The sequence below is a fragment of the Blennius ocellaris genome, assembly GCF_963422515.1.
Source record: "Blennius ocellaris genome assembly, chromosome: 1".
NCBI lineage: Eukaryota > Metazoa > Chordata > Actinopteri > Blenniiformes > Blenniidae > Blennius > Blennius ocellaris.
In genome coordinates, this window is record NC_137650.1 from 29,748,955 (window position 1) to 29,857,183 (window position 108,229).

Genomic DNA, 108,229 nt, shown 5'->3' on the forward strand with positions numbered 1-108,229 from the left:
CTGCTTTTTTGGGTAAAATTCTGAAACTGGTAACACCCTCAATCTGCCACAAAACATGAAAGAATAACATAACAGTATAGAATATGGTTCACTTCTATAAAATGTGTGCATTCTTGAATTCTTGATGGCAACATCACAAGACCATAAAACAATTGACTGCAATTGACTGACTGCAATGAAAACAGTTACGTTTGTGTTTCTACAGTTCAACTTGTTTAGAGTCTTAGTCATTATTGTTTTGCGAATTAATATTCAGGGTATCATCGGGTTTCATAAATATTGATGATAAGAGTTGGTGACATTGTTTTGTTGTCTAAATTGTTCTCACTATCTCTCATTTTCTAAATTAATTCCTCAGGCATAACAGCGCTTAATGACTTCGTTTGAGTGAGTGAGTGAGTGAGTGAGTGAGTGAGTGAGTGAGTGAGTGAGTGAGTGAGTGAGTGAGTGAGTGAGTGAGGGAGTGAGTGAGTGAGTGAGTGATTGAAAAAACAGGAAGTGAAGCACAGGACAATGAGCATAATGTAACAGGATCTATCTATCTATCTATCTATCTATCTATCTATCTATCTATCTATCTATCTATCTATCTATCTATCTATCTATCTATCTATCTATCTATCTATCTATCTATCTATCTATCTATCTATCTATCTATCTATCTATCTATCTATCAGGTACAGGGCCATCGTGAAACCCCTGGACATCCAGACGTCGATGACCACCACCAGCATCCTCCTGCGTGCAGCACTGATTTGGCTCGTGTCGCTGATCCTGGCGATTCCCGAGGCGATCTTCTCAGACCTTCACACCTTCAACATCACCTCCACCAATGAGAGCTTCGTCACCTGTGCTCCTTACCCCCATGCAGGAGAGCTGCACCCTCAGATTCACTCCATGGCTTTTTTCCTCATATTTTACATCATTCCCCTGCTGGTCATATCCATATACTACACGTTCATCGCCCGCAGTCTCCTGCAGAGCGCCTCTGACCTGCCTGTGGAGGGAAACGTGCACGCTCAACGACAGGCGAGTGGTGAACTTGTGTGGAATACTGAGAAAACTAACCCAAACCCCAACGCTAACCTAACCCTAACCCAAGCTAAGTTGCAGACAGGATATCGGGAACTGAAAGTGATTAGATGCTCCGTGAAAACCGACCAGCTCATTCCCATACTTATACTTAAGGATACCTCATGTACACAATTTCCAGAAGAAGATGGGAGGAAAAAAAGTTAACATAGGTGGCATGTTTGATTTTACACATTAACCATGCTTTTTTTTTTTTTTTTTTTTTTTTAACAATCACACAATTGTTGCCAGACATCACACAGACTCTTCTTATTCTTTTCTTATGTTCCCGTCGCTACAGTTTATCATCTGTTTCTATCTCAGCCTATCTCCTACCTCCTCTACCCTTACGCCATCTCCACGTCTCCCTTCACCACATCCATGAATCTTCTCTGAGGTCTTTCCCTTCTCACAGGGGAAATACAATTAATGGAATGATTGCAAAGACAATATATGTCACACATTTCCAACCAGTCTTAAATAGGTGACGTTATGCCACCAACCAACTGGAATATGTTTTCACGACTATGCTTAGAAAACAAAGAGAGAAGAGGAGCAGGAAAAAAAGCAAACAAACCCCCCCCCAAAACACATCCAGGACATTGAATCTGAACCGTCCATTTTCTTAAATTGACAAATTCAATTATTGTCTGATCTGGACATACAGTTGTCAAAACCAATCATCTATAAAGTGAAAGATTTACTTATTGTCCATCTTCATTGGAAAACTCCAGAACAGATATGACTTTTGCAGAGGTGGAAAAAAAAAACTGTTAACTACTAGGGGATGGAGGGGTTACATGACCACCGGCAGGAAACTGGAAACCCGATGGGAAGTAGAAACCAAACCCAGAACAACACGACACACAAGCACGTTCGAAACATGCAAGAATATAAAAGAAAAAAGGACAAACCATGAAACCAAAAATGCCAAGACCAGAAGTCACTTACCGCTAATTGAAAGCCTTGACAGTCACACTGATAAACACAAAGAGCATGTGGGCTACAATTCCCCTCCATCATAAACCTCTTATTCCTAGAATGAAAGGCTTGACGTCAGCCTCATATATATTCACAAAATTGCTCTGTTGTTTGTAACTTCCTTTTCTGTCACCAACAGGTCGAGTCCAGAAAGCGACTGGCCAAGACTGTACTGGTGTTTGTTGCTCTCTTTGCAATGTGTTGGCTGCCCAATCACGTCATCTACTTATACCGCTCCTATCACTACTCCCAGGTACTTGCTCATCTTTCTAAGTCTTCATTTATTTATATCTCTGTTGTTTTTGTGTGGCTTACCAGGGGGGGGATGTGATACAGGAATGGATGTGTTCAATTTGATAAGAAAATATCTTCAAAAACACACAACCAGTGATCTTTGAATGGTTTCAGTCTTGATATTTGGGAAGTCATTGTTTTTTTTGTCTTTTAATTGTGTTGTACAATGACAATAAAGTATTCTATTCTATTCTATTCTATTCTATTCTATTCTATTCGAGATTATACTAACTCACACTCAATCTGACTTCTGTATTACGTTAACTCTGTTAATCTAGTTTTATTGTCAAGTGTTCTAATATCTGATCATATTAATAACGATAATATTAATGATGATAAATAAACAACCTGAAAAACAAAATCCCAAACCTCACACATGCTTTAAATGAAGTCGCTTCACAGTGGTATAACTTGCAGAGGACATCGTGGAATTCATAGTTTCAGAGAAGAAGCAGTTTTTAGCATGACAATTAATACTTAATTGGTTGATTTCTCTTTAGAACATGGGGCACTGGGACACAATGAAGCCCCTAATGACTGAATTAAAAGCTTATGAAGCAAAGTGTCTGGATGGGAAATACCACAGTAATTATTTTTCCCCGCATCACCAGGCATGAATGTATTTTTGTTTCTCTATTGAAACAGTTTCCCTTCCCCTGTCTCATCCTGCAGGTGGACACCTCACTTCCTCACTTGGTGTGCAGCATCGCGGCTCGTATCCTGGCCTTCACCAACTCCTGCCTCAACCCCTTTGCCCTTTACCTCCTCAGCAACAGCTTCAAGAAGCAGTTCAACCAGCAGCTGTGTTGCTGCAGGTATATGATCGCCGAGCGCTCCCTGTCAAGTCCGATTCATTACAACACGCGGGTGACGTCTGTGCGCAGCACTCATCAGTCAGTGGCAAGTCTTACCATGATCAATGGCAGACAGATCTAGCAAGAGGAGAGCAGCACTCTGTACATGTTATTTTCCCGGCGAATTACGGTTTTTGCACAAGAAAACAGCTCAGTGTCTGGAGAAACCTGAGCCTTTCATTGCACTTACCGTGATGGCAGAATTGATTTTGCTGTTTTGAAACTGTGTAAAGTCTCTCAAGTGAAAAATGACTTTTTGTCAAGGCATTTTGAATTGGTGTATTTGCTAATCAATTTGACCACAAAATTCTTGCACAAGGTCTCATATTGTACGATTGGCACGCAGGATATTTGTTGTTTAAATGCCTCAGGGGTTAGTTTTAAAGTGTGAGAGGCTGATTTTTCCCTCAATAAACCACATTGCATCCCCAACCTGCCCCACCTCTGACCCCGAACGCATTTCTGGTGCCCAGCACTATTCAATTCAATTCAACTTTCATTTATGTAGCACCAAATACAATATTTCTAGGCACTTTTAACAGAGAGAAGCCCAACAAATGTAATCCTAAAGACCACAACTGTTCCACTGGTTTTGTTGCTTGTAATTTGAAATATATGGTCCTTATAAATAATTTTAAATGTCTGTAAGTTTCATACTTGTTTACTGAAATGTATTTTATTGTTGAATTTATTTCCGTAACACTTACAAAACATTTTGATGGTAACCCCCCCCCCACACACACACACACACACACACTTTGCTGATGTTTTGCCGAATGTGCTTTAAATTGTGGTGTTTCTATATTGTTGGATATCAAGCGGTAAACTGTTGTATTTGTTGTTGGATTGTATTTTTCTGCACTTTGTCACTATATGTGAACAATATATCTAAATAGCTGCTGTGAGAAGTGTGAAACTGGAAGTGTACCTTCAAAGATGTCTTATTTCTCTCAGTTGGGAACAATGATTGTATTTTAAATCTTTTTTTGCGTGTAAATTAAGTACTTTATTATATCATGTACGTTTGTACTTTTTTCATTGTTTGTGGTAATGTATGTGCATTGCTTAAATAAATTAAATAGACACCCATGTCACACTGTTTCAAACCCACTCAGTTTTGTGTCTCTGTTCAGTGAGATGCATAAAAATGGTGGTTAAATTAATGAGCACACCTTCAGATTACAAGTTAATTCACAAGTCTCACTGACTGTGTTTCTGCTTCACTGTGTCTGGTCATTATTATCCTGCACTTCAAACACCTGATTTACGGGCACCACATTACATAGCATGAAGCGATGTCCTAATTTGGAGTGGTGCACATGTTGAGAATGTTCCAGGAGGTTGTTTTGAGTGGGCGTAATAAGTCAGTCTCGGTCGAGTTCGTTTGATTATTGTATGGAGCGCCTGGCCCAAATTTGTGTCTTGCATAGTCTCATCTGCTCACTTAAAATGTCACAGTCCATTTGTGGGAAAAGACTGCAGCATAAACGAGGATTACTTATTGTGTCTCGGGGGGGATAAAACAAACACAAGTCACAACTGAAAATTACACATTTAGATGAGAAATCCTGGTGGTTGTTTACAGGAAAAGAAAATTTTTTTTTTTTAAGGTCTTCAAAAAAAAAAAAAAAAAGGAACTGAAATCCTGCAGTAGTGTGAACAATGTGAAGGTGACACGGATAAGGAAGGTTATAAATAGACGGCTCAAACGTGTCTACTTGCCTTTTAGTGCAAGAGGCTTGGAAGGTTTCAGGCACGGAGTGGGAAATCACATGGTGCAGTGATGTGTTAGTTATTGTTGATTAAAGTGCATGTTATTATTGTTATTATGTTATACCGTAATGTCGTGATCCATTTGGAAATCGATTCACAAATACACACATACACGGCTTCCCAGAAATAAAATATTCAACCAACCCATTTCATATAGTTTCTATCTTTTACAAGCTTTAACACATTCAGGAGGTATTGATATCTAGACATGAACACATATTCACTTTACTGCAGTTGTTGTAGGTTACCTCTATTTTTAGTCTTCAATTTGATGTTTAACAAGTGGAAAAAAACACAAATCTGATGTTGACAACGCCAAACCACTTGAACATTCAGACATATAATACACCTTTTCCCTTAAAAGCTCATTCATTCTTTCTCTAATGCATGTGAACACATTATTTACGAGTCCCAAAGTAGATTTTTGTTGTGAGGAAAAGGGTTCTCTCTCTCTCTGAATTAATGTTTTGCTTATTTATAAGTGTCTAAATAGTGAGCACATGGATTCATGTATGTATAAGCGAAAGGTTTTCATTTTAGTTGTACTTTTTTTGTTCACATTGAGAAGTTTATGTTAATAATCATTGAAGACTTATGCTACATGTGCAGCCGTTTGCAAATGATTTAAGACTGTTGTCACAAAAAATATGCAATAATACTTTTCATTACAAAAAAGGACAACAGCATGAAGGCTCTACAGAGTGTTAAGTTAAATTTAAGTTTCAAACTCGCTGATTTCTGAACAAGACCAATGTGTACAGGCAGATTATTGCTTCAAAACAATGTTTTAATACTAACACTGGATAGAGGTCTGGAAATGTTTCCTCATCTCAAATGTGGGGTTTATCATTCAGCTGCCTCAGAAGCAAGAAACACACGCCGAATTTAATCCACAGGCTCAGAATTGAGCTGCACTCAAAGATGCAGGAGATGGACGATGGTGATCATAGCATTGAGATTACAAGTGAACTATCGGTGCTGGATGTTGTTGTCAATTCAAAGGGTTTAAAATTATTTAACATATGCTTGAATTGGTAACGAGGTTGACTCATTATACGGAAGGAGCAGGTGAAACCAACCAACGATTTCGAGGATTTTCTATTTTCTTTCTTCTTTTGTTTTTTCTTTTGACCCTCAATTTCACGTGTCCTGAATCCAAACTACCTGAATAGATTTTAGACTGTCTGCCATCTATGATGGTTTAGATCAGGACAAACAACTAATACACAATAGATTCTTGTATTTTTATGCTCCAGTCAAGTTATGTCAGGTTTTAGTGTTCAACTTTAAACTATCCATCTTTCTACTGTAATATTTTAAAGAGGTTTTCATGCCAAACAATCTATTTCATATCTGAGTATGTTGCCAGTCATCCAGGTCACAGTACATTAGATTATACCGTGGAGAAATTGACTTGCTCAGATTTTTAGGGCATTTTATCTTTTCATTTGAAAGGTTTCATCAACTTTAGCTTCCTGGCAGGTCAGAAGTGTTAAAACTTTATGGGTTGACGTGGAAATAACTTTACAGCCTGAACCAAATTACCTTTGTTTCGTGTCTTTCAGACCAGGGCTTTAAAACATTCCAAGCAAAAGGAAGCAGATTGAAGTAAAAAACCCTCCAGTCGTCCTGAACTCCTCACACTCTCAAGGTCAGGGTTTGTGAAGGTGTCTTGACACTTCAATAAGAAAGTATTGATCGCTGCGTGGTTGGAACCACACATGAAACCCGCTCGATGACATCAATGGTCTCCAAATGTCATGATGGTTTTTCCTTTTGCTTCATAGGAAATGTGTCATTTCAGATAGACATTGTTAATGGTGATGATGGGGTGTTTTGCAGGTGTTGTTGGAATAGAGGTGATCCACTCTGGGCATTTTCTGCAACCCTGCTTGTATCTTGTGTTTCATCCATCTTCAGTATTCTGGGGGTTTTTTTTGGGGGGGGGGGGTTTCTAGGGCATTAGGGTTTTTGCAGAGTATATGCAAAAAATTGTCAATTTTCATTTCATGAAAATGTCCATTGAATCAGCTGTGGACTGTGGATTAGGAACATCTGAAAGAAAATGTTTTCTTCTTTAAGTTTGTGGGCCGGTGGGTTCCTGTTGAAAAGTTTTGAATGTACAAGCTCTTGTTTTTCAGGTCAGGTTGAAAAAAAATTATCAATCAGTCCCCCTTCAAACTTTGTGCTGCATTGGAGTAAAATGGCACAAGCTTTTCATCCAATGTGACGTTACCACAAATACAAAAGCATGTCTTTGTTTTTTGTTGTTTTTTTCAGTAACCTTGGAGACATACAGAGTGCCTGACCACAGTCGCAGTTTGTGACAGAGGTTGATGCATTTAGTGTCTGCTCCGTATTATCCACATGCTTTTCTCTGCACTGATGACATCATCGGCTGATGTTGTTGCCCTTGAGGGTGGCCGGTGTGCGCCAGCTCAGATCGCACCTGATGAGACTTTTAAAACGTAAATCCTGGTCGTAATTTGAGGCATGTAAAAATGACCTTTCTGGTCGTTTTCCAGAGGACAGTCTCAATAATACATAAATAGGACTGCATTTCTTGGAAATAAAACCTTTTTATCGAGGGCACATACAACGCCGCATATTCATTATGGTTTAAAAAATGTTTTTGGCAAGTTAGTAGGTTATTTCTTTTTTTTTATATATATACTCTTTATTTATTCTTTTTGCTTATAAGTGTCACAATAACATATAAAGCAGATCAAACAAGACCACACTAAAAAAGAAACAAAAAACTAAGCCAAACAAACAACAAAAAGCACTCCAAATAACGAAAAAGAAAAAAGGGGGGCAAATAATAATTAATCCCTTCTCTGCTGAATTCAGTCCATCCTTTGTCATGTATGCAGCCCATTTAGACCAGAGATTTTTTGGGGGGATCCCAGCTTCAGTCCTTAAAGAATGAATCAGTTTTTCCGTGAAGTGGATCTCTTGTAAGATGGCCGGCCATCGTACAATTCATCTGGATTAGAAGGAGCACTTTTCAACCAGTTCCTGGTAATTGCCTTTTTGCAGGCAAGCGTTATAATATTGGAGTGAAAAATGTCTTTTGTTTGAATACTGTTGCTAGGTGTCAAGCCCAGAAGCACAATCTTGAGGTCCTTGGTCATCTTTTATCCGAATACTTCCATTTTCAGAATTCTGCCCCAAAATAGTTGCAGCTTTGAACATGACCAGAATATATTAGATTGATTGGCTTTAATGATTGCACATTGTCTCCAGCACTGCTGGTGTGTTCCTGAGTGTTTGTTCTTATTGTGAGGTGTGATTAAAAAAAAAAAAAAAAAAAAAAATTAAGTTCTTCCAGCCAAATCCCCTCCATTTTTTAGAGCAAGTGGAAGAGTGTTGTGTTTTGCACATGGAGTACCAATCACTCTCTGTCAACTGGATATTAAACTCCTGTTCCCACTTTGATTTAACATACAGTGAGGTTGCTCTGTTTTGCTTTTGCAGGAGTATGTTCATATGCTGCTGTCAACACCTCAAGCAACTTATTACCTTCTGCTGAAATTCCCTTTTTGAATTTCTATATCTTAAAAATGTCTTAATTGTAGATAACAAAATAGATCCCCATTCTCTAAATTAACTCCTCCCTTGAGCCGGTCAAATGTTTTGAAGGTTTTCCTCTCTACGAGTGTACAAATAGCCGCCATTCCTATATCTCTCCATCTTGAATGTACTATCTGACTGACCAGGTTTAAACCTGAGTGTTTGAGTGATGCCACATCGAAAGTTTGCCGTCTCCCTCCAACCTACATTTATTTTACAATCTCATTCCAGATTTTCAAGGTGTCCTCAACTATGCTATATGTCCCTCCCTGAAGTTAGTACGTTATTTCATGTAGAATGGTCAAATTATTCCATTACCTTATTATGCTATTGCCTAATTATTATGAACAGGCTCAGTGAGTGATACTTTAAAAGTTTAGTGTGATATTTAGAAAAACACATGAATTTAACCTTTTTCCAACGATTGTTGGCAAAACACATTTTTTTCATGACACCTCGGCTCCAAAGCCGAATGCCAATGCAATGAGACTCTGCCCCCCTCACCAGATTAACTATATATCTAAGTAGGTATAAAGCGTCGATCGGTGCAGAAGACGGATGATCTCTCCTCCCTCTATAAGTGAAGTGTGAAGAACTAGCTACACAAACTCTGCAGCAAGAGGGAGACAAAACGCTTCAGAACTTCAGCACTGTCAGCTGCATCATTTTGAGCTTTTAATGCTTTTAACAAAACCAATGGTTTTATTTTTTAATGACTTGGTGACAATAGCGGCTTTTCACAGCCAATGTTTCACTTGAAGGAAACAAGCCTCCCACAGCAGAGCCCAGTCACGATACCCTTCATTTATTCACCCAACAACTCTAACTCAGATGTTACAAGTTCCAAATCAATTCTCGAGCTAACAAAAGGAGTAAGGTCATATATAATATGCTGTTTTGTTTGCTCTTGACATTAATTCAAGTACATAGTAACAACACACATCCTTTTCTCATATGTTGTGTTTGGTGGAGGTGTTTCAGCATTAGTGTCTTTAAACTTTCACTTCTTCTTTACTTGTGTTTACCCTGTGATGGACTGGTGGCCTGTTCCTTTATGCTCTGGCTTCAGCAGCTCACCGCAAGTGGGTTGAAGCAGACGAGAAGATGGATGAAACAACGGAGTTGATCTTTGATGACAACACACCTGCTTCATGGGTGCCAAGGGACAGAAAATGTTCAAGCCAACATCAGATGAATGGCAGGCTCGCACGCACGCACACGCACACACACAGCCAATGAAGCCTTTTTCACGCCTGAGGAAGCTGCTTTACATTTTCCTCAGCTGCATTTTTGAATAAATGACTGTACTCTGACACTGAAAACACAGCGGTGCAGCTCATGTATTACAAATGGAAAAAGCTCCCTATAGGAAGCATATTTTACTCGTCTAATAACACCGGCTCATCCAAGAATTCAAATCACTTATGACTTTTAACTTCTGCTTCCATGCTCCCTGCTTCATGTCCTCGTTTTTTTTTCTTCATCTTCTCTTCTGAGGTATTCTCGGTCTAATGGTACCGGTAAGATCCCTACTGGGAAAGTGAGTTACAGCCAAGCTTTAGAGTGGTGGTTATATAGTGACTGTACATGCTAACAGCAAAAAGCAAAGTGAAGACTGTGAGATACATCGTTATGAACTCCACGTGGAAATAAATTGTACCTCCTGAGCTTCATGGGTTGACAGATGTAAGGACAAGCTTTGTGAAAGCAGCTCTTGTGAAGGCGGCCAAATTGCTTGTTTGTTGCTGTCATGGGCACGCCGTAAACTGTAAAACGAGATCCTACCAACTATTCCATTTCCCACTTACAAGAAGACAGCTCTTTGTCGAGCTGGTCTTTATTATGGCCACAGCTTTGAAATCATGACTCTGTGCAGCAGTGACTTCTCGCTGAGGCTCATTGTCTTGTTGTAAAATTCCTCTTTTGTCCAGGTTAAGGGGTTTTTGAAGATTGCGTCATGATTTTTATATTTTCTTGCACTACATAGTATGTAGCAGAGAAGGATTACTATTGCAAGAACACATCATCAGTGGGGTAAAGCTAACCTGTCTCACGACGGTCTTATCCCAGTTCACGTTCCCTATTAGTGGGTGTTGGCTACAGTTTGAGACGTAAATATGTTTTCTTTAAGTTGCTTGAAAAAACTAAGTTGCTGTTGTTAAAGCTCAGGAATGTATTTCCTTTTGGGAATAACATGCCTTCAGTTCATAAACTGATTAAAATTGCAGAGTTAAGTATCCATTGTTGAGAGCATCTGCTTTATTCCAGTAGTTGCATTTAGACTCAATTACCTGCACAAAGGTATAACTATGGATTACTGACAAAATGTTCACATAAAAATTGAGCAAAACCAAAAATAATCCCAAAATTTTGCAGATATTTCAATTATAAAAATAATCTTTTATTATAAACTACATGTTCAGTGCACAAAGAACAGAAATGTACAAATTATACACTTTAAACATTGATTGAAAAAAACAAAACAATTAACATGGTCATGTGAGTTAATACCATCATAGTCGTACCATTAGTTAAAGTGATCAGCATAAATAGAACTGTAAATAAATTATGAGCCTTTCTTTTTCTGCCTCCAAACATCCTTGGCGTGCAGGTTGTCGTAGTTCATTTGCCCAGCGTCTTCTACTTGGACTATCTGCATCTGTGAATTAAAGTGGGATTATTGATAAACAAACAAAAAAACAAGCTACGTGTGAATTCAGATATACTTCTGCAGACAATCATGTCCTCATCCAGCCTTCACACTGGATGAACCTGAACTCCACAGGAGTCTGAGAACAAGATCACTCTATTTAGGTTATCCAAAGAAGAGTTTCACAGAGTATAAATTCTCCATAAAATACTCCCCTTGACATTTTTTTTTTTTTCTTTTTCTTTTCGGAGTTTGAAGGCAGATGTAGTGAAGATCGATAATCACTGTGATTGGCTGGAAGGTTTCCAGTGTATAAACCATTCACTTATAGAGGAAAATAAAAGAAAGAAAGGGGTAGTATGAGAAAAGGACAAAGCAAAGCATTAAAATCAAGTATAATTTAACAAACGGAATGAAGAAAAGAAAAAAAATTAATACATGCAGAAAGAAAAGAGAATCATCAAAACACTTCCAGATAAAGAACATTAAATGACCTCGGCCCTACAACACAATTATTTAAAGCAGCTGAGTGGCCCGCTGTGCTCCATTCAGAGGCCTAATACAACAGGGTCTCAGTGCTTTTTGGGCTTTTGTGAAAAGGAAGGAAATTTAAAAAGGTTGTTTGAGAGTGAGGTGGGTGAGAAGAGTCATTCAAGGCGACTGAACTTTTAAATCTCCGGGTCCAGGTTTCGAGGCGGGAGAAGCTTTCACAAGTCAAACATTGATCTTTGGCTCACACCTAAACAGAAATGTTCCCTTGTGGTCTACCTGCATGAGGTTTGGTCGAAATGTTGATGTCGGTGGCCACAGATGGAGGAGTTGAGGTGACAGCGATGGGTCGCTCTTTGCTGGAGAGTGGGCTCAGGTCTTGGAAGACAGTCACAGCGCTCTGCATCAATCTCACAGTCCGGCATCCATGTACTGAGGGGAAGCTCTGAGAGGACAAGTTGATGTCGGATTTTGACATTAAAGAGACAGACTTCAGCAATCACCTCACAGTATGAACAATTTAAACATTTTAAGGCGTCAACACACGTTTATATAGTTCCCAGAAGTCAACCCAAAAGGATGCAAATGAACTTTGCATTTATTTTACCTGAAATGTGTCAATAGAGTATAAAACTGTGGAAACGCCTATGAGAAAACATTATGGAGTTGTAAAGCTTAAAGTTTGAATAAGATAGAAACCTGCATTATAAAAAAAAAAAAATTTAAATATGTGAAAACCAAGCACTTTAAATTGTTGATTTGTGTATTAGGTATTCACTTTGAAATGTAAGCCAGGAAATGTTGTAACTGTTATTCACATATTATCAAAACATTTATAATACATTAATTTCTGATATTTACAAAATATAGATATTAAATATAGATTTATAAAATTTTAGTTTCAACCTCCACTTAGTCCTTTGTTGTTGTGATCCACACATGATACACTCAGTATGTTTGTCCCATATTGCACCCTGCTTATAACCCTCTTCTGCATCTGATAAGTCTGTCACAGTGTTGCTTGCACACGTATACACACACACACACACCTGGTGAACTGGAGGGGTAAGGTATGCATCTGTCTGTTGAACAATCCCAAATCAACCCTCTTGCACAAAGTCTCCTGGAGTCCTCCGCCTCAGACAGCATATCCATCAGAGAGCAGCTGCCATGAAAGCAATAGGAATAAAACAGTGACCAAAATTAAATATATACACATTTTAGTGAAACAAGAATTTTGAATTTGAACTCACCCGCTGCTCCTGTGAGGCTGAGCGTTACGCCGGATTATTGCCGGCTCCATGCACTTGCACTCTGTGTGGTTTGCTACTTTTATCAGCACAGGTTCTGGCACAAACTTGAATGGGATCACACTGAGGACCTACAACACACACACACACACACACACACACACACACACACACACACACACACACACACACACACACACACACACACACACACACACACACACACACACACACACACACACACACACACACACACACACTTTAGTGTTCGATAGGAAAGACAGATAGAAAGTTTGTTATCTGAGATGTGTTCACTCACAGTCTTATTAACAAATACAGTAGTTGTGTTTCGGCAGGTGACGCTTTCTTGGTTGCAGCAGCCGCTGCACCTGTCGGGAGGAAAACATCGTCACGTCAGCACAAAGTGTTGACCGAAAAGATGCTGTTGAAATTATATTATTAAGAATGTATTCGTAAAGCTAATGCATTTTAATTTGAGAAAGTGTTTTATGTCAGATTATGATGTCAGAGTGGTCACCCTGTAAAAGTTATTATGCATATATGTGTGTGTGTGTGTGTGTGTGTGTGTGTGTGTGTGTGTGTGTGTGTGTGTGTGTGTGTGTGTGTGTGTGTGTGTGTGTGTGTGTGTGTGTGTGTGTGTGTGTGTGTGTGTGTGTGTGTGTGTGTGTGTGTGTGTGTGTGTACAAAAACAACTACGTCCCAAAGTATGAGGCACATGTGAAAGATTCGGCAGAAGAGAATAGGTGTTTACTATCATAGTGGATGTTTTCATTGCCATAATGAATGTCAGCAAGTGCAGCAAGGAAGTCTTTTTTTTTAATCCATTTGAAGGGTCAGATTGAACAGTTTATCACAGAGCTGATACATTGTGGACCCGTGGTCACTGTTGAATCTGAGGCTTGATTATCAGATCTATCAAATTCATTTTTCTTTCCTGTTGTATTGGTCTTGGAGTCATACTTTAGGTCTTCAGTGCTGACGCAAGAGAAGCACAGCCGAATTCTTTATCAGGAATGAGATGTTGTAACTTCTACATTTTCTGACATTTCTTTCAAACAATAGTAAATTTATGACATTTACAGAATGTAGGACTAAATAGCTGTGCTATGCATTGAGTTAATGTTGCTTACATGTGGTTCGTGGGTATGATAATTCATGACAATACACACCGCTTCTTATCACATAAACGCTGTTTTACACTTTTCACTCTTTTTACTTTAGCTAAGATTGTCTTACTCTCACTGAATGGTACCGGTGTGCTTCTTATTGCATTAAACTATATGAATATACATTTGATCAAATGCACAAAAGTAGTGAAAATTACAACTTAATGCACTCCTAATGTGAGTTCCACATCTTGCAACATTGTCGGCGCAACAAGTGATCATCATTAACGGATGGAGGGGGTTTGCTGTGTTCACCCTAACCCTCCATGGTTATATAAGTAATATATGAGATGTTGGGGACCTGGAGATAGAAGGTGGTCCGATAGACAAAAGTAATCAAAATTATGTAATCCGTCGGCATCAGCGATGTGAACAGTCAGAGCTTTGAGGTCAGTCAATGAGACAAGTGCCTCAAGCATGTGAACATCCATTCGACATGCATGGGAACCGTAAACTGAGGCCCAGGGCGACACCGAACAGACAAACCCATCCAGGAAGAGAACAATTCCCATCACAAAATGTGTCAAGGGGCAGACGCCATTGAAGCACGATCAGGAAGGACAGACTCCGTAACATCCACTCACACTACAATTTTCTGAGATCGTTATGTAGTAGTGTTTGTTTTCTGCCTATAAAAGTACCAAATCTGAAAACAACATGAAGTAATAAAGAGGAAGCAGTTCTGAAAGAGGGTTTTTTTTTTTTTTTTTGTCCCCCTTTATCAAGAACAAACCTGTGCACAGACACGCAGGGCGGTTTAAAGAACATGGAGGGGTCGGTTCCCAGCTCTTTGGCCACATCCACACACGTTTCCCTGGGCATGCACTGAGTCCGCTGCCACTCTTCATCTATGGCTGCAGAGAGAGAGAGAGAGAGACAGAGAGAGAGAAAAACAGTATTCAAAGGCAATTCCCCCCAAAAATTACACGTTCACAAAAAGCATCCAGAGTGAATGTGAGTCATTCAACCTTTGAGTATCTCCAGGCTGTAGGATTCAGCAGCGTAGCGTGTAGAGCGGTGAGACCCCATCAGCGGTGCTGATGAAAAGGTCTCCGGCTGCTGAAACCTCAAGCGACACTTCCACAGCTTCCAGTCGGGAAAGTCTGCCAGCCTCAGCAGCTCGTCAAGGCTGGACGAGGACCGCACCCTCCTCTCCCATTGCTTCATCACCTGCTGGGACAACAGTCGCTCAAATCACACGGCCTCTCTCAAGACGTCTCGGCATTTGTGGGTTCCAAATCCTGCATCAATTTCAAATGACATGTTTATCTAATATACTAGACCCATTTATTGAAAGCATACTGGATAAGAAAGAACTGTGGGGGGGAAAAAAGCAGGACAATGGGCCCCATGAGCCAGAGAGACACCGCAGAAAGTTACATCATAAAAATGTGGTTCAAAGCTCAATTTTTTTCATCCTAAGCCTTTAGGGAATTGCTTCTCGTAACATTTCAGATATCTGCCCACTCAAACATGCTTCCTTGAAATGAATGATTCATTATCTAAAAGTTTCAGAAAGCTGATAACGTGATATTTATTTTAATCTGAAGTTTCTGAGCAGGTACACGTCAAAAACAAACATGCAACACAGGAGTTCTTCTGGAGTACGATGAGTCGTCACTGCTCCTAAACAATGACATTGACAGGAAGTAGAGGGTTGCGGTAACTTAAGTGCCAACTCATCAACACATGTTGCTTGTACACATGCTGATTCCCATTAATGCACAGAGTGAGGTATAATATCCGATTGTCCTTGGCTTCTCTCACTGAAGAGATGTGAGTCAAGGGTCGGATTAAGCCATAAAACTAAATATCACGCTAACGAAGAAGGGCGTAGTTCTCAGAGTGACATGAAACAACAGCAAAATGCTCGCAGGATAAATTACAGCTGTGTGAATTGGATCTGACTTTGTGAGAGAAACGCAGCCACCATTCTTCTTCACTGAAGAAAATTGGCATTAGTTGACTGAGGATACGAGTTATATGACCTCATGGACTGCACAGGGTCTGCTTCATTTCCACCAGACTACTGAAATCCTCGTGTGTGTTCAGTGTTTTACAAAAGGGTGGGTGGTGACTGACTGCTTCCACTTAAATCTGATTACAAAAAACAGAAAATAGGTAGGCGTCAACTAGATAGATCCCTCTAATGAGAAACAGAGTGTACAAATGCCCAAGAAAAGGTTGCCAGGAGCTCAAAAGGAAGGTTCGATCAATAAAAAAAAAAAAAAAAAATCTGGAGCTGAAATAGAAGGTGAGAGGACTCAGAGTAAAAAAAATAGCAGTGGTTGGAAAATATAACCAATATAATTTAAGTAATGGGACAGGAAGGCGTGAAATTGTTTGATTGCCACTTTCGTGAAGATATCCGGCTGACGTAACACCCCCCCTCTGCTCACATGTTTGGAGAGCAGGATCCAGCCAACATGTGTGTGTTGTGAGAGAAGCATGTGGTCAAGTGTGAGTTTTATGGGGTGATGAAGAAAAGAAGAAGCTCCATAAAATTGTTAAATACCCTACAGCTTTCGTATAAAAATACATAAAATGTGCAGTATAGACGTCGTAAATGTATTGTATATTGCACAGTGTATATTTCAATGCATTAAACAGGAGCTACATTTGCACGTGAGGCTGTACGCCACACTTACCTTACTTCCTTCTTGCCTGTGCATGCCGTGGCCCACATTTATCCAGCTGAGCTCCACCACCAGAGTCATCAAGTAAGAAAGTCTGCACAGAGTCCCTTTCATCTTCATCCTCTCGCTCTGCTCACTCGCTCTGGGAAGCTGGATAAACTTGTCTTTCTTCCTCTTCTCTCTTCACTGCAGCTCGAGAGCAGTCAGAACAGCTGAGCCCTCCAGACCACACACACTCAGTTCAGACCTCTCAGAGCAGGTATGTGCGACACAAACTCTTGACCTTCCGGCTGCACAGAAAAGTGTGTGTCTCTGTGTGTGTCTGAGCCAGACGTAACCTGTCACGGCAACCCAAGACACCCGCGAGCCAAATGGAGAGGCGTCTTTAAAACACACACACACACACACTTCTTCCTCTTCAAGCTTTGATGCAGAACCAGTGGAGGTGTCCAGTTGAATAATGAGGCAACTAAAGGTCAGAAGCTTGAAATTACCACAGAAAATTAAAAAAAAAAAGAAATTTCTGAAGACATGTGTGTGGTTTCTTTTGTCCAGATGGATTAAAGGCCCATGAGATGGTTATTGGACTGGAAGCTGGATGATCTGAAGAAACTCCTTCTGCTTTCAGTTGGTACAATATTTGTAAGGCCAATTTCCCAAATCCGGTCTTCGCTTGTCCTGTTTCAGTTTAACAGAGCCTCGAGCTTATGTTGCCGTTTTTTTCCTTTTAAATGTTGATCTGTCAAGTGGTCAAGTCCTGTTCAATCCCCTACCGGTGTCCTTCCTCCTGGAGCACACAGCCAAAGAGCTGCAACATGTGTTTTAAATGTGATCCAGACCTCTCTAACGTGCGAGGCGAACCGAGATGCCAGCACCACCCCTGTCCCGGGGAAAACCCGCCCACTTTCTCCTTCGAACGCATCTCATGTCAAAGTAGCGGAGGAAATGTGAACATCATTCATCATTCGAAAGAGACTTTATTCTGTTCACTGCATAGGAAGCATTATAAAAACACTTCCAGCAAACATTCCATGTGGTCTCGGTGGTATTCTTCATCATTGACTTCATTTATTATTACATAACATGACACTTTGAAAACCTTCATATTAAGTAAAAAAGAAAACTCATAAATCGTCCCCCACAGCAGCTCGGGTGTTATTTCTGGAAAAAAAACATCATGGAGAAACTTTTTTTGTGAATTACTTTTCCAGCTGATTATTTGTATGCAACAGAGGATCAACAGGGATGTTGTGCTTAACACAAGTAGGAAACAAGAGATTTATAGGACGTTCTTTGTTTGCACTGAAAATGAGAGACAAGTTTGGATTTGTCATTTTACTTTATCAGCTCGGTTGGGATTGAATTGGTTTGGGTTTGGCCCCTGAACTGAAATGAGTATGAGGATTTCAGCAAGGGCAATACATAATAACAAATGAGCAAAGCAGGAAGCTCATGTGATTCCTTAAACCACGTAAATGCAACACCAGAGCAAAATAAAAAAAACACCTTTATGTTGTAGTGCAAATTGCACTCAAATGTTTCCTGCACAATTTCAACCAAAGCATTGATAGCAAAGGTTGTCTACAAGTAGGAGAAGTGGATTCTGTATCGGACGTTTAAGATGACTAGTTAGTTAAGGTTAATAATAAATAGGATGGATTGAATCGAAGAAGTAAATTATCCAAGGGATGGATAAAATAAAAATTTTCTGTTTTCTATGTGGTGGAGTGATGGTAAAACTACTTTACTTGGTTGTTGTTAAAGTGGGGGGTGAACTATAAATATTTAATAGGATTTTCATAGCTAATTTTATTAAAACACGCTTTTGTGTTTGGATTTGTTTTCATTTGTAATTAACATTAATGAATGAAGATGACTGGAAAATCATCAAATAAGCATAAAAAAACCCACGAGTGTAACAGGAGCAGACTATATATTATGAAATACTAGACATTTCAAAAACCTTGAACAAGCAACCCTGAGAATCCCTGACTTTAATTGTGCAATTTACCACTTGAAGAGTCTTAACTCAATTTACATAATCCTTCATACACAGACACACACGACTGGAAACCGCGACCATGTATAAGGCCTGCACACACCTCAGCGAGCAACAACCACGGGTTAAGCATCAAGCTCAAGCACACTTCAAAACACGGACTGAGATGTGAAGACCCATACCAACAACAGATCCACAGAAAACTGCCCCAAAAAAAAAACAGGGGCTGGTGAAGGACGGATGGTAGAAAATGATTGTGCTACAACATGAGATACTGCTTTTCTTTTTCCTGTTACAAACCAGAATTGTTTCTGATCATTTTCTTAGTTGTCAGATCACAGGAGAAAAAAAGCTTGAGGTCAAAAAGAGGGAAACATTTTCAGCTGTGCCATCAAGCAGTCACGTCCCCCACTAACACATTAAACGGTCACCTGACAAGTTAAAAACCCCCAAAAAAGAGGAGGAATCATAAATAACCAACATACTGCACATACCCCGACCAATAAATGCCCATGTTTTCAAGCAATATAGACAAAAACAATCTCTGTCATTGTCATTTTGTTGTAATAAAACCTTGTACCCCGTCGTGTTCAAAGAGAATCTCTGATTGTTGACCTCCAGGTTTTCGCCCTTTCAAAGCCATTTCTGCCATTGTGGTAGTCCAGGATGGCCTCATTGATCTCTTCCTGTGTGTTCATTACAAACGGACCTGAAAAACAAACACAGCATTAAAGGTATCGATTAAGAGCTGGTTAAACACATCAGGCATTCACTCTGCTTACTGACACGTTGTCCACACGGGAGGGAAAAAAAAAAAAAGAAAAAATCATAAATGGTTTACCGTGTTGTACCACGGGCTCTCTGATCGGCTGCCCAGCAATCAGTACGAAATGGGAAACCTCGGGGCCCTGAGGAGGAAAACCACAAGCAGTACTGTCGTCTTTAATCTATGATTTATATCAGTGCGTGCAACACTGGTCAGTAAATATAAATCAAAAGACTCTCACATCTATATAACATACACTTGTATAAATTGTTAACATGTTGCCACAGTTTAGATTTTTTTTGGGAGAAATTACTGGATACTCTAATCTTTATACAACGTAAGCTGAGTAAAAATGTAGTAAGTCACTATGCTTGGGAGATGATTTAAAAAAAAAAATAATTCATCAGATTGGAGGAAGATAGAACTTTCAATATCCTGATTAAATTTCAACCTAATTATATCAATTACGATCCTAATATGAAAGTAAAACAGGTAAAACTGAGAGAGGATCAGGTGATGTTTTAGCAAAATTAAGCTTAAATAATATAACTTCATTTATTGTAAAAAAAAACACAAAAAAAAAGAAAGAAAAAAAAACTGTCAAAGCAGTGAATCAAGCTCTTACTGTTTATTTTGTTGTATAGCTTCTTTTTTTCTGCTATACTGATATCTAGTATATTCTTTTCTTCATTTCTAAATTAAATTAACTCTCACAGTATACAACGAGGACCAAATCAGGAAGCACATAATGTAATGTAATTTTAATTACATTTATTGGGATACCCAATTCAAATATATGATACATTTTGTCGACCGAATCAATGCACGTTACACACAAAGTGCACAATATAAGACTCTCACCTTGTTTTCTACCTTGACACAGTCGCCATCTCCAAACACCACAGTGTGATGTGGCTCTATGTGCCGCTTCTCCTCATCTGGGCCTTAAAAACAACATATAAACTGTTATTTAGCCTCACTTGAAGTCTGCAATAACTTCATTATGATTTTACTTGCCCTGGGTGACCTTCTATTTCTCAATGGAGACAATACCCCTCTTCTCGTTTATAGTTTATAAATGAATAAAAATTTGACTTGGGGGGGATAAAATAATGAAATCTAACCATGTATAACCAGCTAGTGCGCCTCGTCCCCATTGTTTGTGGCCTACAATTCAAATCTCAAATAACAAAAACTCGGTGTGAGAGTTAAGGGGAGAAATGTCATTTTAACCCCGTTCTGATGATTTTTAAAGGTCAGACTTTGTAGCCATTGTATGACTCCTGAAAAGAGAAGCATATCCAATGCACTCATGTGGATTCAATAATACTAAAAAGAAGACATACAATTTGTTCTTTTCGTTATTTCAGTGGCAGTAATTCCTCATGGGAGAAGTGCTCTTCATAATTTGGATCTTTCGTAGTGAGTACTCTATTATATTTCTACTTCCCTCACTACAACCCTTCAAAATTCTACATTGTAACACATCATTGTAAAACTATGTATTTATTTTATAAACAATGTTCCTCTTTATCAATATGACACAGACATGCAACAGAACTTTAACTGAATGTTTCTTTATTATTTTTCCCCTTTTAACCAAATCTCCATTTTGAGTTCAATAACAGTTTAAAAATAAGTCGTTCACCTTAAGTTCTAATAAAAACATTAAAATCAAACCCAGTAAAGGTGTCATTTAAAGGGACTCGTGAAAGCTGCAGAACTTTTGGACATATTCCTAACAGACACACAGAGGGAAAATTAGATTACATTCCTGTTGTTGCTCAATCTCAGCAGGAAGAAATCTTGTTATCAGTTCTTTTCAAAACAAATTTTCCTTGATTGTATCAGCATTCACTACTCGGAACTTAAAAACATACAAACTTGTGGATATAATAAATCAATGTGAATGGGATAAAACCCCAACCTTTTAGCAGTTGGCATGAAGTTTATCAAAATTCCTTCCAATCTTTCAGCTTTTAACTTAATTCAGGCAGACGGGACTTCAACATGCATGCATCTAACAAGAGAAAAAAAAATTCTTGTTGTTCATTAGCAAAGCAACAGATCAGACAAGCAATCTGGATAGGTAGTATTATTTTTTTTTAAACTATATATTTATTTTTTCTCTTATTTTGCTGAAGCAAACAACACAACAACCCCTTCCATCTACTGGACTACTTTCTATCACAAGGACTATTGAAATCCAAGGACCAGTTTCATTTATGATCTGTGTGTATTGTACTTCTCCTTTATTGATAGCAAACAAACATCTCTACACAATTATTCTTATGACGTTCTCTTGTGTATGAATAGGTACTACTGTTCATGGACCCTGTACTATTTCTTCTGTCCTGTCCAGATTGGATTTGTCTCTTTCAGACAACATGGTGGAAAACATGTGTGAGGGAAATGACAGCGGTGTGTGTGTGTGTGTGTGTGTGTGTGTGTGTGTGTGTGTGTGTGTGTGTGTGTGTGTGTGTGTGTGTGTGTGTGTGTGTGTGTGTGTGTGTGTGTGTGTGTGTGTGTGTGTGTGTGTGTGTGTGTGTGTGTGTGTGTAGCGCAGCAAACCCTTAACCTCCTCTCAATGATCTCCATGAGCTTGTCACTTGAAATGATATTCACTTCCCAGCCGAGCCATGTCAGGGTTCATATGTTGGATTTCTTGCCTTCTTAATGGGCTTGGGATCATCAGGTTCATACACAGCCTTAGTAGTACACACTATATAATTCCATATGTGTGTACTCATTGTTTTGATGCCTTCAGTTCAGAGAGAAAATAAAGAAGAAAAAAAAAACAACATGGCCACCATTGATCAAATCCAGCTGGTCCTTATTAGGCCAGACAACATGCTAATTCACATCCCGACTTTAATCTCAGCAGCCAATTTGATCCTCTTGTGTCGTCAAAACATCTGCTGGCAAACCCAAACCGTCCGAGAGATCGTGCAGCGTTACAATGGGAAATAATCCAATCTGAAGGAGTATTAAAAAGGGGGAATTTTTACTGAAAACAAGAGGTCTGACCAGAACAGAGCCTCTGAAAATGAGTTTCCTCTCTAAAACAGTTTGCTCTCATGAAAAGGGAATTCCCTGATCACAGTCCATTAAGCCTGAAACGGTGTTTTCATGGAAAATACACCAACATTGGCACAACAGGGGAGTGAATGCTGCAAGGACTCACAATGAGACGATCATGCCGAATACAATCTTTCTGTATAAATTCCAGTGATTTTGTGTCAATTTCAGGAGAAGAAGCTGAATATATGATAGATGAGTGGAAATACATGAAGATTCAAAGCACATGGGCCAGTTGGACCGAGAACACACACATTGTTGTAATGCAGATAAGGGAGAAATGTGGGCAGGGCAATGAGGCAGGGAGTGCACGCACATCTAGTCCAGTTTTACTGGTTGTACTCTCCTTAACTAGAAGCATTGAGGAAAAAAACAAAACAAAAAACACAAAAAAATACACCAGGTCTCGTACTAATGAGAAAACTCACCAACGTGAACTGATCCAGAGAGTGTATAGATGAACGCAGTCCAACCTGTTGAACACAGAAATGTCATGTAGATGTTTAAACCTATAAAGGGGCTTCATCGACTAACATTTCCCTGAGCAAGTTGGAGTGCGCTCGACTTTCTTTTTGTCCGCCATTTTGACTGACAGATTCACAGCAGAGCAGCCGCCGTCTGTAATCTAACCTGTCAAAATGACGGACAGCCTTCCAATTTGTCTGCCTGTGTGGGAAAGAAAAAAAAAATGTTCACTGACAGATAATAATCTGCTAATGCACATGGATGGATGCTGCTGCCAAGAGGGTGGTGAGTGCCGGGGTTATCTGAGTCACATTCAGCTAAATCACATATAAGAGACTACTTCCCTTCAAGCTCAGGTCTTTTTTTTAATTTATTAATTTATTTTTTATCTCATCTGCCATGTATCATGTTCTTTAAAAATGTGCGTGGCATTAAATGTTCACAAATTGTTCAGTGTGTTACTTTCTAATTGAATCAGGTTCAAATGATGGGACTTTTTAATCAGCATTTATTGCTTTGTTTTATGACGATGTCCTCTCAATAATAGTAAAGATGGAGACGGTCAGCTCCAACGTGGCTTGTTGGCATGTGGATAAAACGTCAGTATAAATTTTGTAGTTATTTTCAGAAAGGCTATACAGTATGAGGCTGCAGTGACCAATCATGACTCAATTTTATGTCATCTTAACTGAAAGGTCATTGTTCTTCATCAAGTCTTAATATAAAACAGCATCTTTTTCTATCTAAAATACAGGACAACAACCTCTTCATTGTCATGCTATGCTCCCCCAGTATTGCTGTGCGTTTCATTTGGAGCAACAAACAGGACAAGCATCAAGTAAACAAGGTTACTTCATGGCAAAAACACTTTAGAAGAGAATGATGACAGTAATGGATGGTTGAAAAGAAAAAGGGAGGAAGACTACCAGTAACTATTAATGTTATGCTTGTGTGTGCTTGTTTTCATTGAACATACAGCCCCAAATTGTTGCTCGTCAATAGTGTATTTCTCATCATAATTGTCCTACCTGAAGGGACGGGCTGCGTATGAACGGCTCCTTCCTGCAGTTTGAAATCCAGGTATAAGGTCGGTGTCCTAGTGAAAACCTTAGACTAGACGACAACAACATCAAAAGAAATACATGGTCAGAAAACACACGCATGCACGCACTGTTTAGTGATATCTGCATTATTTGGTGCAACTTTAGATACACTGCAGTAGGTGAGGTTGTGACTGTCGATGTGATATAATCCTCTTATAAGGCTGAAGAGTGGAATCAATAACGGAAAATCACTTGTGTGTAATTACAGTTGTTCGGTGCAGTTATTGACAGAGGTGGGATCATTACTAAAATATATATTGGATGTGGGGAGTTACTTAGAAAGTCAGTTAATTATTAAATATGACTTACTGAAAAAGTAATGACACCTTCATCCTCACGGAGCCATTTCATTTAACAACTTTAGTGGTTTTTAACAAGGCAATAAATACAAACTCTGCTGTGAAAACTTTGAGGGCTGTGTGGAAATATGCTGCTCTCAGCAAACTTCTTTTCAATAAGAAAATGCAAAGTGAATGAATGGAAATAAAACTAATCAAAACAGCTAGTGTCACATCAGAGCAATTTTTGGGGGGTTTATTTGCACTTTTTGAGGATTTTCATGTGAATTTATTTCAGGATAAACAATTGACTCTTCAGGACAGACTGATACAAAGAGTGAAAAGTGATAAATATTGGACATTGGGCCTGAAACAGAACAAAAGATTTGGAGTGAGTTTAGAGTTAACTGTACTGAGTTTCACTCTCAATGAGTGAAAGTGACAGCTCTGTTTGACTCTCATTTTAAATAAACCATTTTTTTTTGGTTCCTGCTGAAGTATATAATTATTTCTTATACAGAGGAAATTGGTTTTGTCCTTCAACGTAGTTAAATAACTCGTCAGAATATGAGAAGCATAGACTAAAAGGGAAAGTATGCCCCATTACTAAAGGAAATTGACACCTGTAAAACATTGACTTTATATTTTCAACACTGTAACTGTCATTTTCTCCCCTTTCTTCCATTTAGTTCATCTTTTCATGTTGCAAAATGTTCTTGTCTCAAATCCATTTCCTGAGTATACTATGAAAAAATGTGTTATCCTACCACAGAAACCCAAAACATTTCAAATGAAAAAGAGCATATAATTCGGATTAAATCGAATTCTAACAACTTGCTTTCATGGAGAAAACAGTTTTCCCATCTACAAAAACAAGTGCCGTGTCTCGTGTGTAATAACACAATCAATAAAGGGAAACAGATGTTTCAATCCAAAGTTGGCTCGTGTCTTGCCCTGCGGTAACCTCGTTCACGGCACATATCGGCACATGTTTGCACTTTTAACTTTATAAAAGCTCTTGGTCACATAATGCTCCCTACCTGAACCTCACTCTTCAGAAATAAATGTCAAATTCGAATTTCGCATTAATCCAAATCCAAACCAGAGTCTGACAAGATCCCTTTGAAGCGTTCAAACCAAAAATGAAGCCAAGTCATTCTTCGAAATGATTTTGTATGACGCCACTATTTTTGGGAAAAGCCTATGACAAATTGAATCCCTTCTTATCTGCAGACATTCAGACGAGAAAGGGGTGAAATCGTGTCTCAGACAGATTCTGCAAACACTCGGGTCTCACTGAGGTAAACACTGCGCCTGCCAGACGGCATCATTGCATGGACAACAGGAACAATGCCACGCTGAGGCCTCCAGTTAACAAGCACAAACTCTCAGGGCCAAAGCACCAGCAAACTATACGTGACCGAGTGCTTATGTGGCAGTTTGTAAGAAGTAATTTCTAATTTTGGTAGAAATACAGTGTAGTTTCACATTGTATCTTTTAATATTCTTTAAGAAAATGTGTTGAAACTGCACATTTAAGGCTAAACTGGGCTTTTAAGTTTCAAAACCAAAGACTTTATTAGTAAAATCCAGAAATGATGAGCTCTCGACGGAGAACTACCATCAAAAAAAAGAGAAAAAAATATTCAAGCTTAAGGCTTTATTACTTGGCTACAAATTAATTTAGTGTCGCGGCGTTCAAGTTTCAATCTTTTATCGTTATCATTTTCATTTCACACTGCCTGTATTATTCTCTGTTTATCACAGTTCCAGTCTGTTGACATGAAGCATTCTGAATTGACTCGTTGCTGGAATGCTGAAAGTCAAACTAACCGAACATGATTTAAACTTCTTCCCAGCTGTGACCTAAAATCCATATATTGTCCTCTATAATATACATCAACTCTGCTTTTTAATCTGTCCTCAATGTTTAATATGTTCCGCAGTAAGTCCTGCTAATGTTCAGTCTCACCAGGAAAAAAAACTCCAAAAAACACTTTGTAGACAAAACAAAAAAAAAGAAAAATCTGCTCCTGATTTTCACTGCTTCCTCTTTTCAGACAGACACTGCTCAGATGGTGCGGTTAACAGGCGATCACTTTCTCTTAAACACACACACACACGCACACACAACTCTCTCTCGCTCTCTCTCACAGCACTTTTATGCACATTTGCGTCATTGTTGCTGTTTTTTTTCTTTCCAGTTTGCCTGAAGCAGCCCGCAGTCATCATGAGATCAGCAGCGAGCCGGAGAGTTAACATAATGATTAGTTTCAGCTCTCCTCAGATTGAAGTTTTGATGCAAACCCGTCCATAATCCCCTAAACACACACAAACACACACGAACACACACACACACACACCTTTGCACCTAAAGCTTCCCCAGATATGACAGCGACGGTCACGCCTCCCTGGCTGGGTTTGGGGATCTCTGAACCTCTCAGCTCCTGGTACACCGGCTCCACCATCTTGTCTCGGCTCGGCAGGTTCACCCACAGCTGTAAGCCGGCCACCGGCTCCTCGGAAACGGGCATCTCAGCATGCACCACTCCCCGACCGGCTGTCATCCACTGGTGAGCGAGGAGACGGGCTTGTCAAGCAGACGCCACAGATAAAACAATGAATTCCATGTATGCATTGTAAGAGATGCCGATGCTTTGCCACTGATGTTTCTGTTGATATTAGTGTAGCACAAAGCATGCAGGATGTTGAGGATGTTGTACAGTGGCTGATGCGCCGTCATTCACAGAATATAACGGTGGTAATGATTTTACGAAGCACACCACTTTGACAGTTGTGGAACAAACTTTAGGCTAATAAAATGCATTGCGCCCTGCAAAAAAAGACAAAGGAAAGGATGATGTCATGTTGCACACAGTTTCTAAGCTGCACACTCATGTGGAATACATTTTTAAATGCATAAATCCATTACTTTATCATAAAAGCACTACCTTGTTAGGTGATCAAATTGCACACATACATAGACATTTATGAAAACGCCCGGAGTCAATTCCAGCCTCGGGCCTTTTTTATATAGGTACATCTTAAATGTACCCTATACCTATAAATGTACCTCTGTGCGATATGGCTGTAAAACATCTGCATGTGTCTGCATGCATCTCTCTTTATGTTAAAACTGCAACTTATTCAAGATGTAACTATTCTGTACAACCTTCATCTCTTCCACTTTGCTGAGCTGCTTCACGAAGAGTTGCTTTAATGGCTGCGCATCTTTACTTACTGAGATATTTCATAAAACCTTCACTTTTTTTAAGCTCAGTATCAGTAAAAGACGCATCACAAGCGATACACTGCGACAAAAAAGAAAACTCACCTCAAGCATTTGTTCAAAATTCCTTTAAAATGGTTTTCAAAGTGTGGAAGGATGAATATATTCAATGGCTGGACACAAAGTAAGTAGAAACATGCATATTTCTAAAATATGAAACTTTAAATATGTTTAAATGGGATAAATTATCTGATTGCCAATAACTCAACATAGGTTTTGAAGATACAGAAACCAATACTGTTTCATGACACACATCTGTGGTCATCCCCATAATGATGAAGGGTTAATAGTCAAATGGCTGTTAATACACACAAACAACAACTAGGACGGTGCATAAAATAAGTCACTATAAATTGTGCAAAGCACACACACACACACACACACACATACATACCTACACAAAAACACATGCACATTACACACAATCATTCACATTTAAGCTGTAGCAGGGATTTACGGACATATACGATTTGCAAATCTACTACCGAGCCAAAACATTATTCTACACAGCATATCTCCACCCACTGTGTTTCCAGACTCTGGAGCAGCATGTGGAGCTGCTTTCAGGTGGGGTTTCAAACGAATCGCTGGTGATTCAGCGGAGTGAACTTTAGGGCCAGCTGGGAATTTCCACGGATAACTGGGACTGTTCATCACGCTACACTGTTTGGTTTTCTTTTTTTTTTTTTTTTATGGCCTTGAGTTAGTTGTTTCCTCTCAGGCTTCTCGTGGATAATAAAACACGCGTAACGCAGCAGAAAATAAGTAGAAACCCAGAGAACACGAGCCGCCCCGATCTGGGTTTGAAATTACACGACGATTAAGGAACACAGTGTCCTGATAAAGACGCAATTTGTGTACGAAAGCATGAAAACTTTTTTTTTTTTAATTCAGAACTTTCACAAAGGTTCTTGTATGATGTAATACAATTCTATATATAGCTATACAGTATATTATGTAACCAGGAAGGCGTCTGAGGAGAACGGCCCGCAAACGTACAGCCACGGTTTATCAAGCACTACTTTCAAGTGTAAAGAAGAACAAGAGGTCTCGGATGTGATGACGTGGGCCTCGCGGAGCGCTGACCTCCACATCATGCGGTCTGTCTTTTCACGTGGAAACAGGAGTTTCTTTCAAAAGTGTGCTGGGACGAACTGATGGGGCGAAGCGTGGGACAAAAACACCTGTGGATTCACACATGGAACCGAACCGAGTCTCACAGCATGATTAAAAGGATTATATCAGCGCTTCTGTGCCCTCTTTTTAAATGACCCGATTCTGCAACTGATTCATACGTTAATACAAAAAGTTCTTCGAACATTTTCGTGACCGGCGCGATGTTTCCACTGGTCCCCGTGATGATGCCCTCCCAGACTGATTCCACTCTCGCTGAAGGACAAGTGTGGGTCTGTTTGAGCGTCTGCAGCTCCCGCAGGATGTCTGAGCCCACGGAGGCTGCGCGTGGTGGGTGAGAGCGAATCCAGTTGAACCGACTGAACCACTGCTGCAGATTGAAGCTGAGTCAGCAGTGTGTGTGTGTGTGTGTGTGTGTGTGTGTGTGTGTGTGTGTGTGTGTGTGTGTGTGTGTGTGTGTGTGTGTGTGTGTGTGTGTGTCTCTGTAATTTTACAACTTTTAAAAGCAGAAAACAACCCACAGGGCAAAATATCCAATTACTATGAGTCCTCAACATTATAATGTACATATATAAAATGTTTATTTATATATTTATTTATGCCAGTCTTGCTGTGCTGTTACGGCTTCATTCACATTTATTCTGCGGAGGTTTACAGCTCCTCTATTAGATTGACATATCGCAATATTAAAAATGTATCTACACTACGGTTTAACAGTTAAGGGATTATAGCTGCCTGACTGGGCTCCTACATCAGCAGTAGAGTGAACAAATATTTTCATAACCTTTCTTTTTTTTTTTTTTTTTACTTTACCGCTCATCATAATCGTCAGTTGAGCTGATTCTCCTCTGTTGTACTCAGATGTAACAAAAGCGATCACATATCAGCCCCTTCTCGTCAAACTTTTTACCTCATTTCTTTCTGTACTTGACACCAAATCGTAAAGACAATCTGTTTTTTGTTTCACTGTGGTTTTTACGAGGCAGACTTCTTCTTGGCTGGGCACAGTAACCTTTGTCAGCATCCCGTGGTTGCAGGGAAACCAGCGGTGTTTTCATGCACATGGAGCTTCGGCCAAAAGGTAAATTGTTCAGCTCATAAAACGGCAGCGTAAAACCCTGCAGTTAGTGCAAGTCTCACATAAAAAGAGATTTAATTATTTAATTGCGGAGCTCTAAAGATGCTGTGAGGCAAGTTTTGTTGCTGGTTACCGAGAACTTTCTACTCTTTTCATCTCACTTGTAAACGTTTGAACAAATGTCACGTCCCAAATGTCAAATTCTGGCTTTTCAGTCAAGGCAGTACTTGCAGATCTCCAGGTTTCAGGCGTCCTGAATGACCACAGAAGTCCTCATGGGCGAGGATTCCCTCCAAAAGGTACGACACCTGGAAGACACACGCAGAAAAAAAAAAACAGCGAGGTGACATGGCTTCATAGAGGTAAGCACTCTTGTCTCACAGCAGGACGACGCTGGTATGATTCTTCAGCATTTCTGTCAAGGGGTTTCCATGTTCTCCCTGTACATGCAAGGGTTTTACTTTAGCTTCCACAACTCAATGACATATGTTAAAAATGTTAAAAGCAGTGTGTTCTTTTTTTTTTTTTTATAATTCTCCTCCTTCTTTTCCTCCTCATGGTGTCAAGATTTAGTATCCCCCATTTGGGGAGGCAAACTCTCTTACCTTTTAACTTTGTCTATTTTGTGAATTTGTGTGTTTATGCTTTGGTTTAGGTTTATGGTTTTAACATTATTTCTACACGGGCTGAAATTTGGGCTGGTTTTTATTGAGGTGTGTGGGTTTTACGTCGTTTCGGCTGACCTGCGCGCCATCCATATTTACATCTCACCAGCGTCTTCTGCTCATGCGCTCTGGGGCCCAAACTGGTTCGCATTTAAAATGTAATGTGAATGAACACGTGAAAAAAAATTGGATATCAGCAAAATCCCGGAATTCAGCGTCAAGACCTGCAGTGTGACCTCAGTGACTAAATTACTCGTGGGTGTGAAGCGTGATTGTGTCCCACTACATGTTACCTGTTGTCAGCTGATATTGGCTAAAGCTCCCTGTGACCCTCACCTAGATAAATCACATATCACATGAATATCCATCCATTCATCTCTGTGGCCACAGACGCTCCCCTAGTCTGAATAACAGAAATATGACAGTGATAAATTACAAAATTTCCATTTTGAAAGCAAAGTCTTGGTTCCATGAATTCAACTTTGTTAACGCCGGCAGACACTCGTGCGCTGATTCGGCCGCTTGCAGTGGTCAGACTGGACGGGAAGAGAAGTGCCGGAGGCGGGTCAAGAGGGTTCAAAGGTGAACATCTGTGTAAAGGAGGAAAGCTCGGGCCCCCGCAGTGAGCTGCGTGGGATCTGTCTCCACAGCTGTCCCGTTTCAAAAGTCATGCGAGTGCGAGCAAACACACCTGCTGAAAGGCATGCTGGGAGTGCAGCTCGATGCTGTCCTCCCACACCGGGAGATTTGAGTTGCCTCTGCCAAATCAAATACACGTGGGGGGATGTCTGGCAATCTAAGGACAACGTCTGGGGGATTGTTTGGGTTTTTCTCAAGGTACAACCTGACACTGTATTTCCACCGGTGGTATTAGTGGTCAATTATGTCAATTTCTAATGTTTAATGATTGTTACCTTATCTGATAGTAGTTCGAATTATAAAGTGAGTGCTAATTCTGTACACTGAAAACATCGAATGAAAAGCTCAATTCAGAGAGAAACCCAACATGAGCAAACATAAGCCACTGTGAAAATGCAGCCAATTGTTGTATTTATAAGAACTACAAGTAAACAATTAAGTGTTTTTAATTTGCAAAATGTAAAGATCAAAATTATTTAAGATATCAAAATATTATTTCCTTTCATTGAGCTCATTGTGCCCCTCAGGTGAAAGACATTTGAAAAACATTTAAATGAAAAAATAATTATTTTAAGATACTATATTTTCAATTACAAAAAAAACAATATGCCTTGAAAGATTCCATTTTAGGTGTAATAAATCAAACATCAATGTAATAAATGTCATCTGTATCGCTATTGTTATTTTTTACCTGTAAAGTCAAAATGTCACTGTTGCTGTTGACACTAGACCTTTGCCGCCATCTGGTGCCAACAATTGATATTACACACACAAGGTTTAGTAAAAATTCCAGTTGCAGTGCTAATTTATACTTTTCTTTTTCGCTTGCTGTTCAGTATTGTGTTTTCCATTTAAAATAAAAACACTTGTTACTATGTACTTGTTGATAAGAACTCAAATCTAGTCTAGATGCATTTGAGACAAGATGTAATATTGTGTATTCTATAAAGAAAATCTAATTTGAAGTGTATGTTCAATGTGTTTATTAAATCCAATTTACTAAGACTTGACAGATATTCACTGAGAGGTTTATTTCATTGTTATTAAAGCTGGAAAACAAGATGTGTCAAATACCTGCTTTCAATGCATACACCTAGTGTACAATGACATTTATTTTTTATAAAAGCTAAACTATTTAATCTCTTAAGTATTTACATACCCAATAATTGGTAGAAGTGTTTGGTTTTCACTGTCTTGCGATCACAGTGTGGCTTTCAGATATTCCTACTCACCGTCTCAAATCCTCGGTGCGGGTGGTCTGGAAAGCCTGCAGGTTTTCTGACTCTGAACTCGTCCAACATCAGAAAAGGATCCAAATTCCTCAGCTGAAAACAGAACATGTGGAGTGTGATTGATGGCAGAGGTTCGCTATCACAGTGAGGTGGATGGAGAAACACGTTGACATTGAAAACATTTGCTGAAATTCACCTCTTTTCTCCCGATGCTCCTGCGCACCTTCGCGCCGACTCCCTCCGCCTGCTCCACACTCAAAACGGTCGTCTCCACTTTTCTCACCTTCATTGTTCCTCTACCGATTGAACACAAGTAGACAACCCGGCATTACTCAACAGAGGATAGGATGGAGTTAACCTTTAGAAGCCAAATATCGAAATCGGCGACTAAAAAAAGTTGTGTCGCACCTTTTAATACATTTTCAATACATTTTCTCACATCCTCCTGGAGGTGACTTGTGATCTTCGGCGGGTTTCAAATGACTTCAAGCATATTTTTGTCTCAGCTGTTGTAATCTTACAAACTTCCGCTTATACGACAAATTTGTTACGCATGTGTTTTGCGGTGAAAGAATTTCCCAGCCGATAATGAACGACAGGGAAACTCCCTGAACAGAAAGAAAAAAACTCACACAGAGAAGTTTCACTTCACTTCAGCTCTGCTATGTAGTGTGTATTGTTGTTGGGTTTTGGTTTTTAAGATGTCGTTGTTATTTCTGAAAGGTGGTTAATTGTAATTGCATGTGTGTTCTACATGAGAAGATTTTATTAATCTAAAGAAGTGAAGGACTTGATTCTATGTCCTTGACTTCACTTTTTACAATGAAAAAACACAATTTTACGCGTAAAATTGAAATGTACGTTACTGGTGTGATAATTGAGCATGAAAAAGTAGTGTGGTTCTTATTTGTGACACTTAAGCTACTTGTCGCTCCTATAAACTGGGATTTTAGATGTCTCATATGTTCATATGAGGTGGATTTTAGAACAAATTTGGTGCAAAAAGTTTCAAAGATGTGGCAAACTTCAATATGTACAATTGACAACAATGTGACAACAATCCTGTTGTCACTGAAATACTCTGGGGAATGAATAACGTAGATGGAAAATGTGGATGTGGTTGAGGATTTTTCCTTTTTAGACAACCACTGTGTGTGCAGCGTGCTGGTGTTTCTTGATTGTCTACTCATTTTTTTTTGTTGTATTTATTTATTTGACTGGAGCCGAGGTTTATTGACTCTCAGGTTGACTGTAAGAATGGTGATCTGTGAACTTGGCTCACTGTACAACATGAGAACTGCAATGAAGGATAAATACACTGCACTTCTTGTGCAATTCTTTTGAAGTGAACTGCAGGATCAGATGTTGAGGAGAACAATACAACCATGAGGACATGTCCTACCTCACATTAATGCTGACAGCACAACTTAAGACTGCACGGTTTTCACTGAACCTGTACTATGCAATATGATTTGATGTAAATACAAATCCGAGGTTAATGCTTTTGTGCTTTAAAATCATGTGCACATCTGGAGTGTCCACCAGAAGACTTACAGAGCAGTTTTTTTGTTTTGTTTTTTTTTTTATTCTGTTGTGTGGTCATTTTTCCAGGTATGAAATATTTAGCGTTGTCAAACTATGGGGCAAACATTGTTATTTGCACAATTCTTGTTACTCAATCACCTTTGTTTAGTATTAAAAATATGCAAAATATGAGCGTGATTGCATATGTCATGTAAACAAATAACACATTCAGTCTGTTGCTATTTGTATAATTCATGCTCCAGCTGTCCAAACAGAGCAATCTAATAAAAGCGAATTCAAGAAATGTGCCAGTAAACTAAGCAATGCTAATCAACACAGGTTTTAAAATGGATAAGGAAAACATAAAACAAGGTAAGCAGTTTTCGCCTCATTGCAGCTGATCGTCTCACAACAATGACAGATCATTACAGCGACCCCTCAACATGATATTGCACCGAGTGTTTATTCACAGCCATGTCACACAAACGTCACTTCAATTGGAATTAGATGCATTTGCAGAGCTGCGTCCAAATCTCCCTCTACGTGCAAGGTAATGTTGATATTTACTGTGGTTAATTCCACTAAAAGAGCCCTGCGGTTTACGAAGCTGACCGCTCTGTCGAACCAAAACCAGCGTGTTGTTTTAGAAGAACCTCCCACCTACCTGGAAGTACAAGAAAACCAACTCCGACCGCGTTAATATGACTAAATATGACTAAAAACTGACGGCAAGACAGAAGTTTAACTTTCTTCCTACTTCTAGGTACATTACAAACCGGAAGTCATCGAGGGGGCGGGGCCAAGGTTACGTCACAGTGCCTAAAGATACAAAACAACCTTTCATACACCAAAATAAGGTACAAAATGTAAAATACATTTTTGAAAAAAAAAGACCAAAGCGAGACTATTTAAAATGTTTTTTTTTTTTTTTTTTTTTTTTTATTATCATTTCACAAAATGTACAAATAAACAAAAGAGATACAAACCGAGATTCTATTGTAAAACGTGTTTTAGTTGCTCAGTGCATTTTACATCAAGATAAAAAAAATGTAATAAAAAAACAGGGACCACAGTGCATCAAATGTTTAAACAGGGGCTGAAACAAATTGACATTATCACCATTATTCATAAATTTTCTATACCACTTTATCCTGTTTAGGGTCGGATGGATGGATGGATGGATGGATGGATGGATGGATGGATGTTCATTATCTGTTCATAAACAGATCCATTAAAAGTCGTTCAACAAATAATCTGCATCAAAGCCACAACAGGCCGTGCATCTGTTGAACAAATTCCTCAGTTTTCGATTTCTCCCCGCTCGTTTTGAACCTCTGACCGCTGTCATGCTCGTGACGCTGCATGATGTCTTTGGCAATTCGCATGCTGGCAGCCTGTCCACCAGCGAGGTTTAATGCATGAGGTCCAACCTGGGCAGTAAAGTGGAGGAAAACACATAATACATGTACATTTTCATTTTCAAAAAGTCACATTGAATACAAGGCCTACCTGAAGAGCAGTGTACTGTCCCATCAGGTACAGCGGGCATCCTTCTGTCCACTGTAAGCTTTCTGATATGCACGGCCATCCATCTATTACCTTAATAGGATCACATTTCATCCCGTCGTTATGGTGGGTGCAGCAGGTAGCATAGTTGCAGCATATGGTTTTAAGCGTATAGTTTATTTTCATGCCTCACCCACCTGAATGGGAAACTCTTCCATCACCTCAGAAAGCAACGGATCCTGATTGACATCGAGTTTGCAGCCAGTGGCGAGCCAGATCATGTCTCCACTCCAGCGGCCCCCAGTGCTGAGACAAAGGCTCCACACCTGGCTCCTGTAGCACCAGCTGGCTTCGCTCACCTGGACAGGTGTACAACATTCAGGCTACCTTCACGCATCACATTACATGCAGGCTCATCGCAGACGACACATATACTGCACAAAGCAGAGTCAGGGTTGAGATGAGTATGAACCAGGAGCTTCTCAGAGGGGCACTTGTGGCAAAAAGGAGGTCTAACTGTATGTTAGAGTTCCTAGATCACCACCCGTTGTCATTGTTAACCAAGAATATGAAGACTGAGAAAGGCGTTTATTCATATTGAACTATTGATTCATGTTCCTTGTTCTTGACTTTTGTGTGGGTGCATGAGTTTTCTCTGTGTACACCAGTCTTGTTCCATCGTTCAAAAGCATGCTTTGATACTTAAATCAGGACTCTTAAATTAATATGTCTGTCTCTTTGTGTTTGCCCTGTAATGGACTGGTGAAGGTGTTCATAGCCCATAGTCAGCTGGGACTGGTTTCTGCATCCCATGACGACAGGTTAGAAAAAAGCATCCCGTGCACCTCTTACCTCACAGTACGTCTTCACCTCCACCTGTCCACTCTCTATGAATGGCTGCAGGTGCATGTACGCCTCAGGGGTGACGGCACCTCCTTTCCTTGCCTGGCGAATCATGGCCAGTCGTTTATGGAGGCTCCGCTCATTATAGAACTGCCGCAGGTAAGCTTGGCCGTCCATCTTGATGCCGTGCTCCACGTGGGAGTAGCGACCCACCAAGCTCTCCACGTCTCCCACGTCAAACTGCTTCAGCTGTAAGAGAGAAAATCATGACTGGCATGTGTGGTGGAGACACGTAGGTATGATTGCAGTCTTCACACTGTCGACTGTCACTGGACCTGGAGGTGCTTCCTCATGACCCATGTCACATGGCTGGCACCTTGCTGCAGGGCAATTGAGACGACATGAGCACTGGTCAGACCTCCACCAACTACCATTACTCTCTGCCCTGCCTCACACACTACACACAGCCCTGGACACACATAAGCAGACTGTAAAGGGAGGAGCAGGTGTGAGCATATGCATGTGAATATTTCAGACATTAGGTGTTATGATCGCTCCACGCTTCTGCATGTTTCCGTTTGTCTGCCGCGCATGATCGGGCGAAATGAAACTTACCTGCTGTGGAAGATGTTTCTCTTTGTCTCTCACAGTCGGTTTCTCTCCATCTTTGCGTAGAGTTTGGTCGATGGTGCATGAGATGAACTGTGTGTCGCAAACGCCCCTCCGGAAAGTTCTCTGCAATATTTTTCACCCACACGGGGATGTTGGCCATCTGGGCACGAGTTGGACCTGTTGCGACGACCACCTGGTGGGCTTTTAGGATGTCGCCTTCTTGAAGTCGGACTTGAAAGTATCTTACTCTCTTTCTTGCCCCATCTTCCATCCCTCCATTCACTCTATTGTCTCCATTTGAATTGTGTTTGTTTGACCAGCCTTTCTCTTCCTCCTCCGTCTCATCAGTATCTTCCATCACAGGGGCGATGAGCTCCACTGTTCCCTTCACAAGCACTTTATCCAACTTGTATCTCTCCACCTGCGTGTTCGGATTAATCGAGTCAAAGCCAGAAGCCACTCTTGTGATTTCTAGCGTTACTCCAAGAAAGTTGAGAATCATTTGACTTCACAGTCCCATTTTAATATTTGGCTCAAAGGTGTTCATTATGCAAATAAGAGTAACTAATATTGTCATGCATGAATCATTAGTATTATTAATGACATTTTTGATATCAGATAGCAGTCATGTGTTAGTTAAAAACAGACAAAAAAAACAAAACAAACCCAACACACAGTATAACACATTATTTAGTTGCAGATTGTGATTTTCTTTTCTGTTCTTTTAGTAATTCCACAAGAACATGAATGCGACGTCAAAGAGGGTAGTGGGAGTGACAAATCCAAAATGCTTTCAAACAAACAAGCAAACACAGACTTGTTAAATTATTTATTGGTTTTCAGTGACGTCAGTGTCACACACACACATACACACACGCACACCTGGTCTCTGAAGAAGTCCACGCTGAGTTCGGTTCCTGGCAGACTGAAGGAGGGATTCTTCTTCATCGTGGAGGAGATGTTCAGACGTCTCTTCTCCTTCTTGCCCAGCCGCATGTCATTGAAGAAAGCGTTTTCATCCAGAATGTAAACCTGGTCTGGAAGACTGTGAAGCTCTGCTGAGCGCTGGTGCTTTAGGACAAACTCCTGAAGTGCTTTCTGTCGAGTGAAATATTCACATTTATTTACATTCATAGTAAAAAAATAAAAATAAAAAAATAAATAAAACCCTAATCCATCTGCTTCAAGGGTGGTTGCTCATGCCTGTACCTTGTTGAAAGGATCTGTGTGCACCAGTGTGTGTGAGCGAAGGTGAGGGATGTTCAAAGCGGTGAACTGACTCCCCCACAGAGCGGCCCACTCCCCGTAGGTATCCACCACACAGAGACTCAGCGGGGGGAGAACAGCCCGCTCTGATGTGGTTGACTCTGCCCGTTGCCCCTCCGGCCTGTAACCTGCGGAGACTTACCACAAAGCACATGCAAAGACAATTGTCAGTGAATATAAGATGCTACCTTCATGGACAAATGCAGGATTGATAAAAGAGCAAGTATCCAATTAGCATTTCATTATGTTTTCAAACCTATATGTCAAATTTGAAGATACAGTGTATCTGCTATAGGGGTTAGTCCTGAAGCCTCAAAGTCTCGCAGCTGGTTCAGATCTACACTGAAGCTTTCTAAGTCTCATGTTCTACCTCTGCCTGCGTGCAATTTCTCTAGGAGCTAAACATTCAAATTGTTTCCTCTAAAATTGAATGAATGACTTAGAAAGCCAAGTTCTTTTTTTACCAGTTGCTCTCCAATCTTCACATACGGTCACAAAATTTGGGTCATAATGAGTGGAAGATTGAGAACACAGGTACAAAATGTGTTTTCTCAACCATAGAATAGAGACACAGTGAAGTCGCTACACCTCCACATTGAGAGGAGTCAGGAATCTGACTGATCCCACTGGCAGGATGCCACTTTGGAGAGAGTATATGTCTCCTGGTTAATCTGATGGGTTTAAAGGAAATGACAGGAGGCAGAGATATCTGGGCCTCTTTGCTCTCCTTACTGCAATTCTGACACGAAAGAAAGAAGGTATTGGACTTTCAAAACAAAAAAAATGGATTAAAATCAAAATCATAAATAACAAGCAACTGAGTAAAGTATGTTTCAGGTGTGTGTGTAAAGCTGTTAGGCTCACTTGCTGTGATGATAACAGATTCACTGATGACAATAAAATGCCAATATGTAGTGTTTTGATTTTAATGTTTGATTTCAATGAAGTAAAAGTGTACCTGTAGTCGCTCTCTTCTTCTTGCCTGTGCAGCGCTTCTTGTTGGATGTTTCAGGTTTGGGGTCAGACTGCGGAGAGTCTGAGCCTGAGGGGGAGGTGGGTGGGTCAAGTCCAGGGTCAGAGTCATGGCCGGAGAGCAAACTTGCAAGGGTCAAGGCATGAGGGCCACCTCCGACTATGATCACATCGAGAATCACCATCTGAAACACAACAAAAGGTGAGATTTAACACAGCGAAAATAACAGGCCACTGATTTACAACTTCCCATGTTTTTATAAACAAGTTTGGGAGATATTTCATACAGTTTATAAAAAAAGGAAACATGTCCCTCGCTCTATGGTGGTTTATTGATGCTCACAACATGAATGCAAACGCTCATTAATACGACTGCATTTCTATTTATACATAAAATGTCATTTTATTATGTGCTCTATGTAATTTTTACAGTTTAATATTTCACCTAATGTATAATCTCTTCCAGACTGTGAGTCACAACCACGAAAAAATATGTCACGAAGAGGAGAAAAGCTAACTTAAGTCACATTTGTTATTTCATATGGCACAGAAGCCACAGCACACCGTCGATAAACGGAGTGTTTGATCGTTACCTGGCTGCAGAGTCTGTTTGTGCCCGTTTGGGAGCTGGTGGAAGCGTGGTCCGTGCCTCGACTCTCCTGACCTGGGATTTTTGCGACAGTGGCCTCTCATGTAACTCAATACATCTCTCTACAGATTTAGCTGGACTTTACAGGCTGCGAGAGGAAAGCTTGAAATAGCTTTAGTGTGCACGTGTCTGTTTATTCATGTGAGGGCTCGTGTAGGTTTAGTAACACAGCTCATCACAGTTTTTAAATATCAAGGGTGGGGAATAAAGTACATTACATTTACAGTCAGTAGAGTGAAAACCCTGAAAGAAATTGGCTTGAATGTACTTTTTTTTAAAGAGACATGTGGATAGGATTGCTTCAAAAACAAATCCTGAAAGCTTAGTTTAAAGCAGTCAAGAGAGGTCATTTGAGTAAATTAATCTATAAACTATATGTACTTTATATATTAGAAAGGTTTGGTACTACTAAATATTAACCAGGAACAGAGTATCAAACCAACAAGATTCATCCGTAGCAAAAGACAAACAGTAAAGGCCTAAAGGGTCAAAAGTCCTGAAAGTTGCACAAAAACAACAACAAAGACAATAAGAGACTATCGTATCTCATCTGTATGGAGGGGGGGGGATTTTTTTTTTTTTAATGTTTGAGTCATATTGCTTTCATCACATGATTGCCTCACATGCAATCATTACATTTTTACTTCTTTAATTCAACATGTTTGTCAGTGGGATTCCCATGGTGTAAACAACAACAACAACATGTTCAAGTCTATTGTGTGGACTAAGTTTGTATTCCACACTGTTTATTTTAATTTTGACCTTTCAGCATATCTTTGTTATTCATCTGAGGACCACCTATTTTGCACCAGGTAAAACAAGGGCACAACATGAGTATTGCAAAACTATTAATATTTTGTAACTCCAACTTTGTGAAACTGTGTACTTTACACCCAAGATCTTGTTGTGCAAGCTATGTTTGGTGTTTTTTATAAGAAAATCTCCGCACATGAAGTAAATAGGAAGTGTAAAAGGGAAAGTACAGTAACTAATATTCTATTATGACACTAAAAGTAGAGATCAATTTATCACTAATATCTCTCATGCATGGATGGATGGATGGATGGATGGATGGATGGATGGATGGTTGGACATTAGCCATGAGCTTAAACTGTACTGATATGTAGACATTGATGCCTTTAAACACGTAACAGTTATGGGCTACAGAGGTAAACTGCAATACCTGTAATATATTTTGTTGCACCCGCTTCTTTTTCTCAGCCGTCACTTCCTCCGTGTGTCCTGCGGTTTTCATGCATGAGGCTTTCATGAACGTGTTTAAAATCACATCAGCAGTAGAATTTCTCAAGGATTTAAGAAAATAACTCAGAACGAATGCAACTTAACTGTGTTTTAAACTCCCTTTCAAACCTAAATACTAAAAGACCAAAGTCACTCATAAAAGACACACAAGCTGTATAAAGTTTAAATACAAAGTTTAACAAAAAGAGCTTTAAAGCTTTTGTAAAACTGTTGTCACTTCTGTTCTGGTTGGATTAGAAATCATGGAACAGCACATTAAACAACAATGTTTTACTCCTCAGCAGAGATGCTTTATTGTCATAAAGGAAGTAATATTATTTCAGTAGTTCCCATGTACTCTGTGTTATACTGTAAATCGGCTTATTGTCATTTCCCCCTCTCTTTTCAGTTCATTCATCTCATCTTTGACTGTGACACTGCCGTTATATCATGTGTTGGAGGAACATCGAGCACAATAGAAACACGTGTTTAATATGAAATGTTTAGTATTACTGTTGTACAGGGAGCTGTGGGCCAACTTTAACCGCTCTTACAAGTCAGTCCAATGTTTTTTGTTGGTTTTATTTGTCATCTTTATCATTCATTTGTTTCACAAGTTCTGTTTTCTAAGAATTACACTCCCTGTCCCATTTTCATCAGATTTACTTATCTTAACTTGGTTCCTCTTTCTGATGCAGTTCCCCGTCACTCGCCCTGGAACTGATTCCTTGTTTTTACTTCCTTCTTTTTTATGCTCCTGCAAAGCAGAAGCACGAACACACCGAAGGCTATAAAAGTCCATTCGTGACCACCGGCATCAAATTCAGCCTTTGACCGATCACCACAGCAGAGCCCACCGGCACCATGGACCTGAGTGTGAGTGACCAAAACACTGTGGAATAAGCATTTTTAAAAGAACCCGGCTCACGCTGTATGTGTGGGAAAGTTACAGTTTGTTTGTTCTTGACTTTCAGGACTGTCTGGTCAGTGGATGCGTTCTGATTGACCATCACATTCATGAAGGAAAGCATCAGTATGAAGTGGAAAATGTGGTAAAGAGACAAAAAGGGACCTGGAAAAAGATGTTTGTCAGGTACACCCACTGTCGTGAAATGTCGGTTTAATCAATTGCAAGATTAAAGAAATAGTCGACAGATTTATTGTTTCAGGAAGTTTTGTGGGAGAAAAAAATATGTTCAGTCATTTAGAGTTCTCTAAAACAGCATGCATAGTGTAATAAGCCCAATTATGTAATAACCGCTAGTAATGTAATACCTTTGGTCTTTTTCCAATGTAATAGAGCTAATCAAAAAAAAAAATTTAAACTGTAACTGAGAGTTTTGTGTCATAGCTATCCTCAGTGAATGAGTATGGTGACTAAGCTATCCACTGTACTCATTTATAAAAAGAGAGAGCACAAAACCTGAACCTTATGTATTATTGTATTGTTGGCTGCATTATCTCATTTTAAAAAGATGTTTTAAACAGTACACAAATGTAAGAATGTATGAGATTATTAGCAAAATGTTATTACATTAATAAAAGATTGTCAAAAAAACAAAGAAGTTGACATCAGATGGCAATCTAATCTGCTCCCTGCCGACCGTCTTTAAAATACATTGTCAGTTTATTAATAATCAATCCAGTTAAAACTGCTCATATTTCTTCCGACATGTTTTCTTTTTATTTGTGCACATTTGAATGAATGTTGACTTTCTAAGAATGTACTTGTTCTTCTTTGCATTAAAACAAAGAGTGCAGAGAATGGACAGTGGATATTCATAACAATTTGATGTTGGAAAAACGTAGTAATTTTATTCTGTTGAAAATATTCTATTGAGTTTAAACAGACAAAAAGTGCAAACATAATATCGGGGCTTGATATTTTTATTTGAGAATTTGCGCTTCATGTTTTGAGAACATGCTCTGGGGGTCCCAATTACATCTCAGGGACATGAAAAATTGACTCTTTAACTAACCTGAGGCCCCTGATCATGCTGTATTTCCTAAATATCATATAAGCTTCAAATGGATTCCAAAGACATTTTTTTTTGCTAAATATGAATGCTGCTTTTTAATTATTATTTTCAGAAGAGGAGACAAGCTGATGCAGATTAACGGCAGGGACTTGGAGGATCTCACGCCTGAGGAGCTGGCTCACATCTTAGCTGAAGGAAACCCAATGCTGGTCAGTTTATGAACAGCCACAGTCCTACATAATAAATGTTGTGCATTTATGTCTTTCTACTAATATATAGTAATATAGTGAGTAGAAAGACACAAATGTATTATTTGTAGAAAAATATATAGTTTGTTTTTTTATATATGTGGTAACATTGCTTTTTAAAGACACAGATGTATGGATGAGTGATTAGTAGAATTAATTATTCCTGATTTTAATTTGATGTTGAAAAAGATGTTTTGCAAACTGAAATTACCAAATGAAAAACCATTTTCCTTGATTTAAATTTTTTTTTAAAGTGTTCAAAACAGATGAATAAAAAAAAAAAAAAGATATGTTTTTGTAAGTTGTAAAACTTTCTCTCTCCTTTTTTCCCCCCCATCTCTGTGTTTTTATCTTGAAGACAGTCCATAAACCAGGAAAGAAAGAGGAGCAGCCCCACCAGGGTGAGGACGTCTTACGCCCCGTCGCCAAGGAGACCACCGTCCTGAGTTTTAGCTGGGAGATGAGCCGAGAGGAGGACAACGAAGCGGGCCCGGAGACGGAAGACAGGGAGGGGGAGGACATGAAGGAGGATTGCGATGATGTAAAAGACCTCCTCGTCATCGAGATGACAAAAACCAGCATCTCTCTGGTCAGCGGCAGGAGCTGCAATCCAGAGAGCCCCTGTCACGGCTGTAATGGGACCGGCTGCATTTACAATGACGTCGTGGTGGTTTCTGAAACCAGCAAGGTGACGCTGGGTGAGTGAGGAACTGTCATTCTGCTTTTGACGAGAACAAATGCTGAAAAAAAAAACTAAACAATAGATATGTAGTTAGTCTGTTACATTTGAAGTGTTTTAGGTTCATTTTATTGTCTGTTCTACATTCCCATCTGCAACATAACACACTTGGGCTGTTTTTTTCTTTGTTTTCCTATCTCATTTGCGTTATTTCATAAAGCTCTTGAATACTTTAGGATACGTTCTGTGGGATTGTTATTCTGTAATTGTCAGGTGTGGATCGGATCACGCAGTAATAAGGTTTTACTCCTATAGCACATTTTGCTGGTTGAGTAGTGAGTGTCTGGTACATGATCCCTTACATTCATCCATTCATTCACACATGGAAAACAACCTGAGCCACAGCATGGATGGATGAAAAAAATTTTAATTCACCTTAACAGTATTCAGGTACTGACAAGGAATCAACTCAAAATCGCCCATTGTTCTGCACTTCCTTGTTATTTTCTTTCCTGAGTGAAAGTGGATGTGCTTCACTTTTTGTCCTTTGATCGTCTGTTTCCTCTCGTTTGTGTGTGTCGCTTTCAGTTCCTCGAGGAGATACCTGGTTCAAACAGAATAAGCTATTAAACGGTTTACTGGAGCACGTTGCCTCTCGACGGTACCTCCGAGGCGTCTGCTCACAGAAAGCAGTCTACGCCTCGCCAAATCCAGGTTGGTGACTCGGATCGGTCCACGTCAACGTGACACAAATCTGACCCCTTCAATCAATCCGTCACCATTAACAGATGTGAATATCTACTTTCTGTCACCTGAGTAATAGTCTTTTTTTTTTTTCTCCCCCTGTTATTCCCTCCAACTTTATGTTCAGAGAAGATCACCATCTATTCCTACCGGTCTGATAAGGTGAGTGACACTTTTGTTGGCGTGCCGGTGGTGCTGAACCTCACCGGGTCCAGCTGCTTCCTCATGTGCCGCAAGGTGGACTCCAGGGTGTGCATACAAGTGGAGGTAAGGACAATTCAGATTCATGGACAGCTGTTAAAATGTCGGACCAAACATCTTTCTGCATTTCAAAAATGACATTCGTTTAAAAAACAACAACAACAAAAACCCTTTTTCTACGGTATTAACATGATTGCTTGATAGAAGCAGGTGTATCCTGTGTTTTACGCTTTATACAGGTAATCTGTAGTATAGCCTTTATGTTTTTGTTTTCCTGGTTGTCAATCACTTTTCTCCCTTGCCAGCTGTACATATTTGTTTCTGTAAAGCTCTCTGAAGTCTCTTTTTTTAATGTGCTATGCATATCTGCCTGGCCTTTTACCTTTTAAGACAAAACCATGGTAGAAAGAAATATGTAAGGGTCAAAACTATTAACTACCTTATGAAAACCTTGTTTAGAGTTGATGTGTTCTACTTGAAGTAATTAAAACGAGAAGAGCTTTGACAGTTGCAGACTTCAGTTCTATTTCTCATTTAAAGCATTCGATGAGGCGAGGTTAATTGCAAATCAATACCAACGACTCTTATCAAATATCATGTTTCAAAATAAATCACATTAGGATTTCTGGCAACACAATTACTTCTTCTTGTGAAGCGAATCGTGAGTCACATTTTTGTCCCTGTAGATATGCGACAAGCAGAAACTGAAACGGATTTCGGAGAGCGACGAGAGCGCCCTCGCCTATGTCTTCTACATGAAGGGCGACCAGTCGGGTCAGAGAACCTTTCAGTCTGCTCTGCACAGAGGCTGGTTCATCCACATCATCAACACAGACCAGGTGGAGATGGCGTCGATGGACCCACCGGCCGAGGAGCAAACTTTCCTCTTCATCTTCAGAAGTCAAAACCTCGAGTCAAGCTTAAGTTCCCAGTCAAGTCCGGTTTAAAGTTGTTTTGTTTTAATCTTTGGACAAAGAGAAAGAAAACTAATATTTTTTTACTTTTTGGGTTGACTTTGTCATATTAAAACATCATAAGATATTGAATGTGTTGAGAGTTCAATCTAATAAACGTATGATGTACATGTTAAATATAAGTCAAATGACAAGTTCTATAAATGTAGATGTATTACTTCAACCGAACGTTTTGGATCATTCATCCCATACGTAGCATGAAATTAGTTTTTACTTGCTTTCCCCTCACAGACTAAAAATGCATTTTCAAGTTTTCAGTCACATCATCTGTAGATACAGAAAAAAATGTTTTGTGCATAAATGCAAAATGTTACAATGTAAAAATAAAAATGTTTGGCTTTGGTAAACTGAGTGCTCCTCCTTGTATAAATTAAATAAATTAAAATATCTAAATGCCATAAACATAAACTAATCCAAGTTAATCACAATATAATCACTTTATATATATATAAAGCAAACGATGGATGACATTTGAAAATTTTTAAGTATCAAAAAATCTTCTTTTTTTTAAAGCCTCTTGGTAATCCACTTTTCATTTTATTGTGACAAAAGAATGGATACCTTAATCAATTTAATTTCTAGATATCCAGATTGAAAAAGTGTCCTTTTCTTTATTAAAGCAGGGAACTATATAAATTAAATCACATGGTCATTTGCTGTTACTAAAATATTCCACAGTCAAGTAAAATACACTTCATAGGGACACAATAATTTTCATCTGTGTCCTTTTTTGAAAATAAAAGTAAAATAAAACACGTATTTAAAGCATCAGTTAATATCACAAACACATTTGATTGCACTAAAGGATGTCTCAGAAATATACAACAAAGTAAAAGTTCTTGCAGTAGCTGCTGCTGTAGCACAAGTTATAATATTAAAATATCACCTTTTTTTTATTACATTTCAATGACAATGCCGTGTGTATGTGGCTATTAAATCTCTTTTATTTTAATATCAATATCTCCTATACAAAAGCTGCGATTCTTAGAAAACTTTTTTCACATATTCACAAAGAACAGTTTGAATAATCATGATGATAAAGTGTAAAGGTTTTGTGAAAAGCAAACATACATCTTTTATATGCTGAATCTTCAGGTTCCCACTAGTGGACTGCGAATTTGACAGAGCTGTCGCCAACCGATCACTTCATTTCCTTCTGTCTTTCGTGGGGAGACGCGGACTTAAAATCCAGTTTGTTCATTGTCACTGTCATCATAACCTTTGTTACTTTGTCCGTCAATGGTCATGTCGTAGGGATTCCCCACAGCGCTGGCATCAGTCTTTTTCCTACAAACACAATGAAAACATGTCAAATCGTAAAACAGAACAGGAAATATTAGGAAGCCTGACTCACAAAGGGCCTGCTAATGTGTTACTGCAACACTCCATTGGGTGTAAAGCTGTGTGTGTTTTATTAACATATTTAAAAGACACATTTAAAGGCTTTGGCTCAATTTCCCATCTCCATTTAGGTGTATGGTCTAACGGGACCAACTTACTTCTTTCGCTCTCTAATGCCTGAGATGACGAGGTAGACGCCCGCCAGCACCACGATTCCCATCACCACGCCAAACATCACCAACCAAATCTCCACCGGCTGCTCGTAGGGAGCTGCGAGTGTGGGTATGATGCCCTCGAACTCCAGGGTGGAGTCATCCAGCCGGAAGGCATCGTTGATCCGACCTCGAGATAACCTTAGGCGGGAGAGTGAAATGTCTGTTATGGTTCGTTCCTACAAAACTGCTGCCGATCAGGATCAGATGAGCCGATTTATATCCGTTATTTGTACAGAAATGACACTCTGCTGTGTGAATCACCTAATGGCTTCCTCCAGATCACTCTTTGGGATGAATTCAGACACAGTTCCTGGTTTGGTGACGAGAATGAAGAAAGAGATTCTGGGAGTCTCATCATAGGCCTTGACGTGTTCTACACTGAAGATACAAACAGAAAGACAGTGAACAAAACAGTCAGATAGCTTAAAGAAGCACAAGTTCATAGTAGGGGATGCAATCTACTGACGTGAATTTGAGTGTCTGATTCTTTTGGCTGTAGTACTGCCTCAAAGCGTAAGCCACGTTGGCTCGGAACAGGTACAGCTCATTGTCATTCCAGGGATACTGAAACACAAATTATATCAACACGTCATCCAAAACATCATATAATGTTGGATTGATGGATGGATTTCAAAAGCAGCTACACAGTAGGAAAAAAAAAATCATTGCGACTTTGATTGATAATACTCACAGCATTACTACCCATTGCGGTCTTCAAACTCAGTCTCACTTTAATAGCATTTTCTGAATCTGTGCAAAAGAAGAAAAAAAACACATTTAGTCTAATGAGCTGCAAATATCTTCAATCAGATCCCTAAGATTTGTTTCTTCAGCATTTCAGGAAAGCGGAAAGAAAGTCGAGCTTACACCAACAATGACCGAGATTAACATAGACTTATCTGGAAACAGATTACAGATTTACACTGTGAGGAAATCATGACGTGAGAAATAGGCCAAATGGATGCAAGTCATCATGACAGGATTCATAAAGATGTGCAGGTGAGTAAAGGAGAGATAACCCCTGCAGTCAAATTTGCATGCTTGGCTTAGGGTCAATGCGTGGCTTTCTGTGGGGACATTTGAGGATATTCGGTGAATATAAATTATTTGTGTAAATGAGGATAAGACTGTACGTACAGAAAACCACCAAATGATTCACCAGCTGTTTTCACTGTGTTAAGACTCTTTGTGAGCCACAGCACAAAGCAATATTCTAAAAGTTATATCAGGTTTTACAAGACGAGCATCAAGGGCTGGGCCCTGTGGAGCTTTTACCTCTTTTGATTCAATCTTTAACACTCACAGCGTGAGTGTAAAACAAACTAAACTGGAGCGTGTGAAGACGGTCTCTAACAGAGTATCAGGAGATGAGAAGGATGACACTGACACGAATTGTGTCACTAAATATTGTGTTGTGTTGTCATATCTCCTTTGTGTATTTTCTGCAAAAACTTGAATCATCGGGGGTCAAGGTGAAGCTATGCGCTGACCTCATGAAGACAGCTGCCTTAAGGAGTTTGCGGACACTACAACATCAAAGCACATGTTGACACACAAGTGCTACCGAGTCAGTTTATAGTTAAAGCTTCCTGCTGAGAGGGGTTTTCAGCTCCTTACAGGATTTTCACTGTGAACATCTTTTGTACTCACATGGCTCTATTGTTGTTCTCCAGCCCACATGCCTGTTGTGCTTTTTATTCTCTGCCACCAACCAGTCATACAGTGTTTGGAAATAGTCCAGCATGGGGCGTGCGTCCATCTTTACGTCACCAGAAATCGTCTCTAAAGCTCGAGTCCAGGATTGGGATCGTCCTAGCTCCAGCATGTCCCTGAACAAAAGCACTGGTATTGTCAAACTCCTTCGTGTCACAATCTAACGTTACATGTGAAAATCAAGCAATGTATGGGAATGCCTTGAAGATATGACAGTATGTCAATAATAAATAACTATGGATATCAGTGATGGCAAAACCCAAAGCCCAGCTCTAAACCAAGAACATGGTTTTGTTCCTACCTCAGTTTGGTGCCAGCATCAGTTGAATTAGTGATATCACAGGTGGACAGGGAGCCATTGTGGCCTGCGGCATCGCACAGCGCTTTCTGGAATTGAAACTGGTAGACGGTCCTTGTGAAGTACCTGCGATTGAAACCAGGAACAGAGAACACACACCGATGCTGAGGTTGGGCAACTGCTTTCAATCTTGCTTCTGCTGCAAGCTCACAGGAATAAACCTCAGCGATGTAAGTCAACAATCATAATCAAATCGGACAAATCGGACGGATGGAATTAGTTTGTTTATCCATTAAATGATTTTATCCATTTTAGCCATCCTTTTCATTACCTTTATCAACACAAAGAAAGGAATACTTCAATGTTCAGCGCCTGAGGCCGAGCTTCCATCTGGTCTTCACAGAAACTTAACTGTAACTAAACAGTCAGACCTGATTGTGAAAAGGATTGGCTTTGGTTGGTTGGAGGTGTAGACCATTACCTGATGAAAGAATAGTCTCCAGACACGTGGAACAGAGCGGGGGGGTCACAGTACGTCTCATCTCTCGGGAATGGTTCCACCACCCCAACCAGCTGCCTCCTAATAAGACAAGGAAAGATAAATCTTTACACATCTGATGGTACTAAGTTTCACTCAAAATCAGTACCTCAATAAAAATTTGTATTTACTTAATAAATCACTTGGAAAAGTAATTTCTGACTACTGATAGTAGTGTGCGTGCAATTACATTTCCGTTATCAGCAAATTTTATGTTCCATTAGTTTCTTGATTTGTCCAGTTTGGCTCCAAGAAGTAAACTAATTTTATTAAGCTTGCATGTTACTACTTACTTCATCTCCCACCAGCGTTGCATCCATTCGTCTTTGTGGATCTTGCCTGCAAACACCTGCCACCGCCACTCTTCCAGCATGTATGTGAACGGCATAGTGGCCACGATGGTGAGTGCCTGCTTCAGCAGGAAGTTGATCTCCGTCTCTGGAAGAGAAACAAGACAATAGATTGAATGAATACGTTTTTGTTTTTTTGTTTTTATTTCAACTCTGGACAACATGCAGGGTCATCAAAACTCATATTGTTTTCAATTATCAGATTTTGCTTCAGCAAGTTTGCAGTAGAAATCAAAAAGATTTCCGACTTTGTATTTTATGGGTGATTGATGACACGTGTGTGTGTGTGTGTGTGTGTGTGTGTGTGTGTGTGTGTGTGTGTGTGTGTGTGTGTGTGTGTGTGTGTGTGTGAGTGATGCCATATATTTAAATGAGGGATCATAAATCACAAAAAGTTTACCTGAGGTCATTAACATTAACATTTTCAATTTACATTTTTGTGGACACTTTAAAGGCATTCTATATAAAACCAGCAATAATGTTGCATCATAAAATCGTATCTCAGATAAATGTAGTTGCTACTAACAATTAAGGAAATACAGGACATCAAACTTTACCAGCTGAGTGTTTTCATATATTTACCACTGCTAACATTAGAGCACTAAGCCCTGAATAACAAGGGTCAATCACAGCTTCTACTGAGCTTCATTTATTAAGCCCTGAATGCATCGTTATTAATCCTCAAGGCATTTGATCAAACTGACTTCGGTGAAGTAATTATCTCCTTACAGCATGTCAACATGGCAGACAGCTTGTCAAGAGTACAAACGAGCATGTTTTCTATGTGAGTGACAATTACAGAAGACTGAATTTCAAAAAACTTTGTCCAGAAACTAATCTTAGTTCTTCCTCTCATGGGGTTAATCCGATCTCTGACTGAGCTTCTTACTCGTCCATTAGTAACGTAAAAAGAAGTCTTGTTTATAGTGACTGTGATGTTTTGGAGCACCAATATGAGAGTCCGCATCAGAAGTACCGTTATCATAAGTGAAGTCAGCGTCCAGCAGCCCGAGGCCCTGCAGATGTTTGGGAGTTGCAGCAGAGAGGGACATGATTTCTCCAACTGCCTCGTGGAAACCCTCGTTGGCTCCGTCCCTCAGAAGGTAGGACAGGTTACGATAAGCCATCTGGTACTGGTTGTGACCCATTTCATGGTGCACTGTGAGGAAATCATCCATGTTGACCTTGGTGCACATTTTAATCCTGCGAATATCAGAAGAAGAGTCTTCGTGTCAGCAGCTGTATTGTGTAATTCAGACATTAAAGGACACCCTGTCAATGGTACAACTCATCTCGTAAACAAACGTCAACAGCGATCAGAAGTTCTCCCAATTTATCAACATCCTTTTTCCTGTTTTCACTCAAGGCAAATGTGACAATGCTTGTTGAGAAATATTTACCAGCTAAACCTTTTTATTATCTCTACCAGTGGGAAAGAATGAGTCAGAGATTACTGATAGAGGAGGTTCATATTTATTGCTGTCATAACTAAGGAATGATCTACAAAGTTAATTTGCCTTTCTTGACACAGCATAAAAACCTTCCCACTAATCAGTCTGTGAAAGTCACATAAATTTTTTTCCCCCACCTGAAGTCCTCTCTGTTTCCCATGTCCCAGGCCGTGGGGTGGCACACCACCTGGCGGCCGTCGGTGGGCTTCGTGAACATGGAGTTAGTCCAAAAGTTGTCAAACATCGTGAACAGGCCCACGGACTCAAAGAACCTCTCTGCTTCTTTGAAGAATCGCTCCTCAGTCCAGCCCTGAAATTCAAGTGACAAGACATGATTGCTGGTTTAAGATAAGATAAAGTAAGATAAGAAAACGTTATGGACCAGCAAAGTTGACATTTTATTGTGTCAGAGCAGTAAAGTTATCAGAACAAACATATAGTAAAATAAAATGTATCATAAACACATGTTGAGTGAACACAAATTTTTAAAAAAAAGGTTAAAGAGAATCTCTTCTCAAACACGAGAAAGCATGAGGACATAAAACAAAACATGAGTAACATACAAAAACATTTTACAAGAAAAGATTTTGCTTTCAGCTTACACAATGTGATTTAATAGATAAATGAATAAATACATATTGTATTGGTCCGAATACTAGAAAATAGAAGGCAACCTGGATTTTTCAGATCCATTTCCCAAAAATAACATAAAAAAAAAAACTTGTTTTATTTTGGCTCTATACAATATGAGATGTCATCAAGTTCATTACTGTGCTTCATTCCTCTTGTTATTTGAGATCAGAATAATATGACATTGAACAAGAAACTTATGTAATACATATACAACATTGGAAATAACTCACAAGAGATGTTCTGATATCAACTACCTTTTCTCTTAGCTTCAGATTCAATTTAGAACAGAGTTCATTTTTAGTTTGCTTTATTTCACTGTACCTGGTTCACCATTGTTTCGCTGACATCAATGCCTGGTTTGTCTGGGTAGGGGACTGTAAACTGGTACAAGTTGGTCCAGAACCTGCCCCACATATCACCTGAAGAAACAAACAAACAAAAACAAAACATTATATTTCTATCAAAGGAAACACTGAGGTTTTCCTTGGAGAGTAAACAGCACAAGGCTGTAAGTGCAAGAGTTTTAATACTTAAGTATGCATTGTATCAACAGCATTTTGTTTTCTGTTGACAAAGTGGAAGTGGTAAAAGATGACCAACAGAGGGAGACACAGTTCAGCTCAGATCTGGTGGCAAATCTCGCTCTGGTAGTATATTATTGCTGTGTGGAGGGCCCTCCGTCCATCTGATCAGGTAAAACCTTTATCCCCAGCAGGACTGACTATAAAGGTTATTATATTATATGGATGAGAATGTCTGATATTTAATGTCCAGGACTAGGACAATTATATCTAATGGTAAACATTTTGATAACAAACATGTCATGGTGGGAAAGCTAATTGTGTTGTTTGCACCAGGACCTCAGTTTCTCAATTATTTGAACCTTCACCAAAAATTTAAATTTTCTACTAAAGAATATAAATAAATCTTTGCAAGAGCTCTATTAAACTGAGTCTCTTGAGGCACTGGTTTTAAACAGGGCGCCAATCCATCAGAGGACACTTCGCTTCAAACACCATAGACAAAGACCCTCAATAACTGATTGATCGATCATCTTTCCTACAGCAATATCTACATCATACCCAGTAGGTGGGCAGGCAGGGGTCCCTCTGAATCAATGTGTGGGTACACATCCATGAGCCGGGCTCTCACGTATGCATGCAGCTCTTTGTATAAGGGGAGGATCTGCAACAAAGGAACATAACGTTTACAAATTAATTAGTCACACAATCATGAAACTGTATATATTTATCACTGTTATTATGCAGGCACACTGACCAGAATCCTGCCATCACGGCCGTACCTGTTGGTATACTGTGCGGACGTCGCCCATCAGCTGATCTCTGGTGTATTTATACAAAGCCTCTTTCTCGATGGTCTCATAATTGTATCTCCAGTAAGCTCCATAGTCTTCAAATCCTGAATTACGAATGGAGATGAGAGAACTGATCAAGAGACAAAAGCTGTTATTTTCTGTTGTTTATTACGAGAAATGATCGCACAGTGAGTGTCACGTCAAGTGTCATTGACGGCCAACTAACTATTCTCTGCAGACGACCGTCGTCGCACGTGATCAGAGAGCGTTTATCAGCTCTTATCCACCTTTTATTTCATTACAGTCAGGGACATTCATTTTATATTTGTGCAGTGACTTGATAAACTTTTACAACAAGACTCCAGGTAAAATGGCACCTCTTTCATTCACAGGCGTGACAGTGGGATATTTTCTTGTTCATTACCGTTGAGTTTGGCCGCTTCGTTCTTCAGATCCGCGTACTCTTCGTACAGAGGCCTCATCTTCATCCCCACCTCCCTCCTCCAGCCCTCCCACACATGCAGACGCTCCGAGTAGTCTCGGCTGGTGGACATGACGTGCTCCAAGCCTGCGAGCAGAGAAAGACACAAATCAGTAGTCACATAAATTATACGGATGACTTTATTTGTCACTTATGAACCTGGGGAATTTCCTGAGGCTAATGGACTTGAGAACTTTTAACAACAACCAGAAGATGTGGCTTTGGATCTGAGGGCTGAAGGTAGCATGTTTTCAGTGGTGAAGGTACATTTAGCTCAATCTTATACTCTATTAGTAGTTGTTTTTTGTTAAACATGCATTTCATCACAAAACTTTTTTTTTTTTAACTTGTTTCATACTTTACATGTCAAAGTCAACTAAAGTCCTTCAAAAGTAAATGTGCAAAAATAAAACTTGGGGGGAAAAAAATATTCCTGGTTTCTAAATACAAATGTGGGCAGTGTCCAGTGCTGATTCTAACAAACACAATGCCCGCATCTTTGTTTACAGGTTGGAGAGTAAACAGTCTTTTCTGTTTTGCTTCATTTGATCTAAGAAATGCATTAAGATTTAAAAAAAGGAAAAGTTTAATTGAGGAAAAGCTCCTTGGCAAGATCATAATAAGTCAAGCATTTGAAAAATTTAAGTTATTTCAGTTTTTATTTGTGCTTTAAAAAATAAAAGAAGTAATGTTGTTGTACGGCAGACTTTAAAGTGAAGGTATTATAAAAAAGATTGTTTCAATATTCCATTCACTAAAATATGAGTCGCATCCCTATGTGGGTGCAGCTGGTACGTTTTGCCCTTTGCTTGCATCTCTCTTATCTCATCAATTGTTTGACACTTTTAATTTGAATTTATATGGCTAAAATAATAATAATAATAATAATAATAATAATAATAATAATAATAATAATAATAATAATAATAATAATAATAATAATAATAATAATAATAATAATAATAATAATAAATGGACAAAAAATGGTTGATAAGCATTTTAAAGCTCCACAAAACTTTTACATTTTAGTAAAGTTTGCAGATCCATGAACTAAAGTCCTACCACACTTTTCTTTTGACTGGGGAGAATAAATATTTAGCTCTAAAATATAGAAAAGAGTTATAAGAAGTAGTAACATGGAAAAGTTGGTGCCTCTGAACTTTTTAAATATAATCAAAATGACATTTCTCACAAAAGTGGGGAAAAAAAAAAAAAAAAAAAAACTTCTCCTCTAAGAAGGTGTTAATAATAAACTACTTTATCTGACTTTAGCTGACAGTAGCAGGTTACCGTAAGCAGCTGTTATTACTAACAGAGCGTACCTGGCTCCAAAGTCTGGCAGTTCTTCGGGTCGTCCTTCAGACACACGGTGGCTGTGCTGTAGATTGTACTCATCTGGCTCATGATCATATTCAACTGATATATTCAGGGAAAAACAAGACACATTTACTTAAAGTGAGGTCTGCAATAGCAGCACGAATCATATCTATCAATCATCAGATACAAGAAACATGTTTCTAAAACACTGCAACAGAGTGAAATGATTCGAGTCTCACACGAGAAGCCTTGTCTGGAGTTAAAGCACCAGAGCCTTTGTCTTGTAGGGAGATGAGCTGCAACTTGATTTCTGGGTCCTCGATCTGCTCGATGGGGAAACCCTTGGCCTCTTCCGATTTGTCGGCGTAGAAAGTCCCCCAGATCTTCGACTGTTCTGTCTGCGAAGTGCCACAACAAACGAGCCAGGTCACATGAATCAGTGCCAAAACCACCAAATTGCTCATTGGAGTTACTGTTTAGCAAAGTACTCACCACTTTGTCGGAGTTCTCCTGGGTGATGTCGGTGTTGTAGGCCCACGATGCCAGCGAGTACTGGTACATGAGATCACTGGCTTCAATGTCAAACCTCATCAGGAACTCTCTCGCTCTGTTCTCCATGTCTGACTGGGCAGACACGGCACAGCACACGGCCAGCAGAGTTACAAGATTTCTTGCAGACATCTTTGGCTGCTTCAGCTCCATTTACGCACACGCATACACACACACACACGTACAAGCACACAATCTCAGTGTGAGCAAGAAACGCACTGTACGCTGTTATACAGTTTCAATAATCTTCTGTGCTGCCTTGGCCTTTGGACGGGAAGTGCCATAACTGAGGGTGGTGCTGAGTTTTCATTTACAGATAGGATTCCTCATCTAAACAGCAAACGTCACTGGGCCGTCCTCACATGAAGGGTGGCTGGGGCGTGGTGTTACACTTTGATTTATTATCACTCACAAAATAACAAGTCATCTGTTTTTGAAAATGGACACGAGGGTTTTTTATTGAGGAAGTTTTTCCTCAATAAAAATGGATCTACTCTTTAATCTTGGTTTAATTGTGAAAAATGAAGTTATGTTCATATTCGATGGGATCAATTCATCAGATATCATCACCAATAGGTTTGAGCAACCATACACAGGATCAAATGAATGTGAGTAAATTATTTTCAGGGCTCAACCAACAATGGATCGCTCGTAACATGTCATACAACTTTCATATTTACAATTAAACTGAGATATTTTTTATTAGCATGGACGTGTCAAAATGTAATCAAACAATGCATGAATTCTCAACTGTGCTGTACAAGGCCAAACAAAGACAAAAGTCATACACTTGTACACTTTTTTAGTTGAAGAATTTTAGTAGTTTAGGTAGAAAATCTAAAACATTATACAAATATTTATAAGAAGAAAAAAGACAAGAAAACTAAATAAAATTGAACATGAAGTGCTTAATTTCATTTGAGGTTTTAAAAAAGAACATTTTTGGGGACAAATATAATCTCAATATAGACTAAAAAACTCTGTTCATCTGTCATTTTTGTTTCTCAATGTTTCTCTGACATTTCTCGAGTGAATGTGATTAATTGAGGGAGGAAACGGCTCTAGATGAGTCTCCAACCTCCTTATCAGTTGTTACTCGAGCTTCCAGTACAAGATATTGTAAGTCATGCACTGTTAGACCTTAAAAGCTGATAAGAAATCAGCAAAGGGGGCAAAGTGTATTAATTTCACATACTGTAAAAGAAACAAAACATAAAAAACAAGATATGATTAACTCCTCACTGTTTCAGCTTATGTAATGAAACGTGAATTTCATGCGTCTGTAAAACCTTTGATTTTTTGTTAGTTGGTGTGACCCTGCCTTGTTCACCTCATGTAATCCTCACAGGGAAAACAGAGCGGGACAGATTGGAACCAGGGATCTCCTTCTGTCCGTCCCAAGTTGGTGTGCACAGAAAACAGAACTAAATGAATATGAATAAATTCACAGTTTGTTGAACTTTGTCAGACAGGATGAAATCAACTGGATCCTCCGATATTATCTTAAAGTCAGAAAAGATGATGTTTCTATCAGTCCAGCAACAATGCACCTGTTCCCACTTCCCTGAAAGAAAGTTAAACCAATAGCACCTTCCTGTGGATAAAGTTGGAATCACAATCTTCATTACAGGGTAGTCACACCTTCCAAAGTCTGCCTTAATAGTAAGCCATTGTATATTTCATTATTTAATTAGGAATCCACCTATTTAGATTTAATAATAAAGTATTGATTAAATATAAAAGTATAATAATGTTGTAATAATAGGATTCTGCAGGATATGGCCTCTGAAAGCCAGCAAATTTCAATTAAAATTAATACAAAATACAGATAATTAGATAAAAAAAATAGATCAACAGCATTGAAAAACAATTTAAAATACAAGAAATCCTAATAACCACAAAAGACTTTTTAAAACCAAGATTGAACCTTTATTGAATATAAATCAGATGTAACATTTACAAAACCAAGTTCAGATTCCTGTGACAAGTACCTTGTATACCAAATAAACATCTGAGAATAGACTGTTTTCATTTGTGTTTAGGGACTCAAGAATGGGCATTCAGCATGTCAGAAACATTGTAATAGGACCTGCAGAAGATCACTTTTTAAAATAAATCATCTGCAGCAAGAGCAGTGACGCCTGCATCGATTGGTCCAAAGTAATCTGAATTGGCGTTACTTTAATCTCGGTTTTTTTTTGTTTTTTTTGTTTGTTTTTTGGGAGGGGGGGTTGTCCACTTTGGCTGTAGCATTTCTCAATAAAAAGTTTTAAAAAAAATCCTATATCCTTGAATTTTCCCTGAACGGTCTGCTGCCTGCCAATATCTGCAAGGAACTCTACGGAGAGTGAAGAGCAAAGTCACTTGACCTCGTGTCTACAGAAAGGAGGGCCCTTCAGAATGAAACTGTATATTCTGCCCAATTCTCTAGAAAATTAAAGTGAGAAAAAAAGTTTTTTTTTTTTTTGGTGTGTTAGTGGTCTAATTTAGCAGCTTTGAGACCCTTTAGAATGTCTGATTGTCCTTTAAGGGTCTCGTTGGGAACCACAGTCTCATTTTGCATTGTAAGCCTCTTTTTTCCCCTGCATTTACACACTTTCAACAGAGCCACCATGCAAGGCACTCACTTACTAAGCGTTTAACGCTTTGCTCAAAGACACATTGGCACAAAGAAGACAAATTGCCCACGACGTTCCCACTATGAGGTGAGAGCACAAACCGCTGCACCAACTGGGTTAAACTCCATACAGCTCTGAGGTGCTTAATAATCTACACTCAACCTCACTTGTCAACCTGGCGGCCACGCCTCGCACTCAAAGAGGAAGTATCTTAGATAAAAAGGCGTGGTTCACTATAAATGATGACCGCACGGTCAGTTGTTTTTGCTGGGATGTATGTGCGGAACATTTTTAGCATGCTTGTCTTCTTGGCAGCTCAGAGTGAGGCCCGTGACAGGTCGCTGTCAATCTGCTCTGCCTCAGATTTGCTGCAACAGCAAGTTTACTGCAGACATGTCTATATGCAGACTGAGCCTAGAGGCTATAGGCTAATCACTGTGAATGAAAGAGACAACAGCCGGGCTTAGTATCCTGGAAACTCATGTTCAGCAAAAAAAAAAAAAAAAAAAAAAAAAATGTGGTCACTGGACCTTGTTTAGCTACAGTAGAGGGTCCAGCCGTGGGTGAACTTGTCAATTGACATCGATCTAGTGAATTACACAATAAATTATCCCACTGGTTCAAAACATCATGTTTCACATTAGGTTTCACTTGACACAAAATATCAAATATATCACATCAATTTATCTTTTAAGTTTCTACAAGACTCAACTTTGAAAACCTTGTGTGTTAGGAAGAGGGAAACATCACGACAGATCATGATTACATGAATATACTTATTAAAACCCTTGTATATGCCATCTAAATACATTTCTTCTCATGAGAGCCACTATCTACTACTGAGTGAAATTACATTGAGGAGGCATATGCAGTGATTTCTAAACATTATGTCTGATGCATGAAGGGTTGTAGGGCAGTTTAGTGGTAAACATTTCTTTGCAGAAAGAACATCCTCAATTCATTCAAAGAAAATAAAATGTCACAGTCGAACAAAATGTTTGAGGTTAATTGGTGACTCCAAAGTTTACCTAAGATGTGAACTAAATGAGCATAGTTGTCTGTCTGGCTGTTTGCTCCATGTGATGCACTGGAAACCTCTCTTGACCGCTGGGATTACCTCCAACAGACTGCAATGTGGATGAAAGTATGAAAGCAAGGCCCATTTATTACGTTTTTGACATAGTGGACACCTGTTATGTTGGGAAATTACTCAGATGTAGTCATATACTGATCTACAGTAGATGTTGTAATAAATTGAACATGTAAATGAACAACACCTATTGCAGTTTTCTCTCTGTGCCATATATTTCACATCACACTCGACTTACAAAGTGAAATAAAACGCTGCTCCGGACGTGTGTAAAAACGGAGCATATGATGACCATTCCCTGTCGACACGCATCCACATCTCCGGGTTTTACCTCGGCCATCCCTCTCATCCTCTGTGCTGCACATTCTTCAGGCCACAGAGCCAGTCTGCATCAATCATAAACAGAATAACTACAGCAAAGCCGGAAAAGAGCGCACAGATCTAAAAGATAAAAGCTCGAGGCGCGCGGAAGGATGGTGAAAAAAACATTTAACGGCAAAACATTTCCACATATCATTCATGTCGCTATTCTATCATTCATCCGCGCGTGTGCCGCGCGCATTTATCCTCGCCGTCGCGCACACGCGTTACGCAATATCTTTAAATTCCACCTGACCCAGATTCTTATTGTGAAACGCACGCGCGGCGTCTCCTCTTCGCTCGGGCTGGTTTGACGCCGCGCGGAGGCAACACGCATCCTCACACCACTGACCCGGGCTTAGCCGTGTCCTGCATGTGTGTGCATGTGTGTGCGCGTGTGAGCGGGAGTGTGAGTGATCCCCAGAAACCAGCAGCGGGATGGAGGATCTCAAGGAGAATCTGGGAACTTTGGATTGACGCCCGGGGATAGCGCGCGGTCGGCCTGAACACCATCGGGTGGATTTATACATTTGGATGTTGTCTGTTTTCCCCTTTTACCTTTTTCTTCTAGGCGGTGGGAATTTACGTTTGGCTTACAGTCCCCGTTCTTTTTGGCGTGCAAAATGCCATTCGCCAAAAGGATTGTGGAGCCGCAGTTTCTTTGCAGGCACCCGATCCCCAACGATGAGGGTCTGCTTTTCGAGGACCTGTGTGCCATCAGCAATGTGGTTCTTTCCCGGACCTTGCGACAGCTCTCCGACCTGGCCCGGCACGCCTGCTCCTTATTTCAGGAGCTGGAAAACGACATCATTAATACCAACCAGCGGGTCTGGGTCCTCCAGAACAAAATAGGCCAGATACAGCAGACTGCCAGTGCCCTAGACCCCAAAAAGGAAGCAGTGCGTAAGTAGACCACCACAAGTGTGTACACCCACATATGCATATCAAAATAACAATGATTAACAGCAATCCACCCCAGGATTGACGCCTGAGTGAGATTTTATTCATTCACATCTCGTGTGTGTGTGTGTGTGTGTGTGTGTGTGTGTGTGTGTGTGTGTGTGTGTGTGTGTGTGTGTGTGTGTGTGTGTGTGTGTGTGTGTGTGTGTGTGTGTGTGTGTGTGTGTCTTCATGCTCCCTCAAAATGATTTTTACCCAGCAGCACGCACGCCCCGTCGTAGACGCATCCGCGCTCGCTGTAACCCCCCCCCCCCCCCCCCCCCCCCCCCCCCCTCACCCACCCCCCATCTCCCCAATTGAAATGTGTCACACGAGTGCGTTTTGCACATTTGGTCATTCAGTAACATCGAGATGCGTTTTTCCAAGGCGCAGAGCGTCAAAGCGTGCGGACTGCTCATTCCTTTGTAGCTCCAGACTCGGATGAGAGTGCGCGTCTTTCGACGTGTGTGTGTGTGTGTGTGTGTGTGTGTGTGTGTGTGTGTGTGTGTGTGTGTGTGTGTGTGTGTGTGTGTGTGTGTGTGTGTGTGTGTGTGTGTGTGTGTGTTGCCGCTGCATTGGCTCAGCATCGCAGCCTCGTTTACTGCGGGTAGCGCACACCTGAAGCATGTTCAGGCGTTGCTCTCCAGCCCGCCTCCTTCATACAAGGTGGAAGCGCATCAAGTTCAGGCTCCGATTTGTTAAAACGGGTTTGATGTGTGTGCCAGTGTGTGTGTCTGTGTCTGTGTGTGCGTGTGTGTGTGCGCGCGCGTGTGTTTGTGCGATGGGGTTTTCACAGGCGACTCCCCGTGCGCCAAACCCACCCTTTCCACATGCAGCGGCACCAACACAGCATCAATAATGAATCCAGATACCCATGTTGCAGGATAAATATGAACTGATCATGACTACATATTTAGCCGTCGCAGTTAAGCGGCAAGTGTACGCGTCTGTGGACGGATCACATGAGGGGGGGGGGGGGGGGGAAAGAAAAAGAAAAAGGCTGATTGGCACCAATGAGAGACTCTGCAATTCATTGTAACAGAGCGTTCTGTACAGCAGCTACATATTATTTATGTTCTCTGCAGTCCCCTCAGTGTAAGTCTTCACATTTGAGACGGTTCTCTAATTTTAGTCCACATCTGAGAAATGGGATTGAACACTGCTGTGGGTTATTAAAATCTGGCACATTCAAAGAGTATTTTAGGGGGGGCCTTGAAGCTATAAGCTCAAAAACATTTTTCTATGCAAGCAGCCTCCCCCCCCCCCCCCCCCCCTACTCTCTCTCACACACACAAGTCTGAGCATATGTGTCAGTGAGGGAGCCATGTTTCTATTACATAAAACAGTCCTACTGTATTGCTCTATTTACTCCAGTTTGCTTTAGATCTGGATGAGCGGATCTCTGAACACATACACTAACCTTGTGTGACAGAGCTCTGAATTTCTGCTCGACTCCTTTAACAATTCAACAGTCCAGAAGTCATCCGCACCCAAACACATGACGGAAGCCTCACCTCGCGCCAATGCAAACTCTATGAAACTGACGGCAACACGACGCCCAGAAACACGCCTGTCTCCTGCACTTGTTGACTCGACAACCTTATAATATTGATTTGTAAAGAGGATTTTCTTTTTTTTTTCTTAAACTTCCGCATCACTTCAGTCAGTCAAGATATTCAAAATAAATATCAGGTTGAAATGTTGCTGCTTTTTCACTGTTTAGCAACATCTGGGTGAAAGAATGCCTTTCAAACTTTGATGAGACCCTTTTTATTTTTCAAATATGATATTTTACCTTTCATGTGCAGACAAAAAGTCAGATGGCTACAAACACACTGTGAAACATGACTAAAGCTGCTATTGTCCAAATCCAGATCAGACGTTGACCTGTTGTCTTTTCTTGTGCCGGGAGCTGCTTCATCGTCTCCTTTTCCTTCTGGTTTGATTCTATGTTGTTCCCTATGCAGCCGTTAGACCTAGACATTGGCAAGGCATCTGACTGATGCAATACTCGGACAGAATGAGTCAACAAAGCGTCACACAACCTTGTGTCCTCTGAAAAAAACGATCAGTTCAACACAGTTTGTGACATTAATGGTCCTTAGGTTTTTCTTTTATCTTTGCAAAAAAAAAAAGAAAAAAAGACTTGTTATCACTGCTTCGATCCTGAATGTGCTGTTTTCAATGTGAACAGATGTGGTCAGTCCAGTGACCAGAATAGTCACGGTCTGGGATCTTCATTCATTTTATCTTTATTCTGCTCATTAGTTATTCAACGTACTCAAAACAAAAACCGACTCTTTCATGGTTTGTGTGTCTGAAGTCAACTCAGTTGCAGAGTCTTTGTTTTCAGCTGAACCAATGGATGGATGACCACTAAAAGTTTTTTTTTTGCTATTTTCATTCAACTCTCTGAAGGGCGATTCTCTTCACTCCTGCTCTCAGATGACACTGACAACCCCGGGAATGGGAATAATTGTGTTTGCACACAGACCGAGGTTCAGTTTCAGGGATTTCCCCATCTAACTGTGGAGTGTATCAAGATTCAAGGGAGTCGATATTACAGTGGTAACTTGGATTGATCCTGAGCGTGGCAGCCGGCGGTGGAAAACAATAAACTTGTGTGGCCAAAAACATGCTACGGTAGTCTGTAATAGTCATCTGTTAGCAACGACGATATTTTCTGTTTTAAGAGAAAGATTTAAAATCATATTATTTGGTGATTTGTTTAAAGATGCACTTCCAACTTGTCGTTTTATACACATCCTCTTGAACGACACGTCCAACTCACATTTTTCCGAAAACTGAATCTGGTTATTTTCTCTGTTGACTGAGTGTGTAGATGTCAGAGGTCAGTGAGATTTGCTTGTTGTAGATTTTTTTTTTTTTTGGTATCACGTCTGACCAGCCATCAACGGCCCAGAGATAGAGAGTCGCTATTTATAGCTGGTGGCTTAAGATACAGAGCATTCGGCATTCGTTGTAAGTGGTTTGACTTGTTGGATTGTTAAGCTCGCGCTTCCTTTTGTAGTCCACCGCAGTGGTTTCCAGCCATCATTAGGTCTGGGTTCACTGTATTCGCAATACAAAGTCAAGTGACTATTTAAAGGACGTTAGAATTAAAAGTTTATTTATCAAAGGTGTGGCGCATGAAGCTGATATCAGATTACATACAACTGTACCTCAAACATATATGGCATTAATTTCACCAAAGAAATAGAGAAAAATAACAGATCATATGTAAGATATATCAAAAGTACCCAGAGTCTCTCTCTCTATCACAGTCATAAACAACATAGCTTAGGGTTACACATGGAGGAAGTGGTCAACTAACATCTTTCTGCATCCTGTCACCACTGAAATCGCAGCAAACAAATGTCTGTTCCTCACGCTTCAAAGCCACAATAATTCATAGAGACTCATAAGCCACCTAAGCAGTTTGTATCTGTAGTTAATGTTTACGATAACACTATAAAGAAAAGTACAAATTATGAAGTTACCAGGTCAAAAAAGTGTAAGTAAATATATTCGAATAATTTCTGACAATCACACTCACACATTAAGTCCTTCCAAATGAAGAGCACCTGGACACAGTTTGAAGTTTGCATGTAAAGACATATATAAAAGTTGTTGTCTTTTTTTTTTTTTTTACATAATTTCATAATGTCCATTATGTCTCCTGCAAGAAACTGAATAAATGGACCCAAGTCACACGTTGGAGGGGATTTCAGTGTGAACATATTGGTCTGTAGCAAATATATTATACCGCTGTGGCAACACTGGTTTCTTCCCAGTGTGCCATTAAAGCAAATTTGACTTTGAAATTTGAATTTGCGAGAGTATGGCCTGTGGCAGCGGGGGACTGCTCTATCGCTCTAGTCTGCATAGTAACAGGACAGAGAGAGGGAGGCCTGCTTTAACCTTTCAGCTGAGTCAATCCCTCTCTATCTCGCTCTCATACATTTTTACTCATTGCTTTCCACTGTACAACTGGCTCCACCTCAGGAGCGCCACAACACGGTCTCAATGAGACACTTTTTTAAAGGCAGAAATGAGAAGATGGGGATAGAGACAGCAGTACAGCGCGCGCGCGTGTGTGTGTGTGTGTTGTGTGTGTGTGTGTGTGTGTGTGTGTGTGTGTGTGTGTGAGAGAGAGAGAGAGAGACTCTCTGCCATCTGCAAATAAACACAAGCATTCAGACAGGAGCAATGAAACACATATTTCTACAAACTCCCTGCTGTGATACTGGCCGGCAGACTTAATCTGTCCAGTGTGAGGTTGTGTTTGTGGCGCAGGGGTCTTGGCTTCAACCACATCAGGCAGGTTGTGTGTTTGTGTCCAAGCACATCTTGTCTGTCTCACACCCAACCACACACACACACACACACACACGCGCAACACCGAGTGCGCCAATTGAGATGTTTTCAGAACACAGTATGTGCGATGATTAACGCGCTCTTGTGTCTCCCATGCTATTGCACCGTCTCTCTGTCTCCCATCTGTGTCTGTGTGTCTCTCTCTCTCTCGTCCTCCATCTTTGCATATCTGTGTCCATTCTCCTCGTCTTTTCTCCTCTCTCCGTCTATACCTCTTCCCTCACTGCCCTACTTTCCCCATCATCAGCAGCACGGAGAGACTTCTGCTTCTTGACAGCATATTTAATGTTTAATGCACTTTGATTTCCACCCAGACACTTACAAGCCTGGGAGAAGAGGAGAGGAGAAGAGAGTTTGATAACTGAGTGAAATGGAGAAATAAAGATAAGGGAAGGCTATGGTATTACGGGGCCGGGCTTTTGATGTGAACTGGCAGGGAAGAAAAAGAAATCACGGGGAAGAAAAAAAATGCTCACTAACGTCAATAAAAGCCGTATCTGAAATTTGGACTCCAAATGAGCTCTCCACATGTTCACTGCACACGTTGCAACGGCACAAACATCTACATCTCTGTTTAGCAGCTCAGTGGGGCTGCGCTACGCTTTGAGAATCATTACGAGACACACAAGCTCAAATACAGTGGAACTTTTTAGATTCTGGATTCAGAATTGGGAGAATGAGAGGAGCGTGAAATGAAAAGACGAAAGTAGGGGGAGAGGCTGGAACATACTATGAAATATAATAATTATTTTCTTACCCCGTAATACATTTTAATTCTCTGTTTGCATCCTTGATAATATAACTCAGCAAATATTTTTGGATGCTAACCTGAATAAGACTGAAAGAAAAGGTTTTATCAACCTGATTTGTTGTTATAACAGTAGTTTTTTAAAAAAAGAGAGAGAAATACAAAATACCTTTTTCATCAGAAGTGTACAGCTAAGACTGAAACAAACTTCAGTCCCACAACTTTATATTCAGTCGCATCCAATTCTTTAAAAAAAACAACCAAAAAAACCTCAACTTTTCCAGAGAAGATTCTCATTTTGACATAAAAAACTTGACCAGACAACAAGTTGAAATGTCTGAGTTTAACTGTGATGGCACTTTGTTCAATGTGATAATGTCATCAGGTCTATCTGTTTACAACTTCAACAACCAGGACGGGGCATTCACTGTTTAATTTATTGTTCTCACTTAAACCAGTCAAACTAAAAGAAGAAGATAATCCTTAATCTTAAATGTATTTGTTTTGAGGACTTATATGTGGTTTACCTGTCGCTCTTGTCCTGCAGCAGTTTGTTCATTCGGATGATAATATGCACAAAAAAAGAAAATGCACTTCATGGGAAAGGTGTCAGTTTAACCAACAGAAAATCCTAGTTGAAAAAATCCTCCTCAGTTGGAGTTGGCCAGTCGTAATCTTGTGTTTTTTCACAGATGCAGATGCATTTCAAGCTTTAAATTAGAGGCACACATACATTAAGAATACACTATATTATTTGAGTACTTTCTCACAACTAAACCTTATTGTCAAAATGTGTTTTCTCTCATTAATGTCATCATATTAAGCCGCCTTAGACTGACAGATATATGAATATGTATTTATTTACCAATGCACTTTCTAGAAATTGCAAACAAGGGGCAGAAATGCAGATTTACAAACCGAGACTATTTGACCAGAAAATAACAGTTTGTGTCTTGTGGTACTTTGATATATCATTACACTGATGTACACATTCAAAAAAAAAACAAAGTTATGACAACCAATATGCCAAATATGCATTTAACAAGAGGCTGTCTGTGTTTCTGAAAGACAGAGAACAGGGTGTGTACTGAGGGAAAAATACAGCTTCCACAGAAACAAACCGGGGAAAATGGGTGCTGCTCATTTAATGTGAACTGCATCAGCATGATACTTAAGTTTAGACAACGTCGTATGCAGGAGACAATTTCTAGACTAACATATTTAAGTATCAGTGGGAAGACATGAAAAAAAAAAAAAAAAGAATTTGGTGAGATGCTACTTAGAAATGTTTTTAATTACATTTTGATCAAGAATACAAGATTAGCTATAGCCTCTGCTGAAATATATATGATATATGGGGTAATACAGGCGTAATTAAAGCATATGGCCAGCATATGTCCACTTAATTTGGCACGGAAACATGTGGGTATGACATGTGGAAGATACGAGGAATGGACGTGACGACATTGTGTGTTGTCACAGCTATGCACGCGCACGCACACACACACGCACACACATACACACACACAGGCACAACAACCCGCTGAACTCTGCAAGCCTCATCTTTCGCTTTCTCTCAAGTTATCATTTGAAATTCTGCTTTAAGTGCCCGTGTCTCTGTTGCTGTTGCAGCGAGCGATAAAACATGTATGCAGAGCTGCTTGGCCTGTGCAGAAACAACCGCTAGCCACCTGCATCTCCGGCCGGAGGCCGGGTCTCTCTCTCTCTCGAGGTGATTTCCCTCGTCTGAGCGCACTGATTTCTGCCTCTTCATGCTATCGTTGCTCTCAGACAAAGGAGAATTATTGGCTTTTTAAACTCCTGACACCTGCATAAAAATATATGAAGAATTTTAACTCTTGGGAGTAAACGGGCATGTAAAACTGCTTTCTTGATCCATGTTTGTTGTCAGCTGATGTTTCACAAATTTACCCATAACATGTCAATATTTCTAGCAGAATGAAGCTGAATGAGACTCTACTAATGATTATTCATGATTAGATTTTATTTAAATCAAAGGAAGTCCTGTTAAGACGGCTTCATTTCACACCACCAAAAGAGTGATTGCATATAGTGACTTGTATATTTTATCAGTATTGGAATTTTTTTTTTAACATAGGTTCATAATAATTAAGATATAAATCTAAAAAGATAAGAATACAGAGGGAATTAATGGAATTTCCACCTCCCCCAGACATCTGCCAAGAAGTAGTGTTTTTCAAATAATCTGTGATTTCCACACACTTAGTTAAAGTTAGTTGCTAAATATGAAGGCATTTTGAGAAGTTTACTATTACGATTTGCGCCACCTCAGTGTAACGGCCAACCGCGTCTGCTCGCTGTTTCTTGGCTAAGCTAATCATCTCCTGGCTGCGGCTTTATATTTAACAGGCAGATACGAGAGTGGTATCGATTTCTTCTTATCTAATTCTTGAATAAGTACTTTGCCCAAAGTGTCAAGTATCAGCTTTACCGTTGCTCACAAAGATATATGGAGATGCACAGGGCGAGCACATGATTTACCACGAAGGCGGACCTAACGCACCTCTGCAAGAGTTTCTTTTGTTAAAATTACTGATGAATTTCGGCAATTCTGGCTCTGCTTATAGAATAAACATGCCATATGCCTTTAGTAAGTCATGGATCTTTTCTTGCACTTTAAAACATGGAAACATCCTCAGATGACGCTCTGTGGTATTCAAAGCGGTTGCTGACAGCATACTAACAAATTCTGCGCTCTTTTGAACTGCACTATCGCTACACTATCAAATACTCACAGTAGTGAGAAATTACAATTGAATACAACTAACTGGGGACTCCTCGGTACTTGTGTGTGTCCGGTAGTTGAGCTCATGCATAAACGTCTCCCCGATGTGTGCATGTGTCGCGTGACCTGCTCAACTGAACCGAGCTGCTGTCATTGCTGCCTGGAGACGCCATCATCATCACTATTCACACAAAATGTTTGACAGGTGGCAAGGGACCCCCCCCCCCCAAAAAAAATTTGAAATTCACATAGTCAGCAGTCACTGTGACAGTGTGTGTGTGTGTGTGTGTGTGTGTGTGTGTGTGTGTGTGTGTGTGTGTGTGTGTGTGTGTGTGTGTGTGTGTGTGTGTGTGTGTGTGCAGAGTGAACATCACAGACAGCTGAGTGTCATAAGCAGTATCAAATGTATTTTTATACGTTTAATAATTTCAATCTATTGTTTTTGAAAGAGGGACAGACAATCACCAGTTTTAGCCGTTCTAACTTGGTTGTCTTATTATTTAGTTTTACTTCACTGTGAACACTCTTCTTATGGGATTTGGACAAAACAAGCAAAACATAGACTCGAGTTTCAAAGTTACTACCATTTGTTGGCATTTTTTACACACTTGAAAAAGTCATTTGTTAGTTGCTCATAGTTTATGTTTCTGAAACATTTACTTGATTAGCGCATTGGTGACTATTTCAAAAGTTGTTGTTAAAGCAAGGAAAACTCATGCCTTTTATCTGTTTTTAATCTTCTCAGATTTGTTAATTTTAACTTTTTACATCTCGCTCGGTCTCTTTTCATAAACTATACTCAGTTATGTTACTGTCACTCTGATAGAAAGGCATCAACAAGAAATATCGATGTTGAATAGTAGTGATAAGGTACCTCATGCGTGAAGTCAGATTTCGGATAGGCAGACTGAAACACAGGGTTAAATTTTCATTGTGTTGTTTTCTTTCTGCATCTCTCTGCCTCTCACTCCCTCAGTGATTCCCTCACAGCCTCACTAGAAAATCCCATGCCGAGACTCTCGCAGACGGCTGTTGTTGTACTTCGTGGGGGTGCTGCTGGCAGAGAAGTCATGTTACAACATAAGAGATAAAAAGAGAAGCCGAGACGAGACTTGAAGAATACTGGAATACGTGGCTTGTTATCAATAAGTGAAGACTAAAAAGGAAAACGCAACAAAGCTGCGAGTTAATAAGCAAACTATTTTTAATAACTTCTCAGACTTTATCATGATTTCCTTTTTTTGTTGTTGTTTGAAGTTGAACGGGTCTTTCGTACCATGTTAGGTGTGTTAGGACTACCCTGTCATCCTGCCATCAGATGTTGAAGTTTAATATTAGCTGATCAATTATATCAATAATGCTGTAACGGGTGCTTGAGCTGGTTTTATAATATGGATACCAGAGATTATGAGTATCAGCTGGGGATTTAGGGGCAAAGTACAAATGACTGCGATCATTTTCAACATAAGCGCTTCTGAGTGAACTTGGTAAACTATCAGCTATAGAAGATGGAAACAGATGGAGCCAGAAAAAAGCTTAGGCGAGGTTGTCTGCTGCTTGTTTTAAGGACTGAGCTGCTCTTAAGGAGTTCCTCAGAAACAGATTGTCTTTGTAAGAACCTTAGCACGCCTTAAAGTCCAGCCAGCCTAATTGGACTACAAGCAAGCCCTGCCTTGAAGAAGCCGGCGCGCTGGCCGTCCTGTGCAGGCGCCTGTATGAACAGGAGAGCGGGCGGCACGCGGCACAGTTTAAAAACAACACGCAAACAAGCATTTAAAGAGTCAACATTTTGAACATCTTTCTCTGCAAAAGTTTCAGCACTTCAGTGTTTGCGATGGAAACTTGATGCTGGATGAACCCCACAGCCGATGTGCTGCATTAAGGTGAGGTAAATTAATCCAATTTCACAGCGGGTTGGTGAGAGTTGAGGACAGCCGAGCCAGAGCTGCACTAATTAGCCATATATCTGTCACTATTGATTGTATCAGGGAGCTTACCAAAGCCTACCATTTTCTTCTGCAGCCCCCCACAAACACATGCACTTGTACATATCCACATAAGTGCACATGCACTTCGTATAGCCACAGCCTATTTTCACTGCTACTTTGTTTTTACGCCGCCACGACATGAGGAGGCCCTATTTACCTCACCAGCACATAAAGATGACGGTGTGAAGCGACACTATAAGCATAATGGTGTGAGTGTGCACTATTTGCAGGCTTTGCATGCATGTTGTATGCAGTGTGTCCTGCTCCATGAGTGTGCTAATGTACCTCTGCATGACAGGCCAGAGATGCGTTAGCAAAACGCTGCAGGCGACCACAGCTGTTACAAAGGAGACGAGGGGAGAGGAGAACAATAATCATTGTACAAACTACTGTACAGCTGTATAGCTAGCATGCGTTAGCAACACTGCAAATTAGCAGAAAACAAACAACTGAAATGTTTTATTTAATGCAATTTGAAGAATAGGGTAGAGTTATCTAATAAAAAAGATTTAAAAAACATTTCAGTTGTGTGTTTTCTGCTAATTTGCAGTCTTTTATTTATTTATTTTTTTAGATATATCAGTCCTAATGCAGAATTAAATAAAGAAAAAAGACTGGAGAGGAGTTGAAAAAATTGATTGAATTGTTTATTCAACCTGATACAGTAATAACACTCCAGATACAACACGTGAAAAATAATTAGAATATCCTGACAGATTCTGCTCCCGTTCTATGATCTAGTAATTATCACCACACAGTCGAATAATTACAGTGGGAAGAAATTACAATTAACCAATCGTGTGACTTACTGGAGACTAGTGTGTGTGTGTGTGCGTGCGTGCGTGCGTGCGTGCGTGTGTGTTTGAGCAGATTACTCCACTGAGGCCAAGTCTCCACAGATGAAATGTGATAGCAGATTAATAGCCGAACATATTAAAGGAACAATCCTTATTAGTTCCTCTTTTATCATCGGTGAATCACTTAATATCTAACAGATGGATATTGTTTCACCAGTCAGAGCTTTTCTGTAACAACTTGATGGGAAATTGTTTTATTTTTCCCTTTTAATCGCGTGATCAAACCTCTCAACTTCACTGACATTCAATAGATGAAACTGTGGGAAGAAAAATACTTGTGAAACATAAATATTACTTCAGGTGATTACATATAAAATCCTTTTATAAAGTTTTAATACACTGTCAAGGCTCTCATCTACCTTTATATATAAAGTTGGGTTTAGGCTTTGTCTAAACTAATATGAAACAAATCAATAATTTCTGTGAGCTCTTAGGTCAAATAATGTTTTCACATACCAAACACAATAATGGCTTTTAGGATATGTGTTTTGTTTCGGTATAGAAATGCACAAAAGTGTGTTTATTTGTCAAAAAAAAAAAAATTACTGAGCTGCACACAGGACATAACTGACAAGTTTCAACTAAGTGTCAGTGGACATCCAAAACAGACATTTAATCCATGCGTGTTGAAGTGAAGCGGAGCCATATGGTTTGCAGTGGATCAGAAGCAGTGATCCTGGGGATGAAACCGCCCCAGCTGAACCTTTGTGCAGCGCATTTACACCATCTGATGTTTATCGTTGCAGCGGGGTCGCAGCCCTGATAGCGCTGATCTCACACAATCACATCAGTCATTATCACATACGATAAACAGCTTATGCATGTTAATGTAGCTCTGGCATTTTGGTGCCTGTACTGTGCAATACTACCTAGAAGACATTTGAGAAAATTTCATTAATAAAAAAAATAATAAAAAAATTGGAGCAATGTCGAGGCGGGGGATAGTCTGCTTATTTATTTACAAGTTTCACAGTATAGTTTGGCTGTGTTCCTTACTGCTGGCTGGAGTCTCCTGCTTCACGAGGTGAGATTACAAGAACAGGCTTGATATTTGCTTCTCTGTATACAGATGTATAAAAGATTTAATGCAAGTACACACACACACACACACACACACCCATATAGCACATCAGACAAACATAGATGCGCAAACCCATGACCAACACTTGGAAGTCCCACAGAAACTGGCCCTCCTCTCATCCTCAGGATAAAAGGGGATAATACATTATACATATTCTCCACTCTTTAACTGCTCATTATAGTACAGTCAGCCTATGTCTTGAAACAGGTCGGTCCTAATGAGATGGCGCTTGCTACACAACCCCAGTGTTTTTCACTCATGTGCAGGGGCTTGTCCCGTCCCGCTGATGTTCACCCACGATGGCCAAAAGGTTCGTTCCATTTGTTTCAGAGCATTTTTTTTGTAGCTTCTTTTTTTTTTCTCTGTAATTCCAGATTAATATTTATAACTGCAGCCGAACAGTCTGCTCATTATTTATACCACATTACAGTTCAGTCTATAGGCTGTCAGTATTGCCTTCTCGTTACATGATATGCACTGATGAGGTGAGTCTAGGTAAGAGAAATTAATTCTGGCTGATTTATTACAATCAGGCTTTATCCATTACAGATGCAAAATAAAGAGGAGTTGATGAATTCGAGAAGGATTATTAATTTTATAGATGATGTAAAAAAAAAAAAGAGCTCCTGTTCAGCATGAGGGATATATTATTTAGTTCCCCCTGCAACTTACTCATGTTTTACAGTTTTAAAAGTTCTGAGTGAATTTTATGTGTGTCTTTCTGAAAAGTAAGTCAAGTCTACGTGCACCATCTGCACATTAAGACCTGAAGGGACCATCAGAAGTCGAATCAAGTGAACCAAAAAGTAACTCAGAAAATCCCCTTCAGTGTATATTTGTGGAATCAAAGACGATGTCCTTATGAAACCTTCTCACTGTATCGAATGCTGCCTTGATTAATGTAGTCATCATTTTTTTTTAACCACACATAGAAAAAGTGCAGTTACAAGTAAAAATAAATACATGTTTTTCAGTACATGCATTCAAATTGATTCGCTTGTATAAATTGTTAATATGGAGAATGAAGTATATGAAAATTACACTAATATATCTTGAACATAATGTAGGTGTAAAGCTCTGTACAATTCTGAAGCTGTTGGTGTACTCAGTACTGATTTCTGACTTTGAAAGTAGCAAAATAACACAGAGCCTGATTTATTATGATCCTTTACAAAGTTTGCTAAATTGTATGATCATGCAATTTTATTGCTCTTGTCATTTGCATGCATTTCACTGGTGATCAATCGAATAAGCAGTATTTAAATAAGGGTGTGGGATGGATTGCTGCTTGTATTGCTTGCACTCAGGACTGATTGGAAGGATCGATGAGTTTACTACATGCACAAAATGAAAGAAAACGCAACATCTTAAAGTATGAGTCACAAATCACTGGAAGGCTCATACACAAGGAGCAAAACTTTAAAAAGTTGATTTTCAAAAGTCAGGTTTCAAATAAACCAAATTAAGGTATTCAAAAAGTATAATCTGAGAGGCAAGTCCAACATAGAGTCCACAAACAAAAAAAACACAAGGCAAGGAGAAGGCCTGATGTCAAGACGCGGAGGAATTAAGATGATCTGGCAACAGAAACATGAAGGAAGTGCGCTTATATACACTGGGGAGGGGAGATGATCTGTAACAATTTCAAGGTTATGAGAAAACTAAGAGCAGCAAAGGAGATCTTTCATAAACAACCCAAGAAGGAATAGAACGCAGAAAGTGTCTTGGGATACTTTGATACGAAGAAAAGTTGTGGGGAGCCAGCAGAGGAAAACACCATAATGACAAAAGGCTGCTTCGTATTTGCACTTCCTTTTCAAAGTCATTGACGATAGACACAACGTAAATCATAATGCTATTTGTAAATTAATCTATCAGCACAAACTCCTCACAGTATTTTGCATGGCCTCTCATATGTGTCTCATATTCCATTTTCATGAACGTAAATGTGTGCGATCCACAATGCAGCCCTTTTTTTCTCCACTAGAATGATTGTCTCCCATGACTAAACTGCCACCAATGAAATATTTTTGAATAGGCAACTAAATACACATAAAGTGTAAATTGGTCCAGAAAATGTTTTACAAATATCATAGATTACACGCGTGTTTATCTACTGAAAGCACTGAGTGAAAGTTAGGAAATGTATGTGAATTCTGACTTTGACTGTATGAATGCAAAGCAATGGTTTCCTCGGCACTCTCAACATTCCTAGGTTTCGTCCACCCCAACCTCCTCCCAGCATCTGCAGCTCATTCCACTTCATTCATTCAAAAACTAAAACTATAACTTTTCTCTGCATGCAGTTCTGCCAGCAATCATGCTGCCTCACGATGGAGCTGGGGAAACGGTTAAGCTGAACATAAATACATTTTCAAAGAGACAAGGCCACTTTGAAGTTCATGACTATCTGTTCTCAAAGCTGCAGTGATGTGTAAGCATGGCCGTGGTTTCCAAGCCTTTAAACAGATTTAGACATTAAATACCTTGCTTAACTCCACAGTAAACAGATAGATTGGATACGACTGACACTGATCTTGTTATGTAGTGTCCTTTTGTTGAAGAGGCAGGATGAGAACAGGATTGAGTTCAGAACCTGTTAATGTTGCATGACAGGCTGCTGTAGAGGGTGTGTGTGTGTGTGTGTGTATATATATATAACATTTAAATTATTTGCTGATATTGAAAAACATCTCCCTGAATTAAACGATCTTGTTTCCAGTGTCTTTGTAAATATTGTGATGGATTACAATCCGTGTGAATGAACAGCTGATTTTTGGGGGGGGTTATTTGGTTAGAATAAACAACAGTGCAGAGAAATTATATGACAACCACACAGCCTCTGAGATGCAGCTGTGGTTCGAACAGTACAAAGAAAGAGAAGGGAAGAAGAAAAGAAAGAAAAGAAAAGAGAGATACGAGGACGAGGCGGCGGAGGATGACAGCTGGAGATGGAAGGATAGGAAACTGTAGCCAGTGTGTGTGTGTGTGTGTGTGTGTGTGTGTGTGTGTGTGTGTGTGTGTGTGTGTGTGTGTGTGTGTGTGTGTGTGTGTGTGTGTGTGTGTGTGTGTGTGTGTGTGTGTGTGTGTATGAGTGTGAGTGTGAGGGGGCAGTGCGTAAGAGAAGAGCAATAAGGCCGGGGTTCTTCGAGGAGACTCACTCTCACTGTCACATCGATCAGACGACAGCATCACACACACACTCATGCAGACGACACCCCTGCGCTCTCCGTGCGCTCACTGTGCAAACTATGACATGGAGGTAATGCGAGGAGGCTGTTATAGATTATATAGAAGAAATACTGTTTTCATCTTAATGTAGGGGAATTTTAGGGGAAGAATTTGATAATTCTGCTGATAAAAATGTAAACGTGAAGTCTCAAACTGCCGGTCTGGCTCGTTTGGAAGGCTGCAAAGTTTATAAACATATGATTTATCGTCTTCAGACTTCAGGTTAATCCAGAGCCAGAATCACCTGCAAGGAGGGTTCCTTAAAGCCGATTCATACTTTCTGCATCCGCGAGTCCGCAGGGCGTGTGCCGGTCCGTGTGATGTAAATATTGTTAGCCACGCCTCTGTGCGAGTGTCCGCTCCAGAGCAGCGATACCAGGTAGCCAGATGGCGTGAAATATCAAACACGAGGCAAAGAGAAGAACGCCAACAAGTGGAAATATTTTCGAGATCCTTATGTTGCATTATGGAATGCGTACCTATGTGAACCCTGAATTTTAGTCTGAATGTATCTGCATGCAAGTGCAAAGCGCTCAGCGGATGTACAATGTGTGAAAGCATGGAAGAGCCTTTAGAGTATACAGACCTGTTTTGGATGCTTCCCTTCCTTGTTCAACACGTGCGATGTGCATGTCTGATTTGGCACAAGTTTTTACGTTAGACACCATTCGTGAAATGGAATCTGACTCACCTCATAGACATCAGACCCAACTAAACTTTATTACTAAACATAGCGTCCAAACATGTCAGGACTCAATCTTACACAGGTTCTTGTGCTGCTTTAAAGTTGTTTCAGTGCTGAGATTCTTAATTCAGCATGACTTTCCTGTTTCCAAACTTTTTTCATACCGTTAACCAGTTTCAAGCCGAACATCTTTTTTCAGACCATCGGGTTTTATTGACTGAATTTGAAGAGCTAATCACCTGTTGCTTGGGGCTTGGTTTCCATGTTGCGAAATATTATTTATGGTTTTATGGCTTCATTACATAGCCCATCAATGTATACATTACAGAGTCGATGTGAAACTTGGAAATCACCTGTTGTCATGAATTCATGATTTCAATACAACTTTTGGTATTTTTTTTTAAATAATTTTTTGTATTAAATACATCTTTCCTTTTCTTGCCACTTTGCATTTGAGCACCTTGGAAAGAACGAGAAAAACAGTCAAAAATAAAGACAATAACTTCATCGATCCCATTGTTTCCTATTGTAGGGCTAACTTAGCGGTAAACCAGGTCCCACACTGTTTCTAACTCTCTGAATGTCATCGTTGACCAAGATGTCATTCAAATGAATGATTTGACTTAAAGTTTGCAATTTGAGCGTTTCCTAATTTTGTAGACTCGGGTTTCAAACAGAAGCTTGCTTGATTCAATCATTTAACCAATTATATATAAAAACCTAATGGGGGTTTATTCCCATCAAACCATTCAGTTTGCTTTTGTAGATGTTAATGACTCCGGATGGCCAAATGATTTGTAGTCTCAGCACAAAATAGCAACTGCTTTCTTTTCTTTTTAATTCAGCTCCATGTGCCTCTCCTCCTGTGCATGTGCCAATAAACTGGCCAACGCAGGTCTGGGAAACCCAAAACAGGCCTTTCCAGACATGGCACATGCCAACATGTGTGGGTGTACAACATGGAACATCACTGCTCCCCGCAGAGAGTGTTTCATACGTATGTAAGGTTACAAACAGACAAATCAGCCAAAAACCTTCGACCAACTGATTAGGGGGGTCTCTAAAGGGGGTAATAACTAACCTTTTTGGAAAAGCCTCAGAAGCCGTTTCCCACTGTTTCCTGACTTTTTGCCAAGCGACGCGAGCTGCTCCTTATCCGCCCCTGAGCAAGAGAGCAGAAATCATGTTTCGCTATAAGTTTCTTTAAGGCTAACCTCATTCCCTTCCAGCCAAAAGTCTTAAAATAAACCAAGGTGAAGATTCTGAAATAACTGCATTCATTTTAAAGCTTTACACAGGTATGCAGGCTCATGGCCCCAAAAAACAAGCAAAAAAAAAAAAAAATTTCACAGATGTGCAAGTGTTATTTATAATGCAATGACAATATGGGTACAGAATATATTATATTTGTTGTCTTTGTTCTGCAGAGGCTCCTGGGAGGAGATTTAAAAAAAAAAGGGGGGGGGGGGGGGGGTAGATGTAAAATAATGGAGTGTGGAATTTTTAGTTGAAAGAAAATGTCTTGCCTCTCAAACATGTGCACATAATATATAAATAATCACAAAGCGTAGACATAATTTTATAGGCGGCTGTGGAAAACACACACACACACACACACACACACAGAGCTACAGGGTGTGCCCAGCATCAGCAAGAGTACTCGCTGTGCCTGCTCTCTTACTCCTGCTGCCCTTATTGGTTCTTGCCCAATCCGGCTATCCAATCGCATTAGGCAGAGCGATTCTGTGTATAGACTTGCAAATAATCTGCACTTTTACAACAACACTCCACAACCACCGCCACCACAATTATCTCTGCTCCTCCTGGTGCTTGTGTCTATTTGTGCTATTCTATACAAAAAAGTGATTAATGACATGTGGTGACAATGTATTAACCAATTAACTTCTACTTGTTACTGCTACACATTGGTTAGGTCCATGTCCCCTTTCTTTTACAAACTGTGCATCATCTACGTATCCAACTACTTCAGATATGGTACATTTGATATCATATGTGCACAATATTCTATTTATGTGGTTTTGCAAAATACATCTGTTAAAAAAAAAACCCAAAAAAACAAACTGCTGTTGTTTCCTTGAGTCTGTTGTCTAGGAGAGTAGAGGCTTATAAAGCTGTAGTGAATTATTAAGCAGGGTGAATTATGGGGCTGGAGCGAGTAAACCAGAGAGAGAGAGAGAGAGAGAGAGAGAGAGAGAGAGAGAGAAAGAGAGCGAGAGAGAGAGAGAGAGAGAGAGAGAGAGAGAGAGGAAAAGGTCTGGACAAAAATAGGTCAACCTAGCAGTGGCAACCCAGGGAAGTAGAAATGATTCTCTCTCTGAGGAGCTTTGTGTGTGTGTGTGTGTGTGTGTGTGTGTGTGTGTGTGTGTGTGTGTGTGTGTGTGTGTGTGTGTGTGTGTGTGTGTGTGTGTGTGTGTGTGTGTGTGTGTGTGTGTGTGTGTGTGTGTCTGTGTCTGTGTCTGTGTCTCCCGGTATAATGCAAATTCATATCCCGCAAAAAACATTTTAGGAGGTAACGTTCTCTAGGTAAATATAATATAGTGTCTAATGATCAATATAATTGCACCCATCAGTGCAAACAAAACTACTGTGATGTGATTAAAATCGGTATGAATATAGACATTTTTCCTCCCTAGGCTTTAAAATAGAGAAAGTACTGTTCATATTTACTCTTTTGTTACTGGATTAAGTAAAATACTAAAATTGTGTACCTTTTTAGGTACCTTTGGCCACATGTATTTACTTGCTGAAGTTTCTTCATTCATTATCTTTATTATAATGTAAATAAGGTTTTTAAAAACATACAGTATTTTTTTCTCCTTTGTTAAAAGCCATGCTCTTCATCAAATCAAAGATCAAGATATCTTCTCAAAACTTCACATGTGATTAAATTATACACCCCTCTGCTGAATGAACAAGTCAAACAACAAGCTGAGACATACATAAAATCCCGAAGACAAATATCTGTTGGACTTTTTCAGTTTTTTCAGACACAGATTTACTGTAATAATGTGCTGCGTTATCAGCGAAAATGAAAACTCTGAACTATTGGCACCTTGTGGAGTTAAAAAAAAAAAAGGTCATGGCCACCATTGTACCACCAGGGTTTTAGAGACTATTTAAGGGAGTACTTCCATCTATCCATTCATATAATTGATAATGGGGTCGATAATGTCATGAAAAGCAGTTTTAGATATACAGTATTTCAGAATTCATTCAGATGTGATTCGATTACATTTCATTTATGTACCTATTAGTACAAACACAAATAAAAAGTGAGTCCAGTTCACTGAGAAAACTTCAGCTCAAGACCTCATTACAGCTTCCCAGTGCTTACCACTCCACAATAAACCATACATTTGTTGCATTATTTTCTAATCCTATTCAAGCTGGTAAGTATAGACATCCAATTTATTGTCTATATATAGTATAATCTTCTGTCTCCCTTTGTTGCTGCTCACATCAAAATGCTGCTTGTGCTATACTGCAGTACAGACCGGGGAGGTTCAACCAGAGTTCAAGAGAATGCAGGAGTAGATTTTTTGTTTATTTTTTGGTTTGTTTTTTTTGTTTCGTGGTGGGATTTTACTCTGTAATCAATTTTTTATCATGAGTGGAAGCATTGGCTGCGGAGGAGTAAGGATCCCAACATCTCATGAGCCGTCCATCCTGTGGGGAACCGATCTACCAGGTTGTTACCAAACAGCAGCACAGTGTCACCCCACCTTTTGTGTGCGCGCGCGTGTGTGTGTGTGTGTGTGTGTGTGTGTGTGTGTGTGTGTGTGTGTGTGTGTGTGTGTGTGTGTGTGTGTGTGTGTGTGTGTGTGTGTGTGTGTGTGTGTGTACTTGTGTGGCAAAAATACACATTCTCTTATCTATTTTCTGTGTATGTATGCATCTGTGAAGGGGTGAAGAGGTTTATGTGTGAGTGTGTTTAAAAGTGGGGAAGAGAGAAAGAGAGAGAGAGAGAGACAGAGAGAGAGAGAGAGGGAGGGAGAGGAGAAGCATGACCTACATTTGGCAAAGCTCATCGTATGAGCATGAAACTGCCTAACATCACCCCAGAGCTCCTCAGCACAGAGCCACACGATTGGCTGCTTTCAGCTCCAGCCTGACAACAGCACTGGCATCACCCAGAGGGAGGGGGAGGGGAGGGAGAGAGAGAGAGAGAGAGAGGGAGAGAGAGAGAGAGAGAGAGAGAGAGAGAAAGAGAGGAGGACATGGGGAGGAGGTACATACATTAAATCCAAAAGAGGAAAAGATGCAAATAGATGTTCCAATGAAAGGACACAGAGAGTAAAGAAAACACTTCCAGTTGGCGACAGTGATGCTATTCCAGGTGTGTGTGTGTGTGTGTGTGTGTGTGTGTGTGTGTGTGTGTGTGTGTGTGTGTGTGTGTGTGTGTGTGCGTGCGCGTGTGTGCGTGCGTGCGCGTGCGTGCGCGGGCACACGGCTTTGTTTTGCTCTCTTTATCACTTTGTAGGGTTTAAAACCCAAGAACCAACTACACTTTTGGGGTCCTGAGCCAAACTCTGAGAGGGATTCAAACTGTACCTATAAGATAAAACATGAGAAATCAATGATGTCCAATATGTTTGTACTCGTTATGCACCGACTTTTAAAATGTCTCCATGTGGGTTTTCTAGATGGAGAACTTTTGAAAGGCTGGCCACTGTTAAAATTCTAAGAAGATCATATGTCAATACTTTCTTTGCCCAGAGATGCTGTGATCACAACCATTGAAGATCTGCTTTGAATATTGCACGATGCAAAGTGCCTCGTAGTTCGGCAGCATTTATAATCAGGCATAGTTGTAATATTGTGACGAAAGACTTCAACACACCGTATTTTTTGCAACAATAAATAATGATATGGTTTCTTGTCATCGTCCAAAGTATCTCTATGTGAGGTTATTTGATGAGCCTAAATTGCCTTCGGTGTGAATATTTGTAGTTGTCTGTCTTTTTCCTGTGATGAACCTGACAAAATGCTCTGGATTTGAATTATTTTCTGTACATTTTGCATTTGTCAATTAGCTGACTCGTCCTAATTAAGATATTTGTTTAGTCAATGGGAAAATTGGTTCCAGAAAGGCTCCTCCTAGGAACTGTAAGATTTAGCAAAACCATGACATAAACACCTCAAAGGACTTTAAATTCAACTGAAAGTAGTCAAATTAAAACTGGCTGCACATGAACAAGAATGGGGGGGGGCAGTGGAAGGCTGAGAGGGAGGACATCCACTGAGAACCCGTAAAGAGCCAGTCAAGAAAGAAGAAAACAGAATCAACTGAGTAGAAATCAACAAAATCAACATAGTACAGAATAAGTGCGATAGGAACTTTTAGCCCCAAAGCCAAGGTCACTGGTAGGAAAGTACAGAGAGAAGAAAGGACAGACTACGGGAAAGAGACACACAGAGTTTAAGGGACACATTTGACAGTTAAAACTAGAAAATGTACGTGTGTTGCCTTGTCTCTAAGAAAATGCTTACAAAGCCACTGGTAGCACACAGAAAAACATCACAAGAAGCATTAATCACCATGTGCCAAATAGTTTCGTCCACATTTAAAGCATCAAATCACAATTCTGCGTGAGTGTGCGCAAAGGACAATGTTGATATGCTTAAATGTAATACACTAAACAACATAAAGGACTAACAGCCAAAATGCTTGTTAATTTCTCTGGCAGAATGTGTTGTATAACACTGAGAAAAAAATTAATAAATAATGGCGATTACCCTAAAAAAAAATGTTGTCAGCATCTGTAGCTAATCTTGCCTCACAAGGCAAGATTCAGTTTTTTGCTTAGCTTAATATAGAAAATTGGCTGATATGGTTGCTACCAATTGGGCTCAAAACAATATTTGGCAGCTGATTTCATTGAAAAGCCGATCGTACACTTCTTGCCCAGCATCAACAGGAGGCCGTCCAAGATAATAAATAGCTGGCGCTTTTGGTAAGAAATGCTACGTATATGTGCACGTATGTGCTTGTAGTCATGGTTTTAAAGTAACGAACAAAAGAAAAATACTTTATCTCTTAGAATGTTCCATGAAAGCTGGCGTTTGGGCCCCTTTTGGGCTCCAGTGGTGTCGGATGAGGCGATGCAGAAGAGGGCCAAAAAAAAAAGAAAAAAAGGAGGAAGCAATCAGATATTAAAGGTGTTAAGTTAGAGTTAGTTTAAGGTTTATACCAGGCCAAGTGTTAAGAGTCGATTATGGTTCAGAGTAAATGTAGTCAGTGCCCTCCTACGCCAGAAAAAAAAGTTCCTGCAAGAGTGCTTGGCTGTGTGTGTGTGTGTGTGTGTGTGTGTGTGTGTGTGTGTGTGTGTGTGTGTGTGTGTGTGTGTGTGTGTGTGTGTGTGTGTGTGTGTGTGTGTGTGTGTGTGTGCGTGTGCGTGTGTGCGTGTGTAAGCTCTCAAGGTGCCACACTACAAATCTCCACTTTCGACTGACAGCTCACATGACCGAGACTGCAAAAACTCTGCTAACACACACACGCGCACACACTCACTCCATCAGTCTTTCCCTCTCCTCTCTCTCTCTCTCGCTCGCTCTCTTGCTCTCTCTCTCTCTCTCTCTCTCTCTCTCTCTCTCTCTCTCTCTCTCTCTCTCTCTCTCTCGCTCTCTCTCTTTCCCTGAGATCCTCAGGCAGAAGGCATTATGGGAATCACTCTGGCACAGCTCTTCACAGCTTTAATCTTTAAGTTGTTTCCATAGAAACAACTACATTGGCTCCGTTGATAACTGTTGGGTGGCTTCTGACGCTATAGAAGAATGTCCTCACCCAACTTAAGCCTCCTCCACAAGGCATAGAACAGCGGAAGAGTCTTAGTCACTCATTGATCCGCTGATTATAAGTAATAGGAAACCAGGATTGATAATTGATGATGTCAGGCACTTAAGACCCCCCCCCCCCAAAAAAAAGATTTATTCTTTCTATATTCATGAAGTTTGCAGTGTAGGTTTTTGAATGTGGTGTTTTTTGTTTTTTGGGGGGCTTTCTGTTTTTTTTTAAACAAACTCTCAGGCACTAATACATGGTGGGATCCAGTTCACCTGCATATGGAAGACAAGACAGGTGAAATCTGTTTATTCACTGATCTCAGTGCACAGCTTGGGTTAATTCAGGTTATCATAGCTGCAGCAGACCCCCTCCTGTCGTCAGGTACATCATGCCGGTGTTTCCTCAGTTGCCTCAGAAGCCCTTCGCCCCTCCCTCTCCCCGTCTCCGGCTCTCCCTCCATACATGCCACTGTCTCTCTCACTCTCTCCCACACACTCAAACGTGATACAATGCGTAGAAAAGTAACACACTCATTTTAAAACAACACACCTTTTTTTTTTAGGGCTGGTTAGCAGATAAAAGTCGACTCAGAATCAATCAATGGGCTCTGTCGTGCGATCGTGTACACCCATGGACCCAGACACACGCCCATTCACACCACGACCATGGGTAGGAGTCTTCGTCAACACACGCACAGCGGGAGATCACCCCCTCCCAGCATATGTGCCGGTTTCCATGGAGACACGCGGTTAAAAATAACATGGGCGATGGCTTGTCTTGTGCCATTCCACCAACATGGCAGAAGCATTCTCACACACACACACACACACACACACACACACACACACACAACGCACGCGCGCGCGCACACACACACATCTTGGAGTATGTTTGACTGCTCTGTGCAAGTTATCAAATGAAAAGGTGAGATAGTAAACTCCTTGCTTTTCCTACTTAAATATGCAGCAGCCACATAGTAAAACATTGTTAAAGCATCAATTTCCGATTACATGATGACTATAGGTCTAATATTCACCTGCTCTTGAGGAAAAAACGGTCTGCATAGTGTTATTCAGTCTCTACAACGTTATTCAGTCACTATGTCCATGAGCTTTGAAAAAAAAAAAGCAATTTAACTATCAAAATCAGGTTTAAAAAGTAGTTAGCAAAACTAAAATATTCCGGTGACAGGTTTCTATTGATTTGATTGCTACTGGGAACCTTCAGTTTATTCACTATAGAAGTGAAAGTGTTGCCTTCTACTCACAGGATAACTACAATGATGTTTGGTCATCACGTTTCTTCATCTGTGTTACTGCGGGAGATAAGAAAAATGTATATTTCGTCCATAAAGTATGTGTCATCATCATTGAAAAAAAATAGAAAACAATGAAGAAACTCACTGTTCCATCCATAAGTTTATATGTTTAAAATGTCTTAGACATAAAGTGAAAAACGTCTTTTTTTTTTTTTAACACTTTTAGTTTAAAAGTCATAGAAAAGTCATTTAGGAACAATCCTGCAATATTAAAAAGGATTGCGGAAATAAAGAAGCTCACAAATAATGTTGAGTGACGGGCTGAGGCTCTACAACTACATGAGATGATTAAACATTGATATCCTGCTGCTGCTCATCTTGGTAATTGTGTCTACAGAGTATAATTCTGAAATGCGTTTATTCATATTTTTTTTTGTTTTTGTTTTTTGTTTTTGTTTTCAAAAATGTAGATTTTGAAACATTATCAAAAAGCAACTGCTCATAAAGTTTGTTCATGAAAGCAGCTTAAAATCACCAGGAAATAAACGTTTTGGGTGCTTTTCCAATCGATAAGTTTAGTTAAAAATAACGATTCAAACAAAAGATCAAACATAATACATTTTGAGCCCAAAAGATGTTAAGATTCATATACAGTATATGAATATTTTTCCGAAAGAGGGTGTTTCACAAATCAGTAATGAGAATATTTGGGTTTTTCTTTATCACAGCATCCTAGTTTGATGACATACTTTCAAAAACTGTGATGTTTATGAGGAGAAAATGTCCTATTTGGTGTATTAAGGTGTACTGTTCATGAGACTATTTGTCCCATTTGTTTTATCAAAGCATTCCCAGCTGCAGAGCCGACTGTTGGGTTATATCATCAGTGTTGCATATAATTCACGCTTAATATCAGAAACTATAATTAAAATATGACAGTGCCCACAAACACACCCACTTTTTCATTGATGTGGATTTGACTACTCACATGGTCCATGCAGTGTTCATGTTGTGCCACTAAGGGGCAGCGCAAGAGCCCTTTTAATACAGTCTATTAAAATTGAGCAAACTGCAAATGCAGAACCAGGAAATAATCCCTTGAATGTTTAACCTGCTGTTATGTTGATAGTACCTCTGGCTCATTGGATTCGCTGTGACGTAGCGGCTGCTACGAAACAAGGCTGTTGCTTGTTTTGTCGGCTCATGTGCCCGGCCTCTGCCGTTTCAGACAGGTCTCACGGCATAATAGAAACGTGCACGTAATTATTGCGGCATGGACGTTGTGCAGGTCAGAGGGGCATAATAGAGGGATTGAGGAGGAGGAGGAGGAGGAGGAGGAGGAGGGGGGTGAACAATAGTGCAGGTGTGCAGCTGTGAAGAGTTGATGAGAAAAAGCAATAGGAGAAAAAGGATTTATTAATTTTGTGAGAACAAAGAAGCACACAAACGTATAATTACGACATTGTGTTTGTCACCAGCTCTACTGTCATAAGGCATCAGATCATTAATAAAACATAAAATGGGCAAGGACCCCCCCCCCCCTCCCCCCGCATAATAAACAAGTCTGTAAAGTGTGCTTTAAGTTACTTAAAAGATGACACTGGTATAGTGATTTGGCCTAATCTCCTCAGTCTGGACGAGCCATTAGGGTCCTATCCAAGAAGCTCAGGTTACGAAGCAGTTAATATGCGGTTGAAAGGGCTGCAATCTGGCACTGACGCTTCATAGATCACTCAATACCACTGCTGACAAATAACCCCAGGGACAGCGCGCTATTAAAGACGTCCCAGCAGCCTTGTTTAGGAAATCTGCTGTAAATAACTGAGGCGAGCCGCAAGTAACGTCTGTACATTTAATATTCACAGCCTTGTTTTTTTTGTTGTTGTTGTTGTTGTTGTTTCTTTCTCCTCATTGTGCTGCTGACCGCTGCAGTGGAGCGTGTGCAGACACGTGGCGGAGATGGATGTGTGCGCTTCTGTGCATTTGTGTCGTTCCCGGGAATGATGGGGAGGCTGAAAGCTCCTCGAGCAGACTGCCAGCTCCACCAGCTCTACCCCGAGTCTGAGAACTGCCAGAGCGCCAGATTACAGCAGATTACCGGGCAGGGTGCTCATACACTCTCTCTGTCTGACTGTGTGTGTGTGCGTGCTTCATGGTGTTTATTTTGTAACCACATGGGGATGTTGACTCCTCACAGTATGAAGCACTAATACAAAGTTTCCTTGAGGACACTGAACGACAGGTGGATTCGTTGGCTTTCATCGTCGTTTACCGTACTGTTATAATTAACCAACATTAAGTAATAATAATAATCAACCCACAATGTATAATGTGACAATCAACACAAACCCACTCATAGATCATCACTCTTTGATGGCAGCAATAGAAGGATACATACTCCCAGCATGTGGTGGATTAATACATTAATACTTTGTGGCTGAGCCCCCCCCCCCCCCCCCCCCCCCACACACACACACACACACACACACACACACATTACTGCATCATAAAGAGATTACTGTCAGGGACAGGCCACGCTCAGGCAGGATCCTACCATTTGACACAGGCAGACAGGGGTGAATAGTCGAGGGAATCGACATGCAGGAGAGCCAGTGACGAAGCGGAGGAGTGTTATTCCTCGTGAGTGATGTGGCTCTTGAGCCTGGTCAAAGTCAAGCCTCCACATGTCCTGCGGTCAAAGCGGAGATGTTTCAGTTTTGGTGACGTGTTGGGTCAGCTGGAGGGAGGCGAGAGAGCGGCGGTGGGGAGGGTGGCGGTGGTGGTGGTGGGGGGGACAGCAGGTGGGTGGGTGAGGAGGTGGAGGGGGAAGGGGAAGGGTCTGTGTCTGCAGATGTTGTTAGTCCGGATGTTGGACTTGCACAGGAATGTTTCAGGAAGATCGGCAGGAGCAAATGAGGTGGCGTAACTCCTGAGCGGGAGTCTGCGGGGGGGAAAGCAGGAGCGCGAGAGGAAAAGAGGACAGAAGATAAGCGAGACAGGAGAGCAGACAGCTGCCGGACATGGCTTTGGCTTGTCTTGGTTTAGGCTGCGTCCCTGCCCAATCCAAAGGTACCGTTAGCAGCATCATCAGCGTGTAGTTAGAAAGCTTTTATGTACTCATTGTCTGTACATTAGTGTGGTGGTGTGACTGCAAGTAAATTACTCATCTTTCACAAACTGTCGGAATGTATTTCCTTAGGTCAGACATCTGTCATTAGATTCAGGCTGTGTTTTCAGTAAAATGCACTTTGGGTAATTAATTAACTCATTTTTTTTTTTTTTTTTTACTGTGATTTCACAGTTTGTGTAGAGTAATGTTTTGGGGAGTACATGGTTTCATCTTTACTTGAATTCAACATGAATAAACGTGTTGAATCAAATCTCAGATTTCAGAAGAAAGCAAATGTTCTTGCAGTTGTCTATTGAGTTGCTGAGTTTAAATGTTTTCACAATGTACAGCCATGGCCAAATTATCTTTAGATTCTTTTTTTTTTTTTTCATTTCGCAGTCCAAACTTGTCACAAGTGATTGATTATTTTAAGGTTTTCCCAAACTTCTCAAGCAGACTATAGGTATGACTTTCTATGTTCTCCACCAAATAATTTACCAAATAATCAAAAAACAAGATTATGTGATCATCAGTCATAATGAGGTCATTAATTTATGAAATGACACGGTCATTCTGTAATAACTTTGAGGATACTTAGATGAAAACAACAGAATAAGATTTTGATTCTATTATGCTGTTTGAGCTCCTGTATTATGAGTTAGAGCTTGAATAAGGTTTGTGTTGTTTCTGTGGCTGGAACACACTTTGTTACCACCGATAAAGTGGTGCATTGCATGAGCTGTCATACCCTCGCAAACTGTGCAAACAGTTTTTATTCAGCAGAACTGCCCAGCGAGTGTTACTTATATAACAGCTGTCTACTATGACAAGATTCTGCAGCTACTGCCACAGGGAGTATGCCGAATGACCCAGTTACACCCTAATACATTCTCTACTAATGACTTACATTCACTCACATCTGGACTGAGAGTAAAAAAGGAAGAAGAAGAAGAAGAAGAGAAACATTTATTCATGCTGCTGGAAAAGTTGCTGTCCTCATTGCCATGTCAAGTTGTCTGAATCCTGATCTTCTTTGTAGTTTTTGTTGACGTGGCTCTTTTTTAACATTGTATGTGTAAAAACACAAAGGCAACCCAGGTAGCGGTGGCTCCGAAGTGATGTGTAAAAATACTTTTAAGTATCGCTTTGGTAATTTACCAGCTGTACATCTCAGATGTAAACACTGACAGTATTATTTTCTTCTAATAATCAATCCCATAATTCTGGGGCTTTCATGGTGAATTGACAGTCAAGTGGTCCTGGTAGATAACACCTGGGTGCAGATGCAGATTCCCAGCTGAGCTCACCTTACTAATATCATGAGTCTCATCACCTATGAATTCATACTTCTATGAACATATAAAGGTCTTTTAGTGCCTTAAAGGTCCAGGTTCCTCCAAAGTTTGAACAATCCTGTTGGCTGACTGAAGAGGTAATTTGATGTACAGACTGGAAATTAGTAACTTGCAAGCACTTTTTCTATTGCCGTGCATTAATATTCAGGTTCAATTAAGCAGATTTTAGTGCCTTTAAAATGTGAGGTAAACTGTCCACAGAAAGCCTTTTTTGTTTGCTGATTAATCCATCAATCCATTTATCCCTCTATTTTCGAGACATAAATGGGAAGAGTAGCCTGACGGTGCTATTACAAAGAACCCCATTCATTGGCATCTCAAAGCTCTCTTTGAATTCTTAAATCTGCACCAGCTCTGCTGCATTAATCGAGCACCTGCAAAAAGGAAGGAGGAAGATCCTCAGCTTGAACCAAAAAAAAAAAAAAACATCCTCCTGCAAGCCTCGCACCGAGCCAACAAGCAGTTATTCAGAATGGTCTCGGAATTTACCGTTGCTCCATGATACAGATTACAAGTTACATGAGTCACAGTTGTAGTTGTCTGTATGTTACGTTGTGATCTGGCATGAGTTTATATGTACAGTCGTAGGCAGCTTTGTGGTGAGACACTATTCAAACTGCGATTATTATTTTATTCATTATTGATATCAGACTTTAGGAAAATAACAGATTTCTTCATACTATCAAGAAAAAGTAAAAAAAAACTAACAAAAAAAACTGTTATTACAAGAAAATAACTATTGAAAATAACCGTCATGGTGGAAGCTATGGAAATGTGAAAGAAACGACACACTGTGTAACCCGTGAATCATTTTTCCTCGAGTATTTTGGGACCTTCGTAACATTACGCACTTGCATAACATTATGGTTTTTGCGTGTCTATCTTTTTTTTTTTGTTATACACTGACCTCCTTCTCTGCGGGTGTCATTTCTGGCGCTGTGTGCCTTTCCTGCTGATGAAGCTGGAAGCAGCAGACTCCACACCTACGAATATCATGAGGGGGGGAAAACAGATTCAGATTCAGCTTTATTGCCATTCATAAGGTGCAAACATGAAAGAACATATTTTAATTTGGTCTCTCTGTTGACAATTAAAATGTCAACATAAATATACTAACTTTCGGCCACATTGCGGAGGAGCCCATCCCAGCTGACTCTAAACGAATACACAGCGAACAGGTCACCAGTCCATTACAGGGCAAACACTGAGAAACAAGTGCAAAGTGGGACCTTCTCACTGTGAGGTGAGGCTGCTCACCACCACACCACTGTACACGTACAAAAACATAGAAGCACACACTTAGAACAGGCATGAGTTCAGACACAGCAGCAGACAAGCTGTGGAGGAATAGAGTGGCTAATAACGGGGATGCCACCATAGACGTGTGAAGTGGTTACCCCTTTTGCTATAATTGACTGGAATGATGGACAAGAAGGGGGAGAGATGAAACTCAACACAACGTTCAGTGAAATTCTGCTGATCACCAGTTCGGAGGTTTTCTGTGTCAAATCTGAAGTCAGCTCAGTGGTGTATCTTTCCCCGAGACTTTTCTGGGCCATTTGAGTCGCTGCCAGGCAACACACTTCTGAGGTACTGGGCCAAGTGGCCAAGAAGGAATAATTATTGATTATACTACATTATTAATATTGTATATAGTGTTTGTTTAGTGAGGCGGGCGGACTTAGCACCGATGTATTGGATTTTAGTTACATCTCAAGGAAATTCTCCAAATGATTTGTTAGAATTGTTTGGATCCATCAGCATGTCTTTTATTTTAATAGAGAGAAACTTTTATTAAATAATCGTGAGGCATATTGGAGTACTGTGTGAAGTTATCACATTCTCCCTGTGTGTGTGGCTATTTCTGGGTTCTCTGGTTTTAACAATCGGCCAAACACATGTGTACGTGCTTAACGGGTGACTATATTTGCGTGAATGTGCGTTGCCCCTGTGATGGACTAGTGTCCAGTCAGAGGTGTGTTCTGCTTTCCTACATGGTCTACTGTGATTGGCTCCAGCTCATTGATTCAAAGTTGAATAAAAGGGAATAGAAAACAGTTACTTGGACATTAAACAGTCACATTTCCTGACCTAAGGAGCAATATTTTGTCTGTGATCACTCTAGTTTCCATTTAAAGCACTGATAATTATGATAAATACAAATTTACAATTACGAACTGACATTATTTTCTTTTGAAATGGGGCGAGGGACTAACTGTGATCTTAAAGGTTTGGTTTGAAACGTTGGTAAAAGAACATATAAACATTCAAAGCACAGCATTTTTACACGTCCGTCTGTCGATACACATGCATATAGAGACGAATACAAACAATTCTGATATACCAGCAGGGAGCAAGCAACAGTAATTAAACTGTGTCGCAACAACTAGGTCAGCAAGCAGGTCTGCAAGGAGGACCCTTCTTTGTGCTGAACACATTTTTTTTTTCCTCATCTGTCCCTCTATGAATCATTAAAAGCTTTACAAATCTTTTTCTTTGAGGCATAAGACAATCACAACATCTTTATAGAGTTCATCATTTCAACTTTTAAATGAAGCAAACACACTGACCACACTGAGGTCTAATTCTTCTTCCCCTGCTGCGCACACAATTTCATCATCGCTATGAATAAAAGCTGTGACACAGTAAACATTAACGTCGCTCCATCTGCGTATGACTGTCAATAGAGCAGAAAGCTGTATAAATAATTGTTTGTTTACTGTAAATGGGATGGCTCTGGGTGCTTCTTTAACCCTCTGGATAAAATAGCTGAATGTTGCTGATGTGAGCTCACTGATTTAATTGCAGGCAAATTCAAGCCTTGACAAGCAATGAAAGGTTCCCTGGCTTCTGATGTCCAGCGTGGCTTTCAAAGACACAATAGCATTTTGAATTTAGAGTTAAAACAAGGGGGAACAGGATTCATAACAAAAGCTAAAGAGTCTCTGATGGCAAGTCAGACGGGTGGATAATACCAGTCGTTCTATTACTCTTTGTAATAAACTATACAACACTGATAAAAACAGATTTATGTGATTTCTGATAATACACTTCCATGCTATTAGCAATGAAGCGCCTTAAAATATATACAATGATCTGCTGGTGCATGCAGATCATTGTGTTTCTGGGGTGGATTTAGCTGCCACCTGCTGGTGGGTTACAGCAAAGTGTAATGTTTTGTCAGCACAGTACAATAAAGACTGTGTTGTGATCTTACTAAATACATATAGTATATACAAAATTCTGCATGAGCTTCCTACAGGTACTTTAGGGCAATCCCACAGTACAAAACCATGTGTGTAATATTAATGTGCGATTTTAAACTTGTCTGAGTGTGTGGTTGTCAGTCTCCCTGTGATGGATTGGAGAGCTGTAAACGGTGCACCCTGCCTCTCCAATACTCAGCTGGACACAAACCCAAGTTGTGTAAGGTGATATATAAAAAGACAAAGAAAAATGGATGCATAGTTCATTTGTTATCCATTTATTATTGGTTCATGTTGACAGGTCTCACTGAAGTACCAATGTAAAAAATGTTGGCGAAATGTGAAACCTGTTCTGGATCTGTTTATAATGTAGTTTTAATATTAAGTTTTAACTGTGACCAATGCCATTAAAGCACATTGTGGGCAAAGTAAGGCGCTTTACACTCCAGCTGGACTAATGGAAACGTTATTAGCGCTATTGCTTTACTTGCTAGGCAAACACAGGGTTGTGAATATAATTTAGAAGACAAGAGCAACAAGCCAATCTGCACAGGAAGTATAAGTCAGATTCAGTTGCAGTTACTTGCAAATAAAATAGAAACCCACACAAATAGAATCACAGCTGAGTTGTGCTTTTTCCTGCAGATTCAGGAAGCAAAATAAATGTGCTCTAAACGAGAATAGGTAAGAAACAAATATTTCTCTGTATGTGTCAGTGTTATAAAAGTGTGTTGAGGACAGCGCTGCAGGTCTTTCGGAGGATGTATTCATCCACATGCATTACACTTGTTGACTTCGTGCTTCAGCCTGGTCAGAGTCACCTGTGGGTGATTTTATCTTCCTCTGCTGGTTTATAGCCAATGCAAGCTTGAGGGCAAACTGTTTTTATCCAGCCCAACTGATGGGAAGAAACACATAAGGCTTGGTTTGACTTGAGGTATTTTAACATTCATTTTTCAATAATGGCAGCATTTGCTGTCCCTTTACATCTCCCAAAACACTCTTTAACCTGTTTGATAACCAATACTCTCCATTTTGTGACAGCCACACACTATATCATTTACACCGATATGTTTGTGAAATCTTTATACCAGCTGTGACTGGTATATAGACACAAATGCATTCACTAAATATTAGAATGTAAAGTAACTGAGTAATAACTATCATATTCATTGTAAATTAATCTGGAAAGCAGCAATACGTGTGAATTTAGGCCATCATTCAATTACTTTCAGTTTCTTGGAGGCTTATGTTACAATATTAACATAAGCTTGGGAACAATCGCACTTCTTCCTGATTGTACGTAGTAAATTATATGAAATCATCCAATATAGAGACATTTGCAGAAGTTTTTTCAATTTTTAAAATCCCAAACTCACAAGGTCCCCAGTCAAGAGTATCTTATTTTAAAAAAAAATACTACTGACACTCCATTTAACCTGTCCTCTCTCTCTCTCTCTCTCTCTCTCTCCTCTCTCTTGTTAGCGGTGTCCAATCTGGATATAGAGAGCAAGCTGTCAGCTCACTATCAGGCTCCGTGGCACCAGCAACACAACGTGTTTCATCCCTGTACCCGACCGCCATGTCTGGAGGAGCTGCACAGGAGCGCTCAGCTCAGCCTCAGAGCTCTACACCGAGGTGACGCGAGCCGCTCCAGACAACACAGCTGTTGTACATCTTGTACACATTTTATGGTTTGTCAATTTCCATGTTGTACGCTTGGGCTTTTCGTAGATGAGCAACAGTGCCAGCAGCGATCCACGAGCCGGGAGAGAAACAGGGTGACCATCTCTATCTCAGTGGCGCCCCCAATGCCCACGTTCCCTTCCCCACACACCATCCGCAGGCAACAGAGGAGTCGCCTGGCTCGAGCGGTGAGGATAACACACTGGGAAATTGCATTACCAAGTTACGGATGTGGACTAATAGTAGAAATCTGTCATCTTCGATGGATGGACTGTTTGCATATTTTTCTTATATGTATTTTCTGTCTTTTGTATATTCATATTTTCACAATTTTGATTGTCATTGTGTTTGAATCAACTGACACTGTATACCATTCTTTTGTTGACGTGCAGCAAGAGAGAGCGGAGAGAGAGCGAGAGTTAGAATATCAACCGAGGAAGGTAAAGCAAAACATTTTTCTCTGTAAATTAACAATAAACACCTCCTGTAACATTTTTTCGAACAAGTCTCTGTGCATACAGCAGCCACAAAATGTGTTTTAATTATTTCATTGTATTGGCGATTGTTTGCTGCATATTGGTATGTTGTGTCATGGAGTTTTCTTTTTCCTTCTTAACTGGAATCTTCTCGTTCTTTGAAACTCATGAAGGAGAGGACTGTGAGAGAAACTGAGATCCAGACGGTACAGAAAAAAGTAAGAATATTCAAGAACAGAGGCAGAAAACAGAATTTGATCATATTTTCGTTGATGCAAGCACACTAACTTTGCCTGTACGTGGTTTTTTTTCCGCTTGTAGGAGAGGCAAGGGAGAGAAGCAGATGTTCAGACGATCCAAAGAAAGGTAAAATAAAACAACACTATGAACTGTTGCAAAAATCCACTGTTTAATATTTGCGCAGTGATAAAGAATTTTTTAGGAAAGTCCAAATAAAGCTGTGCTTTGTCTCTTTCATTCATCTGGCACGTTTATAGTTCTGCTTTTTTTATTTTTTTTATTTTGAACTGTTGAGTCTTTTGATGTACTCATATCTTCTTGTTTTTCATAATTTTCCTTTGTTGGATTTTGTGTTTATAGTTTGAGTGCTTTTACTCACTTCACCCTATTGAAGGTTGCATCTTCATTCCATGGAACAGAAAGGTATCAAGCCTTTGTGTGGTTTCATCTTTTTGTTTATCCTCTGGTTACATAAGTTTCAGTTTAGTTTTTTTCCATTATTGTCTAATATTTTCCCTCTCGAACCTCCCTCTGCATTAGATATAGTTATTTCAACAAAAACATAACTTGTGGAAAAATATGTCTTGAAGACCTACTGTCCATTGGACATCGACAATATCTTTCTTTTTCTTCTAGGCTACCTCGACAGGGGAAAGTGAAGACGGTGAAGTCTTGGGAGGCAATAGAGCCAAGGCCTCTGCCCCCAGTACCCCCGCCACCCAGGATAAACAGACAAACTGGTCAAAAGAAAATGTCCCACCATCAGACCAGAAGGCGTCTGGTGATAGTAATGCCATCTCGTCCTGCATCATTCCCATTAATGTCACAGGTAAACCAAGAAATGAGGAGAAGTCATGGCACATGACTCATATCTCCTGATTGTGAGGCAACAGTATTGACAAGTATTCAAAGAGTTACTATTGATAAATCTGTTATTGCTTCTGGACTGACAACAATCATAAGTACGTACTGTATATTCCCCATGTGGACCTGTAGATGCTGTATATTAACACTCAAATTATGTGGCTTTTAATGTGTATCATGGCTTCTCTATTATATGTTCAGGAGTGGGGTTTGACAGGGAAGCAAGTGCTCGCTGCTCTCTGGTTCACTCTCAGTCAGTTCTTCAGAGGAGAAGGAAGCTGAGGAGGAGGAAGACTATCACAGGAATACCCAAAAGAGTGCAACAGGACATGGGTATACTATCAACCACATTTCTTGAAAATATGTTTTACGACATTGGTAATATTAATGAATTTATACAAATGATTGCTGCTTTTTTTTTTTTTATTCATGTTTTTATTTTATCCTGACTTTAATTTATAAGATGAACTGCCTGGCACACCTTACAAATATACCAATGAGTTGGTGAAATCATTTTCAAAGATCATATGTAAACAGATTAGCAAGGCAGATTAAAAATGCACTAAAAAAGTACTAGTAGTGGAGGACAGGGGATGCAAATCCACAGCTTTCATTCAATAACTTCCACCTATAAATAGTTCTAATGGAAACACAGTTTGGATTTTCCTAATTCGTACTCAAATGCATCACTCAGTGCAGAGCAGCACCATTATCGACCTCAACGTTCCTCTCACTCACATTGTCACTCAGTTTAACACAAAGCCTGCCTGAACAAGTTAATAACGACTGGAGAACAACAGAGGATGATAAATTAACAGAAGCATATGCACACCATAGCCGGTGCAAGACTATTTTTGGCATGCCGAGCTAGTTAGAGCATACAATGGCAAGTATACAAAGACTCAGATACATGCACACTTCTGATACGTCACACGGACCATGTATGTGAGGAAATTGGAGTTAAATGGTGGATTAGACCCAGACACAGTTGAGATACACCTGCTGAGGGCAATTCGGTGAAGTTCTGGCATCAATTACTCTTAAATGAAACGTCATCGACACACAAATATTGCCTCTTTAACATCGGTGTGAGGCAGGAAATATGCTACGAGCTAATTTTGTCAAAAGTATTTGTCTTTGGAGCAACAGAAACAACATTGTTCTCTATGAGCAGCTGGCCTTGACCAGAGTGCAGGGACCATCTGCAAATTACAAACCGCTGCAAAAGCAAAGACACATACCACAAAAAAAAACTAATAACGTGACTGGTTTTCATTGCAGTGAAGCCTTCACTTGGTCATATTACAACACTCAATTTGATAGTGATATGTGGTTTGTAGTATATGTCTTTGCTGTTGTAGCAGTTGTGCAATTTGCAGATGGTCCCTGCACATTTGTGTGGACTGGGGGGGTGAAATTATTCCTGTTGATGCTGTAAATCCACAACTTGCCAACTGTTTTCTAACTATTGTCATTCCATATGAAAATGTAGCATATATTATGTATGTATTTTCACTTTGTCATTTGGTGTTTGTGTGAGAAATGGAATTTGTAAATCCACATGTGTATATGATGTGGCTCTCCGCTGTAATTTTTGTGGCTTTTGGCCTCTGACTAGTTGGCCACCCCTGACCTAGTACCTTCTTCAACTGTAACTTGTTTAACTATAGATAAAATCCATGCAGTTTCAACAATTCAGTCGACAATTGGTTAGAAGCAAATGTACATCATGTACAATTTCAGGAGATAAATAGATCTAACATGAAAAAGGGGTGTCTGTAGGATTATTATAAAAAAAGATTATGATATGATTATGATAGCTTTTAAATTTTGCTGTTTAAGGCTTGCCTGCCATACTAGCATATGTTGTTATCACGTCACTAACGTGGAGATGAATAAGATGCACACTTTTTGTCTTTGTTTCAGATTCAGATGAATCACCCGTAGCAAGAGAACGCACAGTGATTATCCATGCTAACCCACACCAACTCTCTCTCTGTCAAGAAGACCTCTCAATCAGTGGTCGCCTTCATCACACCCGTGATTCTGGCTGCCAGACAGATGATTTCCTCATAGCATGTAAGTTTATATGTAGCAGATTGAGACTCAAATTTGAAATACAAACAAGGTTAGTTAATTGGAAAAGAAAATGTTTGACATTTAACAGCAGTCCATCGATTTCTAGCTTATTTCTGTATAACACTCTAAACTTACAGTTATTAGTAACTGTCTTTTTCTGTTTAGGTCTTGCCCTGATCCCAATATACATATTGTTATTTCCCATATCTTAGGTACAGCTGCTCCCTCCAGAAGGCGTATTAGAGCTCAACGTGGTCATCAGGGAATTCCTGCCTCTCTGTCCCATTCAACTGGAAACATTTCCTCCCTGGGTGACCAGTCAGACTCCACTTACACCACAACTACAACCCACGGTGGACGCTTGCGCTCGCGTAGTCTTCCACGAGAGGGTGGACGTCTGATGGACAGTGATGAAGATGACGATGACAATTATGACGATGATGACGAAGATGAAGAGTTGTCACCTTACGAAGCAGAGGATTTTATTCCATCTGGCCCTAGTCCTCGCATGAAGATGATGTTGATGAAGGACGAAGAAGAGAGTACAGATGATCAGGCAGCTCCTGAGCCACTGCAACTTGGAAGCCTAAAAAGAATGCAGCGATCTGGGGAGAGAGACCGAGGGGGTGGTGAAGGTGGGAGTCCAGAGCATAGCTGGATGGAGAGGGGCCGTTCTCGGTTACCGCGTAAGGCTGACATGGGTAGTTGTGAGATCTCATCCAGTTCAGATACTTTCAGCAGTCCCATTCACTCAGTGTCTACAACAGGAGTCCTCGGCAGCCACGTGGACCACAAGGAAGATCACCAGTCGTCAAGTGGGAACTGGAGTGGTTCCAGCTCTACCTGTCCCTCACAAACATCTGAAACCATCCCACCACCCTCTTCTCCACCCCTGACGGGCTCATCCCACTGTGATTCAGAGCTGTCTCTAAACACTGTCCCCAATGCCATTGATGAGGGCTTCAGCCTGGATCCCTCATACCATTCTGACCTCAGACCCCAGGGACAGGGTCACAGATCAAGCTCATTCACATCCTCAGCCACAGATCAATTGGATGATGCTGGGGTCAGTACAGCTAGTGAGGGCGAGTGGACATATCCTCCAGACCAAGACCAGACAGATCCAGACCATGATCCTGACCAGACCCAAACCCTGAGCCGGAGCCATGGGTTAGCTCAGGAGTACAGCTCGAAACATAGTCTTGAAGACCAGTCTAGTTTCAGTGATAAGACTAGCAACACAGATAAAGAGGTTGGCTCTCATTACTCAACTGACACTGAAGGTTTCTACTCCTCCTCTGTGCATTTCGGGGACTGTAATCAGAGTTACAGAACATACACATATAACTATGCAGACCCAGGGCCTGACTGTGCTCAGACCAACACTGTGGCAGCACCACTAACACACGGGGCTTACCCCCAGCGATCAGCCGACTTCAGATCAGGCACTATGACCTTGGGAAGGACCTGTCGTCCATTAAGAAAACCAAAAGTCAAGCCTCCACCACCCAAGAGGACCTCTTCACTGAAGGAGACCAGTAGTTATGTTGACGTTGGAACGGATACACAGGCCGATCAGGATCAACCAAAGATGGTTAGTGAACAAGAGCTGACCTTGTCTTCCACAGATATAAAGCTGGAACTGGACCTAGAGCTTGGGGGTGCTCCAGAACCGTTACAGACATCTTGTTTGGTGGCAGAGCCTTTGGGAGCTTGGGGTATGGGACTAGGTGGAACTGTGGATATAGTAGAGCCCATGTCCTTTAGTTCGGCAGACACGCACTCATTTAAGGACGAAGGTGCTGTGCAATCTGACTATGCAGACCTGTGGCTGCACAACAATGAGCTGAAGTCGAACAATGGTGAGTACACTTCTATGTCCAACTCAAGCACAGCCACAGGTACTACTGTCATGGAGTGCATCAAGTCACCAGACAGCTCTTCCTCCTCCACAGAAACCCAAACCCAGGCCCCTGTTCAGCCCTGTGAGATTCGGGCAGCTAGTCCACCTCTCCCTCCCGGAGACTTCAAACTTGGCTCACCAGAGAAGCTGGCTGGCCTTGCATCACCATCAAGTGGTTATTCCAGCCAATCAGAGACTCCAACCTCAACCTTGCCATCATCTTCAGCAGCATTCTTCCCAGGACCACTATCTCCTTCAACTGGCAAAAGAAAGCCCAAAGTGCCAGAGAGGAAGTCTTCTCTCTCTTCCCTGCAGCACTTCCCCAGAGATGGCGCTTCCATTTCCTCTTGCTATAAAAGAGACCCAGACTTTCCACCTCCACCTTCCCAACTTGATCTTAATGTTCTCCATGGTGGCTATGTCAGACACACACTGTCTCACCGGACGCACCACATGCACACACTTCACCACAGCAAACACAGAGTTGTAAATGTTCTCGCCACTGGAACAAAACTTTTGACTCATGAGGCTCCGAATACAAACCCTCCATCAAATTCAAATTCTGCCTCAACAATTCCCAGCTCAAATCTGCTAGTGATTACCCCAGCTGCTCTTCGCTCAGTGCAGCTACATCCTATTAACCAGTCTAATGATCAACAGAGCACTTCCACACCAGACCAGGAAACAACATGTTCAACAGATAATGCTACAAGACCCAAATGTCCCCCAATTGGTGCCACTCTGGCTCCCCCTCCTATTAACACTAGGCCTCTGCCTCCACGCAGACCACCTCCAAGACCCCCATGTCATGACTTCAGTTCATCCCCAGAACATTCACAACCAACTCCCCCTGGCCGACACCCTGATGGGCCTCCATCCTACGAAAGCTTGCTACTCAGACAGGACCGCTATGGACCTGGAACGTTTTGGGCGATGACAGCTTTCAGAGCTCGAATGGACCCGTCATCAGATCATGAGGACAGCTCACCCCTGCATCGACCTGTGCCACGTGCCCCTCACCCTTCGCCGGTGGATTTACATACACATATCCACTCCCACACAGAGTTCAGAGGGCTCACCCACTCAACTCACGCACATCCTGAGTTTAGGGTTTTGGGGGAGCGTTCATTTTCCCAGGATGATGATGATGACGAAGAGGAAGAGGAAGAAGAGGAAGAGCTAGTGAAAGAGCCACCGAGGGCTGCATGTTACAGAGGAGGCATGCGATCAGACCACCCTCCACCCCCAGCATATGAGTTTACTGGGGGATCCCACTTAGACTCAGGGCCCTGGGCTAGTCCTGTCAAAGTGCCTGGTAACACACTGGAGACATCGCATCCTTACCTAATCAGCGATGCAAGGAAATTCGGACAAGCGGAGCAGGAAGAAGAGGAGGAAGTGACATCAGGTGCTACCAGAAGTGCCCATCAGTATCACCTACATGAGAGCAAAGATGACTCCACGACTCCTGACACAGAGGATTACTTCAGTAAAGGTTGGCTTTTAATTAAAATTAACTAACGACTTGGTCGATAACAGAGTATTGGGGCTTGAAGCATTTCATAATTTTTAATTATCTTATTTTCTGTGGGATATTGTAAGAACCTTAAAAAATGCAAGTTACAAGAAGCCTATAAGTAATAGCATTTATTGGGGAAACATTTAAAAAAAAAATTATTTATATTCAAGATGTCATTTATACAAATGTTGTTTTTTTTTATCACAGAACAAATTTGATCATAACGAAAGAATGGGGTTTAAACTTTTCCATTCATGGTATTATTATACATTTAGGGAAAAATATCTTGATTTTTCTGAGAGGATTTTAAGGATCGTGTTGCAACTTCCTGCAACTTCAAATTGTGTATTTATTTACTGGCTAACCAACAGCATTGGAAAACATACAACATATTATACAAATAGCTGCAACTGTTTGATTGTAATTTTAATCAGCTGCAAATCCTGGGCTTTAATGATGTTGTTAATAAAAGTCCCCTGTGAGATTTGTAGTTCTTAAAGCGAATGAAGTGAGTACGAAGCACCAAAAAGTTACATCTTACAAAAACACAACACAGCTTATCTTTGGTAGCAGCTTCTTATCATTGTCAAAGCTGGAGCAATGGCACGATTCTGTAGCACTATGATTGGGCTCACTCTTTCAAGGTTTTCATTCTATGTAAATGTTTCGCCACATTTTGATACTAGCTGGTATAATGTAATAATATCACATACATATAATACAACTACATCGTCCATCAATCCCAACAGACTATGGTCAAAGGCAGGATGCAGATTGAATAGACATATAAATACAAGCTTAGGCTCTTTTGGAGGGACTGTTTGAGGAACATCCTTTTCAAGGACTTTGCATGCAATGGTTAGTAAGCCGGTGTGTAAGATGTGTGATATGGATGTTGTGTGCTGCAGATTCCACACCGAGTGATAATTCGCTCTCGCCAATGATGGATGACACCAAAGTGGATGATGACATCATTCTCACATCACCCAACAAGACTCGAACTACTGAGGACCTGTTTGCAATGATACACAGGTGCTGTACTTTTGTCAGTCGATTTCAAGTGATGTTTCGTTTTCTATTTATTCCAGAGATTGTAATGCAGAATCAGTTCAATCCATTGCTATTTGTTAAATTGTTTGTGTATGTGAACTTTTTAGCTATTGCCTAAACTTACAATTTTTTTATTTTTATTTTAAATGATCATACAGATCCAAGAGAAAGGTCCTCGGCCGTAAAGATTCAGGGGACCTGAACATGAAGTCCCGTCTATGCCCGGCAGCTCCGGTGCCCCCAAGCAATGTCGTCGCTGTCGTGATCCCACCGGCCCCTCCTCTCAACATTCCACCTACTTTAGCCATGGCTGCAGGTTCGCAAAGAGCCCCCGTGCCAATCTACCGCAGCGCCAAGAAGTCCAGCACATCCAACGAGGAGTTTAAACTCCTGCTGCTGAAAAAGGGTAGCAGGTCCGATTCGAGCTACCGCATGTCGGCTACAGAGATTCTGAAAAGCCCCATCACCCCAAAAACACCAGGGGAGTCCCTTCAGGAAGGACCCATGAGGCAGGCTGAGGAACCTCCTTCGACACTCCAAGAGCCCCCTATTCCCGGCCTGGAACCAATCCAGATACCGGGACTTTTTCCCAGGGCAAACTCTGAGAGTTTCACGCCCAAAACCCTGCCTATGTCAGCTGCGTCTCGACAGGGACGTTCTCGGATCCCACCTGTAGCCAACAGCAGCCGCTACAGCACCCGCAGCCGCCTCTACACAGCCCCCATGCAAGCCATTTCTGAAGGGGAGACGGAGAACTCAGACGGTAGCCCCCATGATGACAGGTCATCTTAAAACCACAATAGGGCGTATGTCATCTATCCATAGATTGGAAATGGCCCCTTTTTGTCATCTCTCGTAGCCAATAGTGTCATTCTTGTGACACACACAATCTGGCCCAGTTGTGGATATACTAATCTATTCAAGGGGGTCAAGACTGTTGTGACATACTGAAAAGGGAAGGGATGATTATGAAAACATTGAGGATACTCCTAAATACAGTATTATCTAATGAAGTGCTCCCTCATAGCTAAAAGTGCAAGACTTATTTTGATTGAACTGTCTTTTTAACAACAACAAAAAAGAAAAGAAATACTAATTAAAAAAAAAAAAAGGTCCCAAATGTTTTAAAAAATATATATATATAAAGCAAAAGACATTTTGTGGAGTACAGACACACAAAGCGAGTGTGCATGGAGAAACACATGGGACATCCACTGACATTTTTTTACTTCTTGTGTTTTGAATGGTGTGGGTGTGTCGCTGAGGAACTGCTTTCTTATAACAAAAAAAAGAAAAGAAAGAAAATTGAATTCTTATGGCGGTTATTTTTCTTTCAACTGATGGTGTCTGGCATTAGCTAGACTTCCCAGAGTCCATACTCAATATTCCTGCCAATAAGCAAGGGTTGTTTCATTGTGAAAGTGACTAACAACATGTAAACACAGCACCAACTGATCTAGTATATTTCCATCTGCAGACCGGGCATAGAAAGTATATCACGCAGAGCCAATCATATATTTCTTCACATAAATTATATCCAAAAAAAAAATAATAATAATAATAATAATAACATAATGCATGTATTTTTGTAAAATTGCACCTCAGAACATGATGATAAAAGTTCACCATGTTGCATGACCCTATATGGAAACATCCCCTGGATCCTGGTTTCTGTTGACATTTGTTTTGTGGTTCTTTTGTATTATATTAATAATACTTCTTTCATGGGGGAAAGATTTAAGTGACATTTGTGCCACGTTGCCAGTGATCTAAATTGTTGGATTTGAGTGTCTGAGAAGGAGCAAAGGGCTTATGCCTATTTGTCTGAGATGCAGGCTAATTTTGGACAATCGCACAGTGGCCTTTCTCTACGAGAGGTGGTTGTAAGCAGGGCATTTCTCGGTGCCTGCTCTTAAGACATGGAGCTGTGCCATGTCCCACCGGAATTCAATCACATACTTACTTGTACCCAACCTTAGTACGCTTGAACTGATTAAAGCTTTTCCAACAGCTGGCCAGTCTCGCTGTGCTGACACGAAGTGGAAAAGGCGCATTTCAAAGCAGATTTAGGTATACCATTGAGTGCAGACGGTGAAAATGCTTTAGAAGGTCCCCAATCGGTTAGACTCGAGGTTAATTTGGAAAGGCTTTCCAAGAACCGACCTCACTTTTGCACTTCATGATCCTTCAAGAATATTCCTTGAAAAGAAAAATATATCTTATAATGAAATGCATATGTATATTTGTACTGAATATTAAAAAAAAAAGAAAACTCATATCTATATAAAATGACGAGCAGAAATTTTATAGGGAATCAATCTGAGTGTAGCAAAGAAGAACAGGTCTCACTGACAACATCACACACAAATCTTAGCAATGTACACTGTTTTCCTCTCCTTGTTGCCTCTCCTTCATTTGCACTGACCCAGTAGCATTAGACAGGTGAAAGCTGAAACCCAGCGGCTGGTGCAAAACCATTCTGTCTTACCCTCCAGACCTCATATCACTAAAACCTGAAAGACAGGAGACAAGCGAAGGAAACCACCATACTACACACCACCAGTATTTTACAAATCAGCAACGTACCCTTTGTACTGATGCAGCCTTTTTTCAAACCAACACACGGGGTGGGTGGGAGGGGGGGGGGGGGGGGGGGGTGTAAGAGTGTGCCGGAAAAACTTTCTCATCTATCCAAGTCGATGTTGCGCATGTAGAATATCCGGAGCGTTACAGAAGCAAACTATCATCCGTAGAAAGCTTGAACTCTCACCTGCCTAACACAGCAAACACAACACACACACAACACACACACACACAGGCACACACACTACTGGCATCACATCCAGAGACTGTACTTCAATAGAAACCATTCACTGTATTCTGTGAATACCTCAGCAAGCATATTACTGTTTTATTGTAAATGCTCGATAGATAGATAGATAGATAGATAGATAGATAGATAGATAGATAGATAGATAGATAGATAGATAGATAGATAGATAACAAACCACAACTGTTTGATACTCAGCGAATTTCAATTGCAGAACTGACACTGTGTAAGATGGAGAGAGTAAAAAAGCTGTGAACTGATTATTAGAATTTTACATTCATCATACCCATATTGCTAAAGCGCACTTGTTCCTGTCCATTGTTTTATTTGTTGTGTTTTCTATCGCATGCAATAAGTAAAGGGGAAAAAGAAAAAAGGACACCACCAAAATCATTATTTTTTAATCTGAGGGATGTCTCCATGAGAAAAAAAGATTCTGTATTTTCTGTTGAAATGTCAAGTTCAATAGTGTGTTCTATAGATGTACAAACTGTCTGGCTAATTCTGTTCTGTATAGTCGTGATCACAAACAGGGGTTTATCTTGTACTGTATATCTACTCACTGGACAATCATACGTGTAAGAGACTGTAAAGAAGACGATGCAGAATTTGTGGAGAGGGGTTAATCTGAAAACCTTTGTGACGCGTCCTAGTCGTGCTGGAGCTGCGGAGGCGAGAGAAACGTTTTCCAGGAGAAACTGCGGGTTACATTTGAAGTGCATCTACGGAAGAGTTACTTTGGATAAAATGTGCAATTCGGGGTGGGGGGGGGGGAGAAGAAGAAATCCATTCATAATTTTTTGATCTGTTCAGAAAGACAAACTCTGGTTTTGACTAATGCCACACTTTTTTTATTCTGACAAATTTCTGAATGAATTAAGTAAACAGATCTTAAGGCTTTATACAGTATTACATGAAAAATGCAATGTAACTCTGTGAGTTTCAAATTTTACAAATGCTAGAATGCTTGTTTAGTGTGATTTTTTTCCATACTGTACCTGACACTATAGGGGTATTTTAAAAGTCGTTCTGTTATTTGTAATAAAAATAAAAAAATAAAAAATAAAAAGCAGTGGATAGCGGATTGGTGGACACAATTTGATTCCAAACAAGCGTTTACGTTTGCCATACTGACTGTAGTTCAGCACTCATTTCGCCCTCTCGAGTCCTCAGCAGCTTGGGAATACAACAAAAGGAAGAAGAATCTTTTGGGGTTTGTTTTTTTTTTAGATACTTTTCCTAACCTGTGTCCAACATCTGCACACAAGTTTTGCCCTAAGGTGAAGTATAGTAACAGCCAATTCATATTTTTATTCAGAGGTGTACAGTATGGAATAACACTAAACAGACTTTAAAAAATATATGAGGGAAGAAAAAAAGACACTGAAGACAAACTGTTAAAAAAAAAAAAAAAAAAAAAAGCTCCATGTTTAAAACTAGCTAGGACTTACAGATTTAAATCACTTTTGTATTTTTGTATAAAACTGTAAATAGGTTTTTAAAGAAAAAAAATGTTGCAAATTCATTCTTTTGTAAAATAAACCAATAAAAGATTAAAAACAAAAAGGTTTTTTTTTTTTTTTTTCAAAGTTTACATGATAATTTCCAAGCCTTTGTATATTTTGGAGCTGTGCAACCCCTTCAGTCTTGTATTTATTTTTGGGGGGAGGGGCTACAACATTGTGAAAATTCCATCATTCTATATCTAATTCATTTTAACAGCTCATCAGGCTGCTTAGTAACTGTGCATAGAAAAGAACGCCAATAAATGTGATTGCAATGAAACGGAAGAACGTTTGTGTGACATTTTCTCCTTGTCAGAATAAAATGCACCGAGAAACTCTCTCCACTAGGTGGCAGTGTTTTCATGTTGCAGAATCAGTGCTGGGCCCAGGGAACTAAATCCTATCATTTAAAAAAAAAATTTAAATGTGTTTTTTAAGTGATTATCACACACATCTATGGTCAATGTGGAGATATGAATTCACCCAATGGACAGTCATGGTAATAAACCCATGCAAAGAACATGCATGAACATGCAAACCCCACATAGAGCGGCTCTAAGCCCAGTTCAACTTCATAACTTGTTTTGCTGTAAGGACTAAGTGTGATCCTGCTGGCGGTAAATGCCATTAGTAAAATAATATTTTGCATATGAGTTTATTAGCTCCTTATAGTAATTAGCTGATTGAAGCACTAGCTTTAGCATTATGAAGCTAAATTAACTTGATCTCATGACAAAAGATGTACAACAGCGTGGTTCATCCGCCTTAAATATCCGTTATCTTACCTTTTATAAAACATGTTGTTAGTAAGTTTTCTGGCTGTTTTGTTTCCTCACGTGTAGTTTTCGTGGCAAGTGCGTTTAAGTGCAGCTGGGAAATTTATGTGAACTTTATGTGGTTTGTTAAAACTGCTTCTCACTGAAAAACGGGACGTTTTTTTTTTTCCTTTCCTTGCAAGTTTTTGAGTGCTGTGTTATTTAATTATACAGTCACTCCATTCCATTAATAAAACATCAATACGTTATTTCTATTAGTGTAGTCAAAGTGGGAACCATAACCTGAGGAATTTGTTTTGTGCAACATTCACGACTAAAGCTGAAAAGTTTTAATTTCCTTTTTTAAAATAAAAAGTATGTATAAATATATAGGCATCACATTTTAGTATGAGAGTTGAACAATTATAGAAGTTACCTCAAATACATGTTTTTGTAATGTGGAAGGAAACCATCAGGAGAAAATATGCAAAGTCAGATATCAGATATATTTACCCATTGTTAGCAGGGATTGGTTTTAAAAGTAGAACTCTGGACCTTGAATTATATCTTATGAAGCATTTCTGTACTATTGTGTCACTACTGCCTTGTACGTGAAAAATGTTTTTTTTTCTTGGTCACTACTGTAAAATGTGCTCCTATATGCCGCAAGAGCTCCATATTTAGGATTACTCAACAGCAAGTGAATGTATTTTTGTTTTTAGAA

The 108,229-nt window shown here is 40.1% G+C and overlaps 6 protein-coding genes across 6 annotated transcripts in view; 2 read left to right on the plus strand and 4 right to left on the minus strand.

Moving 5' to 3' along the window:
• The window catches only part of LOC308131310 (gastrin-releasing peptide receptor-like), a gene marked incomplete at both ends in the record, with an annotated part of 9,099 nt that extends 5,817 nt beyond the window's left edge, over nucleotides 1-3,282 (plus strand). The window contains 3 exons of the mRNA XM_080498007.1: nucleotides 678-1,029; nucleotides 2,192-2,305; nucleotides 3,019-3,282. Of these exons, the coding sequence (XP_080354133.1) occupies nucleotides 678-1,029; nucleotides 2,192-2,305; nucleotides 3,019-3,282 (730 nt within the window). The remainder of the gene's footprint in view (nucleotides 1-677; nucleotides 1,030-2,191; nucleotides 2,306-3,018) is intronic.
• Nucleotides 3,283-10,974: 7,692 nt separating this feature from the next.
• vegfd (vascular endothelial growth factor D) lies at nucleotides 10,975-17,665 on the minus strand. The gene is made up of 8 exons (XM_080497097.1): nucleotides 16,771-17,665; nucleotides 15,091-15,292; nucleotides 14,856-14,976; nucleotides 13,255-13,324; nucleotides 12,939-13,066; nucleotides 12,735-12,850; nucleotides 11,965-12,130; nucleotides 10,975-11,205 (listed from the first exon to the last, which is right to left on the minus strand). Exons 1-8 carry the CDS (start codon nucleotides 16,876-16,878, stop codon nucleotides 11,196-11,198), a joined length of 921 nt encoding a protein of 306 aa, XP_080353223.1. The 5' UTR covers nucleotides 16,879-17,665; the 3' UTR covers nucleotides 10,975-11,195.
• A 139-nt stretch (nucleotides 17,666-17,804) lies between these two features.
• pir (pirin) lies at nucleotides 17,805-34,771 on the minus strand. Its single transcript, XM_080497109.1, has 10 exons — nucleotides 34,673-34,771; nucleotides 32,681-32,780; nucleotides 32,485-32,577; nucleotides 30,176-30,256; nucleotides 26,811-27,017; nucleotides 24,095-24,179; nucleotides 23,030-23,074; nucleotides 20,385-20,467; nucleotides 19,599-19,665; nucleotides 17,805-19,466 (listed from the first exon to the last, which is right to left on the minus strand). The coding sequence occupies exons 2-10, from the start codon at nucleotides 32,771-32,773 to the stop codon at nucleotides 19,348-19,350; spliced, it is 873 nt and encodes a 290-aa protein (XP_080353235.1). The 5' UTR covers nucleotides 32,774-32,780; nucleotides 34,673-34,771; the 3' UTR covers nucleotides 17,805-19,347.
• A 229-nt stretch (nucleotides 34,772-35,000) lies between these two features.
• On the minus strand, nucleotides 35,001-39,874 carry LOC308131052 (uncharacterized protein). The gene is made up of 10 exons (XM_080497617.1): nucleotides 39,801-39,874; nucleotides 39,194-39,392; nucleotides 38,179-38,372; nucleotides 37,852-38,067; nucleotides 36,973-37,390; nucleotides 36,693-36,826; nucleotides 36,367-36,606; nucleotides 35,712-35,873; nucleotides 35,518-35,607; nucleotides 35,001-35,438 (listed from the first exon to the last, which is right to left on the minus strand). Exons 2-10 carry the CDS (start codon nucleotides 39,390-39,392, stop codon nucleotides 35,268-35,270), a joined length of 1,824 nt encoding a protein of 607 aa, XP_080353743.1. The 5' UTR covers nucleotides 39,801-39,874; the 3' UTR covers nucleotides 35,001-35,267.
• A 7,544-nt stretch (nucleotides 39,875-47,418) lies between these two features.
• ace2 (angiotensin I converting enzyme 2) lies at nucleotides 47,419-56,277 on the minus strand (the record flags this gene model as incomplete). Its single annotated transcript, XM_080494758.1, has 17 exons — nucleotides 47,419-47,617; nucleotides 47,741-47,857; nucleotides 47,946-48,043; nucleotides 48,171-48,229; nucleotides 49,130-49,308; nucleotides 49,494-49,616; nucleotides 49,972-50,070; nucleotides 50,322-50,466; nucleotides 51,355-51,581; nucleotides 51,967-52,139; nucleotides 52,784-52,881; nucleotides 53,545-53,647; nucleotides 53,766-53,881; nucleotides 54,202-54,345; nucleotides 55,581-55,674; nucleotides 55,815-55,973; nucleotides 56,068-56,277. The coding sequence occupies 17 exons, from the start codon at nucleotides 56,275-56,277 to the stop codon at nucleotides 47,419-47,421; spliced, it is 2,343 nt and encodes a 780-aa protein (XP_080350884.1).
• Nucleotides 56,278-60,815: 4,538 nt separating this feature from the next.
• nhsb (Nance-Horan syndrome b (congenital cataracts and dental anomalies)) lies at nucleotides 60,816-103,207 on the plus strand (the record flags this gene model as incomplete). Its single annotated transcript, XM_080501368.1, has 13 exons — nucleotides 60,816-61,095; nucleotides 94,084-94,236; nucleotides 94,333-94,472; nucleotides 94,677-94,724; nucleotides 94,934-94,978; nucleotides 95,082-95,126; nucleotides 95,361-95,423; nucleotides 95,637-95,829; nucleotides 96,066-96,197; nucleotides 97,791-97,943; nucleotides 98,156-101,341; nucleotides 102,274-102,397; nucleotides 102,574-103,207. The coding sequence occupies 13 exons, from the start codon at nucleotides 60,816-60,818 to the stop codon at nucleotides 103,205-103,207; spliced, it is 5,196 nt and encodes a 1,731-aa protein (XP_080357494.1).
• Between the last annotated feature and the right edge of the window lie 5,022 nt (nucleotides 103,208-108,229).

What these genes read in the sequence shown, in the direction of transcription:
- LOC308131052 (XM_080497617.1), bottom strand. Translation starts at nt 39,392, where the DNA reads ATGGTGATTCTCGATGTGATCATAGTCGGAGGTGGCCCTCATGCCTTG. An exon ending in ACACAGATCCTTTCAACAAG is followed by an intron (nt 38,068 to 38,178) that starts GTACAGGCATGA and finishes TTCACTCGACAG; the next exon opens with AAAGCACTTCAGGAGTTTGT. An exon ending in TGGACTTCTTCAGAGACCAG is followed by an intron (nt 37,391 to 37,851) that starts GTGTGCGTGTGT and finishes CCGAACACGCAG; the next exon opens with GTGGAGAGATACAAGTTGGA.
- vegfd (XM_080497097.1), bottom strand. Translation starts at nt 16,878, where the DNA reads ATGAAGATGAAAGGGACTCTGTGCAGACTTTCTTACTTGATGACTCTG. An exon ending in CAGCCTGGAGATACTCAAAG is followed by an intron (nt 14,977 to 15,090) that starts GTTGAATGACTC and finishes CTCTCTCTGCAG; the next exon opens with CCATAGATGAAGAGTGGCAG. An exon ending in TTACCCCTCCAGTTCACCAG is followed by an intron (nt 12,131 to 12,734) that starts GTGTGTGTGTGT and finishes TTGTCCTCTCAG; the next exon opens with AGCTTCCCCTCAGTACATGG.
- pir (XM_080497109.1), bottom strand. Translation starts at nt 32,773, where the DNA reads ATGAAGGTGAGAAAAGTGGAGACGACCGTTTTGAGTGTGGAGCAGGCG. An exon ending in TACGCAGCCCGTCCCTTCAG is followed by an intron (nt 23,075 to 24,094) that starts GTAGGACAATTA and finishes TGTGTTCAACAG; the next exon opens with GTTGGACTGCGTTCATCTAT. An exon ending in CTCTGGATCAGTTCACGTTG is followed by an intron (nt 20,468 to 23,029) that starts GTGAGTTTTCTC and finishes GTTGTTTTTAAG; the next exon opens with GCCCAGATGAGGAGAAGCGG.